We start from the raw sequence: 144,179 nt of genomic DNA, 5'->3' as shown, positions 1-144,179 counted from the left end.
GATTTTTAAGTCCACGTATTATTTATTGACTTATCCTTCAGTAGATATGTCGTAGAAATCACATGAGCTTATCATATCCTTTCAAACCAGCCAATGAACTTCATTTACTATCACACACGTAACTGTTGCCAATTTAGTAAGTTGCTATCATCAATAGAGCTATTTGCACATATAATACACTTTCCTATTATGTTTTTATGGTCTAGCTGTGGTCCATGAACTCAAGGGTTGAGACTGATTTTTCTTTTTCTGAATGAAAAGAATTGACTTTAAACTACTATTTTCAAATACCACACAGCTTTGGAAATTAGCCTTTGCCACAGAGTTAATACTGTTTGTTAATGAATTTAACCTAAAATTGCAAGGCAAATGGCACTTTTAAATGTGAAGCTTAGTCACAGTAAAATTACTCTGACAGCTAAAGTTTGAATTGCAATTAGTGTCAAGCTGCTCTGTGTACTTCCTGAGCTGTCAATAGTTAAGTGAAGAAATGAGATCTCCACTGCTGTATGCTTTTGTATGATGCATCACCAAGCTCAATCTATAGTCGTAGCAGTGGTTTTTAGACCTTGATTTCAGCCAAAGGAAATTTATAGCTTCCAAAGTCTACTTAGCTGTCTAACTGGGGCACCTGTCCTCATCTTCCATTGAAAATGGTTAATGTGCAATGAAGTGACCAAGCAAAGGTAGACATGGCCATGTGCTATGTGAGTGCTCCATGGTCAATGACAGACGTGTATGCAATAGTGTCTTGTCAGGTTACAAGGGAGCTGGACGTTTCTATCTCCTCATGATGTCAGCACTGAACCTTGCATTCCTGACATGCCTGTGGTGATGCTGGTGCAGGGAAACCTGGTGCTCGGCCAGCTGGGCGAAGTAGATCACACGCAGTTATGTACAGCACAGAACCAGCTCGATCATAAATGAGCTGCCAGCTTGGTTTTATATTAAACTGTACCTTTTATCAGTGTACTTTATCATAGAAAAACAAGAAGTTTACTGTGAAATAGCATGCTATGTCATGCTGGTGGAGTCTTCTGATTACATTCAGAGGCCATGTCAGTGTGTGGCCTATGTAACTCCATGGCATTTGCATAACCACAGACTTGTCTGATCTCACACTTCTCAGAACATTTCCATTTTAAGCCATGAGTGACTTTGTAAAAGAATAAATAAGTAAGTACATAAATTTCTCTTGAACTGTTGCTGATATTTTGTAATACCTATCTATATAAAACAGAGTTTTGAATATTTGATTAAAGGCACAAAGTTTATTAAAATCAACTTTAGGGCTGGAGAGATGGCTTAGCGGTTAAGCACTTGCCTGTGAAGCCTAAGGACTCCGGTTCGAGGCTCGGTTCCCCAGGTCCCACGTTAGCCAGATGCACAAGGGGGCGCACGCGTCTGGAGTTCGTTTGCAGAGGCTGGAAGCCCTGGCGCGCCCATTCTCTCTCTCTCCCTCTATCTGTCTTTCTCTCTATGTCTGTCACTCTCAAATAAATAAAAAAAAAATTAAAATCAACTTTAGCCAACAAGAGTAGGAACGACTGTGGTGACTACTTGTGGCCTGAATTAAATGAAGCACTATGTCCCTCTTGCTCCTCTCCTCGCTGGAGGGCAGGCACATGGGAAGATGCACTCAGTAGTACTCTGTTTCTGATTTTCATCAATAAAATGTCTTGAAAATTTTGTTTCATCTTTTTTTAAATAATTTTTTATTGAAGACTTCCATAATTATAAACAGTATCCCATGGTAATTCCCTCCCTCCCACTGCTTCATCTTTTGTTATATATGTACTTCTGGAATATCTTCATTTTTGCCTCTTGGTCCTTAATTTTTAAAAAATAGTTGCTGTACATAGCTTTACAAAAGTTTGGTAAAACCAGACACTGGTCAGGCAATATTTTCATAGGTAGCCCACTTATTTCATTGATAAGGGACACTAGATCACCTTGAGTTATAGACTTTAAAAAAATATTTATGTTTAATTTTATTTATTTATTTTAGAGCCACAGACAGAAAAAGAGGCAGAGAGAGAGAGAGAGAGAGAGAATGGGCGCTCCAGGGCCTCCAGCCACTGCAAATGAACTCCAGACGCGTGCGCCCCCTTGAGCATCTAGCTAACATGGGTCCTGGGGAATCGAGCCTGGAACTGTGATTCTTAGGCTTCACAGGCAAGCTCTTAACCGCTAAGCCATCTCCCCAGCCCAAGTTAGAGACTTTTAAAAGAATTTATTAATATATTTATTTGAGAGAGAGAGAGAAGGAGGAAGAGGCAGATAGAGAGAAAGAGTGAGTGTACCAGGGCCTCCAGCCACTGCAAACAAACTCCAGATGCATATGCCACCTTGTGCATCTGGTTTATGTGGGTGCTGGGGAATTGAGCCTGGCTCCTTAGGCTTCTCAGGCAAGTGTCTTAACCTCTAAGCCATCTCTCCAACCCCAGAAATTTCAATTGCCATGCTCTCTCTGCTGTGCTCGTCTGTAAGTGCATTTTGTCTCGTTGGTAATCAATATTGCCCAATAGCCTGTGTCTCCTATTCCCACTCAGTGTTGCCATCAGCCTGCAGACAGCCATCACAGAGCTGGTCATGATCCTGGTATTTTCCTCATCAATGAATGTATCAATGATCTTGTAAAGGAAATGTCTTTGGACTGCTTTGAGTTGTTGAATGTGGGGAGAGGGTATTAAGGTAGCACATTATAAATATGACTCAGCAATTCTGCATTCTAAGACTTGTGATTCCTTAAATATTACAATGAACTGAGGCATCTCAATGCCATTACACATATGCCATGGTTGTCAATCGGCCAGCCAAGCACACTATTAAACCCATCTCTGGTTGCATAAGATGTAGCATTACATCCAGGCTCTCTGTTAACTGCACTCATTTCTCTCTATTCAGTAAAATTCAGTTCATTGCAGCAGTACATTCTCCTTGGTCTGACATGCCTAGAAGACATTCTCACATGCATTTCTTAGGTCTTTGCCATCATAAATTTGCATAATATTTTAAATATCTTAGCATGCACTGCATTTCCTACTGGACTTTGTGCTTGCCTTTAAGGAACACTGAGATCTAATTGTAGTTATTGGTATTGTGGTAAAAGGAGGGGCTGGGAAGTCTTGAAGAGAAGAGATATTTCATGGCATAGCTTCTGTCCCATTCTGAGGTTTGTTTAAGAAGAGAGGCCAGTTCCTCTACACATACGAGAAAATTCTGCTGGTAAGAAAGGATTCTTGGCTTCATTTCCATCCACCCAGATGTCTCTAGTCTAATTCTAAGGTTCTTTCTCTATTCCAATTGATCTTGTATCCATCACTTGTATAACTCGAGAATCCATGAATTCAACTTCAGTTTTAATTCTGCATAGTTAACTTCATTTCCTTATTTTCAGAAAGCAAATATGAGAGAAAAATGGCATTTTCTTAGAACAGAGAAGGAAGCTCGTTGGTTCTCTACCAGTCAGTTAAGCTGAGTATTTAGAGACATGAATTTTGCCTTCAGTAAGGGCTCTTGGACAACAGAGGAAGAAGCCATGTTATGGTCCAGTCCATGGGATCACTAACTCTGATGTAGTTGTGGGGTGCAGCTGTCATGTGGCCCTCACAAGTCTCTTAGAGGAAACCACAGGTGCTGATGTCATTAACTGTGATGGTGTCACATGCCTTTATATTGACCATTGGTGAGGAGCTCAGCACTACACTCAAAACTCACGAGACAATGAAAACAACCCCAAATTCCATCTTTAATGGAATCGAATGACATTTCCTCCAACATAAGTTCTGGCATAAATTCCTTTATAAGTCAGGGTCAAGTTAAGAGAGTAAAAAGATTTTGATTCTTTTAGTAGAGGTAATTTGGTATGAATAATTCTTGGCCAGAGAATACTGTGAAACCCCAGAAGTTCCAACTCCAGGAAGGAGTTACCTCTCCTAGTGTTATGAGAACAAATGGGATGAGATGACAATTTTGAAGCCTGCAAGCTTGGAGGCAGGAATCTGAAATGCAGACCTCAAATGTGAAGTTTCCTTTAGTTAGTGTCATTGTCTTTGAACACTAATCTGGGTTCTGCACCTGCTAAGGAAATAACACCAGCCCTAGTGTGTCTGAGGGGATGCGAATGCTGGAAAACTACAAACTGGAATTTACTTGTATTATTTAGCCTACTACCATTGTTAGGATGGAGATATACACTGGGTGACATGGACAATAATGATAAACAAGAGACCCTTCTAGTCTATTCTCTACTTCTTCCATCTTCCTCTAGTACCTTCTGTTGAAAGAGACAAACTTGGAAGGAGCTGGCCAAGCTATGGTAGGGTTTGCAGACTCATCCCCAATTCACAAGGCAAATTAGAAGACTGTGTTTGAAGCTGAGAGAAGAGCTTAATTCTGGGGCTCTAACAAGGCATGCTGGGATTCAGTCTTATCCCATTTTCCATTTGGTAAGTTTCTAAGATATGGTCATAGTGGAGCACTAAAAATGGGGAAGAGACCAACCACCTTCTTTAGAGAAGGAAATATCATTTGTTTCATTATGAAGCTTTGATAAAGCCAACTCCGTGAGCTCACACCTCTGTAGTATGAATGCTGTCGATTAGCTGATACATTTATTTAACACATGTCAGCATGTGCCTTCTAGGTTCATGGTGCTGCCTCCAGGGGACTCTCTAGACTGGGTGGAGAATGGAACTCACTTAAAGCTGAGTTTGTCCACTGTGCCACAAGTAAATTTACCTGAAGCCACTTAGGGTCCTAAGCAATTTTCTTTGACTGTGGCCCACATTTATCACCGGAAGTCTGTGTGGTAGAGATTGGAGAAAGGGGACTGAGCATTCAAATTAAAATACAAAATCACATCCTTCCATCCTCATGCTACTCAATCCATTTTCACAATTTCCCAGGAATTTTGGGAGAGAAAAGAAAGTTTGAATCTCACTCTTTGGGCTTTGGTTATATAAGGTGAGGTAAATCTTCCTACATGATATATGGACTCCATCTTTCTGCTTTGCAGTCATTTTTTCTGTCTCACTTGAGTTTATTAACATCTTGCTAATGAGGAAAGAGCCACATGAAGTGGAATTTTGCCTTTCGAAGCTTCTTGTTGGGAGCTGCTCAGAATGGCGATGTACCATTCTGAATGTGATCAGCCTGGCATGTGCTCCTCATGTTCTTTCTCTAAGAGAAACAGAAATCAGAGTTGAGAAAAGGATGGGAGCTGTGTACTTTCCTGGTTCCTGAAATATGTTGCTCTTCCAAGTGTTTTAAGATAGGGGTGAAAAAGCAGAGGACAAATGGGCCATGTGATAGGGCATCTTATATCCCTTAGTGCAATTTATTACTTGCCCAGGGGAGATATTTAATAAAGCAGCAAAGAGATATTTTAAAACCCCAAGTGAGAAAACAGGCACTCAGGGTAAGGAGTGCTTCATGGTAGGAAGAGCAGGAGATGGCTGTTGTCGCTATGTCCATGGTAACAAGTAGGGACATGGGTATGGGCATATGGATAAGATCAGCTTGTGATTGCTGGCAAAAAAAAAAAAAACCAACAAAAAACAGTGCATCTGCTGGGCATGGTGGAACATGTCTTTAATCGCAGCACTCTGGAGAGGAAGGTAGGAGGATCACTATGAACCTGAGGCCAGTCTGGGCCTGCAGAATGAGTTCTAGGTCAGAGGGCTAGAGTGAGAGCCTGCCTGAATTTTTTTTAATTAGTGTATTTCCTGTTTTCTTTTCCCCCTACAGGTCCTGTTAACTTGGCTTCTTCTCTCTGTTAATCTAGTAACTATATTGTCTTTATATTTGTGAGTGTGTGAGTGTGTGTGTTTATGTGTACATCCGCACACAGGTCTCTAGTAGCTATTTATATAGCTAGTTCTTTAAGCAGCCTACATTATAAAATATCCCAAAGGGTTGTTTAATAATGTTCATTGAATGTAATCCAAGATGTACTCTGGCTCATGGTTTCTTGTTATGAATGTGAACTCACCCACTCCCACTTAAAGAGAAAAGAGAAAGATTATGTTGACTAATATTCACACCTGCTTATTCTCTCGGCTATTACTTAACAAAGAAACTTTAAAGTTGGTTATTCTTCTAGAAATCAAAGTTTCATAGGTGAAAATACTGAAGCCTAGATCAACTAAATGATGTTGTTAATGTCACCCAGTCAGGGCCGAGATTGATGTAGGGACTTTATTACCTCTCATTATATGCGTCACCCATATCCATGTGTGCAGATGAAAGAAGGCAGGTACATCAGGTGTATGTTCAGACACATTTAAACATGCTATGAAGACATCTGTCTCTTTATATTCCCTGATGATTTTTTTAATGTGCTCACATGAGTAGAACAGCGTGCTAATCTTTTACTCACATCTTATACAGGAAAACATTTAAATGTAATCTATCAAACTATATCCTTGCTACTTATCCTTTTTATCTGTCTGTATCCTTCCTTTAGGATGTTTTCCAGGATGATGACCAGGGAAGTAGAGTGGAGCTTGGCACATGCTCACATTCAGACTGGTTACCCTGAAGAAGGAATGTGGTCAGGAGGCAAGGCTGACTTTGAACTCTGGACGTGCGTGAGACGGAGGTGGAGACGGTGGCAAGTCGCAAGGCTCACGTGGCCATCTCTCTCCTCCTGCGTTCTCTCTTTCTCAGAAACCTTTCCACCCAATGTATTCATCTTTAAAGCAATGCTTCACAACATCTTGGATGCTCGTGATGCTCTCTGACACCAGACAGCCCAGCTCTCTGTTGGTATTGTTTTCTCAATACCAATTCAATACAACTCAAAAGTAGCCTCTAATAGCAGCCATTGCCTCAGGAGTCACAGTTTTTCTCATACTTTCTTTCAGAATTGTTGCCTTCACTTGTCAAATAACTTACTTTAATGAATGTTGCTGTTTATTAATTACCATTTGTTTCCATCTACTATTGCAAAGAGCACCACCCAATGTTCTGATTCCAAGTGCCCACTTAGCCACGCTGGTGATACGGCTATAACTCAAACAGCTGACCTCTTAGTTTCTTCCTCAGCAAACTGGAAAGTTTAGATGTGGTTTCTACCTCAGTGAGACGAAGGCCTTGTCACCCTTCAGTGAGTGTGTTGAGCAAAACTCAAGGAAGGGCCAGTGATTCCACCCCTTGACTGGTATACTTTGCAATCTCCCCGCTAAGGGCTATGCAGAACTGCTTTCTCTGCAAACTGCCTGTGCAGGGAGGGACGGACCTGTGAGTGAGGCAAGGTCCTGAGTGTGGCCTCTAGGATTTGAGTTTGCAGTCCCCAGTTGACATCTGGCAAGGAAGTGTGGATCTCTGCCCACGCAGCTGAGTGTGAATGGATCCTGCTACCACCTGAGGGGGTTGGAAACACCCTTTCCCACTCGGGCTTCCGGATGAGAGTGTGGCCCCGCGGACACTTTGATGACAGCCCAGTGAGACCTAAGCAGAAGCCCCAGCTGAGGTTAGGCCAGAGTCCCGACTTCCCAAAACTGTGTGATGCAAAAACATATTGCTTTAAACTGCTAAGTGTAGTAATTTATTTTGCTGCAGTATAAAACATGTGCAGTGACCTTGTAATGTGCATCTGGAGGCAGGGCGCAAGGGAAACAGGCAGCCTCTCTTCCCACAGCCTAACACCAAGGCACAGGCTTGGGCCATCCCATGAGTGCTCCTGAGCTCTGGAAGGAGCACACCAAAATCTCAGGAACCACTGGAGGTGAAGTCCAGGGTACAGTGGCAACAGGGGCCAATGTCTGGTGAGGACCAGGTGCTGAGACAGCTTTTAGATCATATGTGACCCTTGCCTGACTTTGGCAGTGCCACATTGTTGCAGTCAGGTTTACATTGCTGGTAGAAAATCACCCAACCAAGAGCAGCTTGTGGGAAAAAGAGGTTTATTTTAGCTTACAGGCTCCAGGGGGAAGCTCCACAAAGGCAGGGAAAATGATGGCATGAGCAGAGGGTGGACATCACCCCCTGGCCAACATAAGGTGAACAATAGCAACTGGAGTGTGTGCCAAACACTGGCAAGGGGAAACTGGCTATAATACCCATAAGCCCGCCCGCAACAATACACCGCCTCCAGGAGGCATTAATTACCAAATCTCCATCAGCTGGAAACCTAGCATTCAGAACGCCTAAGTTTATGGGGGACACCTGAATCAAAACCACCATACCTTGTCTCAAAAAAATAAATAAGGTGATGAGTAATTGAGCATGCCTGGGCTCAGTCTCTAGCCTCCATATATACACGCATACATGCACATGGGAACCCGCACACACCTGTACTTCACATGTACACACATGCATGCACACTGCTCATCACACATGCACATACACACAAAGAATCATGGCAAATACTTGAAATGTAATGTAGTAAATTGGTTTTGTGCTTATAGTTTACCTCATACGCATATGTGTACCCTTAGACCCTTATGCACTATAAATTCTTGGCGTCATTCTGCATGTTGCTATTCCTATAGATGAATGCACCTTTACTAAAATAAGTAAGTGGAAATAGTGTATGAGTCTGTGTGAAAATGAAAAGGTCATGAGAAGATCAGATGAGTCACATTGAGAGACTCTGGAAGAGACATTTTTGGGGATATTGAAAGATGTGTTTGGTTTTTAAGTTCTGGTGTCCTCAGTTGAACTCCTCAAGGTCAAATAGCAAAAAATAAAATCTATTTCTGGGGTGGAGAGATGGCTCAGTGGTTAAGGTGCTCCTAGGACCCACGTAAGCCAGATGTACAAGGTGGAACATGCGTCTGGTGTTCATTTACAGCAGCTGAAGGCCTTGGTGCACCCATTCTCTACCTATTCCTCTCTCTTTCTCTCAAATAAAATAAATTTTAAAATAAACAAAAACATTCTATTTTACTTTAAGGCACTTAAATCAGTTTGTGGTGTGGTATATCCTTAGAAGAAGATGCTTCCTTGAACTGGAGAGGTGGCTCAGCAGTTAAGATGCTTGTCTGAAAAGCCTAACAACCCAGGTTCAATTCCCCAGTACCCACATAAATTCAGATGCACAAAGTAGCATTTGAATGTGGAGCCCATTTGCAGTGGCTAGAGGCCCTAGTGCGCCCATTCTCTCTCTCCTCCCTCTTTCTCTCTCTCTCCTTGAAAATAACTAGGTAAAATTTTGGAGAAGAAGATGCTTCCTAGTCCATGCCATGGAATGCACTGGAGTCTCAGGGATGCATGTTCTAGTGGCCCAAGGCTCACATGTTCACCTGCAGTGAATCCAGAGCTCTGGGCGTGCTCTCAGACTCCTGCCCGACTTCCGCATGTCAGTTCAGAGAAACAGCAGCTCCGCCTCAAGCCTTTATTTGGCACCAACTATTATCCTGGGCTTTAGGTGTGTTGCATATGGTAATCGTCACAACCCGGTGATATGCACATCCTCACTTTACAAGTTCATAGTAATGGTCTGAGGTCACACAGTCAGGGTCAAATGACGACGCTGATGGTAATGATGACAGTTGTGAGCTAGTACCTGGCATTCAGCTTTTCTGTGGACAGAATGAATTCAGACAAGTGATTATGGAGGTAAGTGATGTGGGAATTGATACTAACATGTTCATCCTTTGAGTGGGAAAACTTGGACCGAAAACTGTTTTCAGAAGCAAGATTTGTCAAAATAAAAAGAATTCCGTTGTGACTTCCATTATAAGTGTACCAACATTAGCTATGTGACATTATTTTTTTAAATTATTTATTTATTTATTTATTTGAGAGCGACAGACACAAAGAGAAAGACAGATAGAGGGAGAGAGAGAATGGGTGCGCCAGGGCTTCCAGCCTCTGCAAACGAACTCCAGACGCGTGCGCCCCCTTGTGCATCTGGCTAACGTGGGACCTGGGGAACCGAGCCTCGAACCGGGGTCCTTAGGCTTCACAGGCAAGCGCTTAACCGCTAGGCCATCTCTCCAGCCCTATGTGACATTATTTAAGGTTTTTACCTGCTGTATAGACCTTGTTTCGGTTACAACCGTGCAAGGGATGGATAAAGTGATCATTTTAAAATGGTTATTTAGGCTGAGCATGATAGCACATGCCTTTAATCCCAGAACTCAGGAGGCAGAGGTAGGAGGATCGCCATGAGTTCAAGGCCACCCTGAAACTACATAGTGAATTCCAGGTCAGCCCAGTGCTACAGCAAGACCCTACCTCAGAAAACCAAAACAAATAAATAAATAAATAAGACGGTTCTTTACTGAGGGGGCGGTGGAGAAGATGACAGGCTTGGGGGAACTTCGTCAGTATTGCTAGGGTTCTATAAATATTGATCAGTTTTAATATTATAAGCATTTATAATATATTATAAATTAATATTAATAAAATAAATAATGTTATAAGCTAGGAGGATGGCTCAGCTGTGCAAGCCTGACAACCTGAGTTTGGATGCCCAGAACCCACAGCAAGCCAAACACAGTAGCAAGTATCTGTGGTCCCAGCCTTCCTATAGTGAATGGGAGGCAGAGACAGAATTCCAGAACCTTGCGGCCAGCTGGTCTGGCATACCCAGCTGTGATAGCAAGAGATCCTGCCTCAACCAAGGTGGAGACAAAGCTAACACCTGAAATTCTCTTCTGACCTCCACATATGTGTCATGCTATACATATGGCCACACTCACACATGAACACACACAGACCCATCCGTACACAGTGCAAAAGGGAAAAAAATAGCTTCAAGGGCTGGAGAGATGGCTTAGTGGTTAAGGCGTTTGCCTGCAAAGCCAAAGGACCCTGGTTCGATTCCCCAGGACCCACATAAGCCAGATGCCCAAGGGGGAGCAGGTGTCTGGAGTTCGTATGCAATGGCTGGAGGCCCTGGTGCACCCATTCTCTTTCTCCCTCTCTGTGCCTCTTTCTCTCTCTCTCAAATAAACAAATAAAATATATTTTTAAAAAAGAGTTTCAAATTTCTTGAGCCATTTTCAGTTTTTATATTTTTTAAACTTTTTATTTATTTATTATATATTTTTAAAAGAGTTTCAAATTTCTTGAACCATTTTCAGTTTTTATATTTTTTAAACTTTTTATTTATTTATTATATATTCTTAAAAAAGAGTTTCAAATTTCTTGAACCATTTTCAGTTTTTATATTTTTTAAACTTTTTATTTATTTATTTGAGAGAGAGAGAAAGAGACAGAGAGAGGGAGAAAGAGAATGGGTGCGCCAGGGCCTCCAGCCACTGCATACGAACTCCAGACACCTGCTCCCCCTTGGGCATCTGGCTTATGTGGGTCCTAGGGAATCAAACCGGGGTCCTTTGGCTTTGCAGGCAAATGCCTTAGCTGCTAAGCCATATCTTCAGCCCTTTTACTATTTGTTTTTGAGACAAGGTAAAGCAGTTTAGGCTGGACTCAAACTCATTATCTCTGTGCTTTACCTTCTGGAGTTCTGGGGTTGCAGTTGTGTACTATAATGCCTGGCTTTCCATGGATCTTATTTGATACATTTAATTTTTTAAATAAATAAGGTGTATCCCTGAAGCACTATTTTAGTATAACCAAAAACAAGCTAGATTGAAGATGTATTATTTCCATGTCTTTCAAAATAATGTGTTCTCAACGTTGACACAAAGCATCCAGAATTAATGTTTCCTGTGTGCATTTTACTGTGCAGGAAGGCATCAGAGATAAGCTAAAGACCCACACCTGGTCCCCGTTTTCAAAGTCTGATAGTTCAATGGGGTTACCACATATAGGGATGATTCAGTAATGTGGTGAAGTGCCTTTTGACCTAGTTGTTATACCTCTAAGTATGTCTCCTTAAAATAAAGAAAACATATATCTGCCAAAGGGCTTATACAAGAAAATTCACAGCAACTTTATTTATAATAGCCTGAACTGAATTTGACCCAAATGTCTAACAAGAAAATAAACAGTGTGCGATGCACTCATACATCCTCAAAGTAATAAAAATGATGGACTGTGGACAAAATGGATGAGCCTCAAAAATGTCAGGCCTATGCAAGATAAAGAATCCAGATAGCCCATATGCATCTTAGATGATATAATTTATATCTCCACTAATCTATGGTGAAAGAAATCAGAACACAGATTGCCTGGGGCTTGAGGTGAACCATAAAGGACCACAAGGAAGCATTCTGGAGTCATGCAGATGATTAAATGTCTGATATCTTGCCATGGACGAAAGAGTATAGAGTAAGACATAGGTACATAGGTCGAAGCATCTGCCAAAACTCAGCAAATGGAATGTGTAAGATGGAGGAAGGTCACTGTTTATCGATGCCACCTTCATGAAATATTTTCTAAGAACTTTGTGTTTTTGTACTATTATAATCATATTTTAATAATTTATATTCCAAATGTTTCTATTAACGTATAACAATGCATTTGAATTTTACATTTTGACCTTCTAATATTGATAAATTTACCACCATGTCCAGTGGGGTTTTTTTAGTGTAACATCCTTGAATTCTACATATAATAGAACTCCTTTAGTCTTCCATTTCTTGTATTTCTAAAAGTTCTTCTCTGTTCTTTATTATGACAGCAAGGTTATTTTTCTTTCTATCCTTTCCCATTTGTGAAGACATTTTCAATCCTCTTTCCTTTAAGCATAGTTGCTTCATAACTCGCATCTCATTGCTCCCATACTGAAGTCTCCCAGGGTCTGTTTCCAGTGTTGCTGCCGCTGTTCCTCTTGTGTTCTGGGACTTTCTTGCAGCATGTTGGCACTAGCCTCATACTGCTCACTCTACAAGAGACAGGCGTTTGGTGATTGTTGGATGCAAGTTCCTTTCTCTAGACAGTTTTCTACTAGCCCTTGCTAGCCATTTGGGGCTACGACCTCTCTGTAACAATTTAAATTAAATTCATGGTTTAAAGATTTCTGGGCCTCACTTGTAGTTTACATGCAGGCTGTAAATTGTCAGAATGGGTGATCTCTAGGTAAAACTGCTTGGGGAGTGGTATGTGTGTGAATGTGTGTGCGTGCTTTCCCCCTCTACTCAGTATTAAGACACCCCTGGTTTGGACACATTTTTGGGCAAATTTTGTAGGAAATTGTTAGGTGTATCAGCCACGTTCTCATTGATGGGACAAAATTCCTGAAAAAAAAATCAGTTAAACGGGTGAAGGGTTTATTTAAATTTATAGTTCCAACTTATAGTCCATGCTGATAGGAACGATGTGGTGGCAGGAGGTCGGGTCAGCTGGTCACCTTCAGTCCACAGTAGGGAGGCCGACAGCGCCCGTTCTCAGCGAGCTCATTCCTTTTCATACAATACAAGACCCCAGCCTATGGAGTGGTGCTGCATACATTAAAGTGGGTCTTCCTGCCTCAGTTTAAAAATATCACGATACTCCCTCACAGGCATGCCCACAGGCAACCTTAATAGAGATTGGCATAGGTGAATACAGGTACTGCCAAGTTAACAATCGATATAAACCATCGGAGTAGCTTTGGATCTCTGAATGATCTCCATCTGAGATTCCAGGTTAGTGTAAGAGAAATTCTAACATCAGCCTTTCAGTCAGAACATGACCTCTGCTCCCTTACTCTGTGAGGCCTTCAAAATACAACACTGTTATCTCTACACACATACTCAGGGCACAAAGCTCCCATTGCTTTTCTTGCCTTTCTAGCTCCCTGGAGTTTCTCAGATCTTGGTCTAGTAAATCTTCACCATTTTATCTTGCCAAGCTATTTTACCTATTATTTTCAGTTGCTTTTAATAGGAAGGTTGTCCCAATTCGTCTTGAATTTCATTTTTCAAAATGGAGGAAATTTGGAATACTTTTATAGTTATCTTTTTCATCATTTCTAAGTATAGATATTTCATCTAAAGTTGAAAGAAGAATCTATAAGGAAAGCATGAAAGGAAAGAGAAAAGAAAGAAAAATAGTCATAAAAGTGGCCAATAGACATTCAGCAACCAGAAAAAAAAAATCTGAATTCTCACCAGTAGGCAAAAGCATGACCAAAGGATGGATTTTCTAACTATATTAAGAATTGTATATTAATATTAACTGATATGCAAGAAAAAGTACCTGAATCTTAGCAGCCCAAGCAATAATCATCTACCTCACAGGTTTTATGGTTGGGTATAGATGCAATACGGCTGGCTGGTTCTGCATCTAGATGACATTAGTTCATGAGGCTGCAGTGGAGACAGAAGCAAGGACTATGTTATACTGAGGTTTGCCAGAGGCTGGAAGATCACTTCTGATGTCCTCTGAGTTCCTCCAGATGACTCTGAGGCTGGAGGCCTCTGTTTCTACCTGGCTGCTAGCTAGAGATCTCAGCTCCTCATCATAGGCTCTCATCAGTTTGCACATGACACGGTAGCTGGCTGCCCCAAAAGCAGTGGCCTCCAGTGAGTCACCACAACAGAGGCTGTGTTCTTTTATAAGCTGCTCTCAGAAGTTATATGCAATCATGTCTGCCATCTGTTATTGGCCACACAGACTGACTGGATCCCGCATAGGTGTGCATACCAGAAGGCAAAAGGTCATCTGGACCCATCTGGAAGCTGCCCACAAGCACATGCAAGAGATGATAGGAAGGTGGGTAGGTAGATGTTATCTATTATTTTTTTAAAGAATTTTATTTTTATTTATGTATTTTAAATAGAGATGCATATTATTGTCTATCATCTATCTAGCTCTACATCTATCTCCCTAGATAGATAGATGACAAGTGAATTGATAGAGTGGACCTAAATTTGAAAAATAGAAAAAAAAAAGACACAAAAGTTCTATTTATAGAAAAGATGCATAGAAATGGGGGTGTAGCTCAGTGGTAGAGCACTTGTCTTGTGTGTACAAGGCCCTGGGTGAATTTCTCAACATTGTAAAAATCTATAGAAACAAATATGAGGGTTTAACATAACAATTTCAAAACTGTTCTTAATCCCACTCAAAATAAGAATAATATAAATTAAAACTCTGCTGAGGCTCCATTTATGCCATAAGGTTGCTAAGCATAAAACACAGAGTTACATCTCATGGTATTGTTATAGATTTGGGAAAACAGAGCTTTATATTTTGTCAGAAAAGCCAGCCACTGGTAAAACCTGTCTGAAGGATAATTTGGCAGTAACTATCAAAAGTAAAAATATACCTCTCCTTTGATCCAGTAATTCCACTTCTAGGAACTATTCTAAATATATTCTGGCACATGTACCAAAGGATGTCTGTATAGAGATACTTATTTCAGTGCCAACTTGGAATAGTGAAACCTGAATTTCCATCAACAGGGAACTGATTAAATAAATTATGGCAATATATAATAAAATTCTATACATTACCTTAAAAAGAATGAAATGGTCTTTATATTAATTTAGAATGTTCAGCAATGTGCTCTGGAAGAAATAAACACAAGACATCAAGCAGCACAAGATCACTTATGAAAAGGGAACAGCTGAACCACAAGACACTGGCGAGGGTAGGATCAAGGCTAACATTAATCTTCTACATCTTCCCTTCCTCCCTCTCCCTCTTCCTCTCCCTCCCTCCTTCTCTCTCTCTCTCTCTTCTTTCTAACTCTTGTATATTAGTTATCTTTTTCCTCATTTTCTTAGTGGGCACTGACTTGTAACTCCCAGTACCAGCATGGGGCTATCATCCATAATGAACTTTTGATCAGAGAGACCTACAAGGTTTCCTAAAAGACAGACAGATTTCTGTCAGAGTACTTGATGACCCACCAAAGGTTAGTGGTAAGACCCTACTGCTGAAGACACCATATGCAGTTGACATGTAAAATGGAATGGCATGGCTGGAAGCCGGAAGAGAGTCAGTCTCCAGACAGTCAGCGCATCTAGTACCAGAAGGTGCTACATGGGCAACTGCGGGAAAATGACCAATATCTGTCCAAGCAACTCATGGTCTAACCTACTTAGCAGCAAATAACCTGTTTTGATGCCCACACAAGTGCAATAGTGGCACACAGTCATGGTGGGTAACCAACTGTTCTTGATTTGGCTAACTGATCCCCTCAGTGGAATGGGACCCATAGCTGGAGCTGGGAAGCAAGTCAGAACCATATCCAAATATTAGCCCACTCTCTAATATCAAGCTACCATCAATCATGGGCTACAAGAGGGCCTACACCTATTAAATTCTCTATTAAAAAACTAAGGGTTGTCTCATTTGTTCTGGTTACTCTCCGTTGGAGAATCTGCTTCTCTTTTTCAGATAGATGTAGATCCTAAGGAGAGAGCCACCCCATCATACCTCAAAAGGACCCTGGCTGAAACTAAGAAAAATTGGTGAAACAAGCAAGGGTGCTGTTTTCCTGATGAACTGGATACCAGCACAAGGGGGAAGGAGACCAACACAGAGAAAAATCAACTCCTACCAAATCAGAGAGTCAGAGATCCAGAGGCCCCCCAACACCTCATCACTGAAGCAGACCAAAAATGAACACAACATGGCTCAGGGAAATTTTGTGGAAGAGGGGGTGGAAAGAATGTCAGAGCCACATGTTGGGTCATAATATGCAGAAACATTTATCTTACCTATAACTGTGGGCTAACTCCACAATGCACGACCCATATACCTCAATAAGGAGGGGCTGAGGGGAGGGGGTAGGTCACAGATGAGCCTAATAATGGTACCAAACTGCCTGTATTTGCTGAATACAAAACTAATTAATAAAACAAATTTAAAAAGTATGAGCCATTAGCAGCCAACACCAGAGCAACTTCGTTTGGATGTGCATGAGTCAGTCAGGGGCACCCACAGCATCCACTAGGAAGAGCTGAGGGCTTGTGTTCTAGCTTTATATCCTGGAAAAACTTCACCCATGTCTTCAAAGAGAAACATTCATGAAAAGTCACTCATAGTTTTATTAAATGACAAAGAAACTAGAAAGGTCTGATTAAAACTTTTTGTATTGATTGTAAAAAAAAATAACATATGTATTCTTTACCTCAGTAGAATACCTCTCGAAGCAGGAATGTGAGCTTGGGGCTTGTAGTTGCTTAGGCAGGGGGACAGTGGGTAGACAGGAGGGTAGGGAGGCAAGAAAAATTCATTTCCTTCAGTCACTACTATACATTTTGAGTTTTACAGTATATGCATGCCTTTCTTTAACAGATCACCCAAGTGTTTTATGAACAAAAAAAGTTTATTTTGGCGCATAGTCCTAGAGGTCCAGGAATGTGGCATTCTTAACTGCCTGGCTTCTGGTATGTGTATCATGAGATGGAAAGCAAATGGAAGGGGAGGCAACGTATGTGCAAAGAGAAGAAGGCAGGCATGCCAGACAGAGAAACAAGGAAGGCCTAGCTACTTCTTGCTGACTCACTTTGACAGTAACCAGCCCAGTTCCAAGAGACCTTACTCAAAGAAGAACTAACCCAGCCCCTTCCTAATGGCATGAATCCGTTCATAGGGATCTTGTCCTGGAGATCTACTTCCTGCTCACCAGGATCCATCTGCTACCGGTTCAATCACTTCTCAGTATCATTACATCAAATTGGGGATCATACTTGGCAGCACATGCATGAGTATTGGAGAATCGAGTCTGGGTTCTTAGGCTTTGCAGGCAAGCACCTTAACCTCTAATCCATCTTTCCAGCCCATAAATAAAAATTTTAATGAAGCTGGGCGTGGTGGCACATGCTTTTAATCCCAGCACTTGGAAGGCAGAGGTAGGAGGATCGCCAGGAGCTTGAGGCCACCCTGAGACTACATAGTGAATTCCAGGTCAGCCTGAGAGTGAGACCCTACCTTGAAAAACCAAAAAAAAATAAATAAATAAAAAAAATAAAAAATAATGAAAATTTAAAATACATATTGTAAGGATTTGGAATGATGGTGTCTTGAGGTAAAAGCCTATGCCAACAGGCACGCACGGAAGTAGAACGGGCAGGAAATGCTGTACAGGTTGGAAACCTATACAAGAGGCCCGGGATCTTACCTCTGAGACGAGCATTTACTCATTTGACAGAACAAGTACATTTTGTGGAGAAAGCTGCATCTTTAAGAAAGTCAAAGCTTCAGGTCATTTCAAAGAGAGTTTGTTGGGCCCCGAAACCAAGATCTCTGAACTCCTTGACCAAAGACTGCAGCTCTCCACAGGACAACAGAGCCTTTCAATAGTGCTGTGTTTTCCTGAGGAGAAACATAAATTTGGGAGACTTTGGGAAACAAACGTTTCAAAGCTTATAAAAGGTCAAAGCTATTTAATTCTATTCTCTGCCGCAAGCTTCTTTTAAACCGAAGTCACATTCTATATTTCCTTGTATTTTCCATAGTACCTAATATGGTGTCAGACTTTATGTAGATACCCAATAAATACTTGTTAGGTAAATGTATGAAAATTAAATTGCTAAAAAGGTGGGTTTTTAAAAATCATTTCAGAAGAGTGAATAATCATTTGCCTAAATACATACTATGACTGTCAAGGAGAGTGAAAATGCGTATCTCATGAGCTGTTTACAGATTAGCAAATCACTAATTGGAACAAGGAATTTCACAACGCATGTTAATGCATTTTAATACCTCTTAGAGTTACTTTAGCCACCAGAGGGCTCTCATCTTCTCCTTTAATAGTAGGTTTTAAACTAAACATACAGGAAAAAAAATGTGGTTGAAAACACACACACACACACACACACACACACACACCTTCCCATGAGATGTAGATAACCATTGTCAAGACACCTCAAATGCCATCTTAAGTTGGATAAAAGATACTCTATCTCCAACTGTTGAGGGGGGGGAGGTTCCTCCTAGTCTTTTGTTAATTGCTGTTTGAACTTACCTTCAGTGTTTTGTAAAGCAAGGACTGCCTAGAAAGTTCTCTCACATGTAGAGTGGGAAGAGGGAGGAGACTACACTGAGACACTTCCCTTTAGGCAAGCCCACTGTCATTTGCTGAAACTTTAGTGCTCTATGAACCCTGAAGGTTCTGAAAGCCAAGATTGCTGGAGTCCATTGAATTTGTAATTTTTTTTGTCTTTCCTCATTTTTATTCCATTAGAACTTGGTATTATATAATGTGATTTGGGACCCTCTTGTTCATATTGTAACTTCACGTAGACAGTAAGTGAGTTTTTTCTCCCACTGATGCCTTCTCCGTTCTGGTGTCACCACCAACTCCTTTGTGCTCCACGAATTAACACTAACTCCAGGCTTGCAAATTATAACCTGTAACATCTCTGATTGAATTAATGGAGTGTTTGGATGCAGAGAAGGAGATGCATGGTTCTTGAGAACTGACACTGCGCTCAGTCTGTTGTTTTATCGTCACCCTTACAACAACTCTAGCCTAAAGTAGACACTGCAGTCCCAACTTGTACGTGAGGAACCATCCTTTGCAAGGCCAAATGAGTCACCTATGATTATGAGTGCTCAGGAAGGAGGACTAATTGAATTCAGAGTGCCTATAGAGTTTACCTGCTTCTACCTTGACATTTTGTGGGCCTCTATGATGTGAAATCATAATTTCTTTATTTGGAAATCATCCTCCCTTAAGTCATTCAGGATGTTTGGGACAGTAACTCACTGGCAGAGTTGTAAGGCCAAATTTTTATACTATGGTAGCATCTAATGGGAGTGTGGCTTGCAGGTGGCTATGGCAGAAGTAATAGGGTTCCTCCTGGCATGTGATCTGATGGGGAAGGTAAGGTCCCAGCCCCTCATCATCCACAGCGTGGGTATGGCGATGAGACCCTCGATGAGCTGATAGAACCGTCATGGCTTGGCCATAGGTCCTCTTCTCATCTGTATACTAATGGCCACTTGGCTGAGGTGCTGATGGGAAGGGCTTGTGGACTCCCAGACATCACTGGGTTCTTCACTTTGGATGCTGTGCAATGATCATTCACCCTGAGTTTCTGTAATCTCATCTTGGGTAGAAGGAAGGCACAATGAGTGACCATGATCAAGAAGATGTATTTTACTTTTTTAATATGCATATATTTTTTATATTAAATACATATGAAAGAAAAGAGGCAGGGAGAGAGAGAGAGGAAAAGAATGAACAGGCTAGTGTCTCCAGCTACTGCAAACAAACTCAAGACACATGAGCCACCTTGTGCATCTGGTTTACCTGGGTCCCAGGGAATCAAACCTGGGTCCTTTGGCTTTGTAGGCAAGCACCTTAACCAGTAAGCCATATCTCCAGCCCAATCAATATGTAATTTTTGGTTTGTTTTTTGAGGTAGGGTCTCGCTCTAGCCCTGCTGACCTGGAGTTTACTAGGTAGTCTCAGGGTGGCCTCTAACTCACAGAGATCCTTCTCTCTCTGCCTTCCAAGTACTGGGATTAAAGGCTTGCACCACCACACTCATATATATGCTTGGTGTATAAACATTAGTATGTGCATATTGGAATGTGTGAGTGCATACGTGTGCAGGTATGTGTGCACATGTATGTGGAGGCCAGGGGCTGATGGCAGGTGGTTTTCTCAGTTGCTCTCCACTGTAATTTTTTGAGACAGAGTCTCTCACTTAACCTGTAGCTTCCAGATTTGGTTAGATTAGTGGGTCACTGAGCCTTATGTCTGCCCATCTTTGCCTCCCCAGTGCTGGGATTACAGTTCACACACTGATGCATCAGCTTTTACAGGAGTGCTGGAGATCTGAACTCAGGTCCTCAGACTTGAGCAGCATGCAGTTTTCACATTAAGCCATCTCCCCAGACCCAGGATGTGTTTCTTGTGAACTTTCTCTGACACTTCCTCATCTCTCCTAATTCTCCTGATAAGTCTTATGACAACATGAGGCTGGCTTTGAGTAATTTATCATCATGGGCTGGAGAAGTGGCTTAGCAGTCAAGGCACTTGCTCGCAAAGCCAAAGGACCCAGGTTTGATTCCCTAGGATCCACATAAGCCAGATGCACAAGAGGGTGTACACATCTGGAGTTTGTTTGCAGTGACTAGAAGCCCTAGCATGCCCATTCTCTCTCTTTCTCTCTCCCTATTTCTATCTCTCTTGCACGTGCAAATAAATAAATTTTTTTTTCAAGTTAGGGTCTCACTCTGGCCCAGGCTGACCTGAAATTACCAATGGAGGCTCGTTATGAATTCAAGGCCACCCTGAGACTCCAGGTCAGCCTGGGCCAGAGTGGGACCAGAGTGTGGGATTAAAGGCATGTGTCACCATGCCTGGCAATAAAATATTTTTAAATATATATTTATTTATTTGAGAGAAAGAGAGGGGGGGAGAGAGAGAGAAAGAGAAGGAGAGAGAGAGAGTGGGCATACCAGGGCCTCTAGCCACTGCAAACAAACTCCAGATGCATGTGCGCCCTTGTGCATGTGGCTTACGTACATGGGACATGGGGAATCAAACTGGGGTCCTTTGGCTGTGCAGGTAAATGCCTTCACTGGTGAGCCATCTCTCCAGCCCCCATTTTTTTTGTTTATTTTTATTTATTTGAGAGCGACAGAGAGAAAAAGAAGGAGTGGGGGGAGGGAGGGAGGGGGAATGGATGTGCCAGCGCCTCCAGCCACAGCAAATGAACTCCAGACACGTGTGTCCCCTTGAGCATCTGGCTAATGTGGGTCCTGGGGAATCGAACCTCAAACCGGGGTTCTTAGGCTTTGCAGGCAAGCGCTTAACCGCTAAGCCATCTCTCCAGTCCTTTCTAAAAGACCTGTCATCATGCAAAACACTGACTTTTGTTGCAAATACAGGAAGCCACCTCCAAGGCCTCAGCCTTCTGAACATCAGAAGGTACCTGGGAAGACCAGACAAACATGGGCTGTGTCATACAGACAGAGCCCCTTGCAGACAGCCGCTAAGGAACACATTTTGCTACACCAAGTTCCCTTGTTGCCGTGTGGGAAAGAGTCTCAGAGATTAGTTTCTGAAGTCTCATTTGTCCATTTGCTTTATTCTTGAGAAACCTGTGAACTGATTTGAGTTCATCCCAGGGAGAACAGGCTGTTGTTTCCATGCCTGGATGATGTGAGATTTGGGGAGGCTCTTGAATGAAGAGAGGTGAGAGTGTGACCAGCAGAAGCTGGAAGATTATTGCAGGCCCATGAGTCACAGGGACTGTGGGCAAGCGGGTGATGTGGAGCGGGACGTGAGGGAAGGCCAGTGAGCCGGGCTGCAGCCAATGGAGAGGAAGGAGGTGGGCTAGCTGGAGAGAGGCTGCGTGCTCGTCAAGGCTCTGCAGAATCGGTCCCAGAGGATGCGTGTATATGGAGATTTCATTGAAGGAATTGACTTCCGGGATGATGGAGCTGACAAGTTCAAAATGTGTAGGCTGGAGGCCCAGAGAAGTGCCAATGCTGCAGGGGAGGGCTGGCAGCCTTCCCACGGGCACCTGCACTGTGCCGCTCACAGCCTGAGCTCTTACTGCCAGGAAAGCACGTAGATGTCTGCAAGTGCGTATGAGAAGTCTGGGCCACAGTGCTCTGCTGAGACCAGCAGCCTCTTCCCCGAGCCTGTCTCCAACACACTGCCTCACAGTTAACCTCTGCTGTGTACCCGAAGAACCAGGTAGCAGGCATGTCACCGAGTCTCCCCAGCACGTGCATGACTGGGCAGTAGCTCTTTAAGGCAGCTGAGAAAGAAAGTAGTGGCCTGAAAAACACAATTGCTGTCTTATCCTAGGACAAGTGAAGCAAGGTTCTCATACAGCAAGGTGAACTCAAATTTTGGCTGCATATTAGAATGATCAGAAAGAGGGTTTAAAAGCTCCATAGTCCAGACCATTTCGGAATCTCTGCAGGAAGGATCTGACAATAGTATTTTAAGAGCGCCTTAGTGATTCCAGTATGCAGGGAAGGCTGAGGTCTCTGCTCTGCACACCAGCCAGTCTATTTTCTATTGCTTGAACCTAGCCGGGCTCTTGGGTCTGGAGGCCGGTACATTCAAGAACGTGGCTTTGGCATCTGTTCAGCCTCTAGTAAGGCCCCTGAGCAGCATCTTAATATGGCGGCTGCATCAACAAGCAGCTAGCTCTGCAGTCCTCCTCTTCTTACAGAGTAACGATGTGGGTACCTCTCTCATGACCTCATTCAGTCCTAATGACCTCCCAGAAGACGACCATAACATAAGAATTTGGCACCTCTTGGTATTTCCCTTTCTTGCCCAGACTATCCTCAGTGTCCATTTAACACAAGTTCTTTCCATATATTTGTGGTGCTGGGGATCAAACCCAGGACCTCACAGACGTTAAACCTGTGCCTTACCACTGAGTTACATCACTGCCCCTAAGTCACTTCCTGCCTATTAAAGTTGTTAGGGCTTAGGAAAGAGTCTTTACCCAATACAGCAGTTGTCCATAAACCAGCACCCTTCTCTACACATTGACTCAAAAAGTTCGAAAGGGGCTGGAGATATGGCTTTGCATTTAAGATGCTTGCCTGCAAAGCCAAAGAACCCAGGTTCAGTTCCACAGGACCCACATAAGCCAGATGCACAAGGGGGTGCACCCATCTGGAGTTTATTTACAGTGGCTGGAGGTCCTGGCACACCCATTCTTTTTCTCTCTCCCTGCCTATTTCTCTTTCTCAAATTAATAAATAAAAATATTTTTTAAAAAAGTTCAAAAGGAAAATGCTTCACATCTTGACCCTGAGCAGGATGGGAGAAGGAGAAGGAACCAAGATGTGGTAGGAAGTTGTGTGCTGTACAAGAAAGGCAGCTGACCAAACCAAGCTTTGCTCTCTGATCTTTGTGAGTAATTCTTCTTTGGGGAAAATCCATCTGTGTTGCTGAGCCTCAGTTTCTGTTTCTTTGTCATTAGGACATTGATGTCTATCTCTTTGTGCTGGGGCAAGGCCTAGAGAAATGACTAGCGAGTGCTCGGTTCAGGGGGACACTGGACAGAATGTGTGCTTCACTACTTGGACATGCAATTGAGAAGAGTTAAGAGCTGGAATCGGCATCTCAACTCTCTCCATGGTTAAGTAGGAATAATGTGTTCAATTGAGTAGCATTCATTCTCTCTGCCAATCTCCAAATATTCATATGTTCCTAGAACTTTAGAAAATGACATTACTTGGAAATAGGGACCTTGTAGATATAATTTGGTAAAGATTCTGAAATGAATCATCTTAGATTTGGGGTGGACCCTGTGTCTACCCAGTGACTGGTATTTTTAATAATATCTATTATCTATCTGTCTTTCTATCTTTCTATCTGGTATCTAGTTTCATTTATCTATCATCTATTTGGGTGCATGGGTGCTACAGGTTTCTTGCCATTGCAAACAAACACCAGATGCATGTGCCACTTTTAATTCAGTTGTGAAATTGAACTCACATTGGTGGGCTTTTCGAGCAAGCACCATTAAGTACTGAGCTATCTCCTCATCACCCTATGACTTGTCTTTTTTTAATATTTTGATTTTATTTATTTATTTGAGAGAGAGAGAGGGAGAGAGAGAGAGAGAGAATGGGCATACCAGGGCATTCATCCACTGCAAACTCCAGACGCATGCTCCATCCTATGCATCTGGCTTATGTGAGTCCTGGGAAATCAAATCTGGGTCCTTTGGCTTTGAGGGCAAGAGTCTTAACCACTAAGCCATCTCTCCAGGCCATGAAATGTGTTTTGATAAGAAAAAGGAGACAGAAATTTAGGCCCAGAATTAAGATTATGTGTAAGGTAAAAGGCACAGACATTTAGAAAGGAGGGTCATTTGAAGGTGGAGACAGGTTGAGTGATGTTATGATAAACCATGGGCTACTAAGAGCCACCAGAAGGAAAGGACCTTTCCTATAGCCTTCTAAGAGAGCATGGTGGTGTTGTATTAGGGAAGCCTCTTAATCAAACATGCATAGTATTCATTGAAAAAGTATACTAAATATAATTTAAAAACATGCCTATTAGGAGCTCTACTTATATTAACACAATTACTTAGTAGAAAAGATATCCCTTCCTATTACATTTCTGTGTCCTGAGTGAGAAAGGGGTAGAAATGGTTAAGGGACAGATGAAAAAACAGTTGTCAAGGGTTAGATAGTGAGGTATGCAGCTGTGGGGAGGGTGTTTCTACAAGAGGATATAAAGCTTTAGAGATGCCACATTTTCTATTATTATTATTATCATTATTACCAACATGTTTTTATGGATACAGCATATGTCGGGACCCTCTGTTCTCATCCCTGCCCCCATTGCGCTGGGGACGCTCTTCATTGGGGTTGCAAGTATTTCCCATGGGATTGTAGGTTATGTGTTGTGAGAACAACAGTCAGTTATTTGGGGGGGGGGGGAGAGAATGTCTCTGTGTATGAGTGTCATCTCTAAATCTTAAATAATAATAATATTTTAAAAAGGTTTCTTTTAACATTACAGCTGTCTCTTCTTAACTGCTATTCGATGTCTGAAACTTCATTTATCTATACTCACTTCTGTCAGAAAACACGAAGCAGAAAGCTCCATAAGCAATATACAAGGTTTAAATGACTTTTATTATAGTTCATTGTTATCACTGTCCTATTTAAAATGTTCATTTATTTGTGTCTCTCTTGGAATGGAGTACATCAGGGCCTCTTGTCAATGCAAACAAGTGTCAGGTGCTTGTGACACATTTTACACCTGGCTGACATGGGGGGGTGGTGGCTGAGGAATTGAACCCAGACCAGCAGGCTTTGCAAATAAGCACCTTTAGTTGCTGATCCACCTTCTCAACCCTTCATTGTCTTGTTTTATTCAGAGTTATGCCAGTTGATTTCCTACTGTGCTTAATTATTTAATTAAATTTGACTTTAGGTATTAGTGCATAGAGAACAGTGTACATAGTGTTTGGTGCTAACCAAAAATGTTTCAGGCATTCACTGGAAGTCATGGGATCTACCACCACTGGACAAGACAGGACCACTGCACTGTCAAGCACATGATTCCTATCTGGTATTCTCCAGGGTCCTAAATGGATCCCCAGTGGATTAAGCGCTGTCTGAATGTTCAAAGAACATTTTACCACAGTTCGTCCCTTTTTCTTGATTTACAGATTACATAGAAATGTATCTGTCTGAGAGGGGAAAACTATGACCATCTTGACGGGCCATGGTTCTCTTGACATCTAAGGTGATGTGATGACAATGAAAGGTCATGGTGGCAGGAAGTGACGGGGGGGACACTGCAGAGCCAAAGCCACCTGCTTTACAACGGAGAGAATTGTTGTTGTTATTGTTCTGGTTTTTCGAGGTAGGGTCTCACACTAGTCCAGGCTGACCTGGAATTCACTGTGCAGTCTCAGGGTGGCCTAGAACTCACGGCAATCCTCCTACCTCTGCCTCCCAAGTGCTGGGGGGATTAAAGGTGTGTGCCACCACTCCCGGCAACAAAGAGTATTTTATTCAACTTAGTCACTTTAAGAAAGGCACATTTAAGTGAATGCATGTATATAAACTGACAACCTAATTGCCTTTTATAGTTAGAAAAATGTTCGTAGGTAATAAAGCATGTCTAGTTCCCCCCCTCCCAAAATCCACATAGGAGGGTCCCCGCAAAGTAGAATTCAGGTGGTATTCTTTTCCCTAACTCCATGTCATCTAGCCTCATCATTCAAATCTTAATAAAATTTAGTGTTGAGTGAAAACAAATCCCCAAAGTGTAACCAAATATATCTGCCCAGGCCAGACGTAAGCTCCAGCGGAAGGTTTGTAAGCTGCTGCGGTGGAAGTGATCTTTCTCTCCTTCCTGTCAGCATCTCAGAGGAGCTGCGTGTAGCAGAACAGCTGCTACTAACTGACCTGGGACACCCTGGCTCTGCTCTGTCTCCCCAAAGGCACCCCAGTATGAAATGACGCAATTCTCCACGCAAATGACCTGGTGGACTTCCTCATGTTCCTACCCATCAGGGGGCAGACGGCCAGGGCCATCCCCAGAGTAGGCACTAGAAGTCGGCAGAGCAGTGGTCAGCAGTGGGGCTCAGCTCACTGGACTAAGTTGAACCCTATTATTAGATTATAAAGCACATTATTTCATAACACTGTGATTGGCTTAGGAAACTAGTAATGGCCACGCATACTTGGAACGATGTAAGATAAAAGACTTAGAGAATAAAAAGCATCTTACATGAATTTCAAAGTGAATATGATTCCATGAAACTTTGTTTCAGTTATACACACGCATGCATAAAGGTATTATGTATGTATTTCTTTTGAGCCATGTTGTAGAATTTATTTCTCAGAGATCTATCTACCAAGATTGACAGATACTGGTGGAAAGAAAGAAAACTACTGGGGCATGTGGGCAGATAGATCAGCACTTGAGTTTTGATGCCTCCACCAGTCACTAAGCATGCTGTCTCAGTCTCACTGGGTAGCAAGTATGCATTTAAAATCAACCACTTGGGCTGGAGAGATGGTTTAGTGGTTAAGCGTTTGCCTGTGAAGCCTAAAGACCCCGGTTCAAGGCTCGATTCCCCAGGACCCATGTTAGCCAGATGCACAAGGGGGCACACGCATCTGGAGTTCATTTGCAGTGGCTGGAGGCCCTGGCGCACCCATTCTCTCTCTCTCTCTCTCTCTCTCTCTCTCTGCCTCTTTCTCTGTCTGTTGCTCTTAAATAAATAAATAAATAAAAATCAATCACTTAAGCTACTCTTTGCTTTGCAGGGGGATGTAGTGGTAAATAAGACATACTTGCTGTCTTGGCACCCAAAGAAACACACAGTGTCCTTCCTTTCAGAGCTTTAGGACCTCTGATCAGATGAGAAGATAAATGTTTGATAAGAAGTATGCTGGGAAGTTCAACAGTGTCACAGAAGCCTTTGATGCTTGGGTTTTCTAATTATCTGCAGTGTTTTTAGTTTCTGTCTCTTCTGAAAAATGGTGGTAACCTAAGCCAACACATCTCCCATAAGGCAAGTTTAAATTCCTGTAGCATCATTTTGATTATCAAGACTGGAAGCTTAGAATAGTATGTTGCAGCTGTCTTCTCTGTCCACTTCTTCAAGGGCAAAATTCCATTGACTCATCAGTTCCCAAGGTCATTGGCAAGCTCCATTTTGGGTAATGTAGACACCAGTTAGCTCTCGCAAGGAGAGACAACGTGTCCAGACACATGCCCAGCCATATCTCAGCAACTCATGTGGTGAAGAATTATAAGCTAGGTAAAGTTTGCCCTTAGTAAAAGCAGCTCGTCCCTTTTGTCCCTGATCTTTTTTCCTGTACCTCCACTTCCACTCTATGAAGCACATTTCTTCCACACTCAAACTTACAAATCACCTGATAATTAGCATACATCAAATTGATGTTACCAGGGGGTAGTTACATTCGCAAATTGTTTCTCCACAAGGCTTTATCCTTAGCAATGGAAGATGGTTCCCCTTAACCTTAGCAAGATAGATAAGGAAAGAGTAAGAGCAAAGACCAGAGGCCTCCTTTCCCTAGCCCAGAGGAACCATGCCCTGGGGCAGGAGGGGGAGGTCACAGTGGAAATGATGCAGCAGTCAGATTACAAAAGGTCATAGGAAGAGTACATTTCAGGAAGGGGTGAGATCCACCTAGAGGGAAATGAATTCTTGGACAAACAGGATTTATCTTTGATGCTCTCCTTGGAATTCCTTATTAAGGATCCATCTTTCCAACCTGGAACTTATCAGCTGTGCTTTGGGTCACAAGGGTCACCCACTTGCATGTTCTAGAGTTCTACCCGCAGGCCATCTTTGTGATGAGGGTCATCTCTTTAATCATCAAAATCTGCCTTGTGTTCAGTCTAGATCACATGAACCTATAATCTCCTCATTGATGTTAACAAGACCTGGAGTTGATGCTTCTCAGAACATCCTACAGGCAATAACTGTCTTGGGCATTGGAGGGTCTCAGCTTCTGGAGAAGAGAAGGGTGGTGATGCAAGTAAGACCAAGAAGCTATAAGTAACCCTCAAGTCATTCTGTATTTCTAATACCTTCTAATGGTGAAGAATTAGGCTTACTAGGAGCATGACCCTTTGCCTGGGGAGTTTCTAAGCAGCACAGATAGGAAAGGGAAGCATAGATACCAGGTTTGTGAATTCATCACTTTAATCTTACCTATCATGACAGATATAGTCTTATCTGTACAGATAAGGAAAAAAGAACTCAGGCAAACAAATTATTTCCCCTAGCTTCAACACAGATTATGACTAGAGAGTCAATATTTGAACTTAGTTCTGGTCAGAGGCTGAAGTGGTTTTTTAAAAAAATTTAAAACACATTTTGACTGGGTGTGATTTTGTATGCTTTTAAACCCAGCACAGAGGCAGAGGTAGGAGAATTGCTGTGAGTTCGAGGCCAGCCTAAGACTACTTAATGAATTCCAGGTCAGCCTGGGCTAAAGCAAGACCCTAACTAAAACTTTTTTTTTTGTTTATTCACAATATCCATATATATTTTTACGATATATTTTCTTTATAACTCTTCTTTCCCTCTTCCATTGCACGTATTTCTACTTTCATGCTTTTTCTCTCTTCTTTCTTTTTTTCTTTCTTTCTTTTCTTTTCTTTTCTTTTTTTTTCCCTCCTCCATTACCCATGACAGGATGTTAGTAGGCTCAATATTGTGTAGGTCTTACACAGACAATGACAGCTGCTGTGAGGGCGTGAATCCAACAGCTATGTCATATCTGGAAGACAGAATTCCAAAGCACTGGTTCTTCCATTCTTTCTTCCACAATGTTCCCTGAGCCTTGGAAGGCATGATTGAGCTGTCTTATTTAGTGCTGAGCATTCAGCAGTCACTTGTTCTCAACACGTTGATAAGTTTTAAATCTTCCCACTAGTCAATTCCCAGCTGCAAAAAGCTCCTCTGACCAAAGGTGAGATAGTTATATGGGTATTTGATGGGCACAACACATCCATTTAGTCAAACAAGAGTAGTCCATCCTAGGTCCTAAGACCTTCCCAACCACAGGATTTTGACTAGGATTTTAGTACAAGACATGAATTTCTCCCTTGGAGTAGGTCTCAGATCTCATCAGAGAGTAGCTGGTTCCCCCATCAACAATCAAGTCATTATTGTACTAGTGGGCATGTCTTGTCTGGCTGGCCAGTTGGCTAGCTTGCAGGGTCCACTACTAGTTAAGAGTGTTGATCACTTTTCTCCCTCAATTACCTGTATACCACTTTCTGGTACACAGCTAGCCAGTAGGGACAAGGCTTCCAGCTCAGTTCCAGTTGAATTCTCAGTGTCCTGCAACTGAAGCATGTGGCATCTTTAGCAATAGAGCCTTACCACCTAGTTGTGATGGGCAACCAAGAACAATGACAATAGCCTGCATTGTTTTGGTGCTATCAGGGGCCTCCCTTATCAACAGCTTACTGGGAAGTATATACCATTCCAGGCACTAGGATCTTCCTATAGCATTTGGGAGCAGCGTTAGCCATCTATGTAAGGTACTTTTGCAAATTTTTTATTAATTAGCTAACAAAGAAGTAGGTTTCCGTATGACTTTTGCTTAAGGTTTTAGTTTTGGTTAATCTTGCCCTCATTCCCTTCTTTCTTCCATTTCCCCACTCCTATCTGACTTAAACTTTTCACCCCCAGAATTCCATCTCACCACTTTCATATCTACTACCCCTCCCCTAAAGTCCTTTCCTCCCTCCTCACTCTCATGGCCCCTTTCTCATTCTGGCATGCTATTATTTCCAGCATCTCATTCCATTATGGAGACAGACACCAAGGAGGACATGTACAGAGAGTGACAGAATATTGTGTGGGACTGATGTGAACCATGGAACTTTAGAGGAAGTAGAACCATAAACCCTGGGGGTTAATAAGAAAAGCCTTTGGCGCTGGGGAGTTGATAAAAGTACTTGCCTTGTGTTGTAGTCAGGTTCGCATTGCTGGTAGAAATCATCCCACCAAGAGCAGCTTCTGGGAAAAAGAGGTTTATTTCGGCTTATAGGCTCAAGGGGAAGCTCCATGATGGCAGGGGAAAATGATGGCAGAGGGTGGACATCACCCCCTGGCCAACAGAAGGTGTACAATGTCAATAGGAGAGTGTGCCAAGCACTGGTAAGGGGACACTGGCTGTAACACCAATAAGCCTGTTCCCAACAATACACTCCCTCCAGGAGGCGTTAATTTCCAAATCTCCATCAGCTGGAAACCTAGCATTCAGAACAACTGAGTGTATGGGGGACAGCTGAATAAAACCACCTCATTCTGCCCCTGGCCCCTATAAACTGATAACATGAGGTAAAATGCAATGCATTCATCTAACTTTAAAAGTCCCCATAGTTTTTATCAATTCCAATGATGTTCATACATCCCCATAGTCCAAGATCTTTTAACTGAGCCATAATACCAAAAAATACCCCCCCCCCAATCCATAATGACACAGAATAAATATTCACACTGTAGAGGATGGCACTGGGCATAGCAAAGAAACAGTCAGCCAATACAAGATTTAAAACAACCAGGGCAAACATCAAACTGTAACTCCAAGTCCAATAACTCTAGCCAGTGACAAATCTTCAAGCCTGATAATTCTAACCAGCAAAAAGTCTCTTGACTTTCCAATTCCGCCCCTCCAGCAAGGCTACTCACAGTCCTGGAAAACTTCATCGGGCCGGCAGCTACTTAGCAGCCATCTTGTGGTCCCAGCATTGCCACTGGGGTCTCTATTGCAATCCACGGGTCATCCTCATGACCCCATGGGGTCTCCATGCAGGCATCCAACAAACCTGCTTCACACTGCCCATGGCCATTTCCAAAACACAAGACCATGTTGCAAACTCAACGACCCTCTTTTCAGCATTTCTTTTCCTTTTTTTGGTTTTTTCGATTTCTTATACTCCACAATACCAGGTAGGATGCCAATTTGTTAATCCACAAGGGACTAAAGCAGACTTTGAAGAACAGGACACTTCTTGAGCACTCAGACCCCTCCAAAAGAGTCTACATTCTTCATGTTGCCCCAGTGCAAGTCAGCTGACCCAATCTCAAAAGTTGTAATCTCTCAATTGCAGATGAATGGCAGCAGTTCACGCAAAGATTTTTCTTTCTGTGCCATATACCTCTGCTCATACCAGTTCATTTCTATGCAAAGCCAACCCTGCACAATTTCTCAGGACCCAGGCATAACAGCAAGCTTTCCACACAAACTGTTATCCCACTCCAGGCAAAGCTGTTTCTCACCCTCATAAGCCAAACCTCACAGTTCATATTTCTTGCTGCATTCAGGTCTTTCAACTCTGACCAGAATAGTCCAAGCTGTACTTATAGCACTGCAAGCCATATCTCAGGCCAAGGTTTCAAATCCTTCCACATTCCTCTTGAAAATCAGCTCCAAAAGGCCAAAGCCACACAGTCAGGTATCTAGCAGCAATCCCACTCCTCGGTACCACTTTACTGTTGCAGTCAGGTTTGCATTGCTGGTAGAAATCACCCAATCAAGAGCAACTTCTGGGGAAAAAAGAGGTTTATTACGGCTTACAGTCTTGAGGGAGAAGCTCCACGATGGCAGGGAAAACGACAACATGACATCACCTCCTGGCTCACATAAGATCGACAACAGGAACGGGAGGGTGTGCCAAACACTGGCAAGGGGAAACTGGCTATAAAATCCATCAGCCCACCCCAACAATATGCCGCCTCCAGCAGGCATTAATTCCCAAATTTCTATCAGCTGGGAACCTAGCATTCAGAACACCTAAGTTTATGGAGGACACCTGAATCAAACCACCACACTATGTAAACATGATCACCTGAATGCATACCCACAGAATTCACCTAAAGCCAGTCACTGTTGCGTGAGCTTCTGTGTAGTCCAAGTGTTCCTACAGCAAGAAGGGAGTCAATCAGAGACAGAATTCCTGGAGGTCTGCATGTCAGCTAGGCTGGAGTACACAACGGTGAACAAGAGACCCTGTCGCCAATAGGGTGGAAGGAGAGGGCCGAACACCCAGGTTGTCCTCTGACCTCCACGTGTGTTCTGTGGCACATGCACCTCTATGCCAAACAAAGCTGAAAATGAAAGGAAAAAAAAATAAAAGGCTTTTCAGGGAGCTGGGAAGGTCTTTCAAGAGGTCTGCAGCCCCAGACAGTAGTTGGAAGATGAGGGTGTTTTCAGAGAGATTAGTTAGCTAAAGTGAAGTTTTGGGGACAGGAGTGACAGTTTGCAGGAGGCCAGAAAGGAACAAGCGGTGAAAGGAATGGTAGTTGCTTTTCTTGTTGCTGTGACCAAAAACCTGACACAAAGCAACTTTGGGGAGGGTTTCTCTTGGTTCACAATGTAGGATGGGACACAGCCCATCAAGATAGGAAAGACATGGCTGGAGAGATGGCTTAGCCTTTATGCACTTGCCTGTGAAGCCTAAGGACTTGGAGGCTCAGTGCCCCAGAACCCAGAACCCATGTTAGCCATATGCACAAGGAGGTGCACTCCTCGTCTGCAGTTCGTTTGCAATGGCTGGAGGCCCTGGAGCACCCATTCTCTCTCTCTCTTTTCCTTTCTCTCTCTGTCTATTGCTCTCAAATAAATAAGTAAAAATAAACCAAATTTTTTTTTAAAAAAAGATAGGAAAGACATGGCACATGGACATGAAGCAGCTGGTCACATTGTGTCCTGAGTCAGGAAGTAGAGTGTAGACAGGAAGTGGGTCGAGATTATCAAACCTCAAGGCCCGCCCCTAGTGACTCACTTCCTCCCATAAGGTTTCACCTTACAAAACAGTGCTACTAGCTAGGGCCCAAACGTTCAAATGTAAGGCTGTGGGGGTCATTTCACGTTCAAGCCACCACAAATGACAGCCATTCCTTGTGGATCACCTAGTTTTTGACTTCACTGTGGGTCTGCTGAGGAATTGCCAAATGAAGGACAAGGCCCCCTAAGTGGATGGGAGCAATCTGGTCTGTCTGCTTAGAACCATTGCCCAGGGAGGAGGATGTTTGTCCCCAGGCTAGAGGCCTTTCCTCTGAGTTCCCAGAGGTGGTATTTCTCGCCAGCCTCTGGGGTTTAGGAAGCCCTGGAGCCAGGTGACTCCCCCTCCACTCTTTGGAATCCTAGCCAGCTTCCATTTACATAACACAGCTTAATCCACAGAAACAGGAGCTGCGAGACAGGTTCTTTTTTTTTTTATTCCCCCTCTCCAAGACATGGAAACCTTTATTTTCTCCCTACACCACAAACCGGTGCTGTTAAATAATATTGGATAATTGCACCTGTCGTACTCCCCATATTGTGCCGAGGAAAAATAATTGCTGGTTTTCTGCTTTGCCGTTTAGCTGTGACTCCGTCATTTGACTCCGAGCATGTCATTTTCTCCCATTTTAGACTGTGTACAGTCAGGCGATGTGAAAGGACGCACAGGCAGGGGCCCCGCGTGTGTGAGTGGGCGCAGGCCTCATTCAGCAGTGATTTCTAATTTATACAGCATTGAAAATCCGCAGCTATAAATAAACAGCTCTGACTGGCTTTGCTGCCTACTCAAAATGCTTTATTATAAAGTGGGGGGGGGGGGCACTGCTAAGTGCATGAGAAAAGAAAGCAAGGCTGTGTGAGTATGGATGGAGTGAACTGGATTTCTGAGTGTGGGGCCTGGGAGGGAGGCGGCTGGGTTCTGGGATGGGCCCAGGGCTCAGCCCTCGATCTTGGAGCAGGCCAGGCCTCTGCACCCTCCCTCAGCCCCTCATGCAGATGCAACGTGTTTGGAGATTTCAGTATATGAAATCGGCTTCCTGTTATGACAGATACTGCAAGCAAGTAGGTGCAAAGGAGCTCAAAATAGCTTGGGGAATGTATGACCCTATGGGGAAGAGGAAGAAGTCAGTGTATTGGTTTAGGAAACAAGATAAATCCTTTACTCAAATTCAAAATTGGTTTCATATGTGAGACAGCAACCTAGCAAGAGAACATGGGCCAGCGAGGTGTGGGGGGTGTTGTTTCTACCCCAACATGGATGATGAGGGTTTCCAACAACTTGGGATCAACTAATCACTTTATTCTTTCCAACACTGCAAGATATGGATACATTTGTTTTCAATGCAGGCACTTCCTTTGTGCTATAATACAGAGGGAGAGAATGGGTTAGGGAATCAACGATCCCTTTTCCTGTCTTGAACTCAGAAGTATCGTGGAGTCCTTAAGAAGGTTGGCTCCCCAGCACCAAATGGTTGGTCCCATCTCTTCCTAACTCCATTTGGTGACATGTTAGTAGCATGAAAAAGATCACTGTGGGAGTGTTGACACCATGGAAAGTTGCCAACACTGTGAGTCAGGATTTTAAATTATTTTCCCAGAGTTTGTTGTTAAACATTTGTCAGCACACCACTCTCAGAAGGTCAGCTTACTAAACGTAAAATAAAGACATATTATGTTTGACTAAAAAATTTTTGTGAGGCTAAAAATAGGAGTGATTGTAAATTGCATTACACTGCCCAAACACTATTGCTATGTCATTACTTGACTTCTAGTATTGTCATTTTCTAATGACTAAGGCCCTAACACAGCCCTAAGCAGGCAGTAATGGTGTATGTTCATGAACATTTAACCAGCATTCATTATAGATGTTTTGTTTCTCCTTAAGCTCAGCAGCTCCAGGGAAGTACTTGTCTGTTGATTATGCATGTGCCCACTGGGACAAAGGTCTCAGGTATTTCTGGTGTCAAAATAGAGTTGCACAGTGGCCAGCCACACTACTATCAAGGTTTAATTTGGTTCTGGGGACAGTAAAGCCACAAATAGAAACTGGCAAGCTCATCTCAGGCAAGAGCTTACAACGCCTCTGAGAATTATGCAGGCCAAGTCATCTTCAGGGTGTGGGAAATCTGGGTGATCCCCCACGGGCTTCATCTGGGTGGAATTTACACTGTGACAGCTGCTTGGGGGGCCTCTGCTGAGACCAGGTGCTCTGGGCACTTAAGAGCAGCAGCAGGTGTGAGGAGGAGGAGGGGAACCCAGCTTCAGCAAGAGAAGAAAGGAGGCTCACATTTATGCAGTAGTTGGGATGGAGAAGGGGATGAGTAGATTTCTCGGTGCCTTTTTTCATCTTTATTTGGGGTGTGTGCTCAAAATAGCAGAAGATTTTGCCTCTACTCTAGCCTTCAAGGCTATTTTTGGTATTCACTTTCCAAGTCTACCTATAAAATACTGGGTTTAAATGCCAAGTACAATGAATTCACCAAGGTGCCCAAATTCAAATGTACATGAGCCTAGAACACTCAATCCTGTTTTCTCACCACCAGACACTGGCCTTGTGTTCTTCAAAAGTGCATGTAAGAAAGGTTTGGACACTCTTAAGATTGTCTTCTGATCCCCCATAACACATCGTGGTGTGCCGCGGACTGACTCTCGGGGAGATCAGGACCGAGGGAGAACAAGGGCGAAGGCTCAAGGAGAACTCGGGTCGCCGTGGACATAGCAATGGTGCACCCACCCACTCATGCCAATACATACGTCAAACACACACACACACACACACAGAGACCTGGGAGGAAGAAGATAGTAGATTATACCCAAGCACTGATAACTAAAAACTTTGGGGGATAGAGGGCTGGAAATATGCATTTGGAGTATGTTTGCAGCAGGAAGAAGCTCTGGCATCTCTCTCTCCAAACAAATAAAATAAAAATATTTAAATAAAACTTTTGGGGATAAAATGAGGATGTAGAGCAGCCTTTCTGATGAGTGGTGACAGAAAAAAAAAAATGCTACTTTCAGTAACAAAGAAAGAAAGGAAACTTCAGACAACAAAAGGAGAGAAGAAAAGATGTCCAGAATTTGTACTGGAGGGTTCAGTGTCTACTGAGGAGTGCTCTCTTTCCAGAATGAAGACAATAATAGAGGATTGGAACAATGGCCTATGACAAAAAAAGCCTTGGGATGTTCATATTGCACTTTCAGTGACATAGGGGGTGGGGAGAGAGAGAATGAGATATCAAAAGTCACATGTATTAACTGCCCTGACCAGGGCAAAGGGAAATTCTGGGAAAATCCTCTCTTCTTGGACAGGAGCCGTGGGAGGAAATCATTTTAAAAAGACACTCAGAGTGGCCTGAAGAGGTGTCTCAATGGGTAGGAACAGTTGCTGTGTGAGCCTGAAGGTCTAAATTTGATCCCTCGTCTCCATGTAAAAAGTTGGGTGTGGATAAACATGCTTGTCACTCTGGCACTGAGGGGGACAGACAAGAGGATTGCTCTATAGTCTTCCAGACTAACCAAAACAGTGGTGTGAGCGGCAAGTTCAGTGAAGCCCCTGTCTCGTGGAAATAAGGGAGAAGGACACTAGAAAACGATACTCAGCATCCTTTGCTGGCCTCCACAGGCATGCACGTGACACACACACGTCTGCACATATGCATACACCTCCCCCCATAACACACACCCCACATATCCCACACACTACATACATACACATATCAAGTAAAAGGAAGAAAAAGAATGACCCTAGAGTGAGCAGCTAGGGATTTGGAGAGGCAGGGGTCCCTCCCTACGGGGATCACTCTGCAAAACCAGAACTGGGGTCGTAGCCAACTCCTTGAGTCAGAACTCAAAGGTGGAAATCTGGTCTTAACCATAGTCTGAAGTGGGCCACATGGAGTCAGGTCTGACACCTGCATCCCACCCACACGAGGACTTGCCCAGAGGCAAGTCCAGGACACAGACGTTCACAAGGCACAGGGGCAGGCTCATTACTTTTTCTTGCACTAAGAAGGGATTGCAGAGGCAAGCTGAGACAGGCCTCGTGTTTAACTGGTTATTACTATATTTTCATGGCGGGTCTCTATACACACTGTGGTTGCTTCTCTACAAAGCTCTTACTCTTACAGTAGTACTGTGGGTTGTGCCTGGAGCCTACGCATGTGGGCAGAAGGTCTGACTACTCAGCTACAGCCCGTTACTAAGTGCCAAGAAACAATACTTCAACCATCGTACAACTTAGCCCCACTTGAATATGGCAACTATTTTCACTGAAAGAACAGTTTTATTTTTTTTTTTAGCCAATGAATACCCTAATATTAAATGTATAAGTCACAATGCAGAAACACAAGAAACACAAAATTAAGGTGATACAACTCTTCCAAAAATTGCTAATCCATAGTAATGGGCTCAAGTGAGAGAAAATTAGGTGAAACTGCAAAGAAACCAACCAAACAACAACAACAAAAACTACTATATGAATGTTAAATGAAATCAAAGCAGGAATGAATTAAACAATCAAATAGTTGAGTGAATCAAGGAAGGCAATACAGGGTCTGAAAGTGTAATTCAAGGAAGAGAAATATTGAAAAAAACATCAAATTGGGGCTGGAGAGATGGCTTAGCAGTTAAGCGCTTGCCTGTGAAGCCTAACGATTCTGGTTCAAGGCTCAACTCCCCAGGACCCACATTAGCCAGATGCACAAGGGGGTGCATGCATCTGGAATTCGTTTGCAGTGGCTGGAGGCCCTGGCGCACCCATTCTCTCTCTTTCTTTCTATCTGCCTCTTTCTCTATCTGTCACTCTCAAATAACCAAATAAAAATATTTTTAAAAACCTCAAATTGAAATTCTAAAAATGAAAGCTCATATAGTCAAGAAACTCAGCAAAAAGCTTTACCAACAATATAGGCTAAATGGAAGACAGATAAGCCAGATGAATTAGAACATTTAGAAAATAATAGAGATAAAATAATTAGAATGTATAAATAGTACAAATGAGATGTACTGGACACAGTTAAAAGGCCAAATTATGAATTATGGGCATAGAACAGAGAAGCTTGAATTGAACACACACACACACACACACACACACACACACACACACACACACACTTCAATAGAGTCACAGAAGAAATTTCCCCAGATCTAGGGAAATTATCCTCCATGCACAGGTGACATTAAAATGTCAAGCAGATAAGACCAGAAAATGGCCTCTGCACATCACATTACAACTCAAACAGTAAGCATGCACCACAAAGAAAGAATGTTTGTTGATAATGGCAGAGGAGCACCATGTCACATATAAAGGCAAGCCACCAGAGGAATACATTTCTCAACAGACACTCTAAAGCCCAGGAAGGCACAAAACATTGTGTTCTGATCTTTGAAAGACAGTAACTGGCCAGTCATAGTATTCCAGCAAAGCTATCACCCATGAGTGAAGGAGAAATAAAGATTTTCCAAGATAAACACAAATGAAATGAATTAATCAACATTAATCCACCACTTCAGAATTTACTTGAAGGAATCTAGAAAACATATCTTTGAAGCCATGAGAAAGTAGAAAAACTCAAAATAAGGGTAAAAAAATGAAAAAAAATTGCATTGCAAGGCAATAGAACTAGGAAGCAAGTGGTGTGGCATTACTAATATGACAAAACAGACTTCAAACCAAGATTAGTCAGAAGGGATAAAATTTACTTCATATTGATCAGGAACTAATCCATGAAGAGACTATGATAATTCTAAACAGGACATGTCCCAAGCATTGGTGCACCCCATTTCAGAAAACCACTGCTACTGGACGTCAAGTCACAGACTGACCTCAGTTTAGTGATAGTGGGTGGTTTCAGTGTCCCATTCTTATTAATGAATGGGTCATATGTTCATGTTTATTTCAGAGTTATTCATAACAAATCAACTTAGGGGTTCATCAACAGATGAACTGATAAAATGAATAGAAGATGGAATTTTATTTATCCATAAAAAGGATGAAATTATGTTTGTTTTTTTTTTCTGGAAAATGGATGTAACTAGAAATCATCATGTTGAGTGAAATAAGCCAGACTCAAATATTTCATGTTTTCTTTCATGTGCCAATCCTAGATTATATTCATAAAACCACATGCATGCCCTGTGTGTGTGTGTGTGTAACGTGAAAGCTGAAGGGAAACTGGGGAAAGGAAGAAGGCCCCTGGAAGGAGAAAGGGGCAGAAAGACAGCCTCATACTTTCCAGGTATGAAGAGTGAATATGGTCAGAGTACTTGATACATTCAAAATATTGTCTTTATGAAAACCAGCACTATGTAAAATGAATATATGGCAATGAGAAAACACGCCAACAATCATCTAGGAACATTCTAGGAATATTAAAGCAGGGCTAATGAGTCTTTGTGATTGACTAAAACATCATCTTTTTGAGCTACACAATATCTCAGGCAAGTACTTTGTGCCAAATTAATTCTACAAGCCTCATATTTATACTAATTCCCATCCAGATTCTTTTCCATGGATAATGTACACATTTACTGTACTATTACCCAAGGAGGTTTCCCTTCAAATCAATATCCCAATGGAAGAGATTTTGACAGTGTCCTTATGTTCAATTTTTATTCCCACTCTGAATGTTTGCTCTGAGAAGGGGCAGACTTCCCAATATTTGTTAGAAATTATTTTCTCATTGCCCTGATGAATTTTTTACCAGGCTGGGAAGGCAGACAACTTCAGTAACATTCACTTCCTTATATGTCTATAACAAAGGGGGAAGTTGGTAGACAACTAGGGAAAATAGCTAGTTTATTTAAATACCTTATTTATTTATTTTATAGAGAAGTTGGAATTAATGAAAAGTGCCCAGAAATGAGAATTGGATGTTCTGAGAAATAGAAGCCACTGTCTGCATGAAGATGTGAGTCTGTTTTCTTTTGTTTTCTAAGACAGGGTCTCCTTTGTAACCCAGGCTGGCCTCTAATTAACTGTCGTCCTGACTCATCCTCCTGAATGCGGGGAGTCCAGGCGTGCACCCCACACCAGCTTGGCAGTAATTTCGATGTGTACAACCCCCCATCAAGGTTCTCATCTTCCTTCTCTGTAAGATGAAGTGTTTGAATGATTACATGTTCCTTGCCCTCTGTCTCTCTAAATATTCTCTAAAATCAACTTTATATGAGCTTGTTGAGCCCTCCTCCAGGTTTTCTCCAGAAACCATCCTCTATGGGGGTCAGACAAATTCTGACCTGGCAGGAGATATCTGTCAACCTTTTAGGAAACCAAGAACCCTTAAATTAAGCTGTCCAAAACCCTTTATTGAATTAATAGCTCACTCCATCCTTGTTACTTTTCCATGTTGTTCCACCCCCACCCCAAACAGGACTAGTACTAATGATAATAGGGAGCAGATGCAAGACGTGTTCTTCTTCCTTGGCTCTTGGAGTGTGGTCACTTCTCCTTCAAGGACTGCATCATGTCACCTGTACAGACAAGAACAGAGACACCTCAGGCATCAGTTTCCCCAAGTATTCTTGTGTGTGTTGAAACTCGCCCTGGTGATACAAGGAGAAGTTGAGGACAGTTTTTCCCAAGGAGAGCATTCACCAACTGTGGTAAGGAGAAGGAGCTGCTCTCCTGTCTTGAGGCTCAACTCATAGAGAATAACTACTCAGTGGCACCACCTGCCTTCATGGAGATGCATGTGAGCCTCTGATTTCTGCCACTTTAGTTGAGAGTTTGTGTGATACCCACATCCATGCTGAGAAGTGCATCTGGAAACAGAGAGACTGCATCATATTAGAGAGGAAATAGAAGACTGGATGTTTATCTTAATTGGAGTCATTCCATGACCTCTCACCAAATCCATTTTATGTCAACCTGGGTGAAAAAGTACTGGCATATGGGTATGTTTCTGCTAGGCACATCCCAGGATCATGCTTCTGAAATTATGGGATCAAATTTCTTGAATGACTTCCATTCACCCAACGAGGTTCTTCCTCTCTACTTAATGGTCATAAATGTTTAGATGAGCTTTGGAATTTATAACATTTCCTTAGCTCATTGCCTTTCTACCTTTTGCCCAATGACACCAGCAGTACTTTGCAAACATTTCTCAACCCTGTGCCTTATTTATTCTGAGAATTAGCCCCATGATGTTTCTGGAATAGTATGACTGCAGCAATTTCATGCTCTGAGTTTGAGGCTGAAACCTTCACCACAGCAAAGGAAGCTAATGGCAGAATGAAGAGACAGCCCACAGAATGGGAGGGAATGTTTGCCAACTATTCTTTCAGAGAGTGCTAATACCTAGACTATATACAGAACTTCCAACATTAAATACCAAAAGAAAAAAATCCAGTTCTGCTAGCCACCAAATGGAATATCAAACAGATCACACAATTCTCAAAAGAAGAAAGACAAAATGGCAGTAACTATTATCAAAATTGCTCAACATCCTTAGGCATCAGGGAAATGCAAATTAAACTACTTTGAGACTGCATCTCACCCATGTCTATTATCATGGCTATTATCAAAAAATAAATGACAACAAATGCTGGCAAGGATGCTGGGAAAGTGGAACATTTATTCACTGTTAGTGGGAATATAAACTGGTGTAGCCACTACGGAATTTGTGTGGAGGTTTCTAAAAACCTAAAAATAAGACTACCATAATGTCCACCTATATCGCTTCTGGGCATATACCCAAAGGATACCTACCATGTCCATGTTAATTGCTACTCTATTCAGAACAGCAAGGAAATGGAAGTAGCCTAGATGTCCATCAGCAGATGAATGAATAATGAGGGTGTGGTTCATGTACATAATGGAATTTTTAAAAAATTTTTTATTTATTTATTTGAGAGTGACAGACAGAGAGAGAAAGACAGATAGAGGGAGAGAGACAGAATGGGCGCGCCAGGGCTTCCAGCCTCTGCAAACGAACTCCAGACGCATGTGCCCCCTTGTGCATCTGGCTAACGTGGGACCTGGGGAACCGAGCCTTGAACCAGGGTCCTTAGGCTTCACAGGCAAGCGCTTAACCGCTAAGCCATCTCTCCAGCCCTACATAATGGAATTTTATTCAGCCTTAAAGAAAAAGTTACGAAATTTGCAGGAAAACAAACGAACTTTGAAATTATAACATTATCAGATAATCCAGACCAAGAAAGGCCAGTTTCACATGGTTTCTCTCATATGTGGAACCTCGCTTCTACTTCTTACATATGTGTGTGTGGGTTTACTTGTGAGTATAGGTCATGGGATTAAAAAGAGGACCATGAGAAGAGAGAAGAGATTTTAAGGAAGATGGAAAGCCAGTACAACATAATTAACATGAACTAGGGCTGGGACAGTATGTAAGTGTGGGCTGAGAAGGAGACAGGGCACAGGAGCTGGGGAGGAGAATCAACAAAAACAAAGTATATGTGATAATCCCATTTCCAAACATTTCACGGAGCTACTTAGTTTTGAATAGAGAAGACTCTGATACAGGAAAAGGCACCTGCTGTCACTTCTGTCTGAGCCTTCATATGCTAATGTATTTACCAAGGGAGAAGGTGTCTCCAGTCCTTGACTATTGGGCTTGAGGAGAGAAGTTAGAGTTCTAGTTTTACCCAAGGGGCTAGGCATTAGTAAAAAGTATGGGGAGAGAGTTATAGGGGCCTCAAAGTGACTACAGAAAGAACAAATTTGAGATGTTGATATTGACTGAGGCCTTGAGTGAGAAGGAGGTAGCTTGTTATGTAGTTGGCAGATAATCTATTAAAGGAGTAAAGTGCACCCTGAAGCAAGGAGCTGTGTTCATCCTACAGATGCATCAGAGAAGACTTACTGTGGGGGGTGAAATGCACATCAGAAATGGAAAGTAAGAGCCCAGGTGGTGGTGCACACCTTTAATCCCAGCACCCGGGAGGCAGAGGTAGGAGGATCACCATGAGTTCGAGGCCACCCTGAGACTACATTGTGAATTCCAGGTCAGCCTGGACCAGAGTGAGACCCTACCTCAAAAAACTAAAAAAAAACTAAAAAAAAAAAAAGGAAAAAAAAATTAAAATACCTGGTAGGGCGCACTTTACTTTTGGTAAATACGTTAGCATATGAAGGCTCAGACAGAAGTGACAGCAGGTGCCATTTCCTGTATCAGAGTCTTCTCCATTCAAAACTAAGTAGCTCCGTGAAATGTTTGGAAATGTCCTCTTAGCCTGTGCTCTGCTGGGGTGAGGGGTTGAGTGCCCGCTGTGATCAAACTGTTGGCCTCAGGGTGGTATTGTTTGAGGTGGTGGGGTGTAGGGGGAGGTGGAGCTTCCTGGACCATGGAATCCCGGGTAGCTGCGGCAAAGGCTTGACTTTAGCCACCTCTCCCTGTCTCTTGTAGTTTGTGATGTCCTCACTACCTTGCTCCTGCACACAGCTCCTCTGTATTCTTCCACCATCCACTGCTACTCTTTCTTTTAAATATCTTATCTTTATTTATTCATTTGAGAGAGAGATACACAAATAGGCAGGAAGAGAGAGAGAGAATGGGCTAGGAAGGGCCTCCAGCCATTGCACACAAACTCCAGATGTGTGCTCCCTCTTGGGCATCTGGCTTACATGGGTCCTGGGAGATCAAACCTGGGTCCTTTGACTTTGCAGGCAAGCAGCTGAGCTGCTAAGCTATTTCTCCAGCCCCCCACTGCTACTCTTAACTGAGGCTAACTCATCGGAGCTTAGACTTTCCCCCTCACAAACTGTGAGATAAAACTTTCCCTTTATGAAGTTAGCTCCCTTGACTGTTTCAGTACAGGAATGGAAGCTAATACACTCAGCACTGTGCTGGAGGAGGAAGGTGCCTTCCTGCATAGTCCTCTGTGTGGAGCCACAGTAGTAGTTTGATTCTGCAGAGAAGATCATGGTTTAACATCTCAGAAAACAGGTTTCATTTTCTCTCTCTCTCTCTCTGTCTCTTTTTTTTTTTTTGGTTTCTAGAATGTGGAGACACAATATGGATCTTTTAAGCTTGAGTTCTCACAGGGCTGAGTCTCGGCTCCTCAGAGTCTTCAGTATCTGACCACATTTCCGTATTGCGTGAAGCCTGTCACCTTAATAATAGGTCATATATCTTACCTGAACCAAATTCATAAAATAGATTTCAAACTCTGACTGGGAAATAATGTTTGTGAGAATAGTTCTTGATTAAGCTTTTCCCAGTAGAAAGTCTGTTAGTTGACCGTTAGGGGATTAGATATAACTGATTTCTTTTATATTTTAGTCTCTTCTTTACACATTCACAGATATAACAAAGGCTATGCAAATATTTCATATTCCTCTGCAAGCATAGCAAAGAGAGCATTGTTTTTGCCAATATGTCTACAGATATATGTAGTTATATACTTTATTACTCCAATAGTTAGAACACAAGTTACATTGTAAAAGGAAGTGCTTTCAAAGATGTACAACTATATATTTACAAATATAAAAGCTAATGCTAAGGCTAGGGAAATAGCTTACTTGATAAAGGCATGAAAACCTGAATTTAAACCCTAGAACCCATATAAAAAAACCTAGATATTGGGTGTGTGCTTATAACCCTAGTGCTGGGGAGGTGGAGACAGGTGGATCCTGGAGTTGACCAGACAGCTAGTCTAGAACTTTGACGTTATTACATTGTTAGATAAACCAGACAGAGGAAGACCAATTCCACATGGTTTGTACATATGTGGAACCTAGCTTCTACTTTCTACATATGCGTGTGGGTGTTTGAGTGTGTGTATAGGTCATGAAGTTAGAAAGAGGACCATGAGACAAGGGAAGAGATTTTAAGGAAGATGGAGAAGACAGGAGAAGATATTTAACATGAACTGTGGCTTACTGGAAAGCTAGTCCAGCCTGCTTCTCAAGCTCCAGACCAATGAGAGCACCTGTCATACAGAAAGAGTTCACTGACATTCCTGAAGCACAACATCTATGGTTGTCCTCTGGCCTCCACATGCATGTGCATATACACACATGCACATGTGCATACAATGCACACGTACGCATATGTGCAAACAGACACACACACACCAGATTTTGACTTGAAAATTTGAAGATTTGCTGAATTTCACTGGGCTGCCTTAGAAAAGCATAAGAAACAAGTATATGGGTGTTTCGGTATTCATCTTTGTTGCCTGCTCCAAAATGTTTTTCAACAGTTCTCTAATGAGCACACTATATCTTTGCCTTCCAAACTTCAGTCACATGCCCTTATCTACAGCTGCTAAAGTTATTCCTTGATTGCTGTCTGCAGAATACCTTTGCAAGAAGTCTCCCTCTCTACCTAAAGAGAAATGCCAACAGATCATTAACCATCTGCTCTCACTAATGCAGCAGGAAAGATAGTGAGCATGGGGGTTTAAAGATGGAGAAGGCATACTCCTAACCTTTAAGAAATTCAAAGTCTTCTGTAAAAAACAAATTTCTAAAGCAGCAGTAAAAAAATGGTGGGCTGGAGAGAAGGCTTAGCAGTTAAGGACCATGTTTGACTCTCCAGGTCCCATGTGGGCCAGATGCACAAGGTGGCACAAACGTGCAAAGCTGCACATGCACATAGGGTGGTGCACATATCTGGAGTTAGAGTATAGTGGCTGGACGTCCTGGCATGCTAATTCTCTCACTCTTTCTCTCACTCTCACTCTTGCTCTCTTGCATAACAAGAGCCAGTCTGGCCGGGTGTGGTGTCACGTGCCTTTAATCCCAGCACTTGGGAGGCAGAGGTAGAATGATTGCTATGAGTTCAAGGCTACCCTAGAATACATAGTGAATTCCAGGTCAGCCTGGGCTAGCGTGAGACTCTATCTTGAAAAACCAACTAACCAAACAAACAAAAATAGTAAAATAAATAAATAAATAAAAAGGCCAATCTGGGCTGGAGAAATGGCTTGGTGCTTAAGGCACTTGCCTGCAAAGCCAAAGGACTCAGGTTCGATTGTCCAGGACTCATGTAAGCCAGATGCACAAGACAGCGCACACATATAGAGTTTGTTTGCAGTGGCTAGGGGCCCTGGTGCTCCCATTCTCTCTCTTTCTTTCCCTGCCTATTTCTTTCTCAAATAAAGAAAAAAAAATTAAAAAGGGCAGTCTGTTGGATCTGCCTCAAGAATAAATAAATAAATTAATTAATTAATGCATAAATAAAACCATCAGTTAATCCTGCAAGCTACAAAATCAATCAGCCAGGCAAAATGTGCGCAATAGTGGCACATAAGTTATAGGAGTAATCAATTGTTCTGTGATGGGATATGAGGTCCACTCAGTGGGAAAGAATTCATACCTGATACTGAGAACTAAATCAAAAGCCTATGGCTTGGATGGTCATAGACTCTAGATGGATGCTTCAATTGTTCTTTGGCTAAGTGGAGAGGTTATATCCATCAAAAAAGCCTTCTTTTTAAAATTTATTTATTTGAGAGTGACAGAGAGAGAAAGGCAATTAGAGAGCGAGAGAGAGAGAATGGGCGCACCAAGGCATCCAGACACTGCAAATGAACTCCAGACATGTGCGCCCCCTTGTGCATCTGGCTAACATGGGTCCTGGGAAATCGAGCCTCGAACCCAGGTCCTTAGGCTTCACAGGCAAGCACTTAACTGCTAAGCCATCTCTCCAGCCCCCCAAAAGCCTTCTTAATGTATTTGTTGGTCCCCTCTGATCAATTCTGCTTTCACTCTTGCTTACAGAACTTGAATTTTACAGATGGCCATGAATACTGGGGAGAATCAAGACCCATCAAAAAGATAAGGAGAAAAAACCAAGGCTCTAGCACCATGTGACCCATGCCTATCACACCCACCAGGGCCCAGGAAACATTACAGAGGATGTGGCAGGTTAAATAGGAGTGCTGCTCTCACTGCTTTCTAGAAACCTTCTCTGTGGAGATGGTGGTAGACACTGAGGAGACTCAAAACTCATCAAACCAGAAAATCAGAGGCTTCCAAAAGCTCAACACCAAAGGAGATTTCAAATATGCCTACCAAGGCTCAGGGGTCATTGCTGAAGAATGTTGTGGGAAGAATATAAGAGCCACAGGGTGGGAAGATGAATTGTGAGTTTCCACACAAGAACGAATTAGAGCATTCATGACCCCACAGTGACTATGGACACACTCAGTGAAGTGGGCCCTCCCTGGAAAGGCGGGGAGAGGACAAAAGAGGATAACCTGATGGGAATATGACCAATGTGCAGTGTGTTCATATAGTAAGATGTTCCCATAAAATTTATATAAACAAGTAATAGAGATCAAACAGCAAGTCTAATGGTTTTGAGACAGAGGTGTGGCAGGAGCAGTTAGGAAGGACAATGAATTGAACCTGAGCAACCAGGGCAGTCTTCCTGGAAGAGGTAAGTTGAGATAACCGAGTAAGTGTAAGCCAGGCCAAAGCTGAGGGCTATGAAGGACATAAACCCGTGGACATAAGGAGCCACATTAATGTGAAGGAAAAGGCAGGCAAACTTAGATGTAGGCAAGGGCTTTGGCTGTTTCCTGTAAATTGGGGAAGTCCCTAAAATGTTACAAGCTGAACAGAAAATGGGGAGATAGATTCTCAACTTAAAAGTGTTCCTGTGTGGTTTCAATTATGAGGGATATATTTTCTGAATTCTTATGTTTTTTTCTTTGAGATAGTTTCTCTAAGTAGCTCAGGCTGGCCTAGAATTCATTATTCAGTCCAGCTTGGCCTTCAACAAGTGACCAATCCTTCTGCTCTAGTCTCCAGAGCACTGCAGTTTTTCTTTTATTCCCATTTTGCTGCTTGCAAATAATAAAAATGTGTTCAGAAGCTAACACATCAATCATTCTATTCTGATAGGATTTTTCACCTAGTCTCTTCTCAAGTTAAAAATCTGGAACTAGGGCTGATGGATTATTGGTTAAGGTGTGCTTGCAAAGCCAGAGGACCCAGGTTCGATTCCCCAGGACTCATGTAAGGAAGATGCACAAGGTGGCATATGTGTCTGGAGTTCATTTCCAGCAGCTAGAGGCCCTGGTGCACCCATTCTCTGTCTCTCTCCCTCTCTCTCTCTCAAATAAATAAAAATGAAATAAAATGGATTTTAAAAGTTCTGGAGCTATAGGAGACAGATATGTATTTACCCACAATACACACATTAGCGCACATGAATGCTCACACTCGCTCAGTGTGAAGGAGAGTATGTTGATGGTGGCTTATTATTTGCACACTAGGAGATAACTAACGAAAAGCCAAACATAATGCATAACAATGAGACTTGTTGAGAAAAGCTTTGTGTTGCAAATAGTGATTTCAAGGACAGTATACCAAAATTCTATTTTTAATTCAATAGACGCTTAAAATCCACTCTTGTAAAGAAGCAATTTAAAAAGTAGTCATTGTTAAACTCAGTGCCATTGATGTAAGAAGTTATTGTTCTTGAGTTCTCATCTTGTGGTCATGTTTTCTTTTTCTGCACTTACAGCTGCCAAGTTCCAGATGGATCAATCTCTTTCTTTTCCTTATACAGATTTCAAAAAGTCATCAGAAATCTTTATGCAGAACTTCAAGGATCCCCAAATATTTAGAATTAGATGTCAACACATTTGAAATGTCAACATATTTTTTTTCCTGGATATTTTCCTGCAGTCCTGGCTATGGAATACTGGTTTTAGGAGTCATTTTTAGCATTTCATTAAAAAAAATTTTTAGTAGTTCATTTTTAACTGCTCATATAGGAGATATTACCATTGACATTTTCTTTTGTGTTCGTGTATTTGCATGTGTATGTGCGATGTCTGTGAGTGCAGGCACACATGTGCCAAGGCCCACATGGGAAGGTCAGAGGACAATGTCAATTGTCAGTCCCTGCTCTCCTTGCATTGATTTATGACTGTCCTTTGTTCTACCATTTTAACAGCTTGTATCCCTCAAGCCTTCACTGGGTGAGGGAAGACCTTGATAGACATTTTTCCTTATGCATGGAATGATAATCCCTTCTCTGGACCCAACCTTTCTAAAGAAATTTTGATTTTTGAGATGTTATTTAAGAAAAGACAGGAAACAATCTGAAGGACCTTTTTTTTTTTTTTTCGTGTTTGAGAGACTGCCAACTTGCCCTAGGCTTTTATCTGCCAACTTACACAGATGTCATCTAAGACCTTTGGATAAAGGCTAAGGCCTTTTGCTTTGGATGAGCCTTCCTTCTGTTTCCAGGAGGAATGGAGAAAGGATAAGAAAGAGGCATGTCTGTAGACAACAAGGAAACACCAACCCCATTTCCAGTGGTTGAGCTTCTCTCCAAGCAGGTAGATGCTGGCAGTCAAGATGTAGCCGGCAGAGCAGAAGGTCACGATGCCCAGTGGGCTGAGGGTGGTAAATACAGGGTACACCCAGCTTCCTGTCATAGCGTAGAGCCAAAGGACCCTGAAGAAACAGCAGAACAATGATGAGGAGCTTTCATCAAAGCTATTTTCTCCTCTCCTGAAGTACAGGCAGGTGAAAGCAGCTCTAGGAACGTTTATCAATAGCTGGCGTTTTCCCACGACTGTATAGAAGCCAATCATTTCCTAGTAATTTAATTGATACAATAAGACATTTCATGGTGTTTGCGGAGGGGGCAGTGAAGATTTTTCCATCTGATCCTTTAAATGAATGCTTTTTGGTAGAAAAAATATAGAAAGCAGGTAACACATCATTAGCTATGTAGAGTATGTGACTAGAAATTAAATAAATCCTTCATTTCCCTCAGATGGCTGGCTGCTTGAGACACTGAGCCTGCCAAGATGGTATCCTTTAGCTGGCTCTTGGTCAAAGAAGTGATGTTTGCTTGTCTGTTGTTGTGTTGTTGGTGTTGGTTTTGGTGCCTGAGAGCAAAGTGCCATTTTCTCTTAGCGTTCGAAGGTGGCACACCATTGCTCTAAGACAGGATGCCTGGGGATTGACTGTTAGCCTTGTTTTGCGTTCTTAGGTATAACCAAAGACAGAGAATTCAGATGAAATCAAGTGCATTCATGGCAGTATGGTCCTGGATGAAATAGAGAATTACATAGGAATAGATGGATATAGAGGGAGCCTCAGGATTTGCTCATAAGAAGACAAAACATAAGTTCTTTCTATGTGCCAGGGAAAGACAAGAAATTGTAGGAGAGAAGCTGTGATATGTACGTGAAACCTAAAAATGCAATTTGCTGGAAACCAATTGTAGTGGAGATGCCAAAGTCTGAAATAACTTTAAAAAAAACATGGAAAGGATGTCTTATCAGCTACAGTTTTATAATTGGTTAAGGCACAGAGTCCAGAGCAGAGTCTATGACTTAAGTGCTGGCCCTGCTGCCTGTTACCCACGTCACCCTCAGCAGTCTTTCAACCCTGCTAGCGAGGATGCAAGTGACCCTGCGACATCGGGCCGCTGCGGTATGAAGGGCGCTCTGCACACGTTCAGTGCATACACGTCTCCCTCAACCTCTGGTGAACAATGCCTGGCACATTTTAGTCATTTGTTAAGAATTCCAAAATGTCTGCGTCAAGAGGGGAATAGCATAGAAGGAATCTTTCACCGACATTTCTTTGAGGCTACTTGTCTCTTGTAATAAGTATAATTGGCCAGGCTTCAGACATAGCATCTAATGTGGTGGCTCCAGATAGTCAAAGGAATATAGATAGATACATTAAATCCTATGCTTAATCAAACTTCCAGAAAGCCAAGCCTGATCTCTGTCATGTAACACACTTTTAGTTTGGTAAGCCTCCTGTGGACAAAGGTTGATATTTAGTGCCAGGATCAGGGTGAAAGAAAGGAGGGGACTGGAGTGTGGAAGTCATGGGCCCATCTTTGTGCATTAAGATTCTTTGTGGAATGTTAAAATTTTTTCAAATCATACATCTGATAATAGGTCAACATTCAGAATATACAAATAACTCAATAAAACATCAAAAAAAAAAAAAAAAGGACAAGGGATTTGAAGAAACATTCTTTGGAGAATGTGTGCAAAGGAGCAAGAGTCCGTCCAAAGACGGCCGGCGGGACTAGTAGCTGGGGAGCTGTGCGCAGAGGCCTCCGGGAGGGGCCGCCTCCCAGACGTGCATTGGGGTGGGAACTAGGAAACCAAGCAACAGACAACAACATTATAAATCAAACCGTGGAAAACAGTGTGAGTGTGGATGCTCAGAGATTGGACCTGTTATATGCTATTGCGGGGGCGGGTTGTACCTAAAATGGCACTTCAGCTATGGAAAAATCATATGGCAGATTCTCAAAAATTAAAATAGAAGTATCATGATCCAGCAACTCCACCTTGGGGTACTGTACTCAAAAGATTTAAAGGCACAAACTCAAATAGATAGTTGTATGTTTGAATTCATAGCAGTGTTATTCACAAGAGCCAAACAGTGGAAACACCTCAAGTGTGCACTGATGGATGAATAATAAAACAAAATATGCAGTTAAACAGACAAATATGGGCTGGAGACAGGGCCTAGTGGTTAAGGCACTTGTCTGTAAAGCTCAAGGTCTTATGTTCGACTTTCCAGATCCATGTAAGCCAGACGCACAAAATGACACATGGGCACAGGGGCACACATGGGCACAAAGGGGCACCCGGGCCTGGAATTCAACTGCAGTGTCTGAAGGCCCTGGTATACCAATTCTCTCTCTCTCTCTCTCTCTCTCACACACACACACACACACAAAATATAACAAATATTTGTACTCGTGCTTCTACATAGGTGGACTTTGATGCTAGCTGAAACAAGCCAGCCACAACGTGACACATACTGAAGTTAGGAGGCGCTGGCTCAGTGGCCAAAGGCACTTACTCTGAAAGCCTGCCAACTAGAGTTCAGACCCCGCAGCACCCATATAAAAACCCGATACAAAGTGTTGGCATATGTGTCTGCATAACCAACATGTGTGGAACAGAGTCAGGAGAATCCTGAAGTTCATGACCAGATGGTCTGGCTTTCCCAACAGCAAACAATAATGGGAGAGGCCTCGTCTCAAACAATGCGGAAGGAGAGAACCAACATGCAGAGGATATCCTATGGCCTCCACGCATGTGCCATGCATGTGCGCGCAACACACACACACACACACACACACACATACACACACACCTACATATGCACACTTTTTTTTTAAAAAAAAAGAAGGACATATGCTGTAAAATTTGAATTATATGAGGAACCCAAAAATGCCACCCTCAAGGGACAGAAAGCAGGATGGTGCTTGTAAAGGGCAGGCAGGGGGATGGGCAGGTGTTGTTCAGCAGGTCCAGTGTTACAGTTTGGAAAGAGGAAAAAGTTCTGGTGGTGGATGCTAGTGAGAGCTACGTAACAAAATGAGAGTACTTAACCACACTGAACCATACATTCCAGAAAGGATAAAATTTTGGTTGAAGAAATAGCTTAGCGGTTTCAGTGCTACCCTGCAAAGTCTAGGGACCCATGTTCGACTCTCTAGGTCCCACGTGAGCCACACACACAAGGTGCCGCAGGCGTGTAAGGTCGCACATGCGCACAAGGTGGCATGGTGCATTCGTCTGGTGTTCGATTGCAATGGCTGGAGACCCTGGTGTGTCAATTTTCTCTCTGTTTCTTTCTTACTCACAGACTCTCTCTCATTCTCATTTAAAAAAAGGATAAAATTTTAGATTTTATGTTGTGTTCATTTTGTCACAGTTAAACATCAATTCAAGGCAGCATTCTTATGGTCACACAAGGTTGGGGATGGAGCTTGAGCCCTTGTCCTGGCCTGCTGGGGCTGCCATTATCCCAATCATCCGTATGCTCCTCCCAGACTGACGAGGTGACTACCGTACGGATCGGCGTTACCACTACTAGAAATAGCGATGTGTGTGGCAGAGGGGCACTATGGAAAGACATCCATAGCATCTCTTCCCTGGGTGGCTGTCTCCTATACAGAGATGAGAAGGAACAAGGGGCAGAAAAGATACTGTTCCAAGTAGACAGGACTGAGGGCTTGGGGCCAGTGACGAGATCTGAACACACACCAAACAGGTCATGTTAATTAGTTTGTGTGGCTTACTTTATATACTTGAAATTAGGTCTTCCCAATTCCCATGCACATTTACATAAGATAGTCCACGATTAAGGACATCACCCTAGGGGCCCGGAAAGTTTCTGTTTACTTCGCTTTTACTTCTTTCAACAGAAGGCTTTTAGAGGAAAGTTCCTAGGGAAGTTAATGAATTGTGTTTTCACAAAAGAAAATGCCAAGGAAATTATAGTTGTGCTAGCTGACAGTGGCAAAAGTAATAGAAAGACAAGTGGAGTTAAGTAAGTGGGCAGGAATTTACAAAGGGCATTCAGCAGAGAGATCAGAAGCAACCTTTCTCCATGGTTTGCTTGAATCTGGGAAAGAAGGAAGAAGTAGAGAAACAGGGAGAGATGGAGAGAGCGAGAGAGAGAGAAAGCAAAATCAGGAATGAAGAAGGCCCTTTTGCAAGTACATAGCCCATGACTGTTCTCCCTCTCTCTCTCTCTCCCTCTCTCTCTGTCTCTCCCTCTCTCTCTTGCAGCATCAGCTCTGCAGTCAGTCTTGCTCCCATTTTCAGTTCCTTGAAATTACACCTAAATATCTCTCCAGCAGACACATCCCCTGGCCTCAGTCAAAGCTCCCTCATCTGGGCTGCGATACAGTGCTGTTCACATGAGTATTTCGTGTTTCCTGCTATTGACTCTGAACCTGGAGCCACCAGGAGTCCAGGCGCCTTTATGCAGCCCTATCTGCTCACAGCTTCCAGCATGGCTGCCTTTCTATACAGAGCAGAGAAGGAGCTCTGCTTTCATTGGATTACCACTGCATCAGAGAAAATGTCCCAAATACTGCACCGGGCTCCCCCTGCCTGTCCACCTTCCTCCTCAGAGCTACAGCCGACCCACGTCAGACCCATTTGTGTTTCCTGACTGAACCATTTTCCAGTTTCTGAGCCTTCGATTTGAAGTTGTCTCTGCTTGGAACATCTCTGAGCTATCTGTTTGGTTCCAGGACCACACTTCTCCTTGTTCTATGTCTGGTTAAATCTTGCTTATACTTTGAGGCTTAGTCTAAAGGTCAATTTCCCTTGTGAAAATCCCCATGTTTCATTCATTTTCCTGCAAGTGATATAATTTCATTATTCTTTAGTGGATAAATTTGCCCAAATGTTCATCAACAGATGAATGGATGAATGTGGTGTTGTCATTACATGCACATTGCCAAGAGAAAACACCCTACCAAAGGCAGGTAACGGGAGGGAAAATTTCTCAACAGGAAGCTTCATGATGGTACAGAAAGGATGGCAAGGCAGAGTCTGGGTGTCATTTCTGGCTACAGCAGCTGGCAGAATGCAGCAAGAAAGTGCACCCAGCTCTAGTGAGGGGAAAGTCGGGCCACAATGCCCTGAAGCCTTCTCTTAGCAACATGCCACCTCCAGCAAGGCTCCATTTCCCAAACTGCCACGGCTGGGCCCAAGCTTTCAAAATACACGAGTTTGTGGGGGACATTGGATTCAAACCCCCACATGTGGTGCGTATCCACAGAGTGGTTGTGCTGGCTATGGGCAGTGCCGTATCTCGGCTGCTTATCTTCCTCTGGGCCCATCATCATGGCCCAGATCTGGATCCTAGGGTGGTTCAGTCTGTGGCTTTTTGGGGACTCTCCATACTGGTTTCATAGTGGCTGCACTAATTTATGTCTTTACCACCAGTGTGGAATGGAGCCTCCCCCGTCCTTGCCGGCAGTTAGTGTTGTTTGCTTTCCTCATGCTGACCTTCCTGACTGGGGTGAGGAGGCATCTCGGTGCCGTTCTATTTTTAATATTTGGATGACTCTGCTAGTATGCATGGCTCTTTAACCATGGTTCACGGAAGCGGCTGTAAACAGACCCCAGTGGCCAGACTCACCAAGACAACCACTGGGGCCATTGAGAACTGGAACGTATAGTAGCATCCAGTCTGAGGTTTGTCCGATGAGCACTGTGTCAGTACCTTGAAGAGAGCGCCATTCTGCTCTATTGTTGTTACGGAACAATTGTATATGCTCCCGCGCACTGACAGTCCAGGGAAGTCCACCGGGGTGGACACCAAATTTGTAGCCAAAAATGAGTCTCTATGCTCTCCTTGTTCTAACTTTCACACGGTCAACAAGATTGTCATGAAATCTGGGTTTTCCACTCTCTTATCCAGTTGTAAAAGTATGCGGTTAGAGTTAAGTAGATAATGGAGATTTGAGGGGTTGAGGAACATAATTTGTGAGGTGTCAGCCCTCATGCCACATCTTGCCAGACAATAACTGTGCAATTTAAAGATTTGTCCCACCAAATTAACTCAGGAGATTAATTCTTAATGTCTTGTGCAAATACTATTAAGAGAATAGAAATTTAATTTACTATGGTGTTTAGAGGTGGGGTCTTTAGGAAGGGATAAGCTGAATGAGGTCATTAGGATAGTGTCCCTGTGGTTGAGCTCTGGTTCCTTTATAAAAGGAAGGAGAGATACCACTCAGACAAACATCACAAGTAGTGCCAGGAGGAGATGTCCTGTTGCCCTGGGCACTGGGAATCATTGTTCTGCCTTTGTGCAGGAGAGCGATGCTCAGGACAGAGTGCCTGTGTGAACACCGCAGAGAACGAGAGGAACTCTAGGGATGGCGTGCTTAGCTATAAGGGTGTGTCAAGCACTCTGATGTAGGAAAGCACTGGGGCCATGAAGCAATCACTGACAAATGAGACACTGTCATCAGTTTTTGTTTTTATGCTGTTTTAAGTTACTTCCCATCTCTCATTGCTCCCATCCATGTTAAGCATGATTTTCAAGATGCACTATTTGTGTGTGTGTGTGGGGGGGTGGGTGTGCATGTGTGTACAGGGGCATGTATATATACATATACATGTTAGCCAGAGGACAACCTTCACTGGGGTCATCCTCGGGGATTCCATCTACCCCAGGGTCTCTTGATGGCCTGGGGCTTGCCAATTAGGCTGCCCTGACCGCACAGTGAGGCCCAAGGTGTCTTCCCGGTGCTTGGATACAGGTGCATATCACCATGCCCACCACATGACTGACTTTTAAATTTTTATTGGTTTATTTACCTTAGGGCTTTGCGGGGCAAGAGTCTCACTCTTAGCCCAGGCTGACCTGGGACTCACTCTGTAGCTCCAGAATCAATTCAGACTCACAGCGATCCTCTCACTTCTGCCTCCTGAGTGCTGGGATTAAAGGTGTGCGCCACCACGCCCTGCCTATGATTAATGTTAGAAACCATAATTCCCTGGCCAGTATATTTGGAACTTTGGATTTGGTTTCTTTCCATGGCTAGTGATATGAAGTGGCTGGTAATATATCTTGATGTATTGGGCTGCACCATGATCACAGAGGCGTGGGGCAGACAGATAATCCAGGCTACGGCCATCCTGCTGATGCTTAGCTGTGATATTCAGCAGGTTAGGTACACTACGTACATCTTGACTTAAGAGAGTTTCAGTATAGGAAAGGGACATTAGGACTGACTCCACCACAAACTAAGGCACAAATGATGTCTTGTCTTCTGCAGTGCACCATCCACCCTTCCAGAGGGCCCAGTTCCAGGCCTATTTCCTACTTGTCTCGTTCGCTAGCAAGTCCATCTGGAGAGAATGGCCGAGCACCGCTTCTTCGCTGTGCCCCGCACTCTCTTGACTGTGCAAGGCGCTGCGAACATTTACTCCCGCCCACTGATGCAGACTTCATCCTGTTTGGTCCTTCTGGGCTCAGATCCAGTGAATCCCTTCCATGATGCCTGCCCCCGCTACTCCTTCCTACTCTGTGTTCCTGTGGCTCTGTGGGTTTTTATGATATTTATCACTTTCTGGTTAGTGTCCCTGTAATGTATAAGCTAGGCTCATTTCCAATTATTAAGCATAAACCCCCTGTTGGCTTGGGCTTGGCCTTATGTGACTTAGCTTTTCCAAGCGGGACCAGCTCTGTTCTGGGGGAAATGTGCTCCATTTCTTAAAAAGGAATAAAAACCAGCAGTGGGAACATTTCTCTCTCTCTCTGCTCTACACCACTGCCAGAGAGAGAAAGAGAGAGTGAGTCTGGGGTGGGAGAGAGTGCAAATGAGCTGAGGTGTTTTGGGGTGAGAAAGCAGGAAAGAGTGAGCAAGCTACTAGATTTATAGGTGACTAATGCTTTCCAGAGGAAATGAAAGATTTGCAGTCATTACGACTCTGCAAAGCTTCGTGTCCCTCTTAGGGGCCAGCCCTCCTGTTTTGCAATCTGAAAAATAACAGAAACGTGAACAGTACAGGGAAGGCTGGTCCCTGAGCTCTTCTGCACATCTATTTTCAGGCCATTGTAACATGGCTTCTGTGGCCCAGTGGTTCCCTAGTTCACGGTCACTGCCATTTCCTGGTTCATGTTTGTTTCTCACACTGTCTGCGGTCCAGCTTCACCTCCCCCTGCTATGCTTCCTCCTCCTCCTATCATGCTCCAAATTATCACACTGAAGAGCTGACCCAGACCCACGTCCATGCAGTCTTTCCAGGGGTGGCCACCACTGTGGAATTTCTCATAGCCATCTGTGGTCACGAGGGCCGGGAGGCATGAGCGTTTTGTGGCAGAGTGGAGGTGGCAGACAGCAAAAAGTCTCAGGTCTGCTAATCAGGGAAGAGACTAAGGTATGAAAGTTTCCAGTCTGGACCCACAGGAAATGTCCTCAGTGCATTCGATTTGTTCTACCAATAAGGAAAGTAAATGGGCTTAATGGACCAAATTCTAATTTGGTATTTCTTGTTAGTGGTATCAAGAAACAAAACCCAAGTCATTTCATAGCAGCACTGGGCCCTTCCTGGCCACTACGTTCCTGCTGGTGATGGGTCTCCATACCTTCCCTTGACTGGCTCCATTTTTAGGACCTTAGTGTCCCATCCAATACAGAGCTGGAAACAAAACACCAGGAAAGATTTAGAGTTGGAGCCTAGGGCAAGCGCCAAGCATGGTGATTTGGCATGTGTTGGGAGCTGAGAAAATACCTGGCCCTAAGTACACTGAGGAGAGGTTTGAGCATAGAAGATCCTCGTTTTAATGGTTTTAGTTCCAGCTTGTTTCTCCTCCCGCCTTTGCCTTGCAACCTCATGGCCTTGAGTTTGGCATCTAACCCACTGGCACCCACTGGCCCAAGGCCAGTTGTTCTCCAAGTCATCCATCCATCACTCAACCCTCCTGAGTTGCCACAAATACCCACCATTGTGTCAACCTCTTGCTCCTGTCAGACCCATTTGCCCACTTCCCTACCTCTCTGTGTCCTGAGACGCTTGGACGGACACAGGACAGGCCCCGCGAGTCCATCGCACCATCGCACCGTCTTTCACCAGCTCCCTGAGCTTAGCATCCTTGGGACAGGCGCCGTGGTGCCGGCGAGCCAAGACGTCCTGGTCATCTTTATGGAGATGGCATGTGTTTAGTAACTGCAGGTATTGGAGCTCTTTAGTACCCAAGGAGGACATGAACCACAGGCGACAGACATGTGAGTTTATGATCAACTTTCAAGTTCTTAGGTAGAGAAGGCTGACACTTGAAAGGGTCTAACATTAAAACTCCAAAACTTACACTCAGCCAAGCAAGGTGTTGAAATCCACAAAAAGTAGTGTACGACTTGTGTATTCCTCAGCCAGCTTCAACAGCGAGAACTATCTTCACGTATATCTGCTCTTGACCCCATCCAGGGCCAGATGCTCTACCTGTAGAGACTTACTCTTCTGGGCTAAGCAAAATATGGCAACTACACGTCACACAGTCCATCCCTGTCCAGTGCCATGCTACTGGAAAACATCATCATGTAGTGTCTACCCTGGAGGCCCTCATAGTCCTTGACACGATGATCCAGGTATAAAACACCAGCACATCCCCTGCTTAGGTCTTGTGCAGTTTGTTAAAGTTTGAAGGACAACAGAGATTAGAGAACCATGCAGAGCATATAGAACCATACAGAACTTTCTTTGAGAGAGGAAAGCAAGGAAGGCTTTGATTACCAAGAATGGGGAAGGTCAGGGGATGTATGTAGATAGTATGAAGCAGAACTCAGGGCCATGGGGGAGCCAGCAGCTGAGTTCTGGGAACCAAGCTCTGTGGCAAAAGCTGGTGACATCTATGGATCAGGTCCAACTGATCCCTGGTCTTTGGAATGCGATCTCCTGCTCAGCTCCTGTCACTCACAGCACTCTCCTGAACTAAGCCCAAACAGAGGCTGGGTCTTGACCCAGATTTTCATAAACAACTCATATAGGTTCAGAGAAGGAGCAGTCTGTAGGTCCCGTGCCTGGTACGGCCCTTACATACACGGCGGGGTGTTGCATGAGAAGGCTGTGAAGGGTAAGGGTGGCGCTGAGACTAAGTTGGTGGAGTGCTTGCCTAACGTGCATGAGGCCCTAGGTTAGATCCCCAGCATTGCATGAGACTGGTGTGTGGCGGTACTCACCTGTAATCCCAGCACTTGGGAGGCAGGGTCAGAAATTCAAGGTCATCCTCAATACTTATGCAGTTGGAGGCTAGTCTGAGCTCTATGAGTCCCTGAGTCAAAAAGTAAAACCACAGCTGTGCAAGGCAAGGATGGTACTTTCCCGAGTACCACGTCAAGGGTATTCCCTAGGTTACAGACCATCGGTTTCAGACACCTTTCTGAGAGTTCATGTCAACAGGGGGTTGAATGATGGAATCAAGACCAGCTATTTGATTCTCTTCCCAGTTCCCATTCTTCCAGCAAAGTTAGACACAAGGTCTCTAGGAATCTGTCCAAGTGCTCTCTAGATTCCTTAATGCCAGATGCAGATGCGACAAGCCCACAGTGATGCCGGCATCAGTAGCGGATGGAATTAGCCTGCTGCACCTGCCAGATGTCTTTGTGGATAGGATATATGCCTCTACTCATTCAGCCAACAGAACCCAAGATCATCAGAGTCCTGGAAAAGCAAGCTCTCTGCAGCTTTGCAATGATTACTTCCTCATGAGGAGAAAAGATGTAGTTGTGGTTTGCTGTTTGTGTGTGTGTGTGTGTGTGTTCTGGATGTGAGCTGTCCATGAGTGTTAAAACCAAACAAAAGGGCTGGAGAAATGGCTTAGCAGTTAAGGTGTTTGCTTGTGAAACCAAGGACCCAGGTTTGTTTCCCCAGGACCCACAAAAGCCAGATGCACAAGGGGCACATGCATCTGGAGTTTGTTTGCAGCGGGTAGAGGCCTTGGTGTGTCCATTTTCTCTCTCTTTCTGTCTTTCTTCTCTCTCTCTCTCTCTCTCTCTCTCTGCTTGCAAATAAATAATTTTTTAAAAAAAATTAAAAAATCAAACAAAACATACTTCTTTCCTACAAATTAAAATATGTTTGATTTCCCATTTACATCAACATAAAGAGACTCTAATGGAAGAGTATGCTTTTCTGGAATATTCCCCAGAGGTCTGAATGACAATCTTCAGTTGACTTTCTCTGTGCAAGTCTTACCTGATGACGTAACCAAGACTAAAAGCACCCAACAGCGTGAGCCCCTTCTTCTTTGATGGGTAACGATGTGGTCTGAGGATGACTTCAACCAGTTGAAAGGGCAAGATCCAGGTGTGCTGTAGGAGGACAGATGACAGATTGTGAGGGCAGGGAGCCCCGCTGCTCACGGTACCTGTAACTCCCTCGACCCTCTCCAGTCTAGCCACCTGTGCTCTTCCAGGTTAACTTGGATCATTCTCCTTGGATGCGCAAAGGCCTCCAATGACTCCACGCTGCTCTACAGTCCTCTGGCTGGGTGCTCAGTGCCATTGTCCACACACAGCTTCTCCTGTGACACCACACCATGCCTGGGGGACCATGCCAAGCTCAGAACCTGGGCTGAGCTGGGCTGGGAGCTGATCAGTGCTCCTTCTCTGAACCCACAAGAGTGGTTTATGCTTGCCCCTTTGGACCATTCTTCAATCCCAACTTAGGGAATCACGAGTACAGTGACTCTGTTAGCGATGGGAGCTGAGCCAGATATCTCAGCGTGAATGTGCTGACGTGTGTCCTCTGGTCCTGCTTGCTGCCCATTACATCCTCTCTTAATGCTTATATGCAATACACACACACACACACAGAGGCACATACACACACACATGCGCACACACGTACATTCTCTATACATCCACGTATAAATATAGGGCGTGTACATTCACACATTCTCTCAAGCACACACTCTTACAGGCACATGGTTTCTACACACATACACGTGCACGCCAACGCACACACACACGCACACAGCCTCCTTCTCCTTTGTGCTTCCTGTGCTGGCTGCTCTGTTTTCAAAATCCTCCCACTGCCTTTTCTCCCTCTGTGGACTGGGTTTTCTCTCCCTCCCCCCGCCCTTCTGATCCTCTAGGCTCTTTACAGCCAATACAATCTTGCGTGATGCTGTCTCTGAATTTCCCCTATGGTTAGTTTCTCTCACTCATTTCCACTGCCAGGTAGTCTAGCATGGGTCTGCATAACTAGAAGCCCCAGAGGGAGGCAGAGAACATGCCCCACCCTTTCGTTGTTCTGCACTGCACACAACACCCCTGGCCTGGCCTAGTCCTGCTGGGGGTGGTAGGTGCTGGGGGAGGGGTAAGCCTCCCTCTGAAACCTTTCATGCCCTCCTCTCTTTATAACCATCTGCTCCACTGTCTATTCCACATACTTAAAACTGGATTTTTAAAAATTATTTTTATTTGTTTGAGAGAGGGGTAAGGGAGAGAACGGGCACACCAGGACCACTAGCCGTATGCATATGAACTCCAGACATAAGCACCATCTTATGCATCTGGCTTATGTGGGTTTTAGGGCATCGAACCTGGGTCATTTGGCTTTGCAGGCAAGTGCCTTAACTGCTAAGCCATCTCTCCAGCCCTAGATTGTTGTTTTTGTTGTTTTATAAATGACACAATCAAGGCAAGTCATGTTTGGGATGTGGGTGTTGACAGAGGCTGCTGGGGCTGGCTCCCTTTGGGTTCTGAAAGCAGCCTTGGGAAAGGACCCTGGGGTCTGTGCGCAAAGCCTCCTCTTCTGTTGAAGGTGTCCACACGGCCCTCTGCCCCCGCTCCCGGTTCCTGCTGCCCACGGCAGCTTCTTGTGCGGAGAGCTCCCCCTTCCCAGCTCCAGGCCCCCGATCCTGAGCCCAGCTCCCTGCCTGGCTCCAGTTGCAATAGATCCCAGTGCTCCGCCGTGCAGTGCTCCCTGCCTGGCTCCAGTTGCAATAGATCCCAGTGCTCTGCCGTGCCGCAGGGCTCCCTGCCTGGCTGCGGGAATCCTGCTGAAGACATGCTCCGAAGCCAGTACCTTCCTCCTGCCCTGACGAGGCCTGCTAGGGCACAGTCAGGAGATCAAGACGGCCTCAGCTGAGAAGTGCAGCAGGTTCCCATGGGGTGTGAGCACCACGGGCTGGAAAGGGCTTCCTGAGCTGCCCCAGCCAAGGCCACCGCTGAGTGACACTGCACAGACAGGCATCCGAAGAGTCTCGAAAAGCCCTTGTTGTATTAATAAAGCACTGCAAGCAAACCATAGCTTTTCCCTCCTTTGCTTGAGCTACTTGGTCCCAGACATGCTGGCTGGCTGGACGCACAGACTTTCAGGCCCTCTCCCATGCCCTGTTATGTCTTGGGTCTGACTTTAGATTCCCTGTGGGTTCCTGAGTGTTCCAGGACTAGCCATGGTTCCCCCGAAGGCACCCAGGCAACTGTGGTGGTGAGCAACTGAGAGAAAAGACTTTCAGGAGACAGTCTCTCTGAACAGCTCAGTTTATCGTCGGGGAAATGGGTTTATAAGCTGTTGAGGGTAAGAATAGGGTCCTAAGGGGATTGGATGTACAAGGTTGCTTGCTCATGCCTAATTAGCATATAGGGACATGCATTCTAGCACATAGGCAAGGACAGAGGGAAATACAGGGCATATGGGATGGGCTGTGCAAAGGTGCTGGCTGATACCATATAAGGAGTTTCCTAGGCAACTGTCCAAAGGCTACAGGGTTATGGGCAAAGTGTAAGTCTTATCTGAACGTTGAGGTATTCCATGCTTGGAGAGGGAGTGACCTTACTTCCTGCCAGGGTCCGAGATTTTGTCTAGGGGTCCAGGCTCATTGTGACCCCCAAGAATAGGGGGAGGATCTTGGCTCACTGCAACCCCCAAGAACAGGGGGAGGAACACCCTTGCCAGTCTGGTCCCCGAGATATTACCAGCGGTTCCAGCTGCTGCAACCTCTCCATAGCCTCGGGCCTTCGTGTCAGACAGCTTAGGTTTGCATTAACCCAGGGCCCCACATGTCTGGCAACTCCCCTTCTCTGTTTCTCCCTCCAATAAAGCTCGTGGTGTTTAAGAATGGGCACTTCGGAATGTAACCTTGTGCTAGGAGGTGACAACCTTTGCACTTTCATCAAATGCGGACAATAATTCTTCTGTACCTCCTGGGGCACAGACGTGAGGACTTCCAGTAGGCACATGGAAAGTCCTTGGTCGCTGAGAGCAACCAATGAGCATCTGCTGTGGTTGTCACCATTATTTACTGTTACTGTCACCCTTGGTTTCATGAGTGGGCCAAGGGTGGGGAGGCAGTAAGGGTCTGGGACTTCCATGGCTCCAGGGGCTAAAATGGCCTCTAGTCTGTGACTTATAGACACTGAAGCATGTGTGTCCTTGGGGGTACGAGGAGAACCCTCCTAGCTATGTCAAAGAACTCCCTTCCCTGCTGACTGTGAGGGCACCTGCTCCTGGCCAAATCCAAATGCCAACCACTCTCAGTGACTGATTCCAGCTGTCTTTATCCACAAGTCACCTTGGGAGCTAAGAGATGGAGCTGTCTGCCTGCCTAGGCACCAGCCTCTGGGCCTGCCTTTACTCTGCTGTTGTCTAGAAGATCTGACTTCTATTAAGGGCTATTAACAAACCCATTATGCCGGCCATTGATCTGACAGATTTTATTAACCTCGTCCACAATGAGCAACTCCCAGTTCTCTACATTAATGATCATTTGGAACAGAATTCCTATGGAAGAAAGCAGTGTGCCTATGTTAGGAGTAAATGAGTTCATGGTGATTAATGCTTTTACAACAAACAACTCAGAAATGCATGGCTGGCCACCGCTATGAGGCGCCTGCCCTTTGTAAGTGACATTCAATTGGATTTCCAAATGAACTCTCCCTGATGGCTTCTGGGAAGTTCACTTCCGTGATGTCATTAGTGATGGGCCAAAGACTGTGGCTCCGTACTAGTGGAAAGGTCCTTAAAAAATTACATTTTCTCATTGGAGCTTGGGGTAGGCAAGATCGGAGGAAGATGACAATCTGTGAGCTTTCTAAATATTGAGCTACTATGCAGAGCCAAGCATGATGTAATAAGCCTTCTGGTATTTCAAATGATTTGGTGTTTCACCTCACATTGACATAAATTATATAACCTTTTTAGATAGCACAGATTTCCCAGAAAAAAAAAAAAATGAGAAAACAAAAAAAATTCAGTAAGGCAAAAATCAAATATGCTTTCTGCTTCCAAAAAATTTAATAATTAGGCTGGGATTGACACAAATTAGAAGGCTGCCAAAAATTACTGAAAACAGTGACTCACTCTGTATTTCAATTAACAGTTTCTCAGTTTCCCTTATAAACAGTGAAGCTGACAAAAATTAATTATCTCAGAAGGGGTAAAATATTTCCTTCCAAAGTAAACAAAACATCATGGACTGAAACAATAACATATGTAAACACAGGGGATGGAGTGATACCATTTTCTTGTCAATGGAGATACCATTTGTGTGCATTTTCCTATCAATATCTGCTTCCAAAGGCATGGGCTACAAGGACAGTGCTGTCCTTGTCATTTTCTTTTCTTTTCAGTTGTGGTTTTCCCCTCCCATCCTTTGTATAGTGCCAGCTTCCAACAGAATATCTTGGAGACAGAATTCTACACATGAAATGTTGATTTCAGTACTAGGATAACAATTACACTCTAGTTCTCTGGTGGCAAAATAGTCTTATAGATAATTGTGAGAATTTATTTGCCCACAGAACACTCTTACAAGATTGCATGAATGGCAACTGGTAAAATAATTTGAGTACTTATTTCCACTTATCCTTTACCCGTAGGAAAGTGGGCATCACAAATTATTTTCCCTGCACATGAGGTTAAACTCACAATGACACTTTCTGCTTGTCTCCCAAGAAAGAAACAAGCCTCAATTCCCCATTGAACCTATGGTTACTTATTTATTCACTTATTCATTTTTTGTCTCTCTGTAGTCCATCACTCTTCCTCTTGCAGCAGCCTAGCCTATATTCATGGAAGTTACAGAGAGGAATCCACAGGACAGCTTGATGATACTCACCGAGGGATGCTTGAAGCAGGTGGTTAGTAGGATGCCATTTTCTCTAGTGGAAGAGTATCAAGGAGACACCATCCTAAAAGCAGATAACTTGTTGGATTTTGACCTTTCCTCCTTTTCTGTGTTTCATTTTACTGCCAAGCTTTTGTTGAACTGAGTTAAGTTGACCAAGACTTAGTGAGCCAACTTCTCTCCTCTGGGACCAGCCATCTAATGCTTTCTCCTTCGGATGCCTTTACTGGTTCTAAGTGACAACGCCTGTGTCGTGCATGCTGCAGAACTCTTTCTCTTTCCTCCGTACAGGCAGTGCTTGAGTCTGAAACTAATGCTAACAGTAACTTGTTCAAGTTGAGGTCTTGCTTGTGAGTCTCCAGGAGAATGCTTTTGGACTGTTTGTGACACTGATGTATAGATTTTTTAAGTGAAATTTTAATGCAGTTATAAGATCTTATAACTTCTGTGTACATAAAGGATTTTTGAGTTTATGGATATAATAGATATATTTTCATTAAATAAAATAACCTTCACAAATATAAAACCCTTCACAAAAGCTCCTGAGGTCAAAATATCAATTATAGTTTTAAACATGAATATCAAAAGTGCAACAATGGAGGCCAAACAAATCTTAATGGGATGTGGTTATACACAGACTTATTTCACTTAAAAACTACATGAAGTGGGCTGGAGGGATGGCTTAGCAGTTAAGGTTTTTGCCTGCAAAGCCAAAGGACCCAGGTTCAATTCCCCAGGACCAACGTTAGACAGATGCACAAGGGGCACATGCATCTGGAGTTCATTTGCAGTGGCTGGAGGCCCTGGCGTGCCCATTCTCTCTCTCTCTCACTCCCTCTTTCTCTCTTTCTCCCTCTCTCTCTCTCCCTTTTTCTCTGTCAAATAAATAAATAAATGAAACATATTTTTAGAAAACTACATGAAGTAAAGACATGTGGAGGTAATTGTTTCACAAATTCTATTAGGAAAAAGCCCACTTTTGTTAATGCCATCCATTTGCCAGCTATCACTGTAAATCCCTCCTCACTAATCTCCTGGCTGCATTTTTGCCTCTAAAGCCACAGGACAATGGTGAAAATCTTGACTGTGCTTCCTGGAACATTTTATATCCCCAGGCAGAGGCCACCTGTGTTCTGAGTTCCTTTTTTGCTATTGAAGATGTGGTTTTACTTTAAGTAAACCTGCTGGGGAACTTTGGAAATGTGTACACAGGCCACAAGGGACGTCAATCTCTTCCATACCAGGCATGGTGGCGTACACTTTTAATCCCAGCACTTGGGTGGCAGAGGTAGGAGGGTTGCTGTGAGTCTGAGGACAGTTTGGGACTGCAGAGTGAGTTCCAGGTTAGCCTGGGCAAGAGTGAGACCTTATCCCAGAAAACAAAAACAAAAACAAATCTCTTCTGTCATTGTGAGAATCTTCTCCCATTTCAATTATTAAAGTTTTTCAAGAGAACTGAATTTGTAAAAATATCCTTTTCTACTTTCTGGGAACTTCTAGAAAGTAGAAACTACCAAGGCCCCACTGTAATTAGAGTCAGTGTTGAAGTACCTGGGACAGGAATGGGGCAAGTGGGGACACAAAGCACCCACAGACAGAGCAAAGGCATTCAGTCGATCTCCACTATGTATATAGGTGGGCCCACACAGGCTGCCCTCAACAGAAGTAAAAAATCCACAGCCTCATTTACACTGATGAATAATGGCCTTTACTACATTTCACTGTAAAATGTATCCAAAAGAAGATGGAATACCCCATGGATGGATGGACACATGGAAAGATTTATGCTAAAGCAAACCCAGCTGACGTGGCTGTGAAGCCTCAGTGGTGTTCCCCGTAAGATCCCTTCACATGAACTTTCTGCTAGAAGCGCACTTCACAGTAGGGCACTGGGGTAACCGAAGAGTCTTCACTGAGCTATAAGAAAAATAAACGGACCAGTGGACCAAGAGAGAAAAGTATACCGTCATTTAAGCACCCTTATGTGAACTGAACAGGTTGGTGAATGATAACATTTGGGCTCTTCTAATGGGTTTCTAACCCATCTTTCAATTGCTATTCTTTGTGTTAATCATTTGTTTGACCCAAACTTCATTCTCCTCCCTGGAATACAGTTGCTTTTTTGAAGTCTAGCCTGCGGAAGAAATGACCACTTGGATTCTATCTCATTAAGAGTAAGACAGAACAAAGATCTGAGATCGGAGGACCACCCGTCTCTTCCTCTCATTGAACTGCCTGCATCAACAGCCAGTAGAATTCTTCATTTGTTCCTTTAGACTTCTAATTGAAGCTTTATTTGCCTCCCCACCCCCTACCAAATACTTCCTGCAGCTGCTTCTTTTGTTCATTTCAAGATTCACCTTCCTTGATTTTCTTTGTCAAGTACATGCTTTGGCACATTGCACTTGACTTGTCCCCTAGTCAGAACCCTCTGTGGCTGTGCCCACCATGGGCTCCTTCAATCACGTCTCTTTTTCTCCATAGCATCTCTTCAGACCCTCTTCTTTAACCTGTTTCCTGTTCTTTTTTGTTTGTCCCTCCTCCCATAATTCTTCATTATAACTTATTTCTCCAATTTTTCTCTCAGTCAGCTCTGCTCCACTTTGAGATAACCTTCCGCCAAAGTCCATTAACTAGCATTAGAAGGCATAAAACCGTCAGGACCTCAGATTACACCAGAGCACATGTCTGCCGACCAGAAGGCTTATTGCACTTTTATCTACCACTGAGACTCGAGATGATCCCTTTCCAGATAGCCAAAGTAAACAATATAGAATGGACACAGCTTCTTGTATATTCCTTTATAGAGAAAATAAAGCTTTTCCGCTAGCAATCATACTGCTGAGGAATTTCCAGCACTGCGCTTCACTTAAGGGGGCCCCCATATGACAGACCTCAGATTCCATGGACTGACATCATTTGAAGGCAGCAGAGTAAAGCAGAATCTGGTGCAGACAGTAAGGAGGTTGCAGTGTGTGGGTCATTATAGCAGAAGTGCAATTTTACTCAACAGTATCTTTGTTTCTATTTAACTTGTGACGTGGGCACCATCTTTTGTGGAAAGCTGTAGTGCCCGCGCTGGCTACCTGCTGGTGACTCAGATAAAAGACGAGGAGTCTCACAAAGAGTATCAACGTGGACTCCTTGGAGCCTTGGCAAAGAGGCCCGTCTGTCCTCTTATTCTCTCTCCTGCAGTTCATCCCCAGCGCCTCTCCACCCCTCCCCACGGGGACAGGCGCTTCCTCCTCCTCCTCATTCAGTCACTCGCCTATCCCTCCCACTGCACTGGACTCAGCTGTACTCATTCTGCTGACAGTTCATATGCGTTCCCTCCCCTAGTTTCAGTGAAATTAGGAATATTGAGAGGAAACCTCTCATCTGCTTTCTTTTGGGACTCTGCTCCAGTTTCTGTTTACTAAATGTTTGATTGTCTTGTTACAAGTTAGGGTTTGACCTTTAGTGCGGCCTGCAGAGGTGATGTGGTCACCTGAACCATCTTACCTCCATGTTCAAGCCTCCTCCACTCCGCCATCGCATTCCCGCTCTGAACTGCCACCTGAAGTCCCCAGTGCCTGCTCTCACCACTGATACATCGGTCATTTGTCCCCCACTCTCTTCACCTCCTCCTACCTCATAGGCCTCAGTGACATCATGGTGAGTTTGAAAGCTCCAGCAAGTGTCCTTTGTGGTCTGCCTGGAGCCCTTCTCATTCCCATCATAACGCCCATGGGTGCATCTGCCTGACACTGACCAAGGTCCTCCAGAGACTTAACTCTAAGTTAGGCATTACCCACTACCAAATGGATCCATGAAGCAATCAAGCCGGGGAGAGGAGAAAGAAGTGGTCTTTGTCAGATGCTGGAAGGAACCCAGACCAGCATCTGAGGAACAGGCAGTCACCTATCGGGCTGCAGGCCGGATGGCAGAGTCAACCTCACCTCAAGACAGGCTTTCTTTACTTCCCTCATGCCTCAAGACGGGAATTTGATTCTTAAAAGTTGGTCTTCGAATTTCAAGGAAGCCTGGGAGCAAGTGTGAACTCCTGGAAACACCGTAGACTCTGTCAGTGGAGCCGTTGACTCGGCAGCCAGATGGAAGTGGGAAAATGTGCAACAGCGGTCATGGCCCTTGGTCCACACTGCAACTCCCTAGGGAGCAACCCTTCGTTCAGGAGCAGGGCTCGGTAGAGTCTCTGCTCCCCGGGCTTTGCTGGATGTCTTGTTACTCTCTCCCTCTTTCCCTATCTCACCCTTACCCTGCATCCGGGCCCCCCTTGGCTGGCTTCACATAGCACATACATAGATGTTGTGCAGAAGATAGGTGGGCAGCTCTCTTAAAAGCTGCTCCAAGACCATGGAGGAAGACTGTTCTCAGTACAAAGAACCTTGAGGGGGCATTGGGATTTGGCTTGCTTTGGAGGCTCCATGGCTCTAAGGCACTACCACTTCCTCCACCATGTCTCCTTGCCAAGTCAGCAAAGGGCTCAGCACATGTCGGCAGCTGGCTCCTCTGGGAGACTACAGTGGTCCCAGAAGGTGCCAAACAAGCACTAGCTCCAGGGCAGAGTGCTGAGTCCTCCAGGAGGGACCGCATCCCATGCTTTCTCCTTCCTGCCCTGCTCATCCCCTTGCTCACCCACCATCCTGTCTTCCTGCCATCCTGCCTTCCCGCCAATGCAAGACATTTAAAAATTGGGGGAAGGGAATGCCACCAACTAATATCCATCTATATTGTTAAAAATATGCAGTTCTTTTTCATCATTGTAAGCAATTAGGAGGCATATAGACTTTCAGGTTTTTGTTCTTCAAGAAATATTAGTTATATTGAAGCATACATTTTTTCACAAGCCTACCTTGTCATGCTAGGACCAGGCAAGTTTTAAGCCATTATGTAATGGGGGCTCTGAAAATGAGCCTTCGGTGTCCGCAATGAATGAACCAGATCTTATCTAACTCAAAGAGCTATGTACACTGTATACAGCTCACTGTGCCAAAGTCTTCTGTCTTGACAAATGTGAGGCGAGGCTCTCTCTTTGATAGCGTTGTTACTCTCCAAGCCAGCTCTAATTACCATTAAATTTTGTTTTGTTTATCTCACAATGTGCTACCAAATTGTGCTTTTGTTATTGTGCAACAAAAGTTAATTTGAGATAAGTATATAACATCAACTACTTTTTCAATTATAAATTTTTCAGCTAATCCAAAACCAAAAAGCTGATTGTCCAGAAGTTAGTAAACTGGAGTATCCAATAAGGTGCTGGGCACTCAAGGAAAAAAATTAATTTAGGAATGCTTTGAGAATTATCAGAATGTAAATAGCCCAGTTTTATTTTTTAAAAATTTATTTTTTTATTTATTTGAGAGAGAGAAACAGAGAGAGAGAGATTGGGCAGGCCAGGGCCTCCTGCCACTGCAAATGAACTCCAGATATATGTGCCCCCTTGTGCAGCTGGCTTACGTGGGTCTTGGAGAGTTGAACCAGGATTCTTTGACTTTGCGGGCAAATGTCTTAACTGCTAAGCCATCTCTCCAGCCCAATATCCCTCTTTAAAGAGTTGAAGTAGGGCTGACTGGAGAGAGAGCTTGGTGGATAAGGTGCTTGCCTACAAAGCTAAACAACCTGGATTTGGTTTCCTAGTACCCACATAAAGCCAGATGCAGGAAGTGGTATATGGAGTTTGTTTGCAAATGCTGGTGGCCCTGGTGCACCTGTCTGTTTCTTTGTGTCTCACTCTGCTTGCAAATAACTAAATAAATACCTAAATAAATAAATAAAGAGTTGGGGTACAGGTGATGACCTAAACAGGATGTAACAGTGAAGAGACGCATGCGGGGCATGGGATTAAGTACTGTGGAATCCCAACTATGACAGCAAGGTTTCTACACCTTACGCCGTCGACATTTCAGGTAAGATGTGTGCTAGGGTTCCCTGTACATCGCAGTAAGTTTAATAACATTGTTGGCTTGACTTCCCAGATATCACTCACACATACTCCTGCTTGGTTGTGACAATCAAAATTGTCTCCAGACATTCCTAAATGTCCCCTGTTGCTTGAGAGTCACTGATTTAAGAGATGGACAAAAGAAAAGAGAACGATTTTTCAGACAAAATTGTCATGAATGGTAGGTCTGCAAGTCAGGGAAAGAAAGAAAGAAAGAAAGGGGGGGGGAGAGAAGAGATTTTGAGAAGGTGTGGTCAAATATGCCTAATATTTTGGAGTGATAGTAAGACCAGCACCGAATTGACTGGGCACAGAGACAAGAACCCTGCTGTGTTCTCTTGTGTTGGCATATTGATACCCTTCCTTCCACAGTGAATCCTGAACTGTTGTCTAGACCTCTGATCTCTGGATTTCAACCTCCTGTTCACAGCATTCTTAGCCATGGGCCCCAGAGAGACTGAGGACAAGAGTGCAGGGGTGACGCCTTAGCTGCTATTGCCAGCTATTCCACAAACCCAGAGGGTGGCAGTGATCTTATTTCCAAGTGTAAAATTAGGGAACCTGCATGCAGGACAAGTGGGTGACAGCCCACTTGCTCAGAACCCCCCACACACACTCCCCGGAAAGCATAGCTGAGGTGCTGAGGCAAACCACTCCTAACCCAGAAATTTGGCTCACTTCCTTATTTTGGTTTTCTTAGAGAAAACAAAATTGCCCCAAAGGTCATAAAATTCCTTCTCACCACAGAATAATAATCAAATGTGGCTTTTGGGATCTCACAAATGTGTGTGGAGATACATATACTAAGACCATGTAAGCTTTCATTCCCAGCCAGGTCATACTAGAAGAGATGTTGGGAATATCCCTCTGAAATCATTGTGCACTTCCCAGTTTCCAAACTCAGAAGGAACCAAACCAAACTAAAACAAAACAAAAAAATCCCTTGTAAGTGTGTATGTGTGTATGTGCATGTGCATGCATGAACGTGTGCACATGTTGGGGTACATATGTGTTAGCTTTCAAAGTAGTATGGTCACACTGGTAGCATCGGTTCCTATTGAGGGAAATGAAATGCTTAAGTAGCCCCCTTCCTTGCGTAGCTCATTTTAAAATTTCCCCTCAAAATAAGAGGCCCTGGGGTGCTACAGAGCCCTTGACAGATTAGGCTCCAAGGCAACTACTGAGGAACTGGTGAAGCTTCACTTTGAACAAGTCACACCTCACGCATCAACAAGTCACACCTCTCCCATCAAAAGTCACACCTCACCACACAATGAGCCCTGCGTGGGTGTTACAAGTATGTTTCCCAAGGGCAGTTCAGGCCCAAATATAGCCAAAGGAGGAGAGATTGGCCTTTCCTATGCTCACCAACGTTCTTCCCTTTCTCTTGGGCATACCTCTCATCTGGTGAACACCCTACCTGTGTCTTTGTTCTTTATTTCAGCTTCTTACACCCTTCTTCCATGATGTAATGGCTTTTTTTGTTGTTGGGGTGGTGGTTTTTCGTGGTAGGGTCTCACTCTGGCCCAGGCTGACCTGGAATTCACTATGGAGTCTCAGGGTGGCCTCTAACTCACGGCGATCCTCCTACCTCTGCCTCCCGAGTGCTGGGATTAAAGGTGTGCACCACCATGCCCGGCTCATGTAATGGCTTTTTAAAAACTCTCTTTGGCTACACAAACAGAGAGTTAACTAATGGATATCTAGCAATGGTTATAACAAAGGAATATGGAGAAGTGGAAAAGTCTCTACCAGGGACTGGGGAGATAGCTTAAGCATGAGGACCTGAGCTCAATCCCTAGTACCCAGGTAAAAATACTGGGCATAGTGGTATGCTGATGCAATCCCAGTGCTTAGGGGGCCAAGACAGAATGATTCCTAGAACTCACTGGCTAGCTACCCAGTTGAGCCAAATTGGTAAACTCTAGGCCAATTAGAGACCCTGTCTCAAAAAACAGTGGGCAGCGCTCCTGAGGATGACACTGAGGTTCTCCCCGGCTCCCACAGGCACGTGCTCACACATGTGTACATCACCTCCATACATATACACATACCAGAAAGCGTCTATATTTGAACTGTAGCCCCAAACCTTCACTAATGTTATCCCTCCTTCAACAAAACAGACACGATGGCCTTGCCTCTGCTTCTCATTAAACATGAACCTCTCTCTAATATTCCACAGGTCTCAGAGACAACAACCAAAAGTCCTATAGATATTTCAAAATACTAGGAAATCTTAACAATGTTTTTCACCCAATTTTCTGTAAAAAGAGCACCCCAACTTCCAAAGTTCTGAAGTTTCAATCACAGGCTCTAAAGCAGGGTTACTCAGGTCTTCCTCTCTGCCTTCAATGTCACCTGATCCTATCATACCCACTCTGCCTAGAAAGAGGAAGAAAGCTGGGGTCACTCAAGATTGTAGAGAAGCAATAAACTAAGAGGTTAAGTGTTCACTTATTTCATGTAGTAATCATTGTGTGCCTACTCTATGCCACACACTGTGCAAGTTAAGCTGCAAATGCAAATGCATATGGTGACTGCTCTTGATCTGACAAACTTTGCTGTCCAGAGGGAGAGATTTTCTACATACAACACATAGATGCCTACAAGCTATGTGCTATAAAGGAAAATAAGCAAGAATCTGTGCATTTGAACATAGTCAAAAGGAATGCTGCATGGACGGTGGCCAGAGAAGGCCATTCTGAGAAGGTCATACGTAAGAGACGTCATGGAGGAAAAGAGGGTCTGCAAGAGTACATGGAGAGCACCACAGACTGGAAGGATGGGATACATTCCGAAGGTCCTGGTGTAAGGAAGAGCTTCAAGATTTTTAGGCAAACAGGAGCAACAGGAAGAGTTAAAACAGCAGAGCAGGAAAAAAAAAAAAAGGCTCAGGGTAAATTGGCAGAATTAAGCATGATAAACCGATCAGACTGCTTGGTCACAGGGACTTGGGGTTTTATTCTAAGTGAAAAAGAAAACCACCAACGAGTATTAGGCAGAGGGTTAGGATTTTATAATTATTTTGCTGTTATTTGGAGAAGATTGAGAATGAAAGCAAAGAGATCAGTTTGGCGGTGTAGCATAGTCAGATGAGAACTGGCTGTGCCCACCAGCATCGTGGCAGTGAAGCCACCACCATGGAGGTCACCAGATAAGAGGCATGTGGACAAGATCACCTCATGGGCTGGATATGGAGTTAGAAGGGGAGAGGTAACATGTCAGTGTTGGTTTTTAGTTTGCTTGGTGTTTTTAAATTTGCTTTTGCTAGTGTATATTTATTAGACACAGCACTGGGTTTCATAAAGACAATTTCTCTCAAGTATATCATGTAGTTTGACCATATTCAAACTCTCATAACTTTCACTTTCTTTCTCTCCACCCCCATATTATTCTTTCTTTCATAGCCTCCTTTCTTCTTTCACATATGTATATAAAATGGTTTTATAACTATAGAAAATCTAGGACCCACAAATGGGAGAAAACCTGCAATATGTCTTTCTGAGTCTGTCTTATTTCACTTAATATAGTGATATCAAGTTGTATCCATTTTCCAGACAGTGACTCACTCTGTAGCACAGGCTAGCCCAGAACTCACTATGTAGCTCAAGCTGGTATCAAACTCACAGTAACCTTTCTGCTTTAGCCTCCTCAGTACTGGGATTACCATGTCAAGATTTTGTGTTTTTGAGATAAAGTCTCACTATGTAGCCAAGATGGTCTGTAACTCAGTTTCAATGTTGGCTTCTGTCTTGAGCAATTGGGAGGATAGTGGCTCCTTTCTGGGCACAGAAAATCCCAGGATGAGTTTGGCTATGAGACTATGAAATGTGTCAACCTAGATATGCCTGTAGCATGACCATAGGTGTGTTTGTAACAGCCAGGTCAGGCAGTAAGTTAGATTTGCAGCTGGGGCAGTCTGAGGAACTCTGAGCTAGAGACTGGAAGCAACTAAACACCGAGGGAACAGGTAGATGTGATCCTGGGGAAAGACCCGCAATGTGGTGGCACAGGGTGAACCCAACAGAGGACCATTGCTGGGGAGGTGGGTAGAGCATGCAGGTAGAGATTGAAGCATGATAAAGACAAGGAGAGTGTGGGTCAAAGGAGCCCCAGAAACAGAGGAGGGAGATGTCTACTATATCCAGTGCTGCTAGGAAGAAGGTAGGTCTAGACCAGGAACCCCAGATTTGGCAATCAGAAAGAGTTGTGGCTACATGGGGCTGGAGAAATGGCTTAGGTGTTAAAGCACTTGCCTGTGAAGCCTAAGGACCCAGATTTGATTCTTCAGGTCCCACATAAGCCAGATGCACATGATGGTGCATGTATCTGGGGTTTATTTATGGTGGCTAGAGGTCCTGGTGCACCCATTCTCTCTCTCTTTCTCTCTTTCTTTCTCTGTCTCTAATAAATGAATGAAAATAAAATATTTTCTTAAAGAAATAGTTGTGGTTAGAATAAGACAAATAGCAAAGTAAGAAGGGAAGACACAGTGAACATGGTTGCATGCAACTGTAATACCAATGCATAAGAAGGCAAGGCAGGTAAACCATGAATTCCAGGCCAGCCTAGGCTACAAAAGGAGATGCTTCACAGATGCCCAGATCTGGGGCACTGCCTCAAGCTCTGCTTCATTCTGGGAAGCATACCTCATTCCCTCCCCATGATCCATGAGAAAATCTCAAACCATTCAATCTCTCCACTGTGTGAGTTCCTGTGAAACCGAAGACAGGGCTCAGACAATGAAGACATGATTCTCAAGGTTCATCTCTACCTAGGAGGGAGGAGGAAGTGCCATTTTCCCACATCTGTTCTCTCACCTTTCCACAGAATGGTCAGTTGAAAGAGGACTCCACAGCAAAAGCCTCAGAGAAGGAGTCAAGTGCAGGCCTCCATCCTGATTCCATTAGGCCTCAAGCTAAAGGGACAAGAGGCCAGACCCAGTTTTCAGGAATACAATGGTTTGGGCATATAAGGTTCAGCACACATTGTCAGTCTTGATGTTGGGGCATTTGGGAAGGGGTAGAGACTTGAGATGGGACCTGAGACCTGAGGCCTTTAGTTTTGAATTACATCTCAAGGGGAAATTCCACTGAACAAGTAGGACTTGCATTCGACCCCTCACTCACGAGAAGGCTTGGTGTCCTGCTGACTTGCATACCTTCCAAGCCACCAGGAATAGCGAGCAAGGAATAAATCTAGCTATTCTGGGTATATTAAAGCCCAACTCTGAAAATTTAACGATTTATAAATTAAGTAAATGCCATGCTCCAGACTTTAAATAAATACACATGTGCAGTTAATTTTTACATTGCTTAGCATAAAAAGAAGAGCATTGGGCTGGAGGGATGGCTTAGCGGTTAAGGTGGTAGCCTGCAAAGCCAAAGGACCCACGTTCGATTCCCCAGGACCCACGTTAGCCAGATGCACAAGGGGGGGGCCCATGCATCTAAAGTTTGTTTGCAGTGGCTGGAGGCCCTGGTGTGTCCATTCTCTCTCTCTCTCTCTCCCTCTTTCTCTGTCAAATAAATAAATAAATATTATTTAAAAAAAAAAAAAGAAGAGCATTTAAGTCACCTCCAGTGACCATGTTATAATCATAGACTGTCCTAATTGCCTAACATCCAGAGGAAATTCTCTAGGGATGGATGACCATCAGAGAGGAGACTATTCCAAATTAAGCTATAATCACAATTAGTGTTATTAAGTCACAGCCCATGAAATAAGCCATAGAGGGCAGGGATCCTGTTCCTAACATAGGGATAAACAGCATGGCTATGCACTGGTAGTTTTTCTTTGCTGATTTCCATTCCTTTACAATGAATATTTTATAACTGTGTTTGCTTCTCAGATGTGTTCAGATAGCCCAGATTGCTGCTTCAAGTCTGCTTTCATTACTGACTCAATTAGTGGTTAGTTCACAACATAGTGATCTATGCCTTTAGAAACCATAGATTGACTTCCAGAAAAGCACCTTGTACCGTCAGCCACTCACCGCATTGCATGAGCTGCTTGGAACTCACCAGCAGCATGCCAGGCTCTGCGCCTCGAACCTCAGGGCAGCCTCAGATCACAGGCTTGAGTCCCACCAGATTATTTTCCTTTTCTAGTCAATTTTTCTTCCTACTGATTGTAAAGCCATGCATTCCACTTTTATTTTCATTGGCTTACCTTAGAAATTATGAGGTGTGTGTTTAACCTGGTAATGGTTAACATACTTCAGTATCTCCCTCCCTCCCCACCAGCAATCCAAGGACTTGGTTGAAATGCAACCATCCTGATCTTCCTGTTCCAGTTTGCACTAGTTCAGTTTACATTTCTACTTTTCATCATCAAAAGTTGGACAAAGTTCTCGCCATTGCTTTGGGTATCTCAAATCTTCCGAGTCAAGAAGATGGCAGATGAAACACACAGACTGCTAGAATCTATTGGAAATAAACCAAGGATATTGGAGAGCAACCATCTTATGAGGTGGGCGATGGTGGGAAAACACTAGTTTCAATAACAGAAAAAGAGGACATTTTGGAAAACAGAGCAGAAGGATAGGGAGAGTCCAGAGTCCATTCCAGAGGGCTCATTGCCAACTGAGGAGTGAGTGCTGCCCGCCCAGTGCAGGGGACTGAGTGCATTGGCAGACAGTAGGAGCCACAGGCCAATACAAGAGGGCCACGGAAAGTTTACACTGCACTTTCAGTAAGAGATAAAGAATGACAAGAGGGGGGGGTGGAGGAAGCACACTGGCAGAGGAAGAGGTACTATTGGGAACCTCCTCTACTGGATCAGGATAGTGTCAAGAACCTATTTTAAAAGGACCTCTGCTGGCACTGGGGAGCTAGCTCAGTTGTTACAATGCCTTCTTTGCAAGCATGAGGACCAGAATTCAGATCTCCAGCACCCATATAAATACCTGACGCGGTGGTCTGCACCTATAGTCCCAGCACTGGGGAGGCAGAGGCAGCAGAGCCCTGGAGCTTATTGGTCAGCTAGTCTAGCCAACTTGGTGAGCTTCAGGCTTGTCTTGAGATCCTGTCTCAAAAAGAGGTAGGCAGAACACCCGAAGGAGACACCTGAGGCTATCCTCTGGCTTCTACAAGCACACACATACACATATGCACAGGCACACATGTTTGCAGAACAGGAGCCTGCTCACTGATCAGCCAGGTGGCTTTAGAGACAAATGTTTCTTTCTACCTGTTGCATTTTGGGAGCCCAGAGCCTGTGTCACGGGACTGTAGTATATTCTGGCCTGCAGGACACCTCTGTACAGAAGGAGAAAACTTGAATAAGAACCATGAGCTGCAAGTCTGATCTGAGCCACAGTCTGGCATGGGCGGTGTAGAGACAGGCCTGGCACCCGTACCCACCCATGCTAGAACCTGCCAATCCAGATTCAGGTCCATTCCTTGTGCCCAGGAAAGGGGCTGCATACAGACTCTACTCTAACACTAGTTTGCTTTCCTGCATGCTTCCACTGCCCTTGTTTAATACCTAATTTCAACTTAGTAAATCTGTTTGTCCTTGTCTCTTCCCGCCTTCCTTTACTTGGCTTTCCCAGAGACCCCGGGTTGGCTAGATCTGGGGAACACCGGCTCCAGCCTCACTCACACTAGCCTTCGTCTCTTTCCCTTCGTTCCGCTGTAGCTCGAGCACCTTAGTGCCCCCTCACCTTTCCCAGCCTCCCTGCTAGCCCCCCACCGACCCCGCTTCTCTTCTCTGTTGCTGTGATCCTCTGCAGGTTTTCTTTCTGTTCCTACCATTGATAACTGGCACCTTTGCATGCATTGCATTGTCCGTGCACCTCTATCCTCTCCAGATTTCTGGAGTGGAAGGTGGCAGCGCTTTAACTTGCTGCCATCACACTTCTGCAGAGGTCTTACCCCGCAGGTGCGTTTGCTCTTGTGGAAGCTGGAGGAGCAGCTCTGGAGCTCCAGCCGCCCTCTGCACACGAACCGAACTACATCCCAGACCAGTTGTTGTCTGCTTTAGCTCATGGTGGAACATTCTTTTGTCTTGGATCTGATGGTCTTCTTTTTCCCTTAAATTCTAAGATATAGTAATTATCTCTCCAAACACTGCTTTTACTTTACTTTTCTGTTATCTTTCCTTCTGTTTTACTTTAGTTTGGGGGAATTTCCATCACTTTCTTATGTGTAAGCCAAGCACTTTCAAAGAGTTTTAAGAATGTTATATTCAATGCTTTATGTATGTTTTTCTTACAATAAGAGTCTCCCTGAGGGCCAGGGAGATGGCTCAGTGGATGAGTCTCTTGAGGTATGAGCAGGAAGAGCAGAGTTCAGACAACCAGCACGCTGGGAAACTCTGGGCAGGTGTGGAGGGTCTGCATGTCAGCACTCAGGAGGCAGAGGTGGGATTCCCCAGACAAGCTGGCTAACTAGCCAAAAGAATAAGTTCCAGGTTAAACAAGAGGCCTTGCCCCAGTAAATCAAGAGGAAAGTGATTGGAGAGGCCACCTCTAGCCTGATGTCAACCTCTAGCCCTCACATGCACACACATGTGCATCAGTGCCCACACACATATGCACACACACACACACACACGCACACTACATATGCCCCCTCAATAAGTTTTCCTTCCTTTCAAGTCACTTTTCTACTTCTATAATTCCTTTAATGAGGGATGGATGCCTTGCTCTTTTTTTTTTTTTTTTTTTGTTAATGAGACCTGTTATTTTGTACACTAATTCTAAAAAAAGTAACTACAAATGCAATTTTTCTTAAATAGCAGTATGGACATGATTCAGAAGGAAGCATGGATTTTATGATCACACAGCACAAGGATTCCCTCAGAAAAACAAAAGTCCATTTAGGAAATCCAATCCTCCTAGGATTCAAAGAAGATGTTGGAAAGCACAGGATATTGAAAGTCAGAGAAACTTCTAGAAGTGATGCCTGGGTGCTCACCAAGAAGATGCTGAAAATGAGTGTCAGGGTCTCCGTGAACTGCCATCATGGGTCTCAGCTGCTCAGGGAGAAGTGTGTGACATCCAAGGGTTTGTACAGGAGCCACTGTGAACCCCAGGTCTGCTTTCTACTGACACTGGGAACAGCGACCTCTCCTCTTTTTAAGGTAAATAAATAAATACTTATTTATTTATTAGAGAAGGTGGGAGAGACTGAGAATGGACACCCCAGGGTCTCTGGCCATTGCAAACTCCAGAAACATGCACCATTTCGTGCATCTGGCTTTCATGGGTACTGGGAAATCGAACCTGGGTCCTTAGACTTTGCAGGCAAGCACCTAAAGCACTCAATCGTCTCACCAGCCCAATCACACCTCTCTCACATCTCATGAGAAGGCCTCTTGCTGAATGGCTCTTGCCTAGACCCATTTGGAGGAAGGAAGTTGGGCACCTGCCTGTTCCTACAAGGCAGAAAGGAACAGAGAAGGAGCTCTGGAGACTTCCAGTTGCTTCCAGTTTGGTCCATGTCACTGTCACCCCTGACAGCTCTGTATGTTGCCTGCACTGTAGTATCTCATTTGCTCCGAAGAACAATGCTGCAGTTAAAGAAGGTCAGCTTAATGTTCCCAGGAACCCAATACCCAGAGAAACTTCCAAATACAGACAGCAAAGTAATGACAGGCACGGCAGCAGGGTGAAGATTTTTAGGTACTTAGTCAATTCTCTTCATGAAACCAGATACTCTTGTACATATCTAAGAAGGACTAAAGTCAGAAAAGAAGGTAAGAAATGGTGTTTTTCATTCACCTTAGTCCAATCCTCTGGGATGAAGCAGAAATCCCTTTATTTCTAATCATGTATTTCTTTCAACTTTTTAGCTCTAGGCATTTAACACATGCGATAGAACATTTTTTTGTGTGTGTGAAGAATTTGATTCATCTATTTCCTAATGTCCTTTGCCTAGAGATGATGGGATAGTTACATCATGCACTAAAAGTCAGCATCTCAATTAAAAAAAGAAAAGAAAGATAAAAAGCATTAAAATTAAGTATCTTCTCCAACTGGACACGCAGCTCGTTGTTTTATACACATTCTCATCATCAAATATCATTCAACAAATAATTCTTAAGCACTTTTTTCCCCCAAGCTTATAATGTCTGAGATCACGATGCTATTTCAATGCTACTGATTCTGACATTGGGTTATAAAATATTATTTTAAAATCTGTCAGTAAAACTATGCACACTAATTAGAATGTTCCCATATGTACGCCTTAAACTAGACTCACAGTGCCAATTGGAGACAAAAGACTTTCTATTTGATAGGTTAAGCATTTTAATATCTTTGCCAATCATTCCTACAAAAGAATATTCATTCATTTTTTTTGAGCATGAAAAGAGTAAGAAAAAAAATCTCATCCTATGATCAGCTGCTAGAGTCATGTGTTTAAAAAAATCTCACAAAAGCAGCATTTGCCAAGCAAGTCTGTACCCTTCACATCCTGGTAAGACGCTTATTACTATGTGCCATTCTGTGCGAATACCACCATGGGCCGTTGATTCTCTGAGTGGCTAGGTGGGTTCTGCTACGTACCCCGAGGTGTTTGGGTTAGTGGAGGCGCTCTCTAATGGCCTCTGAAGTACCTTGAGCTGCCCGCCACGAAGACATGTTCACACACAGCACTCTACAGAATTATACAGAACCCCAAATCTTTGCAGATCTTTTCTGCTGGCAGACACACCCATCTCTCACTCGGCTACTTCCTGTCCTCCTCTGCCTCGCTTTTACTTTTTAAAAAAAAAAATTTTGTTTATTTTTATTTATTTATTTGAGACCAACAGACAGAGAGAGAAAGAGGCAGAGAGAGACAGGAGAGTGGGCATGCCAGGGCTTCTAGCCACTGCAAATGAATTCCAGATGCGTGCGCCCCCTTGTGCATCTGGCTAACGGGGGTCCTGGGGAATTGAGCCTTGAACCGGGGCCCTTAGGCTTCACAGGCAAGCGCTTAACCGCTAAGCCATCTCTCCAGCCCCCTCGCTTTTACCTTTGCTCATTGTAACATTTGTGAAGAAATGGATAAATTCAGCGGATACACGGCACATGGGGTCTTAGTGCCGCCTGCGTTGCTGTAAGGGAACACACACTGCAGAATGGGTAACTTCCACAGACCACAGGCTTGTTTTTCAGTTTAGGGGCTGCAAAGTCTGAGGTTGAAGGCCCCGCATCAGGAAAGGAGCCTCTCCCATTCTCCTCCAATCAAGGTGGGAGGCTAAGGCGTGAAGAAGAAAGGCAAGGATAGAGTGGGAAAGGCCAGGCTCATCTACTCCACGGGAACCTAGCCTCAGAATACATTTCATTACACTTTTACTAAGTCCAGTTGACCTACTTAGGAGGACAGAATCCTGTGACCTAATCCCTTTTTAAGGCCCTACCTCTTAACCCTATAGCACTGGGGACTGCTTGCCCCCCATAGCCTCTGGGGGCCACCTTCAGTCCGTAGCAGTGGTGGAAGGAAGTCTGGTAGGAGGCTCAAAGTAGTCGATGAGATTCAGGAAGAGGATGGTAAAATAAAACCTTATATGTAAATGGAAGTGATATGCTCATAGATTAGAAGAGGTGATAGAAAGAATGAACCAAACTTTCTGGGGAGTTGACCAAAATTCATAAAACTGTGGGCTGGGGATGGAGGGATGGCTCAGATAGAAAGTGCTTGTTGTTCAAGCCTAACGACCTAGGTTCAAATCCCCAGCACACAAACAAAGGTGTTAGATGTGATGTGGCATGCCTGTAATCCCAGTGTAGGGGAGGTGGAGGCAGGAATACCACTAGGGTTTACTGGCCAGCTAGTCTAGGCCAATCTACAAGCTGCAGGTTCAATGAGAGATCCTGTCTTGAAATTAAGGAGGACAATGACTGATCCGAACATCTGACATGGACCTCTGACACCCACCCTTGCTTACTACACATGTGTACTTTCACATGAATGTGTACATACATACCACACAGAGAAGTAAACAGTAAAAAAAGTACAATTCAGAAATTCGAGACACAAAGCACGGAGCACTCACAATTCATACAGGGACTGTAAGCCTGGGGTAATTATAATTACACCAGCAAGAAGGGGAATAACCCTGCCGGGCTATTCTGCTGGCTGGTCAGCCGAGAACCCAAAATGTGGGAAGGAGATTGAATTCCTGATTAGATACAAGAAGTGGAGTGGACAGAGACTGGGGGTGAGCTCTGTAGGGCTAGGTGCGGGGCTGTCAACAGTTCTCTCGTTCAAGGCAAGGCCAGGTCTCCATAGCTGTTGGACTGGCTGTCTGTGAGGTTATGAAGTAACTAGGAGGCAACATGGGGTTTTCTGTGCTGGCCGCCTCACCAGGAAGAGGGCGCATGCCCTTTGGAGTCCGGGTGAGGATTCTGCCCCGCCCACTCACCATGCAGCTCTTGGGCACTTTCACTGCTGTTTTCAGATTCTAGGACTTTCGATCTTTCCTACATACCTAAGTATTTTTTCCTTTTTGTCTCTTGGTATTTCAGAGAGGTTTAGGATCTTGTTTCAAGTTGTATCTTCTGATGTTCTTCAACATAAAGTCATTTTTTTTTCCTGTCAACGTATTAGGGGTGATTGTCATAGAAGTGAGGATTGGCTTGTCCACACAGGAGAGGGGAGTCCCATCAGCAAACCCATAAGTGCACTGGGTGGTTTCAGCTACTCGAGTTTCTTGCTACTTCTCAGAAGACATTGTTACGTTTCTGGCTACCTCTGAAAATGTTGACCTTGATTTAGAAATTGAGGTATATTTTATAACCACTCTAAAAGCACCTGGCTGATAAACAGCAGAGATTCGCTGAGGTCTGAAACTCTGCAAGCAGGCCACTCTTCTGCTCATAGTGGAAGCTCTCTGAATCGGCATTAAAAGAAAAAACATGACCCAGACATGTTTATGCCACCCAGATGCCTGCTCTCCAGACATAAAGAACAAGGGCAGCGAATGCCTGATTGATTGCAGTTTTGCAAACCTTTAGTAGACACACAGCGCCTTGGCAGGTCATTGCTAGACTCTGTTTGCCCCAAGACTTCTTGAGGGGCAAGACGGCTCCATTGTTTTGATGAAATCTTCTGATCTCTCTGTGGAGCTTTAGGCCTCACCTGTCTCAGGGTCTCCCAGGTAAATACTGGAGGAGAATCTAACCCACCTTTAGGTTAAGCAGGGATGGAATGAAGAAAGATGACTAGGAAGTGTTTCCAGACAGTGACTGGGTCAATCCATAAATGTCACCCTCATGAATATTCCGTTAAGTTTCATTAAGCCTGAAATAATGTTCGAGTCAATATCAAGATGCTGGGACAGGGCTGGAGAGATGGCTTAGTGGTTAAGCCCTTGCCTGTGAAGCCTAAGGACCCTGGTTCAAGGCTCGGTTCCCCAGGTCCCATGTTAGCCAGATGCACAAGGGGGCGCACGCATCTGGAGTTCGTTTGCAGAGGCTGGAAGCCCTGGCGCACCCATCCTCTCTCTCTCCCTCTATCTGTCTTTCTCTCTGTGTCTGTCGCTCTCAAATAAATAAATAAAAAATTTTTAAAAATTATTTAAAAAAGATGTTGGGACAACTGCATTTCCATCTCTGCTAAAGGCCTTAAGCACCCTTCCCACAATGCTCCTTGCAGGTGGTGGGTGGCGGGTGGTGGAGCACCCACTCACTGCTGCAATTAATACCCCACTCTCCCTGTAGTCACACGAGAAGTGATTTGCTAACACTATTTCCACTATAGCAGACAGTCACGTTTTCTCTTTCTAATGGAAACCCAGTTGCCATGGTCCTTGCCAAACTCATAGTGAAACTTGGTTGTCGATACAATTGTGCTGTGGTGGGAACTTTAAGAAAGACCAATGGCTTTTTTAGGTGACTTGATTAATTCTTACAAGAACTGATGAACTTTTTGGGGGGAGGGAAGAGACCCTTGTTACAAGTTGTCTGATCCCCTTGGTCCCCTCTTCTCTTCTCTCCTCTCCTCTCCTCTCCTCTCCTCCCCTCCCCTCCCCTCTCCTCTCCTCTCCTCTCCTCTCCTCTCCTCTCCTCTCCTCTCCTCTTCTCTGTGCTTGTCACAGTCAGATATGTCTCTGCGCTCAGATACCATTCACATATGTTACTGCACAAGGCCTTTACCACTTCTCTGTCTCAGAGTTGTGAGCTAAATATACTATCTCTGTCATTATAAATTTCCTTGCTTCCTGTATTCCATTATGGCAAGAGAAAATGGGCTAAGACACTACCATAGAGTTGAACATAGCCAGAACAGATTTTATAATTTAATGGTACAAAAGATTGGAGTTAGGGTTGGAGAGATGGCTCAGCAGTTAAAGTCTAATTGCAAAGCCTAATGACCCACAGTCAGTTACACACGTAAAACCAGATGCACAAAGTGGCTCATGTATCTGGAGTTTGTTTGCAATGGCTAGAGGCCCTGGTATACTCATTCCCTCTCTCTCTCTCCCTCTCTCTTTCTGTCCTTGCAAATAAATAAAATCATAAAAAATACTTGAGTCAGAGGTGGGTGATGATAGGAAATGGTTGCCTCTGAGATAATCACACAAAGATATTTCATGTCTGTTTTGAGAAGTGTCTATCACATTAAAATATGCTGAGACACTTCCCCTGGTGTGACTGGGAAAAGAGCACAGAGGACTTTTATTGGTTCTTGTCCCTATAATCAAATCTACACAACTACTTCAGAATAAAGAATGTAATTAAAAGCAAGTTAAGGACTGGAGAGATGGCTTAGCCATGAAGGCACTTGACTGTAAGGCCTAAGGAACCATGTTCAACTCCCCAGATCCCACATAAGCCAGATGCACACAGGGGAAGCAAGAGCAAGGTCACACATATCCACTAAGTAGCACAAATGTCTGGAGTTCAGTTGCAGTGGCTGAGACCCTGGCCCACCAATTCTCTCTTTCTCTCTCTCTGACTCTCTTGCTCTAAAAAATAAAAATAAAAAGGAAGGTAAGCAATAAAGGGTAGCTATGCAGGTAGTAGGTGCAGGCTATGGTTTTGTATGAAGATTGTGTAGAGAAGGAACTCTCTAATATGAAAGGAATATCAAGCATGCAAATGTGAGCAGAACACACTTGTGTATGGATCAAGATGGAAACCCAGCTTTGCCGCAGATCAGCAGTCTTGATCAAGCTGAATTCAGTACTTTAGCATCAGCTTCCTCTTCTGTGTGGTGCTGAGCTTGGGGAGGGGGAGGCATTTTCTTCTGTGACTCCAGGTCCTTGTTTATGCCAGGAAGCAATAGTAAGGGAAGATAAACCCAGGCCGTCTTACAGGAGCTGACAGGAACTCAGGCTAGTGTATGAGGAGGGATACTTAGTTTCCAAACCATCACAGCATCAAACATATAATGGTGCTTAGTAACTATTTTCCAAGTGAATAAATGCAATATGTTCAAGGACAAAAATTCTGTACTTTGTGTTTCCTTTAATTTAAAGAGCCAGGGAAGCCTGGAGAGATGGCATACTGACTAAGGCATTTACCGGCCAAGCCAAAGGACCCAGGCTCGATTCCCCAGAATCCATGTAAGCCAGATGCACAAGGTAGCACATGCATCTAGAGTTTGTTTGCAGGGGCTGGAGGCCATAGCGCGCCCATTTTCTCTCTATCTGCCCCCCACTTCAAATAAATAAATAAAGTGCCTGGGCCCACATTCTCTATAATTTTGCACGATTTTCAAGTGCAGAAGGGTTCTGAGGGGGAGTTCTGATCTACTTCACCCTCATTGGGCTAACCTAAACAATTCAGGTTGATTTCCAGGTTGAATTACCTTCCCAGCCCCTCAACAGTTAGGAAATGATAGTTCTCTCCTTTAGTGAGAAGCTTCTCTCTGCCATTTAAATCTGCCTGCTCGGGCTCTATCTTTAGTAAGTATTGAGATAAGATCTGTGGAGTTAATGTTTTCCTGGCAAAACCTGGAGGAATATTTTGCCATTCTTAACCTTCTTGTATGAAGAGCGGAGAACTGCTTAGCAATCAAAGTCAAGATGGTCTCCTTCCACAAAGGCACCCAGCCTGTCACCCGCATAGGCAGCCTAGATGCGAATGTCCCATTGACACCACTGTTTGGACTGAATACATAGCGAGGACAGGAAAATGTGTAAGACACAACAGCCAGCTTTGAAGAGTCCTGCCCCAATGATGCCAAAGACTTGATTGTTCTAAGTATCTAAAACCACAGGGTGTCAAAGCAGGGGAGAGGGAGTTTTGAACCCAGCAACTACCACTCGTAAAACCCAGGGATAGCATCACCATCAGGAGCAGAGAAAATATTGCAGATAGAACACTAGACCAGCAACCTCAGGACCACTGTGTAATGAAGGAAACTCTCAGGGCAGCAGGGCAGTGATGGTGTAAATCAGTAACTATGTTGCAGAGAGGAAAAGGGATACAAGAACTGATTTCCTCCAAGGGCACAAAGGCCAGGATCCACACAGAAGGAACTAGTACCACCGAATGTCCAGCTAGACTTCTCACCATTGCTCTGGCTCCACAGAGGCAGTGTTCCCAGCACTGTGTCCAATCCCCTGAGTTGTTATGGAAGGGCACTGGTGAAAAAGTATTACCAAACTGACCCAGTATATTAGTCAGCATCCTGTTACTGTAACAAACGCCTGAGATCCTCAACTGATAAAGAAGAAAAGGTTTGTTTTGGATCATGGTTTACAAGGTTCCATTCCATAATCAGTTCACACCATGCTTTGGGACCTGTACAGAGGCAGTGCATTACAGCAGGGAGTGCGTGGAGGAGTCACACCTCTCACACCATGACGAAGAAATAGAAAAGAGGAAGACAAAGGAAGTTTGGATCTCACAATCCCTTCCAAGCTCATAGCCACAAATAATTCCGTGAGGACCAACAATATGTAGAGCAGAGAACGATCTAGAAGAGAGGGTGAGGTGCAGCTGTGAGGACACTCAGTTTGGGGCAACAAAAAGCAGGGAGATTTCAGAGAACTCTATTAGGGACCCTGCAAGCTGTTTTTTGCTGAGGCTGTTGGAGTTTATCCACGTGACGAGAGACATGAATGCATTGGGTCTGACCCATGGCAGGCTCCCTCTCTCCTCCTCCTCTTCCCCTCGTCATCACTCTCCATCCACTTTGACTCTCGCCTGCTTGCTAAGGGATGTGGGTGATGTTAATAACTAAAGGGCAAGGGACAGGGTCATAACCCCTACCCCCCGCCACCGCCACTAGGCTGAAAAGGCACAGTGATATGAAAAGGATTGCTCTTGTACAGTGTCTGCCTTGCTAATTAACCCACGGACATGACGAACATTACCATCCAGTTCTTGGCTTCTAAAATGATCAACAATCCATATGGATGTTTATTTCTCAAGGTCACAAGTACCGGACATCACTGTTGTAACTATTGGGAAGCATCAACCATACATCAATGTAGAAAATGGAACCCCACAGAGGGAGGGAGCTTGTAGTTATTGTAAGAAAATAAGCTGAGCTCACACAGTCTTGATAATAGAAATATAATAATAATAATAATAATAATAATAATAATAATAATAGAAAGTATTTTGGGAGGCCAAGGAGAAAGCTCAGCAGGCAAAAGCGTGCCTGAGAGAGCCTGATTCACCTGAGTTCAATTCACCAGAACTCACGGCCACACACCTCGTCACCCCAGTCCTGTCGAGACTATTAGAAGAGTGTGAGGGTTTGCTGGTCAGCTAGTTTGACCAAAAATGGCAGTTTTCAGTTTAGTGAAAGACTCATCTCAGAGAAACATGCAGATAAGTGATAGCAAAAGACACCAGACATGGAGGGCACTCACACATGCACACACATGCGCACGCAGGCACACACACGCACACGCACATACACGACACTTTCAATACTCTGCCTTTTTATGATCTTAGTAATATCTCCCTCAGGCAGCTGTTTTAAATCTTTTGACTTTCACAGAGTTTAGGCTTATTAGCATACAGATGGGAATTCTGGGTTTTTAAGTGAGTATTCTCACTTTGCTATATGAATTAATCACAGAAAAATGAAATCCCTTTTATTTTCTGGTGAAATGAGAAACATGATCAAACCATGAGTTCTGGATTGAACTTTAGGAAAAAGTAGCCATGCACTGGCCTGAGATTACAGGGTTACAAACCTAGATGTGCCCTATAGCTCACTAGCTCCAGATAGGTGGGGTTAGCCTGTCAGATATTTTTTTCCCTTTTGTGAAAATCAAGATTATTTTAATTATCAAAAGAAAGATGTTTGAGTTAAGTGAACTCATATTTTAGAACAAGTTTTAAACTATACAATGTGAAATTAAGAGGTAAAAAACAAGATTCTCCTCTATATAGACATTTCAGATGAATACTAATGAAGAATTGGATGGATAAAATGCTGGTAGATTCATTAATTCATAGACTTTGGTCTTGAAACTAAGTTAGATAACATCTGGGGAATATTATACAGAAAATGATCAGTACCTTATGGAATAAAATATTTAAACTAGGGGGCTGGAGAGATGGCTTAGCCATTAAGGCAATTGCCTGTGAAGCCAAAAGACCCAGGTTCCACTCCCCAGAACCCACATAAGCCAGATGCACATGGTGGCTCATGGGTCTGGAGTTCGTTTACAATGACTAGAGGTCCTGGTGTACTCATTCTCTCTGCTCCTCTACCCTCTCCTCTCTCTTTCTCTCTGTCTAAAATTAATTAATTAAAATGTAAAAACACCTTTAAAAATATTTAAACTGAAAGTAAGTATTTTAGTGGGGATAGGCACATAGAAGATAGTGTTAATAGGCTGAGCTATCTATCCACATTTATAATAATGAGTTTTAAGGCAATGAGGCAGAAAAAAGGCTGCTTGAATTTAAATTCTTACAGTACGTTGATCTCTCGAGATTCCCCCTTTGTTTTAAAATGTATTTTAAAAAATTTTTATTTTATTTGCAAGCAGTGGGAGACAGAGAGAAGAGAAACAGAGAATGGGTGCTCCAGACCCTTCTGCCACTGCAAACCAACTCCAGCTGCATGCATCGCCTTGGGTGTCTGGCTTTTCATGGATACTGGGGAGTTGAACTCAGGTCATTAGGCTTTATAGGTAAACACCTTAACCACTGAGCTGTCTCTCCAGTCGCCCCTCCCCCAATTTTTATATCCCTTGCTTCTCCCAATTTGAAACCCCCCTACTTGAACTGCTGAGTGATGTGAGGCTACACGTGCCAGTGTTGAGGAGCTAGGATGCCCAACCCAGCCTGTGCACATAGCACCAAGGCCCTGGCTTCAGTGGAGACCCGGGCACTTCGCTCCACACCATTTGTGTCATTGTCACTACTCTTCAGGGTCTAGTGGCCTAAACATCTCACAACAGGTTCTGTTCGTATTTTGCCCTGAAAACACATGAGTTGATTAAAACCACGTGACTGGTTAAAAAGGACACAGGGCTCTGGACATAACAATTCCACTAGAGATGCACAGTTCCAGAGACGGGTTGGCAAAGGAGCCACCACTTTGCCCCTTTCAGTGGCATAATTTTTGGCCTCTGGGGCAGACTTTGTTTCAACCCTGCTTTGTTCCATTGCAAGACAGGAATTGCATTCGTACTTCTGGGTAGGAGGCCCTTGTTTCTCCCGTCTGCCACCACCAATGCTTGCCTGTCCTGGCAGCCAGGCTTTACAAGAGCCTTCCTGAACAACACGACAAAGGCCTGTCTGCTCATCTGTGATCTGCCGCTGTAATACCAGTTTTTGTCAATTCCATAGCCCTTAATGTGTTCTTTTAATGAGTGTGTGGGTGCACATATATGGACGCAATTAGGGAGGCCAGAGGACAAGCTCCAGCGCCATTCCTCAGGTGCCATTCACTTTTGAGACTGGATCTCTCACTGGCCTGGAACTTGCCAAGTAGAGTGGAATGGCTGCGCGGCCAGCTCCAGGAAAATCCCGTCTCTGCCGCTCTAGCACTGGGCTTACTAGGACACATTACCATGCCTGGCTTTTTTCTTGTTTTGAACATGGATTCTAGAGAACTTGGCTCCTTATTCTTGCAGGACAAGCACATTAGTGATTGAGCGATCTCCCCAGGCCTCTCAGTGTGTTCTTTACGTAGACTCGACAGGGGGGAGAAGCGGGAAGGTTGGGAATTGAAGATTCCGCCCCCCACTCACCATTGCATGATTGATCCACCCTGGGAAGACTTCGTCCAGGATTCTGGGGTAAATGAGATCTCTATCATACAGAAAGACACTCCAGAATGCCACAAATACAAACTGGAAAGAAAAACACAAAAATAGCATTATTGGGTTTGTTTTTAATCAGAGGTCTCTACAGTAATCTAGGGAACACAGCAAAAAAATAAAAATAAATGACCACTTGAACCCAAAACGCAGGGGAAAATGCTTATGGTTGAATTGCTATCTCTACTCTTCCTGAGGATTCTGCTAGGGGCCAAAAAATTAGTAGTCACTTGTTGCCACAATGGCAGACAGAGGTGTAAAACCTACACAGAGCACAAGTCCTTTATAGAAACCAGAGGTTCTCATCTAAGCTTATGCCAAGATTATGGAGAAAGCACATGGAATGACTTGAGTCTTATACAAACCCTATCCCCCCACCCCTCGACAGGAAAGCAGGGGAGCTAGAAAGGGGGCCGTGAACCAGATCATTTTCAGGTTAGGTAATGGGGAACTGGGTCTCTCCATTGCTGCTCTTCTCCATCTACTGTACTCCTTGGACATCTTGTCAAAGCCTCTGTCTTCTGTGTTATGATCAATGCTGAGATGAGAAGTTTGAAATTTCACATGCTCAAGTTGCAGGCCTTCAAAAATGAACTGACTCCATCACACATTGTAAAACTTGAACTTTAAGGAGATTTTCTGGAAGGGGAGATGAAGATGTTCTGCAAAGGAAACCTTCTCTATCAGGGCTGTGCTCTGTTTGAGGAGTCGTCGGGGATGAAGAGTTGCACGGTGTGTTAGTTTTGAAGTCTGAGGCCACGGAAAGCAGGAGAAGGGCCTGGGAAGAAGGCAGTCGCCTCTGATCCCAGGCCCTACTGGACACTTGCTCTGCTTCATCTCCATCGGTTTCCATTCTGGCTGAATAATGGGCACCTGACCAATGTCCCTGTGAGGTGGGCAGCCCTGGCAAACAGGCTTACTGTCTTGCATGAGTGTCTTTCCTAATGAAAGAGTCCTGTGCTCTGTACCAGGCTGTTCTTTCTTCAACTGTCTTCTGGGGACCAACTTTGAAGGTCTTGTATATTTAATTTTTGAATTTTTGATATGATGGTCTTGTGTTTGGAAAAGTCATGTATGTGTGTTGTAGCGTGTGAGGCAGGTGTATGGAAAGAGAAACAGGTCATCTCTCTCTTTAGAGCTCAGCTTTGCATCACTCAAATACAATCAGCCTTGTCCCTGCTGCAGAGCAATCCCTCAGCATCTGTGAAAGATGGATTCTGAAATTGCCCAAGGACACCCAAATCAAAAGACGCTTAAGCTGTTTGTATTAAATGGCATAGGATTTGCATATAACTTAAATAATTCTCCCTTATACATCACCTCTAAATTACTTATAATACCTAATGTATTGTTACATGATTGTGATAATGTGCTTTTAATTTTCACTTTTAGTTTATTTTTCGAGCTCTTGATCCACAGTTGGTAGAATTTCTGGGTTAAGACTCTACACCTATGGAGGTCTGACCATACATACAAACTTTTCCATTAGGCAGTACCAGGGACCTGGCATCAAGCCTTCACAAAGACACAAAAGTTAGCAATAACCTGATCCGTCAGGCCCCTGGCTTCCGGAAGACACTGGTCAATGTGAACAGCCTTCGGACAGGACACTTACGCACGTGCACCTGCTCTGGTTTATAATAAGGGGCCCCAAGCAGACCTGTGGCCCAGAAGGAGTGTCCATCTAGGACTATGACACTAGGCACCCTGCTTGGTACTTACCGTGGACACAGGAAAAGCCAGGACAGTGAAAAGCAGATCTCTGCAGGAAGTTAGGAACGTAATGTGTTTCCTTCCTTGTACTCTTTTCAGGACATCGTCCAGGAAAGTGACCCCGAAGAAAACAGCCTGCAAGAGCTAAATTCATTGCCACAAATGAGAGCACTTTCATTTGCTTTCATTAACACATTCTTCACTGATGTAAAAATGCATCCCCCCTGGGAGCACTGCGGACTTGAGAAGGAGGGGTGTGGGGCTCTGTGGCTTGAGATCCTCTTCAAGGGCTGGGCTTCCAGCTCATTGTGGCTTGCCCCTGCTCGCTAAAACTGATTGAGGAAATTCACCGAGGGGATAATTACACGTACAGTATTGGGCCTAATGGATTTGTGCTAAAATGGAAACGAGCTGGAGTGAGCTTAGAGGGAGAATGTAATGAGGTCGGCGCCATGACTGCGCAGAGGCGGGGAGACCGAGTCCACGGGGCCCCAGCAAAGAGCCCGGCGCAGCGGCGGTGTGGCCAGCGGCCTCCGGGGAGGGCAACTTAAATGGTCCCGAGCTAAAATTTCACCGCGGGAGCCGGAGTGCGGGGCAGAGCCGCAGGACGGAGCTCCCACTACCGGAGGAAGAGGACCACGCCGTGACGCGGGTGTGAGCAAGAGCCGCCGCCCCCTCCCCTACGGGCAGCCTGCAGGAGGGAATGAAATCCCCACCACCCAGCAAGCGAACCATCATGGCCAGTTGCTGAGTTTTATGAGGTCCCTTGCAATTATTTTATTATAATTATGAATTTTATTTATTTGCATGCAGAGCGATACATAGCAAACAAACTCCATATACATATCCCACCTTGTGCATCTGACTTACCTGGGTGCTGGGGAATCAAATTAGGCTTTGCAGGCAAGCACCTTAACCACTGAAACATCTCTCCAGCCCCAAGAAAGATTTTTTTTTTTTTTTTTTTTTTTTTTTTTTTTTTTTTTTAAGGAGAGTACAGATTGAGTGTCCTTGATGCAAAATGCTTGGGACCAGTCATATTTTGGATTTAGAAATATTTTGTTCAGATTTCAGAATATTGGGACATACCTGATAAGATACCTTGGGATGAGACTCAAGCCTACATATAAAATACATTTATGGGGCTGGAGAGATGGCTTAGCGGTTAAGCACTTGCCTATGAAGCCTAAGGACCCCGGTTCGAGGCTCGGTTCCCCAGGTCCCACGTTTGCCAGATGCACAAGGGGGCGCACGCCTCTGGAGTTCGTTTGCAGTGGCTGGAGGCCCTGGCGCGCCCATTCTCTCTCTCTCCCTCTATCTGTCTTTCTCTCTATGTCTGTTGCTCTCAAATAAATAAATTAAAAAAATGAACAAAAAAAAATTAAAAAAAAATACATTTATGGCTGGGTGTGGTGGCACATGCCTTTAATCCCAGCACTTGGGAGGCAGAGGTAGAAGAATCACTGTGAGTTCCAGGCCACCCTGAGAATATATAGTTAATTCTAGGACAGCCTGAGCTATGGTGAAACCCTACCTCAAAAAAAACGCATTTATGTTTCTTATTCATCTTGTAATTTTGTACAATTTTAACAGGCTTTGTGCATGAAATCAAGTTGCACGATGTGAATTTTCCGCTTGAAGTGTCACATTGGGAATCAAGAAGTGTTGGATTTTGGAGCATTTCAAGACTCAGGGCTTTGGGTTAGGGGTGCTCACAGCCTAAGAAGGCAAACTTTGAATATTCTCAGCGTTGTTTGTTTGCAATATCATGGTTTCTAATTAAAGGCCTAGTGGGTGCTGACTGTTTGCATGGGTTATGTTTGCCTCAGGGACTTTGTTCATTCTTGGAAGCTCTGTGTGAGCATATGAGGTGTGGCCTGGACTCAGCTTCTAGGATATGAGTCAAGCAAGTTCTGGAACATTTGGTACTGGGCTAGTGATTGATCAGGGTAACTATTGGGGAAAAGGTTCTGGGGGCTGGAATTTGGAAAGATCTCCTAGGATCAGCCTCATAAAATTCCTCGAGATTGGGGCTGAGCAGGAGAGAACATGGAGAGCCTTCTGACCCGGAACCAGACTGGCAGCGAGTGCCCCACCAGGAGCATTGGCAGAAAGGCCAGAGTCTCCCCACCCCAGACTGCGGAATCACAGTCTCGGGGAAAGGGGTCCAGAAGACCATTTTGTAACAAGCTTTCCAGGGGATTCTTTCATGGGCTAATGTTCTAGAACTCCATTAGATATGAATTCCTCATTCAAAAATCTCCCTGACTGCTCAGAACTCTACCTGCTGACTTTCAATTCTGGTTTGTCTTGTGCCAGACACTGAACTAAGCTTTCACACCTCATGGCAACTTCGTGAAGCGCTATCATTCACATCCTATAAACTTAAGGTCCATGGCTACAAGAGTCTGGGTCTTAAGCCAGTCTTAAACATATTATTTCAAAGAATAGGTCACATAAAATACTACGGGAGGTCAGAAGAAAAACAATTCTATCCAAGGGGAAGAATAAAATCAATTTTTTAAAAAATATTAATGTCCAATTCCCAACCTCCAGAAATTCTACTTTTAATGGGTCTGGGGTAGAGCCTAGGTGTTGAGCTTTTCCTATAAATCTTCCCAAATGATTCTAAGCCCAGGTGCTTAGACTCAGGCCTACTTGCCTGGAGGAACTTCTGTTTAGAAATGGAGGCCAGGTAGTCTCCAGAGAGATGGAGATAAGGAGATGTGGTAGTTTGAATTAGGTGTCCCCCAAAACTCATGTGTTCTGAATGTTTGATCTCTAGCTGGTGGAAATTTGGGAATTGGATCCTCACTGAAGGAGGTGTGTTGTTGGGGGCCAGCTTATGGGTGTTATAGCCAACTTCTCCTTGCCAGTGTTTGGCTTGTTCTCAGGCTTTCGAGGGCCACCTGCTGTGGCAAGGTGGTGTCCAGCCTTTGCTCATACCATGTTTTTCCTGCCATCATGGAGCCTCTCCTTGAATCTGTAAGCAAAAATAGACCCTGTCCTCCTATAGACTGCTTTTGGCTGGATGCTTTGTGCCATCAATGCACAGGTAACTGCAGCAAGAGGTAGTTGTCATTCCTGGAGGGATAAGATTGCTAAGGGTGGAGGAACAGTGAACAAATACTGGGGAAATTCCCTCATCTAAGGCACTGGATGGGGCAGAAATTAGCCGAGGTAGCAGGATGGGAGACTGGATAGATTCTTATGATCGCAGGATGGAGAGATGGCTCAGTGGTACTGTGCTTGCTTGCAAAGCCTAAGGACCCATGTTTAACTACCCAGGTCCCACATAAGCCAGACACACAAGGTGACACAAGCGTGAAAGGTCACACACGCACACCAGATGGCACACATGGTTAGAGTTCAATAGCAGTGGCCGGAGGCCCTAGCATGCCAATTCTTTCTCTCCCTCTCCCTTTCTCTTGCATTAAAAAAAAGGCCAGTCTGTTGGGTTTGCCTCAAAACAAATTAAAATAGAAATAAGGAGGGAGGAGGAATCGTCATCCAGGGTGGTTAAGCCACGTTTGAAATGGTCTGCATGAGTTTCCACTCCAATGCCTGCATTGTTGATGATGGTGCTCTTATGACTGTGTGTGTGTGTTCGTTCTTGGAAGCTCTGTGTGAACATATGAGGTGTGGCCTGGACTCAGCTTTTAGGGTATGAGTCAAGCAAGTTCTGGAACATTCGGTACTGGAATAGTGATTGATCAGGGTAACTGTTGGGGAAAAGGATCTGAGGGCTGGAGTTTGGAAAGATCTCCCTGGATCAGCCTCAGGAAATTCTGTGTGTGTGTGTGTACAGGTGCATGTGTGTATGTGTGCGTTCGTGTGTGCGTGCAGAGGTCAGAGGACAACCTTGGGCATTGTCCTTAGAAATACTGTCCACTTCCTTTGAGACAGGCTCAAGTGCCTCTCACTGATCAGGAGCTCACTAGTTGGGCTAAACTATATGGCCAGTGAGTCCCAGACATCTGCCTATCTTTGTCTCCCCAAGGCTGAGGTGACAGTTATGTGCCGCCACATCTGGTGTCTTTTGTGGGTGTTAGGGATGGTACTCAGGTTCTCATGTTTGAAGGGCGAGCACTTTACCAACTGAGCTTTCTTGAAAGTGCCTTAGGACTTTCAGCCCCTGAGGGCTGTCAAATTGGGGTGTACGAGGATGTTAGGAGTTACATCATTCACTATTTCTTCCCCTACCCACATAGCTCTCACCTCACTCCTGGTTTTGCTCTATCTGCCCAGGCAGCTGCCTGAGTTTGCAGGAGCAGCCGTAGCCCAAGCCTTGTTCTGTTCACATATCACCTAGTCACATGCTGAGCATCTTCCAGATCTGCTTTCGGTGGGGGAGACGCCGCCTCCACCCAGCAAGTGAGGCCCATGTGACCTGCTGACCTCAAGCCAGAGCTACTGCGAGTCATTGTGAGTCAAGCCCATCCCAGCCACAGAATGTGGAAATCAGATTCAGGGAAAGAGCACAGTGCTCAGCTCCTCTAGGGTTTCCCCATCAATAAAGATGGGCTCCCTGCTGCAAACATGCCAGTCATCATTCCCCTGCCACCCCCACAGCTCATGCATTGTCTCATAGGCATCTGTGACAATGAGGTTTTCAGATGCCAACTCTGTGAGGCAGTCTTGCTGCCACCGTTCCATGCTGACATGTCATCATCTGTATCAACAAGGAATACTGGGGGGGGGGGTCCTCCCATTGGCACTTAGGGGAAGGCACTAGGCTTGTCAAGGAAAAGGCACAAGCACGAGCTAAGTGTAGAGCTGTTCCCGAGCAGAGCTAGTGGCGGGAAGGTCAGTTCTAAGGAAAGGCTTGAGGGGAGGTGCAGGTGTCAAGAACATATTTGGATCAGCTCAGCTCATCCCAGTAGGTAATGACATGCTCATCCATCAAAAACAAAATAACTCAACATTGCTGAAGTACACACAGAGAAAATATCAGGAGGAAAGGCTAGCTGCTGTGAGCTCAGTTATGTCACTCTTCCCCACCAGAAGTTTAACACTGGAGTTCTACTGCCCAGCAAATGCTCAAAGTGTAACTGTATTTGGAAGTAGTGTCTTTAAAGAGATAAGTAAGTCATAATGAGCTCATACATGCAGACCCTAACCAGTCTGGCTGAGGTCCTTATAAAGAAGAGAAAAGACACAGAAGAACACACAGGGGGCCATATGACACAGGAGTAATGCTATCCACAAGCCAATGAGAGGACACAGAGAGACCAGGCCTGCTAGATGCTTGATCTCAGATGTCCAGCTTTCAAAACTGTGAAATAATAAATTCCTACTATCTAACCAACCAGGCTATGGTCCTTTGTCAACATGTTGCAAGCCCTAGCAAACAATTCAGAAGGATTAAAATATGAAAGCAGTAACCACTGTGTTTTAAGAAACCTGACAAGGGCTGGATGGATGGCTTAGCAGTTAAGGTGCTTTCCTGTGAAGCCTAAGGACCCAGGTTTGATTCCCCAGCACCCACATAAGCCAGATGCACAAGGTGGCACATATGTCTGGAGTTCATTTACCGTGGCTGGAAGACCTGGTGTGCCAATTCTTATTCTCTTTGACTTTCTCTTTTCTCCTTCTCTCTCTCTCTCTCTGCCTACAAACAAACAAATAAGTAAATATTTAAATAAGGAACTTGCCAAATTACTGTCATGCCCATCTTAACTTTTTAGGCTGCCCAGGAAAGCAGACTCCATGATCTTGTGGCTCCAGTGAATTCAAAGTGCTGCTCTGATTCGTCCTCTTTGCTGGCCCTTCTCTGATTCTGCTTCAGTGGAATGTTCCAGGCTCTCCCTGAAATGCTGTTATTCTAAGTTTATTAGCTAGCTTTTGTTTCTGTTGCTAGCTGACAAACTTACCACCAGTGCCAGGGAGATGAATTTATCTTTTTCTTTTTAATAATAAATGCAATTTAAGAAGCCATGGCTAAAATATATTTGTTTTTTTACATTTCATGTCTCCACAAATCCAGGGAATCTTAAAATCATGGAAACTTAGCCTTTCTAAGTCATCAAGTTTATTTCCTTGCCTTTTAGCCAGAGCCCTGTTAAGCAACCACAGGAAATGAGAATTTCTTCTATTTAAAAAATAATTCCAGAGAGGGAGATTCCACAGGTTCCCCGAACAAGACATTATGACCACTGCTGGGTGAGTCAAGCAATCCAGTCCCAAGCTCCAGGACCTGGGACTGACTCAGCCGGGCTAGGGCTTTCTGATCTCCTCCTTCAACATGATGCAATCCTTGCTGTGAAAGCCTAGTCCAGAATCAAAGAGAAAATGGGGATGGACTGGAAGGCATGTCAGTGAAGGAGGTGAGGAAGTTGCTATTTGGGTAAGTGGAAAGGACCTTTGGTTAAATCTATGTTGCTATGAAGTATACTTTTCACTCATCATTCATGCTCATTTAGATCAAGAAGATGAGATAAAGATCATTTGAGAAATAATCATTTGGAATAGTGAGGATAATGAAAATAAAGACCAAGAATTTTGTGTAATAAGTTGGAAAGAAGTGTAAAAACCCTCAGATAATGTTGTGTAGCAAATGATAGCTAGCAGTAGGCTCTCTTGGGATAGAACGTTTCACAGGTGAGATGGATTTTCTGGCTCATACCACTTAGAACCATGTTCTGGCTGCTGATTCACTCAACCAGCATCCAGTTACATATCCAGAACTGCATTAGACAGACTGCAGGCCAGGTTGAGCTCTAAGTCAACATGCCTTTATTAGCAATAAGGAAAGAAAAAGAAAGAAGAAGAAAAGTGGGATCGGGAGAAAGAGAAGGACTCAAAGGAGAAAGAGGGAAGGTGAGGAGCAAGAGGAGAGGGGAGGGAGGGGGGAGTAACCCTTTCTGAATGCTCCTTTTTCAAGTGCTGAAAGTCAGGTTCCTCAGGAAACATTCTGAGATGTGCCCGTAAAAAATTCCCTGAGGGTTCTCAGAGCATGTGTAACAGGCAGGGAGCGAAACTGGGGGGAAGTTGAAGATGTTTAGAGTCAGTCCCTTGATGAAATCTGCTATCGAGCTGACCACAGAGCTTCCCTAAAATAGTGTTTTGTGCCCCCTACCCACCAGCCATTGGATACAATAACCAAAGGGATGGGCTTGAACCCTGACATTGCCAGTACCCTTCTAGTAAGGGTGCCTCTGGGAATGATCACGTGTGAGCTGTCATAGCCCATACTCCGTCTGGAATCTAGGAAGATAATACCCTAGCTCTGAGGAGGTGGGAGAAGCTAAGAGCCTCAACGCCACACCTGAGAAGAGCAAGACAAGGAAAAGTGACTCATTTCAGAGCACATAGTAAGTGAGGAGCCACGGTTCTGGTTCCAAAAGCCAACCTTTCCATCACAAAATTGTCCACTGTGTAAAGAACCTACCAAAATTCTGTCTGTCGTGGCTGCTCAGTAAATCACCGCTGTTTAATTTGGGTGTTGGTGACTTCTTCATCTGAAAGCTAAGCCAGTGACTATCAGCATCTTTTATGGAAAAACTAGTCACATACACATACACATGTGTTTTTGGCTCTGCCAAGCTCAAGAATGTCACAGATTAAGATACTAGCCTGCTGATTAAAATTAAGAGTTTCTTCCGAGCGTGGTGGTGCATGCCTTTAATCCCAGCACTTGGGAGGCAGAGGTGGGTGGATTGCCATGAGTTCAAGGCCACCCTGAGACTACATAGTGAGTTCCAGGTCAGCCTGGACTAGAGTGAGACCCTATGTTGAAACAAACAAACAAACAAAGAATTTCTTTCTAAATACCGATGGGTGCTGTAGTAACAAGAATTTCAATGTCACCAGTTGTCAGTTGCCTAGGAGGTTGAATAAACAGAGGGGACCTCTTTCCCTGGTCTGCAGTAACCAGTTTTCAGGACCTTTGTGATGATGTCACATTGTTGTCACTCTGAGAGCCTGAGGGTCCGTAGGTGTCAGATGTCTGAGGCTTAGGACACTTTATTAGAAGGGGAGGGAGCATCACGATTCTATTGGTAAAGGGAGGGTAGGGAGCAGGGACAGAGAAGCCCACGCAGCATCTTCACCAGAGGACCCAGATATGTGGTTCCCCTCTGACAATGTGTCAGAAGGAAATTTGTTTTCTAAGGGGGGGAATCTGAGCAAACCCAATGTCCTTGCACACCAGCTTCTCGAGGCTGTCTGTCCTCCTGCCACCTACTAGCTGGTGTTCCCTGTGGTTGGGAATAGTCCTCAGATGGAGGGATGGAGATAAGGAGAAATACTTGTGAAGGACCTAGAACACTATGCAGGCTGAGCTGACACAAGTGAACAAAATGCCACTTGCTTGGTCTCCGTACTCAACCCTTGGGGCATTGCCCCAGTGCTAAGGCACTACCCTGGCATCTATAGCAGATGTCCTCTTCCATCACCCACCAACTTTGGCACTTAGTGGGAAGAACTTTGTTCCCTAAGTCACTCTTCATGTCGCACCATCTCTGCTAAACAAGAACTGACTCAAAGCTCACTCTTCACTTCCACTCTTCTTCTTATACAACGCCCCTCTAAGTTTGTGCTTTCCGTCCCTAGTGGCTGTTCTTTGACTCAGATCTATTTTTGTTTCTATTTTACAAACATGAAAATGAAGGGAAGAAGTTACCTAGCCCTGAGTCACAGTGATAGATAGTAAGCAATATGATTGAATTACTGTCCTAAGAACCAGACCTGTAGCTCAGGACCATAAATATAAACACTTGACTGCATCCCCCTGTCTCCCAATGAGGAATCAGCGGTCCTTTCCCTGGGGTCAGCGTCCTTCCTTGTCACAGAGACTTTCCAGTTCCCACTTTGTCCTCTGTCTTTCTAAGCACTCTTCCATCACTGCCAAAGCCACAGCAGCATGTCTTTGAACCTAGGAGAAACGGTGCAGTGTTGGAATGCTGACTCGTACTAACTAACATGGGCTTTGCTTCTCAACTATATTTGGCCAACTGGAAATGTAAACCTTTTGAGAAGAATGGCATGCCAGACTCAGAAAGACAAATATCATATTTTCTATCTTTTCCCAAGCCTGGGTTTTAATCTTTATGCATGTATGTATATTGAGGACTATGAGAAGGAGAAAAGATATCTTGGGTGGAGGATAGCATGAAAATGGAATGGGGGCTACTGGAGGGAGGCAAGAGGCAAGTGAGGTGTGGGTCAGGAGCATAAGGAAGGAAAAGGGAAGAATCAACAGAAACAAAGTAGGGGGCTGGAGGGATGGCTTAGTGGTAGAGGCACTTGCCTACAAAGCCAAAGGATTAATGTTGCATTCCCCTGGACCCGTGTAAGCCAGATGCACAATGTGGCACATACGTCTGGAGTCCCTGGCATGCCCATTGTCTCTCTTTCTCTTTCAGTCTCTCTCTCTTTCTGTCAAATAAATAAATAAAAATATTACAAAAACATAAAGTAAACGTGAACAATGTGTAATAATGAACCCTTAACTTTCAAAGCAAATTTAAAATCCAGTAACACAAAACACTAAAAATGACCATCAGGACACATTACAAAAGTATTTAAGCAGTTATGTTTGGGGGCTGAGGAGATGGCTCTGCATGTAGGAGTGCGTGCTCTGTGAGTATGAGTCCTTGGGGGACCTGATGTACCCTGAGTGTGATTCCCTAGTAGCCATGTAGAGAACTGGGTGTGGTGATGTGCCCCTGTGACCGCATTCCATGCAAGCAGAGAGCAGAGACTCCTTGGGGATTTTGTCAGCCAGACTGACCAAAACAGATGGCATCTGCTGGTTCATCACAAGGAATCAAGCCAATGCCTCAGAGAGAAAGGACAGCCGATCCTCCCTCTGTCGTCCACCACACATGCTCATGAGGCAATGCATCTACACACACACCCCCACACACATGTACACATACATGCACACACACGTGGCATGCATACTACATACACACAAATGCAAAACACAAGAGAGGAGTACACATTTCCTAGTAAGCTGGATTGGTTGCTCTGACTTCACCACTTCCCCTAGGATAACTCCTCTGTCATTTACTCTCCCATCTTTGCCAGGTGGGGAATATTTCATGAAGTCACATTTTCAGGGGCTCTGAGAAGAAATCACAATAGTAAGTCCCTAAAGTCCCTATATACTAATATACCAGAGCCAGAGCAGTCAGAAGACGTACTACTTTCAAATGCCAAAAAAAAAAAAAAAAAGGCTATGTTCAAGTCAGTCAGCAGACTGTGTGACCAGGTTGCTATGTGAAGCACTATGGACCCTAGTGTCACGGGCAAGTGCAAAAGAGAACTGTAAATTTTTAGGGTTGGCCAGGACCTATGAGGCACAACTCCTGTACTTGAACCAGTTTAAATCTAACTGAGATGTTTAGACTCATATAGGAGGAGGGTAAGGAACTAGAAAATAATACTACATATGGGATTTCATGTGATGTAGGAAGGAAATAAAGAGATGGGCAGAGGTAAGAAGACCCTTTCTTTTAGGTTGTGGACAGAAGTGAGGTGAAGAAGTCAAGGACTAAACATTGGCATGTAAGACACTGGCCTTTCTTCCAGAGAGACCAGCCTTTCCTGGGAGGAAGGGGACCTGGGAGCTGTGTTGGAGATGAATTCCAAAAGATGTCCTATTAAAAAAAAATAATAAAATGGAGCTTTGGAAAGATGAATCTGGAACCTGAGCGAGGGCTGGGCACATTATGTAGGGAGAGGACAGTACAAAGCTAATGTTGTCCTCCAGATATAAATTACCAAGCTGAGAATGGGAGAAGCAGAAAGATGGAAAGGATGGGTCCAGCAAAAGGGAAAAAAATGAATGGGATTTGGTGGCTGAGTAGTAGGGAGGCAAAAAATGGGATTAAACTAGGACATGCTTGTGGATAAAGGAGGGAAGGGAGGAAGTGGTATGGAAGTGAGCTAGATTGAGGCATTCAGGGCCTGGATGACAGATCTATTGTTAACCCTGTTATGTGAGATAAAGCATTCATACTTGAGGGCTGGAGTTATTGCTTAGTGGTAAGGCACTTGCCTGCAAAAGCAAAGGGCACAGGTTCCACTACCCAGGACCCACGTAAGTCAGGTGCACAAGGTGGCGCGTGCATCTGGAGTTTGTTTGCAGGGGGTGAAGGCCCTGGCGCGCCCACTCTCCTCCTCCCCACTATCTGCCTCTCTTCTCTCTCACTCAAATAAATAAAATATTTTTTAAAAATTCGTGCTTGAAATTGGGTTTGATTAAATCAAACCTGCATACAGAAATCTCCTCTGGTCCTCGGTTGGCTCTTTTTAATATAAAGCCAGTGGAGATAAACCTCATTTTTAAAGTACAACACTCAGATTTCTACAAAAGCTGCTTTTGATTTGTCTTCTCTGCTATCTTCTCATAAAATTTTAGGAGAGGTGGAGACAGGAAAATCCTGAGAGCTCTCTGTGGCTAGTCTAGTACAACTGGTGACCTTGAGACTCAGAGATCTCAGTTCAATAAGAGAATCTGTCTTAAGTAAAAAAGGCAGAGCAGTTGAGGAGGACAGCTGACGTCAGCGTCTGGCCTCTGCACAGGTGCACACACGTAAACACATAGCTGCACATACACATGAGCTTACACGCACATGCTTATTCACACACCACAAATACATGCACCAAACAGCCACAAAAGTCCAAAGCATTAATTCTCATCCTTTTCACATACTCCCTTTTTAGCTTTAACTTTAAAAAAAACCCTACATATTCACTAGATACATTTTTTTCTAAGTCTGTTTTCTTTCCATCCATTTTTATTTCATTCATAAATATGTGGTCAGCCAGGGTGGGAAGGTAGAAGGGATTCAGTTATAAGGTTGTTTTTAAAACAGTTGGAGGGCTGGGGAGATGGCTTAGCAGTTAAGGCGCTTGCCTACAAAAACCTAAGAAGTCATGTTCACATCTCCAGGTCCCACACAGCCAGATGAACAGTGGTGCAAGTGAGCAATGCTGCACATGTGCCACAAGAGGGCGCAAGCATCTGGAATTTGTGCACAGCAGGCTGAAGGTCCTGGCACCCATTCTGTCTTTCTCTCTCAAATAAAAAAGAAGGTTAATCAAAATCTAAGAAGATATAAATAAATCATATGGAAACATACTTTTTTGGACAATGGAACACTCAGGAGCCATAGATTGTTACTAGAAAATTTTTAGTGCCAGGGATGAGATACCTTCCTGTGAGTTTCTGGCCAGGGAGGTCCCTTATGCCCCCAAAACATTACCAGCAATTGCCAAGGCCCTTGTTTTCCCACCAGGAATAGATAGTAAGACCCTATTTCTAAAGACTCCACATAGTTGGGCTGCAAGGTCATTGATAATTCCTGCTGCAGCTGAGCTGAAAACCTCCTCCATGTAGACCAGCTGACAGAAAGCTAGAAAAAGCCATGCTGCATGCACTTCAGTGGGAGAGAGAGAAATCACCAGTGAAGATACCCAACAGTGGACACTGCAAGCCTTTTATTTGGCCAGCTAGGACAAATGAGCCAACGGTTGCAATAGTGGCATGTCTGTCATGGTGGAAACCAACTGCCCTCTGATTGGACTGGAGGCCCACTCCATGGGAGGGAATACATCCCTGATACTGAAAACTTAAAACAAGGGTAGTTATGAGCCTTAGGGGTGTAACACCTGCTGCTGTCTGGCTAAATGTGTATACTATGCTCATTAAACTGCACAGTAAGCACTTCTCTTAAGATTCATACCCAGGGCTGGAGAGATGGCTTAGCGGTTAAGAGCTTGCCTGTGAAGCCTAAGGACCCCGGTTCGAGGCTCAGTTCCCCAGGTCCCACATTAGCCAGATGCACAAGGGGGCGCATGCGTCTGGAGTTCGTTTGCAGAGGCTGGAGGCCCTGGCGCACCCATTCTCTCTCTCTCCCTCTATCTGTCTTTCTCTCTGTGTCTGACGCTCTCAAATAAGTAAATAAATAAAAAAATTTTTTAAAAAAGATTCATACCCATATATTAAGTCTACTTTCACTTTTTTGTTAAATAATTTTCTTTTCTTCAGATGGCAGTGACCTTGGGATGCTTCAGAAGGCATCATGGTGCTAAGAAGAAGCGACAGAGGAATGCTCAGCACTGCAATATCTCTATTACACCTTTCAAGGCTCAGGGTCCATTGCAGAAGAGGTGGCAGAAAGAATGTAAGAGCCAAAGGAAGGGTAGGACTCCTTACTATGTGCTCCTCCAGACACAAAGTGGCCTGGATATCCATGACCTCACAGTGCCTGACAGAACCTACATAAGACCATCATAATAGGAGGAAAAGATGATGACATCAAAATAAAAGAGAGACTGATTGAGAGGGGGAGGGGATATGATGGAGAGTGGAGGTTCAAAGGGAAAAGTAGGGGGAGGGAGAGAATTACCATGGGATATTGTTTACAATCATGGAAGTTGTTAATTATGAAAAATAAATAATAAAAAATTAAAAGAAAATGTGTATTTGCTATTAAGTTTGGTGTTATGTCCTTTGGGATGAGACTTGAGCCCATCAAACATTGTAGTGGAAGCTAAACATATCAAAATGTGTTTGCTTTTCTTAATCTGTTAGGCAGTGTGTGCTGAAAAGCGGCATTATCCCTCCTTTGGAAGTCACACTTCCTACACAACACACGCCAGTCCGCTTTGTTTCATAGGCTTTTCCAGCAAGGACAACAAGGTTCAAAATCCTTTCTGCACTTGTAGCCAATCCCATGAGGGAATCTTTAATTCAATCCCTCAGTTGGGCTCTCAGATGATATTCTTTCCAAAGGAGCGGTTAACAATCAGATATCCCAGCAGCCACAGGGAGCTTTCAAACTTGTTTACACAGAGCATATTGTTAAACACTACAGAGAAAGCCAAAAACTCAATAGCAACGGAGAAGACAGGTACATGAGGTGTTTAGTTAAGTTCAGAAATGCCCCATGGAGAAGCTGTGGTATTAGGTAAATGAGCTGGTCCAGATACAGCCATGCAGACTTACCAGGTTGAGGAGTGTCAAATACTTCAGATGTGCCCCATCAGGAAAGACTCGAATTTTATTTGCTTTTCCAAGATATGGGATGTAATAATTGAGGAAAATGTACCAGTTCAAGAGAAGGAAGTGATATATGCATGTCGATGTCTTTGTCATGGTGTCGTCCTTGGAACAGGGAAGGAGCATGAATACTTCCTCAGGTCCCTTCCTTCTGAAGTCCTCTGGGCCACAGCTGAAGCTCTGTGAAGCCTGCAAAACTGGAAGACAGCACAGCCCTCTGGGATTGAGTGTTCCAATACAGGCTGGATTTCACTTCTCTCTTATGCCCCTTCCCTTGTAACGTTAGAGAGCACATCATTATTCTGTTTTGTAGTTAGCTGCATTTAGATAATCGTGGGTAATCAGCAATTTGCTCTCATTTCAACACTGGCCTTAGCGAGAGGCCAGGAGCAAGAGCTGTACTTTGAACTGGGCGATGTCACATTAAATGACCTTATTGTGAGTGTGATTTGAAAAAATAAAAATTAAAAATAAAAAGCCATGACTCATTCAGGAGGTGAGGAGAAGAAGATCAGAAATTTAAGATCACCCTCAACTATATGGTGAGTTGGAGGCTAGCTGGTGTACTTCAAACCCTACCTCACAAACAAGGAGTTGTGCCTGTATTCTTTTCACGGGGTCCTCCAGGAGATTGGGAAGTGTTGTAATTTGTCTCCTGAAATAGCTGAAGCGTTGTCAAGCTTAAAAGAGACTCTGGCCCTGTTGGGAATAGCTTTTGTGATATGGCTGGGGGGGAGCAAGGGTCTCTGCATTGCCCTGGCGTGCAGATGCCATTGCTGGGAAAACACAGGACAGAGGCAGAAAGGGTCTGAGAGAACTGCTAGTGTGAAGCCTTGGAACCTGACCAGCTTGTTTCCCTGGGCAACTGACTGGAAGGTTGAAAACATTCCTTGGAGAAATGCTCCTGACACAACTAGGTAAGCCTGTAGTGCTATTTATGAACTCCCTAGAACATCTAAGAAGAACTAAGAGAAATAACTACAAGGGGATATAGCAGGGAAAAAAAAAAAAACCAAATAACCAGAAACAAACCCACCATCTAAGAATCAAATACAAGCAAACTCTAGCCAGAAGGAGAACAGACCTGAACCAACAGGTCTATAAGATGACCAGTTCCTAGTCTCTTGGAGATGCTGTAACAAAATGCAAAAGAACAAAAACAAAACAAAACAAAACAAATATATATAGTTGGCTTAGAAACAAACAGACAAAAAGTTAAGTTCTCCCAGTTCTAGAGACTGCAATTCCAAGACTCGATGCCGGCAGATTCTGCGTCTGGGGAGACTTCACTTGCCAGGTCATCACTGTACCCTCACTGTGTCCTGACGCGGGACAAGAAGCAGAAGAGCTCCTTTGGGTCTCCTCAGGGCAAAATTTGTACCCATGTTAGCTTTGTCCTCACAATTTAATCGCTTCCCCAAAGGCCCACCTCTCAACGCCACCACCATGAGGGTCAGGATTTTATCATATGGATTTTGGGAAAAACAAAACTATTCAGAGTACAAAATGACTCGCCATGGAGAGGGTTGGCCAGAATATGGGTGGCTGGGAGAGGGTTTCATCACCCCCTGGGAGGCTTTCTTGTCTCCTTTACTCCAAAAGTCCAGTTAGCCACCAAATTCTGCCAGTTCATCTCCCAAATCAGGCTCCCATCAGTGACTTTCTCTCCCCCATTCTATAGCCGGCCTAGTTCAAAACAGCTTTCCTCTCACTGATACCATAGCAAAGTGTTTTTACATTTGTTTTCCTTACTCTTGTTTCATCCCTAAATTCTGGTTTTCACAAGGCCAATGGGTAATTCTTTCTGAAATGCCCCATCCGTTGTTGGTTCATGTACCTTGACCACTTTACTGTCATGTGTTCCCTGAATTATAAGTTTTAGTTAAGTTTCCTTTCTCGCCTGGCTTTGCTACCATCATCTTTGGTCCTGAGCCTAATGTTCCTCTGATACCAAATTGACAGAGCTTCCCATCCACACTGGGCCAGGCCACACCAAGAACCGTCATTTCTATTGTCTTGTCAGCTTAATGGCTGCCTCCATCACCAAAAGTCTGACTGGCTATTTCAGAGTCATCCTTAAAATGCAGCCCAGATATTTCCTTTGCTAGGATCCCTTCCCAAAGCCCCTCCTGAGCCAGACCATGCTAACCAGCTTAGGTTATACCTTCCCAAACGCCTCTGCATCTTAGAAAGCTGTGCAATGATCAGAGCTCAAGCTTTCATTATTATCAATTATTAATATTATTTTAATGATTATTAGTTTTGTCTCTTCTATCTCAGGCTGACCCTGAACTCACTATGTAGTTGAGGATGACCTTGAACTTCTGATGCTCCTATCTTTATCTCTTTAGGGCTGGGATTACAGATATGTGCCATTATTTTCAGTTTGTGTGGTGCTAAGGATAAAATACAGGGCTTTTGCATGCTAGGCAAACACTCTACCAAATGAGCTATATCCCCAGACCAGGCAATCCAACGTTCTAAATATATCACTATCTCTTCATGTTCAGAGATGATGTATTTGAATTTCTATAGCTTAGGATAATGGTGAGTATACACCAAGTACTTAACAAGTATCTGTTGAATGAGAAGATAACTCAGTTAGAAATGTGCCAGGGACCTGCATAGATATTTCCCAAGAGAGGACTTACAAATGGCTGACAGACCCATGAAAAAATATTCAAGGGCTAGAGAGACAGCTTAGCTGTTAAGGCGCTTGCCTGTGAGGTCTAGGGATCCATGCTCAACTCTCCAGATCCCATGTAAGCCAGATGCACAAGCTGTCACAAGCACACAAAGTCACACATGTGCACAAGATGGCACACACATTTGGAGTTCGATTGTAGTGGCTGGAGGCCCTGGTACTCAAATTCTCTCCCTCTCTCTCTCTCTCTCTCTCTCTCTTTCCTTCTCATAAAAATATTCAATATCACTACTTGTGAGGGAAACACACATTAAAACCACAATGAAATATCAACTCACTCATGTCACAGTAGCTTTTATCAAAAAGATAAGACAAAGAGCTGGGGGCAATATGGAAAAAAGAGAACTCTAGTAGACTATTAATGGAAATGTCAATAACATTTATTATGAAGTATGGAGGTTCCTGAAGGAAATAAAAATAGGACTACCATATCACACAGCAATGTTAGTTCTGGGTATGTTTATCCACAGACAATGACATCAGAAAATCAAGGTCACATCCGCCCTGCAGTGTGTAGTACCACACTGTTCACAAGAGCTGTGATGTGGAATCATTCTATGGGCTCACTGGTGAGTGAATGGATGAAGAAAATGTGGCATATTCTGTGTATGTGAGGGAACACTATTCCTCCTATAACAGAAGGACGCCCTGCCGTTTGCAATAACATGGCTCAACCTATAGAACGTTGTACTAAGCAAAGCAAGCCAGGGACATGAAATCAAACACCGCATGATATCACATGCTTACAAATCTAAAAACAAGCTTATAAGGTATTGGGTAGAACGGCGATTAATGGGATCTGGGAGCAGAGCTAGGAGTACAGATTGGGGAAAGTTTGTTAAAAGATAAATTTTCAGCTCCAAAGGAAGAATAAATTCAAGAGATCACTTATACATCATGGTGACTATACTACCAATGATGTATTGCTATCAACAATATATTATGGATTTAAACATTGTAGAGAGACTTTAAGTATTTTCACCACAAAAGTATATAAAGCAATACATATGTTAATTAGCATAATTCATCCATTCTATAATGCATTGCATATTTTAGAGCATCATGCAATATTCAATAAATATACATGTAATGATTACTTTTCAATTACAAGGAATAATTATAATAAAAACATCTGTTGGACAAATGAATACACAGTCTTTAGAGCTTGCTCATTCATTCAGTGTTCAGCTGGTTCAGTGGAGGAGGTGGAATACTGTTAAGTCATAGCCTAAGCCCTGAAGGAACTCAAAGCCAAGTGGAGCAGACAGATATGTAAACAAGAAATTATAGCATGATGTGATAAGTACTATAATAGAGGTATTCATGAAACACTAATGGAACCCAAATTATCCTGCATATTACTCTGTCATTTTAAATATATAGAGGATGGAGCTAAGGTGCACTGAGAAAGTGTACCGTGGAAATCACAGGAAATCCCAGACACTAGGTAGAAGCTACCAGCATGGGAACATTTTCCCCTGCTGGTTGCTCATTCTGGGTTAACCAGCCCTGTTATTAACCCTCACTGCTCACGAACAAATAAATACAGCCAAGGGGACTGCCAGCCCCTCCAGAGGTACCCAACGCACTCTGTACCCTCACTGCTGCCCATGGTGGGAGGTGAGCTACAGATGCCAACATAACCCATTTCAAGGCCACCCACTCAGTGGTACCGGGCCAAGAAGAGTGAGTCAGAGAGCCAGGCTTCAGTTGGGTCTGGTCACACCTAGATAACTTAGTCTGTTATACTGAAAAGCTCTTTTAAGTTGGCTCGCTCCCTTGACAGCAGATCTGTACCTCCCAGCCTCGAGAGCTGATCAGCTGCCTACCCTAGGACAGCCAGTCCCACATTAAACCCTTGGGAAACGGGGCTGCCTGCATTCTCGCAGGAATGTCCTGATTCAAGCATCAGGACTTTTAGCTCTTCTAAGGGAGTCTGACACACCTCCTTGCCCTGTCACAATAGCAGGTGAACTTTGGGTGCTAGCAAGGATTTGTTATGAGTGCTGGCATTGTGGTACCATTGGTAATTACCTAGGGGCCTTAGGGTTTCCAAACTTAGTATACTCTTCCCTATAATCCCTGGGGGCCTCTTTAGCCACGTCACCATAGCTGACCTGCTGTATCACTCCCTAAAGAAAGGCAGATGATTCTGGAATGTGTGTGTGTGTGTGTGTGTGTAATGTCCATTTGAAGTCTCAAGGTGCAACTAGGCCCGACCTCCTCCCAAGGGATTTCACATTCCTAGGAACACTTGCTCATGCGGGGACACGTGGCTGAGGAATGCAGTGGACTGAAATGCTGAGGAATGAGTTGGACTGATATGCTCACCGTGACTGCTCTGCCTTTCTAAAACTACAGCTTCGGGTAAGGACCCTTCTCTGAAGTCAGTTTGGAAAGAACATTGATGGGTTTCTAGCCTCTAAACTAGGCCACGTGGAATGGTGCAGGAGCTTGGCTTTTGGGTTTGTTCTGTTTTTAAATCAATAATGACTTTCTTCAACGCCCGCTTTACCTGTTGCATGGGAGCACTGATTCCGACTGCCATTCCTCTCAGATGCCCACCTTTGCCTACCCAGCGGAGCACCACGTTCTCCAGAGGCCTTAGGCCCACTGAGAGGAGCAAGGTTCACTATAAAGACTTTTGCAGGTGCATTTTAGCTGAAAGCCAAAGAACATTTCCTGTGTACAAACGTGACCTTGACTAGCATTGTTTTAAGAGTGTGGATCAGGGGAAAAATAAGTTTGATGTCAGGTAGTTTTAATCACTTTATCTTTTAGATGCGAAAGTTAAAGCTTAGGAAGGTTAAGGGACTTGCCCAAAGTTATCAGTGCACTTGACAATGATAGTAGTAGATGTCTCTTAATACCAGCACACTGAGCTTTCACTATCTGTTGAATTACACTTTTTGTATGTAAATTCTAGCATTTTCAAGCAAATTTATCCAGTATGAATTAGTTCTTATGTCATTTGATTATACAGAATTTGATGAAATTATTAAAGAGAAAGTATCTACTTAGAAAAGCCTTTTATAAACTGTCACATTTCTCATTTTACAAAGGCCCTGATAATAAGAAAGGCATACCTTTTTTTTTTTCTTTCTTCCTTTATCTTTTTTTTGTTTTTGAGGTAGGGTTTTACTCTAGCCCAGGTTGACCTGGAATTCACTGTGTAGTCTCAGGCTGGCCTCAGAGTCACAGTTAATCTACCTCTGCCTCCCAAGTGCTGGGGTTAAAGGTGTGTGCCACCATGCCCAGTGTTTTCTCATCATGAAACTGAGATATTTCAAACAGAAATGTGATTACATGTTATATATGGACTAATTATTAAAATTAATAAACATATTTAATGCTGGTGCATCTGTACCTTGCTGTGAATTTCTGGTTTCTTGGCAAGTTCATCACAAGAACAGTAGTTAAGTTCTATACATAAATACCTAGCAATCTGTAGAGAAATATGTATCTGTCATGTTTGCATGTAAATATGATTTGCGTTTTTCTGATTTTCCATCATATTGTCTCATTGGTTTGTTGAGAGGGGTATATTGGGTTCACCAAGGAGCTGTGAATCTTTCTATACTGCTATATATATAGTTATATGTGTATCAATGTGAAATAAGTTGAATCTACTTGTCTTAGCAGCTTTACGAGTTCTCACTTGTGTGTGCTGAGGCTCTGTTGTTTAGTCCAGGTACCATTAGGATTTCTGAATCTTCCTGGTGAATTAACCTTTACTGTGTATTCTATAGCTCTTTGTAGTAAGATATCTTGCTTACATTAGGGCTATGTGATATGTGATGTGTAACATAGCTATTCTCTTTTAAAAAATCACAAGTATATGTTACACATATTTTTATTTACTGCCAATCTTCCTATTTTGTTAAAATTAATATGAGTCTTGTGTAAAGCATACAACTGGACCATGTTCTTTTGGTTTGGATTCATTTGTTGGTTAGTTTGAGGCAAAGTCTTGTTATGTAGTCCAGGCTAGCCTCGAAACTGCAGTGTATCTCATTCCTCCCCTCTCAAGTGCCCGGATTACAAGGATGCACTACTGTGTTTGGCTCTAGCTAACATAGGCCTTGTAGCTGCTGTATTTGTGCTATCTCTGTTTGAAGGTGCCGTTGGTATGTTAGGGTTCACGTCTTCCATTGAATTATTTGTTTTCACCTTGTCTCTGCTGTCTTTTATGTCTGCTTCTCCTTCCTGGCTTCCTGCATTGCTTGCATACTTTTTAGAGTTCCAATCTTCACTTATTTATAGTGTTTTGAGTATATTGCTGTGAGTGTCATAGGTATGACAAACGCAGGACTGATTATATCCTGCTTGTATTAACAGTTTAACATCGGGGGTGGGAAAATGGCCCAGTGGGTAAAACTGTGGCTGCATGAGAACCTGGGTTTGGATCCTGAGAATCCATGTAAAGCCAGACAAGGTAGTGTGTGTCTGCAATCCCAGGGAGCCTACAGCAAGATGGGAGGCGGAGAGAGGAGACTCCCTGGAGGCTTGGGGCCAGCTAGCTTTGCAAACACCATGACGAACAAGAACAGAGACCCCGACTCACAGGTGGGACGTGAGGACTGACGCCCATGTTGTCTGCTGGACTCCACGTGTGTGCTGTGGCTTGCTTGAGCCTGCACTCACACACTTGAACACACACATATTTTAGACATGTTTCACCTAAAGTGTGGCCTTTTCTATTTTGTCCCTGTGGTAGTTTGAACAGATGGCCCCCAATATATTCAGTGTTTTATTAGTTTGTGGTTTGCATCTGCAGCCACCTGGATGGAAGCAGTGTCACTGGGTGGATCTTAAGGTGTGTTGGTGGGTTTGACATTTCAATCTAAAGATATGCAAAGTGTGCCTGGCTGGAGTGCCTGAAGTGTGCTGTGCTGTGTGGCTTTGGGGCTTGTGCTTCTCTCTGTGTGTTTGGTCCTGTGAAGGCAGCCAGCTGCTTCTGCCATTGTGGAACTTCCCCACGATCTGTGAGCTTTAATAACTCCCTTCCTCTGTAACTGAGCCTGGTCTGGAAGTTCCTCTCAGAGACCCTGAAGCTGCCTGTTACAGTCCCTTTAGCTTCCCTATTTTTAAATATAATGGCCTTGACTCATATTTTATCATTATTTAATTATAATTCTATTAAATAAGATATTCAATTATTGATCACAACTTACAAATCTTAGCCTGATTTTGTCCTTTACTTCAATTTTGTTTTCTCTGGTGCTTTAAACCTCCTTCTTTGATCATTGTCTTTTAGCTTGAGTTATTTTTTTTTAGTTAGTCTTTAAGGGGAGGTCTGCTAGCCACATTTTTCCTCCTTACTCCTTCCTGTTACTTCATGCATGTGTTTTTATTTACCTTATTTCTGAAAAAAAATACATATATATTGTTTTTGTTTTTAGTTTTTGAGGCAGGGTCTCATTCTCCAGGCTGACTTGGAATTTACTATGTAGTCTCAGGGTTGACTTGAACTCAAGACAATCCTTACCTCTGCCTCCCAAGTACTGGGAATAAAGGCGTGCACCACCATGCCTGGCTTGAAGAATAGTTTTATGTGGTGAAGAATTTACCCACACTTGACTATTTTCTCAGCACCTTTTATAGACAGTGCCAATTCCTCTTGGTCATTTGTGTTTCAGATGTGAAATGTGAAATTCTATGAATTTATGTTCCCTCATGAGTAATGTAGCATTTGTCTTCAGCCTTATTCAAGGTTTTTTCATCAATGCTCAGGAGTTTAATTATGCTGTGCCAAGACATCTAGCTGTTTGGTATTACCATATTTGAAACTTTTTCAGTTTCTTCAAACTGTACGTTTATATCTTGCACATAATTTGGGACATGTTCAGACATGATGTCTCTTCAAATGCTCTTTTACCCCCACACTTTTTCTATTCTCCTTCTGGAACTCCAATGATACATAATTTTACACATCTCTTATTACTATCTGGAAGTCCCCTGGCTGTCCTCTTACTGTTTTTTAGTCTCTTTTCTCTGAGCTTTTCAGTCTGGGTAACTCAGTGATATATCCTAGACTTGATGCTTTGTTTCTCCAGCCCACTATTGCACTCACCCCATAAGATTTTATTTCTGTCATTCTGTTTTTCAACTCTATACCTTCCCCTGATTCCTTTCGATAACTACTACTTCTTCACTTAAATATTTTTTTTCACTCGCTTCAAGAGAATTTGTGATTGCTCATTGAAGTTTTTTTAAAAGTAACACTTGATTCCTTTATCAGATGATTCTAGCATGTGATTGAGCTCTATACTCTGTTCATTGATGGTAGTCTTGTTATTCACTCATGATGTTATCAGAACTTTCCTAAGATGAAAGCACATTCCATCCTTGACATAGGCCAGAAGAGTCAGTGTCCTCACCAAACGGCGGCGCACAATGCTGTGAATGGGGCGGGGGGGGGGGGAGTAGCTGCTCCCCAAGAGCTTAGAGGCAGTTGCAGGAGCTAACTCCTTTCCCCGGGAAAAAGAAAAACTTTCCTTGCTTTTTCAGCATCTGCCCACACAACATCAGGGAGGATGCTGCTGGTGAGCCCTGATTTGATTTCCTGCGCAACTCGGCTCAGAGATTAATCTACCCCTTGACAAACAAGTGGCCTTCATTAAGAAATTACAACTATCAAATTTCAACCCTAAATCCTTCTAGATTTATATATGTATATTTCTATCCAGCTTGAAGATCTACTGCCAGAGATCATTATCAGACACATTTCTTTTTCTTGTCAGTTTTCTTTTTATTTTTACATTTCTGAAAGGATAATCACATGATCTGAAAGCTTTTGCTTTTCTGCATGGAAACAGAGCAGTTTTTCATACAAATAAGGAAAAGGTTGTGTGTCTTTAAAAAAGTTCTATTGGTCTTTAAAAAAAAAAAATCAAAAATGAAAAGCTGCCTGGTTGTTCATTTCAGTGTTATTCACACTCATTTGGTCAGAAAGAGTTGTTTTGGTTAATTATTGACTGCCCTGTGAATAATAATACTATCTTCAAACTATGTGAAAGGAAACCTCACGGAATATTTGATCATAAAACAGCTAAAGGTGAAGGGCACAGCCGTTGGCCTCATTGGTATTTTCTGCCTCCCCCGCCCCCGCCAAATCTGTGGTATTGCATCTTAACTATTTATCTGGGATTGCCTCATATTATCCGATGGCTTGAAGGTCATCCAGGGTCAATACGAATTTCCACCCAGTTTTTCTAGAATGTGCATGGAATTTAGGACTAGTTTTATCACAGGTGCCCAAAATAAATCACATAAATTCAAACTCTCTTTTTAATTTTCAACAACAGTAGATTTTTTTGAAACTTGGCCTGCTGGTGATAATGATATTTTATGTCCAAGCTTGTTAACTCCTTGGACCAAAGTATAGCTGCTTAAAGTAACTTTTCTTGCCCCTCAACTGTGATCCAGCCCCCCTGACTTGAAAGATATCAAACCCTTTTGGCTTTTCCTCTTCTCTGCGCATCTCCTACGGTTCAGAGGAAGTCAGGTTTACATGACTTGGGGAAGCCCTATGTGGGGTGTAAATGATACACGCTACTTGGATTCAAGGCTGTCCTCCACTCAGGCCTCTCTGTTCTGAATTTAGTTGAATTTCCCGGGAGATGACTAAATGATATTTTTCTGTTCTAACAGACTATATTTAACTTCGCTATGTTCAGTGACATGGTTTTGGGGCCTGTTGCCAAAGACCCTGTCTATACCGTGTTAGTAGCAAAAGAACAGGGTTTTGATTAGATGCAATCTTTGGATTTTTAGTGGCATCAATGCAGTCTGTGGATTTTTAGGGGCGTTAATGTGAGCATCCCTGTTTCCTTCAGTCTGGCTGTCCTTCAAAAGTGACTGCTACTATGGTAACTAAGAGAGAACTCACTGGGGTCCAGAAGCCACTGGGCCTAATGACCAATTAGGAAATTCTAACTCTCAGCCCTGGGGCTGCTGCTGCTATTTGAGGCTCCACGTCTAAAACCAGTGACATCACTGGTAGGTGGCTAAGGGCCGAAGAGGACTGCGGAGCTATCTGCCAGTGGATGGAGGACCGGAGTTCTCACATTGTGTCTGTTACTATGGTAAGGCTGCTGCCTTACAGTTCGATATTGGCATCTAAAAACATGTGGACTCCTAAATGAAGTGAGGGAAAACATTTCCACAAGATGACCAACAGGGTGAGCTCCAAAGTCAGGTTCCCTACGTCAAATCTTGGATTCAACTCTTTCCACATATGTGGCCATGAATGAGTTAGTAAAATTTGGTGTCTCGGTTTTCTCAGCTGTGATGTGTGGGCAATGATAATTCTCAGTCTCAGCTTTGCTGCACATAGTGCACAAGGCATTCTGTATGGGTGCTGCAGACAGAGCCCATGGGGAGCTAAGGATTCAGCATGGGCTATGTTTTATGATAAAAGGATCTTCCAGAACACTTGTCCTTGATGCTTTCCATCTTGAGAGAATGTCCATGTGACCCACAAGAAAGCCCCCAGCACCAGGAAGTGCGATTGTGGGAAGAACTGTGCACTATGTCTTGAGTTGAGGGTGTGGCAGAAGAGTTAATGCTATTACGAGATGCTGTACTGCTAACTGTCTGAATTCCCTCCAGGAAACATTCAGCAGAAACAGTTTACAAGCATATGTCACAGATGTTTTAAGACCAACATTAGCTTTCAGACTGGAGAAAAAAGTCTTTACTCTCAATCTGGGGCTTTCCATTGAGACTACAATGACCCAGAATTTCCCACAAGACCCTGCTGATTTCTTAAGAATTGAGAAAGACAACTGAAATTGACCCAAAGTGAAGGGAGGATGAATTATAAGGGAGAGAGAGACACACAGAGAGAGGGAGAGAGAGAGAGAATGGACCCACGTACACGCTGGGGTTGGGTCCATGTAAACAGGGAAGAACCGTGGGTGATGCTGAGTTGATACCTCTGTGCTAGTCAATAAGAGGCTTGATAATTAAAAGTATCTTCTGGGGCTGAAGAGATGGCTTAGCGGTTAAGCGCTTGCCTGTGAAGCCTAAGGACCCAGGTTCGAGGCTCCATTCCCCAGGATCCACGATAGCCAGGTGCACAAGGGGGCACATGCATCTGGAGTTCGTTTGCAGAGGCTGGAGGCCCTGGTGCACCCATTCTCTGTCTCTCTCTGCCTCTTTCTCTGACTGTCGCTCTCAAATAAATAAACAAAAATAAAAAAGTATCTTCTGGGAAACAAAGAAATATGAAAATATTCAAGTGTATTCAATGATTTATCAAATCTTTTAAGCCTTAGAACACTGATTTTGAATGCACAGCCCAAATCTTGTCTAGTTAAAAGAATTCTTTTCTCAGGAAATCAGATAGTGAATACCAATAACCCCATTGAAGAGGGTCCTTAGTGGAATGGTGGTGAGGGCGTAGAAACTGAAGAGTATACACTGATGGGAATATGATCAGTATGTAATACTTTATAAATACGAAGAAAGAAATCAGGTAGTAGGTAAGATTGTTAAATCAATAATGAAAGAAATATGCATGAGCTAAATAGAGTCCACAGCAAATTGGGGAATTTGGGAATTCCTTCTTTTTTTTTTTTTTAAAGAGCTCTGTGAAAGTTCCTTGGGGGCTGGGAAGATGGCCCAGCAATTAATGGCACTTGCTTGTAATGGCTGCCCATCTGATAGGGGTTCAATTTCCCAATGCCCACATAAAGCCAGATACAAAGAGTGATGCATGAGCCAGGTGTGGTGGTGCATTCCTTTAATCTCAGCACTCAGGAGGCAGAGACAGGAGGATCATTGTGAATATAAGGCCATCCTGAGACTACATAGTGAATTCCAGGTCAGCCTGGGCTAGACCAAAAAAACAAAGAAAAGAAAAGAAAGTGGTACATGAATCTGAAGTTCTTTTGTAGAGGCACGAGCCTCCCTCGCCTACAGAGATACATAAATAATATATTTAAAAAAGAAAGTTGCCTGGTATTCTAGTTTCTCTTCCTTTCTACCCCTACTTGCTGGCCAGAAGTGGCCTTTGAGAAGCTGGGCTGTGGATCCCTCACTAGTCCCACAGTATCAGGAGTCTCTGTACACATTCTCAGAACTCCCAAGAAGGTTCTATAGCCCTTCTTAGGGAGTCTCCTGAACAGAGCAGTTTGCTTCCCACCCTGCGTGCTGTGAGCTGTGTCCCTCGCCCTGAATCTATAGGTGATATCTCTACCCCTCACTGAGGTAACATTTGGAGGCAGCAGTTCTGGGAAACAGAGGTGTCGTTGGAGTGTACCCCTCCTCGGGAGATCAGTGGATTTGCCTTCTTTTCTTACCTAGTGAGGCCATCACCCAGCTAAGCACCTTCACCAGTAACTGGCTGGGAAGGTACCTAGATACTGTACTTCCTGTCCCACAGGCCTGTGTGAAATAGACTTCTGGTGTTTATGACCCCTGGTGTTCAGTATGCTACTGCAGCATGCATGACCAAGACAATGGGTATACCCCTCTGTCTTTTCAGGTAAGCCAAGGGTCACTGAGGACATTAGACAAGAAGGTGGTAGATCCATGTGACTTGGTGTGAACTGAGTTTGAGTGAAAGTTAGAACTAAGAGCTCCTAATGTTACCTAAGAAAAGGAGTTGGCTGAAAAAGGAAATGGAATTTATCCTTAAAAAAAATCAGTCTGTCAGTAAATATAGTTCATTTCAAAATATTAAAATAAACGATTTTTTAACAAATTTGTTATATATGCCATACATGCACATAAAAATTAAGTGTTGGGGTTGGAAAGAGAGCTCAATTGGTAAAGTACTTTCCCCATAACATGAGGACCTGAGTTTGAGTCCCAGAACCCACTTTAAAATAGTTGGGTGTGGTGGTACATGCTTGGAACCTCGAGTCCTAGAAGGCAGAGACAGGCGAATTCCCTGGGCTCACTGGTCAAGTCAGTTTAGCCTAAGTGGTGAGCTCCAGGTCTCCACAAAGGTAGGCAGTGTTCCTGAGGAAAAACCCTGAGGTTGTCAACCAGCCTCTGCACACGCTCATCCCTGTGTACACGCACACACACTCATATCATCTCCACATACATAAACACGTGCCTAAAGATAAATTAAGTAAATGCTAATGTTTATTGAGCTTGCCAACACTGCACACATATTTCCTCATGGGTTCCTTTCCTGCCACACTACAGCATCCATTATTTGGCCACCTTACAATTGAAGAAGCCACCATCTGAGGACATAAAGCGGTCAAAGAACCCGTCACACTGTGAATAAATGTCAGAACTGGCATTTAACCCACTATTATCTCAATTCCAACAACCCAAAACCCATTATCCCACAGGGACTTTTTGTACTGTTTTTGTAACAGTTCAGACAAGCCTAAAATGTTTCAAAGTAAAAAAAAAAAAAAAAAGGAAAAGATTATTTTAAGAAAGAATATAAAAGTCCAGTATCTTATTACTATGTTTTGACTAATAACAACTTTATGAGAGTTTTGCTTTATTAAATGCCAAATTTCCTAGAAATCTTCAAAAATAGCTTCACTTGAGGGTCCTTTTCAGTATCTTGATCCCTAATGAATTGTCTTGCACTTTCCATGTGAAACACTTAGAGTGGAGCTGGCCCCTCCAGAAGCTTCCACTTAATTTCATCATCATATCGACATTACCATCATCACTAACACCACTACAGTCTTCACAAACCATAGATTATCACTTGGAACTTTTTCAGTCATCAAGTATGTTTAGACTCCCCACTAAACTGTGAATGACTGGGCTCAGGAACTTTCATAGGTGCTAGTGACATTTTTCTCAAACGACTGTATCCCAGTGTGCATAGTTAGAGGTTTCGGCAATGAATCTTCAAACAGACAGGCAGTTTATGTCTGTTTCTCATTTTAATTTGTCCTTGCCTCTTTAGGACCTGACCATGACTTAATGCTTGAGGCGAGGATGCAATGGACTTTGAAGTCACCAGTTCCAAACATGGTTTCCCTCATGCACTCTCTCCCTCAGCTCTAACTCGGCTATACCAGCTGTTCTGAAACTGCACTGCACACTCAGGGAAATGTTTTAAAATATTTTATTTATGAGAAAGAGATAGAGTAAAAGGATGAGAGAGAGAGAGAGAATGGGCATGCCAGGGCCTCTAGCTACTGTAAACAAACTCTAGACACATGTGCCACCTTCTATAGATGGCTTTATACAGGTACTGGGGAATTAAAACTACCAGGTCATTAGGTTTTTCAGGCAAGTACCTTAACCATCTCTCCAGCCCAAGGGAAATACTTTAAATGTAAGAAAAATTAATGTGACCTTCATGCCTTATGGGCACCCTTTAAAAGGGCCAAAGTTTCTTTTTTGTTAATATGTTAATATTGGTCATGTCATGTCTTCATCTCCACTAATTGCTCGGAAGTGTTCCAATATCTTCCTGGGAGCAAAACAGATTGAGAGCTTGAATCCAGAAGTCTGGTGCAAACTCTAAAAAGCAAATTGTTACTATAGCCTAGCTGACACAGCATGTCCTGTGTGCTCACTGGCGTGGTCACACGAGCTTGCTCCACATTTGATGGTGGCAGTGCAGGGAAAGCCTTGTAGCTCAGCACTGTCCCCACAAAACTTTCTGCATTCGTGGGGATTTCTATTTCTGCACAATAGGGCATTCACTAGCAGCATGTCCCTGAGCCCTTAACTGTGGCTAGTGCAACTGATGAAGTAAATCTTTAATTGTACTCTCTATTATTATTATTATTAGTAGTAGTAGTATCATTATCATTATTATTATGGTTTTTCAAGGTAGGGTTTCACTCTAGCTCAGGCTGACCTGGAGTTCACTACATAGTCTCAGGGTGGCCTTGAACTCTCAGAGATCCTCCTACCTCTGCCTCCCGAGTGCTGGGATTAAAGGCGTGCACCACCATGCCTGCCCAGCTATGCACTTTTTTTTTTTTTTTAATTTACAAGGAGATGGAAGGAAAGAGAAAAAGAGAGGGAGGGAGGAGAATGGCCATGCCAGGGACTCTTGACACTGCAAACAAATTTCAGATCTATGTGCCGCTTTGAGCATCTGACTGGATGGGTCCTGGGGAATTGAATGTGGGATGTCAGGCTCTGCGAGCAAGCACCTTTAACACTGAGCCATCTCTCCAGCCCCTAATTGTACTCTGTTTTAATTGCTTGCCACTTCAAACGCTCTGCATGCCTCGGAGCTGCCTTACTGGCTAGTACAGCACCAGAGAAGACTCATCCTCGTTGACCTAGGAATGTTCTAGAACTGAAGCCATCTCAGGCAAACCAGCTCAGCTGATAATCTCTGCAGGTTAGTGTGTCAAGTTAGTTGGATTAAAAGACACCTAAGAGACTAGGGAGGGAAGCAGGCCTCTGGATGAGTAGGTGAGGGTAACCCCCAGAGATGATTAGAACTTGAGGGTTCTGACTGAAAGAATAGGTTAATCCATCGATGAACTGATAATACGATTGTATTAGTGGAAGATGGTGAAAGGTAGAAGGGGGTGCGGTTGTTACAGTTCGCTCACTGGGGGCCTGTGCTTGGCCTCTCCCTCTATTCCCTTTTGTCTATGGAACACCAGCACGTGCTTCCACCACCGTGGATGCTATTCCCACGCCCACGAACCAAGCAATCAAGAGCAGAACTCTCGGAAGCCATGAGTTTCGATAGTCTTTCCTTCCTTGAGTTGCCTATGTGATTTTACCACAAAATGCAAATGTAACCAATGCATTGCCCTAAAGGTAATCTCTTTTTAAAATGTTGGGCAACTTTAGATTTAGGTTTTCAGATACGTGCCAAACACAGTGTTAACTAAATGGGAGAGAGATGTAGAGATAGTTTCAGAACTGAACTTTCCTGCACAGGCAAAATGCTAATGAGTTGGTAAGAGATGAGAGATCTATTCTTACAATTGATGTCAACTATGGCAACCTCTTAAAAATATGAATGTTAAATGCAAGATACTCACCCTCAAACCACTTCTATAAGACCAGAGCGATCTAGTCTTATAATCAATGTCATCTATGTGAAACCCTCATAAAATATGAATGTTAAATACATGACACTCACCCTCAAACCACACGCAGACCCCAATGCTCACTGACTTAACTATATTTTACATTTTAATCCCATTGGAGAGTAAAAGTCTACTACTGGTTACTTTGCTGCAATGTTATAACAACCATGAATTTCTGATCCTAGCCAAGAATGTGCTTAACATTCATTAAAAGTATTTTTTTAGTATTTTTTTTCAATATTTTATTTATTTGCAAGCAGAGAAAGTGTGTGTGTGTGTGTGTGTGTGTGTGTGTGTGTGTGTGTCTGTGTATGGGTATGCCAGGGCCTCTAGCCACGGCAAATGAACTTTAGATGCATGTGCCACTTTGTGCATCTGGCATACGTGGGTACTAGAGAATTGAACCCAGGTTGGTGGGCTTTGCAGGCAATCATCTTAACCACTGAGCCATCTCTCCTGCCTATTTCTTTAAAAGAAACATTGGATATCATTTACCTGGAAAAGGATTCTGTATTCCAACATTCCTACCTCACAACTGGAGTTGAAAACTTCCCACTCGATATGGACATTCACTGTTTCCCTCCATTAAAACACAAGTATCTTTCACTGCCTGACTCAATTGTCAAGGTTCTGAAGGAAGGAATTAGAGCTGCTGCTCTCCAAATACTGTGGACGATGCACTTCTATCACTAAACATTTTGAACTGCCTCCCTCACAGGCATATTGATGTGACATTATGGTCAGTCTGACTTCACACTGTTTTATATGTTGGAGAAGAATCACTCTGTTCCTTTTTGGTTTTGCTTTGTTATGTTATTTTGCTTGCTGTCATGCCACACCTGGGATAGAAGTGTTTCAGATTCAACTGCTGATTTGAGCATGTATGTGTAGAATTAACTTGTTGGAGATTTCTATTCCAAAATCTGAAATCTGAAACTTTTTGAGCATTAAGTCAGTATTCAATAAGTTTCACAAATTGGAGCATTTCCAAGGGAAATACAGTAACAATTTTTACCTGAGTCATAGTGGCTCTGTAAGTATGTCTTAAGTCATTATGGAAAGTTAATTTTTTCTTCTATTTTTTAGGCTGGCAAGATGGCTCAATGGTTAAGGTGCTTGCCTGCAAAGCCTAACGACCTGGGTTCAATTCCCCAGTACCCATGTACAGCTAGATGCACAGAGCGACACATGCAGCTGAAGTTCATTTGCAGTAGCTGGAGGCCCTGGTGCGCCCATTCTCTCTCTCTTCTTTCTCTCTACTTGCAAATTTTAAAAATTGTTTTAATTTTTAATTTTATTCTACTTATTTCTTACATTTTTACCTCTAACATTTTTTTAACATTTAATCATTTTTTTGTGTATTGTCATTGCCATTGGAGAATGGTAGTTGTGACTAGAACCACCTGTTACTGATAAAATTCCAAGAATGAAGTTAAGACCATAGGTCACTTGATTTTTCTTGGTGGTGGTTTTGTTTTTGACTGAGTCAAGGTCCTTCTATAAATCCCACTTGAGCTTGAATTTGATATGTAGCCAAGCTAAGTTCAAGTGAACAGCCCTCCTGCCTCCCGCCTCAGCCTTCTTTATGCCTGGATTATAGATGCGAAGCACTGTGGTGGAAGGCTTACTTTTTGTTTGCTTGGTTTGACCTAGTGTTGAAATTTGTCATTTTTCTGACAGTGGTTATCAATATTCATTGTGCATTAGAATTGAATGGGACGCTTGCTTGACAATAAGATTTCTAATCTCACACCAAGAGCCTCTTAAGGGATTTATCTGTGGACGAGCCCTGAGACCGCTGTCTCTGCCCCATTCAGATACTCTAACGGGAGGCTATTCTCATGTCCTAGGAGTTAGGAGAGGAGCAAGATCACTGTGTAACCGTGGCTTTGGATGTAAAGCTCCACGCCTATGACGTGTTGGCAACAGCTCAGAAGCATGACCTTCGTCTCCGAGTTAATCGGCGTGAGTGGAATGGTGGGCAAGGAGCCCGTGGGCGTGGCGGGGACAGCACTGTGCTTCCACGCAAGAAGCTAAACGCTGAGAGGAAGTTTTCTTTTCTTCCTCTCGAAAAATTATTTTAAGTATCTATTCCAAAGAAACTGAGTGGTCCTTTAGAAATCACATCATTTAAATCTTATAGTTCCAAGGAATCATTTCTGAATTCATGTCTAACAGATGTGTTATTTTTGCCTTTTCAACAGAGAATTGGTTCAATCGGACATCTTGGTTTGTGGTTAATAAGGAGACATAGATCAAAGACCTAGGTCCCAAGACAAATTTATTACTGAGCCACCAAATAAATAATACAAATGCCATAGGATATTCAGGGGTACATTTATTACTTGCTACTGACGAGTTAAATAATGGGGCAGGGACTTGGTTAATTTTTTTCTAGAAATCTCTTAAAGGCCCAGAAAATAGACCTCACATAAGTGAGGCTCCTCGCATACCCAGAAAAGCTGCAAAATTAGTTCCACGCCAGGCTGGGCAAAGTGAATTCCTGCCTCAAAAAAAAAATTGTTTTTCTGGAGTCCATATACTGTTTACTCAGTAAGAACGTGCAAACCTGAGTAAGAAGAAGGCCCTGCAAGCTATGAACCCAGCAGCCTGACAGAAGCTCACAGCTCGGTGGCTGATGACCCACCCTCGCATTGGGCTGGGCCAGGGGCCTCTCAGCAGGAGAAAGCACCTACCAGTGCTGGGAGCCAAGGCAGCCCCTCACCACAGGAAACCCCCCACGGCCAGAGACAAACCCCCATCTCAGTGGGTCTCCTCATCCAAATGCTTCTCAGACCTCCATCATTTCCCCGCTAAATCAAAGCTGCTCTCAGCCTTGTTTGGAAAATCTGTTTCATTTTATAGACGACAGAGAATACCGGAGAGATCCAATACTTATCAATTCGACAAGAAAAGACAGCCTACTGTTCACCAGGAGATGCGCCACCTCTGCTGTGTTTACAGGGGTTCAGGAGAAACCCCAGGGGCAGCAGCTGGAGGATTGCCCCCAATGCTGGCCTGACAAGCACCTCCAGAGAAGAAGCAACACACAGGGAGGTGAGCGGAACCCACTGTAACAGAAATGCAGAAGCTGCAGAGAGCTCAGCACTGAAATCCAACTGCGAACACACCAGGGCTCAGGGATGGCTGTGGAAGAGGGGCCAGGAAGACCGCAAGAGCTACAGGGTCAGCGGAAACATCCTGAGGCACAGCTCCCAACCCCCCGAAACTGATAGAGATCCTAATGACCCCACAGCCAGCACCCGTGTCCCTGCTGAGAAGGGGCTTCAGGGAAACTGGGCCTGGGGATCCAAGACGTTAGCCTATGTTAATATCTGGATATAGTAAAGGCATTGTTGATAAGGAGATGAGTTCGCTGTTAAAGGCACATTTTTGTAACCTGCCAACTTGCATTTGATCCTCCTCAGTGATCACATAGAGCCAGACACACAGAGACACCCGCTTCTTCTGCTGTAAGCCAAGTGTGTCTCTGTCAATGGGAGTCAGAGCCAGAAGAATCCCAAAGGCAGCAAGCAGCCTTGGTGGCAAAATAAGCAGCAACGAAAACAAGAGAGACCCTCTCTCAAAAGACAGTGGAATGGGAGGAGAAACGGCCGAAGGTTGTCCTCTGACCTGCACACGCACACTGTGGCATGCTTGTACCATGTGGTGGCATGTACATGGCCAAACACGTATATACACACATACATACGTATGTACACACACGCATACATATGCAGACACACAAGTCAATGACATTGAAAAGAAGGTGTAAATGCCTATGCCATCAAATGACAATCTCCTTCCGGCCCCCAGCTCAGCTTTCTTTCCTCTCCTGAAGATGAACATTTCGACTGATATTTTGAATCCTTGGTCAGGGGCTCTATGTGCCCTACTTTGTCTTTATAAAGGTTTGCTGATTCCCTTCCAGAGCCTGCTGTGGACATCAACTTGGTGGGGAGGGGATAAAGCTTTGTAGAAACCACAGCTTGCAAAGGGCCTGCTCTGCCGACTGCCACAGCCCAGCTTCCTCCGAGATCGCCACACTAGCCAACAGGTGCTGGTGAGGACACAGCTTTCCTTGCTGAGTTCTCATGTCAACCCAGGGCTCTCTAGACAGGACGTTAGTGGTACTCCCTGGTAAAGAGAATGGTGGTTTTGTCGGAGCAGAAATAACATATTTCAGATGCAGATTCTTCATCAAGTCCTGTTACAATCATTAAACTTTCACCATTTTCACCTCTTTTGAGAAGTGACTGTGGAGGAATGATCTTTTTTTAAAAAAATCAGTAGGAATACTTGGTTAGAAAACTAATTTTCTTGCTCTTCGCTTATACCCATTTGCAAACTTTACTTAATACAGCAAGCTTGCTTGCACTCCTCATGTTCCGGGTGCCTAATAAGTGTGTTCACTTAGAGACGCTGCCTGCAGCCTGTGCTATGAAAATCTCGCAGCAACAGCAGGGCTTTGGATAGACCAATGCCATGTTAAAAGGGAGGGTACTTTATTACCCACTCATGTCAAGGAGTGCATACCGTCAAGTATATATCATCTGCCACTTGCTAAAATCTCACTCGTCCTCTGAGAACAGAATCCTGGGGATTATTCTGAATCAAATCCACAAAGTTTCTGATCCAGGATTCCTGAGATTTTTCTATGTGCCTTAAATAAGATCCAAAGGCAAAAATGCCCTATCAAGTCATAGTGTGGATGGTTTCCAGGCAGGGTCTCTTCCTAAGGCCACTGGCTGCCCTCTCACTATCTCTGCGTGTCTTCTGGGACTACCATTTGCTCCCAGCCAAACTTATCCCTTCCCTGTCTCTTGGGCTGTCTACAGTCTCCAATGTTCGGTAGCTAATTTGATCCCCTGCTGGCTGGAAAATTTAGAAACTGTGATGGATGTGGCAGAGAGGCATCAGAGCTAATAACCGTAATAGAGTCATCAGGAGTTTCTCATTAGCTTTAGTGGGTGTGTGGGTGGGGATGCCCTTCTCTCTCACACCCCTGCCTCTGCTCCTAGCTGGATCGCACACCACTAAGAGACTACACAATACAGCGTGTAGGCATGTCTGAGATCCGGGAATCAGACAGGCTGGGCTGCACTCTTCCTTTAGTTCTTTCTCAGACTTGCCCCGTTGTAAAGACAAGAATACATTTCAGCTGGACCCCCAGGCTTCAAATGGAAGGAAAATGGGGATAGCAAAGAGACATTTTCTGCACATGGCATTCAGCTCTTCCCAGGTGACTCATCCTAGGTGCAGAAGAACTCGGCTGCTCCTCCGGATGGGCGAGTCGTGCTTGGCCCAGGGTGGGTGTGCACCAAAGCTGCAGGTGTTGGGGCACACCTCAGCATGCTTTGATCAGATCCTAGGGGTTTATGTCTGCAGCCTGGTCAGCCCTCAGGAGCTGAGTCCGCCGTGCTGAATGTGTTTTACCAGGCCCATCTGGTAACATCAGCCCCGTATCGGTTGGCTATTCTGGCAACTTTATAATTGGAGGCTCTGGAAAGTTTAGGCTGGATTATGGAAGGAGAGGTCCCAGGCAAGTCACTGGGGTGAATATCACCCCTGCTGTCCTTTGGGGCTCTGCAGTATCTATCTACAGGTGGTGTGGCTCTGGCTGTCAGTGACTAGTGCCTAATCAGGCCAGGAAGCACTGTGCTCCCTTCAATTAGTTGATAAGTACCCATGGCCTGATGGGAAATGTTGAGGGCTTTAAGGGAACAAGATGCCTTGAGTGGTGGTTAATTGGAGGCAGGAACAGAAGACAAAAAGAGAGTATTCTCACAGGTCCAGCTTATCTGGTGGGCAAGCAGGCCTCCCAGCAGGGTTCCTTCCTTATCCTGACAGCTAATGACAGTGAACCTTTTCCTGAATGCTCATGTTACAACTGCATTTGAGCAGACATCTGACAATGAGTTATTGACACCCAGGAGAAATGCTCAGAATAGCCAAGTTGTATTTCTGAGGAACAACACAAAATTTGCCTCCCTGCCCACCCACGTCAGCGCCCTCCACCTTCCCTCCACTGTTCATCTCCACACGCCATGACATGCTTGGAGTGCACCTCGGTTACCTGGCTCCTCCACCAAGCCTGATGTCCTGTAGACAGCGCGGTTTCCAGGTCAGGATGAACATCCTGCTGAGACATGCTCTGTCTGGGCGATAAGAAAGGTCCTGTAGGAGTGGACGCCACGGCTCCTCCCCTGACCAGACAGCTCTCTCTCCTTCTTGGCCAGTCACCCGATGAGGAGGAGGGACACTCACCTACAAGCGATTTCTCTTAAGACCAGGTTTCACCGCGTGAGGTTTCCTCAGAGCGAAGCTCTTCTGAGTCATCAGGGTGACTGGAGATGATGGACGGCTGAGGCCTTCCTTGAGGGCTGGGCTAACTCACTTTGCTAATGGAAAGGCACAGGATGAGAAAGGAGGCTCTGGCTTGGAGAGTCTTGCTTGGCAGCTGAGAGGATTTTCAAAGGTGAGCTGGCAGGTGGCATACCTGACTGATGAGGGTGGCAGCCCAGACTGCTGGGAAGTGAGGGTGTGACCACTGGCAAGAGCCACTTTTGTTTTAAACTGGTGAGTGGGAGTTCAGAGGTAACTCCCTCCAGAGCTGGCAAGGTCCTCCTGGCGCGGAATATGCATGGATTGGGGAATGAAGGAAGGGCGTAGGGCTGTGTGAGAGCATGCGGACGCACGTGTGGGTGTGTGCAAACAGCATATCACCTTTCTATCCTTGAAGCTCAGCACGGCCTGCCCTTTAACTTACTTACTGTTAACAAGGGCTTTGAATTTTCACCCATGAGTTCACTCTGATTTTCAACTTTTAAAACACTTTTTGTTGATCATTTTTATACTTGCATATTATGTATTTTGAGCATAGTCCTCTCTTGTTTGGTCTTTCCCCATTCCACCAAAACCCTTCTTCAAACACCTTTTTATATTATTGGATTTTTACTTACTTATTTATTTGACAGAGAAAGAGGGAGAGAATATGGGCACTCCAGGGCCTCCAGTCACTGCAAACAAACTCCAGATGCATGCATCCCCTTGTGTATCTGGCTAACATGGGTCCTGGGGAATCGAACCTGGGTCCTTTGGTTTGCAGACAGACGCCTTAACTGGTAAGCCATCCTTTCAGCCTCAAACACCTTTTTAAAGCACTGGAATCCTCTCCCCACAAACAAAACACCAGATACCAAAGTCCCAAATTATAAAAGAAATCAAGGCAGAGCTGCTCTGGTTGGAATGTGTGATGATGCTTGAGGCCATCTTCTGTCTCTCCTCCCCACAGCCAGAAAAGTCTCAGGGGCCCGTGAAGCCCCTTCATCCCCCAGAACAAAGATGAACAAATCTGTGGTGAGTTGGAAGAATTCTAGCTCTCAAGTTAGACAATCTGGGTTGGGTTTGAATTCTCAAAGCTGCTTATGGGCAGAGAGGTCTTGGCACGTTGTGAACATATCTGTGCTTGGGGCCCTCATCTGTTAAATGGGGTAAGAGCATCTAGGATGCAGGGTGGCCACAAAGGCGGGAGAAATGTGTGGAGGACTCATGGCTCCACGTCACACAGAGGGTCCCTCACACAGCATGCACCGTAGCTGCCCCGCGGCAGCACCGTGATGTGATCTGAGTTGCCTAAAGGAAGCCAAAAGAGAAAAAATAGGAGACTTCTCTTGGCTCAATTCCTTTATGGCTTTTCTTAGCCTATTTTCCCAGTAGCACTATTTATTATCTGCTCCTTAAAAAAAATCACAAAAATTAAGACACTATGTTGTATACACAATTCACAGACAAAACCAGATTTGTAAGACATAGCCTAAGAAAGGCTTAATAAAAGTATCAGAATTGGCCAGGCATGGTGGTGCACACCTTTAATCCCAGCACTCGGGAGGCAGAGGTAAGAGAATTGCTGTGAGTTCGAGGCCACCCTGAGACTACATAGTGAATTCCAGGTCAGCCTGTGATACAGTGAAGCCCTACCTTGGAAAACCAAAAAAAAAAAAAAAAAAAAAAAAGTATCAGAATAAAGAAAGAATAAAGAACTCCTACAAAATAAAATAGGCACACAACTTGAAACCATTTCTCCAAAGGAAATCTGCAACAAACACATCTGAAAATACACTCACCATAACTAGTTACCCGGGGAATGCAAATCGAACCAACTGTGAGGAAGGACTTCAAACTCACAAGATGCTGATAACATTAGTGGTAGTTCTGCAAGACAGAAAACATGGGTTTGAAAACTGGGACCTTCATATTGTGACAGTGAGAATGTAAAATCTGGCCACGTTTAAAGTATGTAAAACGTTAGAATTTAGAACTATCATATGACTCAACAATACTACTCCAGGTTTACCCAAAAGTATTGAAAATCCGTGTTCAAGCAAAAAGTTAGACACAAATATTCATGAGAGCATGCACAATATTCAAAAGATACAAATAGGGCTGGAGAGATGGCTTAGCGGTTAAGCGCTTGCCTGTGAAGCCTAAGGACCCCGGTTCGAGGCTCAATTCCCCAGGTCCCACGTTAGCCAGATGCACAAGGGGGCGCATGCATCTGGAGTTCGTTTGCAGAGGCTGGAAGCCCTGGCGCGCCCATTCTCTCTCTCTCCCTTTATCTGTCTTTCTCTCTGTGTCTGTCGCTCTCAAATAAGTAGATAAAAAAAAAATTAAAACAAAAGATACAAATAGTCCAACTACCCATTGAATTATGAGTGGACAAAAATAGGATATCTACATGCAATGCAGTATTATTCAGTCATAAAATGGAATGCAGTGCTGATACTCTAAAATGAATGGGCCTTGAGAAAATGATGCTAGGTAAATCAAGACCCAGAACCACACATATTGTATGGTCCCATGTCACCGAAATGCTCCAAACAGGCAAATTCCTAGACACAGAATGTGTGGCTACTTTCCAGGGGTGTGAGGGAGGTAGGAGAATGGCTCGTGATAGTTAGGGGTACAGGTTCTCTTTGAGAGTATAGAAGACACACCGGAACTAGGTAGCGTTCAGGTTGTATAATAAAGACACATCTGATCCTACTAAAGTGTTTTTAGATAATATACTACAATAAAATGACAAGTTTCTATTTAGTTAAAAATATAACCTGTGCTTTTTTTGTTTGTTTTGTCTTATTTGGATTTTTTTTTTTGTTTTGGTTTTTTAGCTACGGTCTCACTCTAGCTCAGGCTGACCTGGCATTCCTCTGTAGTCTCAGGGTGGCCTCGAACTCACAATGATTCTCCTACCTCTGCCTCCCGAGTGCTGGGATTAAAGTCTGCGCCACTACGCCCTGCTTTGTTTTGATTTTTTTTTTTTTTTAAACAGCCTCCATACTATAGCACAGGCAGGCCTCCAACTCAAGATCCTCTCAGGTTCTGGGGTTGCAGGTATGCACGAGCATGCCTGTCTTTAGCATGTATGTCTCTAAACACTGTTTTGAAGGCTAATCCTTCTTTTTGTCTGACCTTCTTGCGTGGACATGGTTAAACACAGCCCTGCATTGCCAGGTTATTTACTAAGTGGCTTCACTCTTGCTTCAGGCTAACGACCCCTGTCATGATGAAGAAAACTGGCCTTGAGAATATGAGTGTCTCTCTTTCCTGAAATGATGACTGAAAAGACAGCCCCTCCAGGAGCTCAGCCTCTGGGGGAGCTCTTTTGATATGACCTAGCTCCTCTTTGCTCAGGAGATCTGCCTGCACCAGGTCTCAGTTTGTGAAACCCAGAACCCTTTCTTTAGAGGACGACATGTCTGGAATGGTGATTGCAGAGATGCCTGGGATGTTAAATGTGGCGCAGCTCGCTTGCCAGCCAGGTATGTTCTGGCATCTGAGAGCTCTGCTTGACCCAGATGCCACCCCTGCCATGTCCCCTTGGCTGTCGCTACGATTTGTAACTGGCGGCAGCCATTGTGCCCCCACACACAGTTTTCATCTGGGATTATCTTAAAGCTCTTTAGCTCCATTTCAGTCTATCCCATGTCTTTGAAAAAAGGGGTCATTGTTTTCATTCCAGACTAGCAAGCTAATCTCTGTGAGGCAATGACTCTTTTTAGCCAAGGGAAAGGAAGCTCGTGAGGAAGGGCTGTCTTCCCACAGGCCTGCTTGTCCTGGCTTCAACTCTGCCTGTTACACATGGCTGTCTCCTCCTGTCTCCACGCAGCCTCTTGGGTCTCAGGCTCTTCTCTTTCTTTTTAAAAATGGTTTTATTTTTTGAGAGAGAGAGAGAGAGAGAGAACAAGCCAGGGTCCCTCACTACTGCAAGTAAACTCCAGACACGCGTGTCACGTTGTATACCTGGCCTCATGTGGGTCCTGGGGAATTGAACCCTGGCTGGCAAGCAAGTACCATTAACCTCTGAGTCATTTTCCCCTCTCCATCCCCCCCAAGACCTTCTCTTAAAGAGAGTTGATTTGCTTTTGTATTTCCATCTTAAGCTACTTCCCACTTTATCATTCAAAGCCTAAATTTAATCTCCTGTTTCATCTGTACCATACAGATTTCCAATATGCCATTAGAGGTAGAGGACATGGGAGAGGGATGAGGGGTGCCTTCGAGGGCCAGCAGCGAGAAGGAGGAGTTCCTTCACTGAGAGAGCAGGGTGGTGGTAATTCCACAGGGCTCTCAGACACACAGGCGACTCTCCGGAGAAGGAAGTACAAAGCCACCTGCTGTGGATAGCCAGTCCTTCCCTTCGGACATCATGCAGCCGCGTGGTGTGTTGGCCAGTGCGCGGCACTCCTTAGCCACTCCAGGAGAAGAAAAGCACCACTCATTCTGATTAGCTGTCAGAACTCATTTTAAGTCACAGTATTACACGGCAAAGAAGAAAAAGGAAATCTAAGGAAACCATACTTAAGGCCAGTGCCTAATCAGATTTTCCCCTTCATCTGTTTCGTACAAAAGCTGCCTGGAATTACTGGTGTGAGCCATTTCAGTTCCCCTCTTCGAGTGTTAATTAAATGTGATATTTTAAAACACAAGCTCCTCTCTCCAGGTAGAACAAACTGAGCCATTTGTAAATTGCTCGATGCCCATTGGTTTCCCCTCACAACTCTGCTTGTTTCCCTGTTGGGCCACAACTCCAGCAGCAATAAGTATACAGCAATTATTTCTGCCACAAATGGTCCCTCAGAAGGAGGGTTGCCTTGTTTTGGTGTGCATGCATGTGTTCTTGAAAGAAAAGTATATCATAATACCAGGCCTCTTTGTTTTCTCTCCTTGAGTGCCCATGGGCTCTTCAAGATGCCATTGGCAAACATGACATCATTGGCTTTTGTTCCTTTACAAGTATTTTCCACTCAAGCCTATTTCTTACTCATGACTGCCGAGCGTCTCGTTGCGGAAGGCCACTGTTCCAAAGCACTCGACTGAACAGTCACCCAGTGTCGTTTTGATCTGGAGAATATTTACTAAGGTTTTCACCTGAGACTCCTGCAGTCTTTTGGCTCCCTGAAGACGACATTCAAATTGTAGATTTGCGTATGCAAGGTAGGAGTTGGGAGCAAACAGGGGACCTTGAGAAAGTCATATCTCAACCACATAATTAGCCATTCAGAAGATAGTTGCTGAACACCTGGTATGTGCTTCCTGGACAAGTTGGTACCACCCAGGGTGACCGCTCAGCCCAAGTAGGGTGCTGATTACAATGGACTTGGGGCAGGAGGAGAGATGAGCCCTCCCTAACGTGTGTGATCTGGGGGGTTATTGGATTAAAAAACAATAACGTGGGCCAGAGAGATGACTCAGTGGTCAAAAATGGTTTCTTGCAAAGTTTGATTTCCCAATACCCATGTAATCCAGATGAACAACGTGGTGCATGTGTCTGGAGTTTGTTTACAGTGCCTGGAGGCCCTAGTATGCCCGTATCCTCTCTGTCTGCCTTTTTCTCTTTGTCTCAAATAAATAAATAAAAAATATTTTTTTAAAAAACCAAGAACATGGTCTGGAGAGATGGTTTAGCAGTTAAAGCCTGGCCTGTGAAGCCTAAGAACCCAGGTTTGATTCCCCATTACCTACATAACCACATAAGCCAGATGCACAAGGGGACTCACGTGTCTGGAGTTTGTTTACAGAGGCCGGAGGCCCTGGTGTGCCCATTCTCTCTCTTTCTCTTCACCCCCTCTCTAAAATAAATTAAAAAAATAATAATGTGGTTCGTCTGTTAGCAGATGATACTCCCTCAACCTGAGCATATTGGTAACACTCTGAGTGAGTGTCTGAACCAACAGATTGTACCAAACCTTATGTACATTATGTTTTTACTTATAGGCACATATTTTGCCATCACCCTTGAAGGGAGTGCTTTAGGCCAGACATAAGGGTGCGTGCCTTTTGTCCCAGCTTCTGTAATGAGATCAGTGCTAGCCCATCTAGCAACATGATACCACCTATACAAACATCTTATAGCTTCTTTATGGCATATCTGGATTTCCATCATCCCTACACCTGTACTTTTGGTAGTGTATATTAAATAAAGTAAGAGTCATTTGAACACAAGTGGTATATGCCTCAGCAGTTGACCTAACAACTGAGGTGACCATGGAATACTAATGGGAGGGCACACACGCAGTGTGGAGAGGCCAGGAAGAGCCGTGATTCATGTTCCAGGATGCAGAAAGTGATACTGAGGGGAAAGAAGGACTATGGCAACAAATTTTAATCTTCAAAACTTCTGGGATCTAGACAATGGCTCAATATGTAGTACTTACTGCACAAGCATGAGACGTGACTGTGATCCTTAGTGATCATATAATGACCAGACACGGTAGCATGTGCCTGTCATCTCAAGACTGGGGAGTCAGCGATGGGATCCTCGGAACTCACTGGCTAGCTAGCCCAGCCAAGTCAGTAAGCTCCAGGTTTGATGAGAGATCTTATCTTCAGAAATAAGATGCTGAGTGATAGGAGGGAATTATAATAATGGCATATTGTGCATATGTATGGATATTGTCAATAATTCTTTTTAAAAAGATGAAAAGTGACTGAGGAGAGACTTGATGTCACCTACTGGCCCCCGTACATATGCTTGCACATGTGCATGTGTACCTACACACACATGTAAATCTACATGAATATGCACTTCCATACACACAAAAAAATTACTTGTAGCAGGGCGTAGTGGTGCACGTATCTAATCCTATCACTCAAAGAGTGAGAAAGGAGGATGTTGAGTTCAAAGCCACCCTAGGCTATTTAATGGCTTAGAAGCTGGGTGGGGGGGAAGAAATACAATAAATACACAGTTTTGGTTAATGTGTTTTGTGATTGTAAGGAAATGTTAAATGTCTTCAGATTTCTGGATGAGTCTTATGTATCACATAAAATTGTGAGACTTAAGCCCTACACTCTAGTTGCTTATATAACTTTCTGTTTGGATGGAACAGTCAATCTGAGCAGTCCTAGCCTGTCTAAGGGTAGGAATTTGGAGAAGATGCTCTTTACATTGACATAGAATATTAACACTAGAAGGTAGTTACTTTGAGACTCATCATGTAGAATCCAAGTTGTAAGTTAAGTTATGACCAGTGGGAAGGGCACATTAAATCTGGGGTGATAAAATGAGCAAATTGACCTGGTTCTGAGGTGACCATGGTTAAAGGTTCAGAAGAGGGAAAAGCAAAATAATATACTTAGGGCTCAAATTTACAGACAACTGACTTCACTAAACATCTAGAGCATGAGAAAGACCCCCTTAAAATGTATCAGAGACTTACCTCCTGGTAGGAGAGAGCTAGCTCTGCATGCTGAGTCACGCCTATGAAGTCCTGCCATGGCAGCCCGTGCAGAAGAGCCAAGTCCTACGAGTGTACCAGGTCACCTTTCACTTCATTCTTGGCACTCACAATAGGAAGTAGAAACTGGATTCTTTGAGATTCATTTTGTTTTGGAGAACTTGGGCCTCTGATTCAAGAGACCAGAAGAAACAAGTTAAGCTTGGGGACCAGTAAATATCACTTCCCAAAGGCTTCACGTAGACACAGAAGGGCCTTAGCTCTTTGAACATCCAGAGGTTTCTTGAATGTCACTCAGTGTTACTGGAGCAGAAACACTGGCCTGTGGAACGTAGACGATGGCAGATGTGAGAGAACACACCTGGACAACTGCATCTTTCCAACCCTGAAATCATGATATTTGGTTTCCTGATGAACCCTACATAAAATTTGGAAAGATGGAAGGTATGATAGTTTATCTAGTTTGTCAACTTGATTGAATAGAATCACCTAGGAGACAAATCTCTGGGCATGTCTATGAGGGAGTTTCTAGACTAGGTTCATTGAGGTGGGAAGACCCACCTAGAATGTTGATTCATTCCCATGGACTGAAGCAAAAGGGAAGACTGACCATCAGTATTCACTGCTCTCTGCTCTCAGACTCCATGTCAAAGGTGAACAACTGCTTCATGCTCTCATCACCATGCCTTCCTGCATGTGGTAAGTGTATCTACTTGAACTGTAAACTGAAATAAACCCTTCCTTTCTGAAGTTGCTTCTAGCTATGCATTTTGTCACAAAACAAGGAGAGTGGGTAACACCAGAAAGCCAGCATTCCAAACATATTTAGATTTCAATAGTGACATCTTAAAGATACAGGAGGAGGGGCTGTGCATCACTCTCTTGAGGACGATGTGCTAGAGCTAGTAGTTGAGACAGCGTCTGCTTTCCATCTGTTCCCTTTGGGGACTTTTCAGCTTCCTTCTCCCCTACTGTCTTCCGCCCTCTATAATTCCAAGTTGTCTTAGGAATCAAAAGTTGCTTTGGTTCAAGCAAAATAATAATAATAATAATGCTAATACTATTGTGAGCATTCACAATAGTCTTCCGGCTCAATGGGCTTTCTCCAAAGCCATGTCAGGCGGGACTCCCACATTCAGCAGGAATGCATATGCATCTGTTTGCACTGGAGACTGAAAAAGATTCACAGGAGCAGGGTGGGTCTCTTCCCCAGAGATGTATTGGGCAGTATTGAGATTTTGTTTCACTAGATTTGGAAAAGTTGGGGACATTTGAATCCTAGGATTAACTGGAGATAAATAATACAAACTTAAATTGAGCTGGCCTGCTCTTCCCACCAGGGACACATCCATCTCATTAGGTCACTCATTGTTTGAGATCTCAGTTGAACTTCCTCTTAGCTGGAGGACGTTACATTGTAGGGCAAGAGTTCTTGCATGTAAATGTGGACACAGGTCACTTGAGAGCTGATTTCGCTTCACTCACCAACCCCCAGATAGTGTCAACAGTCCATAGATGGTGCTTGGAATATTGGCATAGCAAAGATGTGGGGGATTTACTCGGTTGCACATGAGCCAACAAATAGGGGTTCAATCCAAGTTCCTCTAGACTTTGTACAACTTAGGGAAATTCTCACTAAAATTCCTACATTTTCATCAATAAAAATGGAAAGTTTTAATATCTGCCCCAGAGTATTGTTTTAAGGGTTTAATGAGACTACCTGCATAGCACCATTAATGTCTGTGTTGGCTGGTTATCTGGAGGTTATTCTGGGTGGCAAGGGGAAGGGTATCCAAGGTGCTGGGTGGCTGGTCTCTATGGGCTTTCCAAGCAGACGTGAGAAGGGGAACAAGAGGAAGGGCATGTTCTTAGTGACTCACAGCTCTGCATGGAGGGGTAACCAAAGGTCAATGCTGTCATTGTTTTTTTTTTTTTGGTAGGGTCTCACTCTGGTCCAGGCTGACCTGGAATTAACTCTGTCATCTCAGGGTAGCCTTGAACTCATGGCAATCCTCCTACCTCTACCTCCCCTGTCATTGTTGATGGTGATGCCGCCACCAGCTGCCAATGGGAGACCTCATTCTCCTAGAAAATTTTCCTAGAAAAAGCAAGCTATGTCTTCTCTTCATTTTCTGAAGGAAAGCCAAGAATACATCACTCTCTTCTGATCCTATTTCTTCTTTTAGAGGAAGGCTGGGAAGTATAAAAGGCTGCTTCCACTGAGATATTAGAATCAATGAATTTATGGACAGATGGATCCATTCTCTCCCAGGCTTAGAGTGATAATTCCTGTGAAAGGACGTTGAAATCTAAGGCCCTATTGTTGTGGTGCATCATTGTTGGAAAAGAACCTTTGGGACTACATGCTGATCATGCTGAATTATTAAAATGTAAGTCCTACAATTCATTCAAATGAACACGGCTGGCCTACATTTTATATGGCCGAGCTTGGTTAGTGTTAAATGTAAGTGCTGTGAGCAACTGCTTGGGTAAGATTAAATAAACTCACTCTTGAATAATCACTAAGCTTAGAGGTTCAGATTAAGCCTATTACACTGTTCTGGAAGGTTTCTCTGATTCCTTTTTGCTTCAGTTTTCTGCCAAAAATGGATGCAGATGCATTGGCTGCCTCAGGAAAACCAGTTCTCACAAGTTTTATCGTGCCACTTGGCAGAGGAAGGGCTTGGGTAGAGGCTGAGAACTTTAGCATATATCCAAAGAGCTTGGGAATCCAGCCATCTTGACTAGCTGCCCACTACCAACAGGAAGATTCACCAACTCTGAAAGCCAGGAGCTGAGATTCCTCTCCTGATCGGAAAACGGTGAGGTTGGGGATTGGGCAGGGGTGAGCCTCTACGACATCCCACTTTCTCTTTGTGGGCAACATCACTGATGATTATAAAATAGGACTCTTAGACACAAGGTGCCTTGGTTCCCTAAATTATTTCCCAACCTTCACAGGCCCAGAGCAAGTTCTCTCAAAGGATTACACCACCAGCAAATGTCATACTGGAACTAGGCAGGGTGAGAACTGGTACAGAAGTGGGGTGACCAGTGCACTTATTTTTGTTGGGCTGTTCTATGTGTTGGGAGCCTGTGAGAAATATGAGAGAGGCTAATTCCAAAGAGTAAACAGTGGAGACTTGGGATATGTAACTGGGAGTCTTCTGAGAATGTCTTCACATTACTCACAAGTTAATAATTTCCCTAGCAGTGGGAGTTTCTTGAGGTTGTTTTGGGACTTATTTTTAGACAGTTTGGAGCTTTGGAATAACACTCAATTTCTCTTTTTACTATTTCCATGATGTTCAGAGGTTTTTAAAACCCAGGCATTTTAGAACCAACACACTTTAAACAGATGTAGATAAAGTAGCTAGAATCCTACAAGGCCTCTGAAACAAAGCTTTTTTAAGGACATATGAATTGTGTATAGATTTTATCTCTCGCTGTCTTCATGGGATGCTGCATGTTGTGGGTTGTATAGCTTGATCACTGTGGGTACCTGTGGTCGTTTGAATGTATGTCCCTCATAGGTGTTTTATTAAAACTTTTAACTTGGGTCTCCAGCTGCCTGTCTGGAGGAGGCATCGCAGGGGGTAGATCCTGGGGTCCAGCCCTAAGGTGTGTTTGGGCCAATCTGATTTCCAGCGCAAAGTTCTGCAGAACCGTCCCTGCTTGCTACTGGATTTGTGTGCTCACTGCTTTTTGTGTTTGCTGGCTGGAGGCTCTCTCTCTCTGCTTGGATTTATGAATGGGAGCAGAGCTCCTTTCACCATCAATAGAACTTCCCCCTGGATCTGTTAGCTGAAATAAACCCCTCCCTCGCATAACCTTTGTCTGCTTTGGATGTTAATCTCAGCAACATGAAGCTGTCCACAACAAAACCCTTTGCCAACAGAATCCTCTTCCCTACCATCACTACTTATGCCAAGCCACTTTTCACAATCGCACTATGAAACACATGGCACGTATACTCAGTCCAAAAGAATTTGACAGGAACCTACTAGGTAGACATCACTGTGCAGGGCCAGGGAGACAAATATGCGAAAAGCAGGTGTGACTCTCCCCAACTGGTCAAATAGTCTTATGAAAATTACAAAGGGAGACATAAGTCAATGACACATCTGTATCTTAGTCCAATCTGCCCATATTCTTAGGATCCCTAATGGAAATCAAGTCATTAACTTTCTTGTCATGTGTTGCTAGCTCAGATAACTTTATTACAAGTGTTAGTAGACTAGGTATATGTCATGAACACTCAGTTCACACACTTTCATCATTCTGTATTGAGGGCCTGGGAAGGCCATCAAGTAGGATTTTTGTAAGAAAATACAACAACACAAAATAATCCTGATTTATCTATTTATCATTTACTTATTTATGGAAAGAGACAGAGAATAAGAGTGAGTATGGATGCACCAGGACCTCTTGCTACAGTAAACAAACTTCACATGAATGTGTCACTTTGTGAATCTGCCTTTACATGGGTGCGGGGAACTTGAGCCTGGGCCTGCATACTTTGTAAACAAGTGCCTTCAACTGCTGAGCTATCTCCCTAGCCCCTCCCCCGCCCCCCCCCCCCCCCGGTTTCTTGAATAATAGGTTGATTTTATTATTGTTTCTAACCTTCTGACATCAATTTATATCTTTAGTTATATGCTTATTAAATAAGGGATTCTTTAGGGTATTGCTTCCACGTGTGCTTAGATTATTGAACTCTAGAAATTGATATGTAATTCTGTGGTTTTTATGATGTTTATAAGGTTTGTATTTCTTATTGGCCTTTCTGTGCCTGAATAAAAAATTTAGCATATAATATCAACTATTCTTCAAAATGGTTTCTGACATGCCTCTGCATTTCTCAGCTCTTGTTTTTAAGGCTTGAGAACAGGATGGTGCACTGAATTCCTCCTGTGGATATTCCTTGGTTGGATTCAAGAAAGTGATGATATTTCAGTCTTATCACTGAAACCCATCCTCATGTTAGCATTTGCCAGGGCTCAGCTTCCAGTTGCTGGGGCACTGTGGGTGTCATTGGCTAGAGAGCATTGTCTGTTATTTAGGTTACAAAAATATTAGTAATGTTTGGCTATAAATCAATGTGTCATTTTACAGACTTGCCATAAAAGAAATTGACTTAGGATGAGTAATTTCTCTCATGCCTTTCTCTCCTTGTACTTGAGATTATAGCAATCACATAATTTGTTGGATATATTTATTTACTCAGCTTTGTACAGGGCTCTATAGGAGTGCCACAGAGCACATGGTGGCCCCTTGTCCTTGAGGAGGGTTGATTATACTAGAAATAATACAACACATGAGGCAGGTTCCCAGTCTGATAGAACATAAATACTGAATATTCTGCAGAAAGCTTTAAACAGAAAGAGCTTTTAAGATTTCAAAGAAGAGAGAGAACAGTGTTGACCAGAATAGTTAGGTTAGGGTCACATTTGGACATATGCTGAGGAAAATTCTTTCAGTCCTCATTGTAGAGCAGGAATGGCTTCCTGTCAGAGGATCAAGTGCCCAAGAGACTTGAAAAGTCAGCATCACAGGTGGGCTCCCTCCGTGGCTAATGAAGAACCGCTGTGCGTCCCTGCACGTTTTCAAAGGAGAGCGCTACAAAGGAAGGAGCTCTGTGAGGCTTTCACACACTCCACATGATGCTTGAGCAGAGACGAGTGATCAATTGCCTTTCCCCGAGGAAAATGTCTGAGTTATCTTGTCAGGGAAGATGAAAGTTGGCTCTCATCCTCATCTCGGCCACAAAAGACAGGGGGAAATATCTCTCAGCTGAAAGGGAACAGGTCCGGTCATAGTCTCAACACGATTGAGCTTGAAAAAAAATTATAGCTGCCCCCCTGGTGAGAACATGCTTTGAAAGATCAGCATGAGGCGATTCACAAAGCAAGCACCTGTTTCACCAGAGGATCAACTGTTTGTTCTGTTTTCACAAATTAGCCTCTACTACCAGGAAATTAAAATAACAGAATCAGGGTGAATGTGGGTCAGACTGATGCAAGAGTTGCCATCTTGAATTTAAGCTGCTCA

At 43.8% G+C, this 144,179-nt stretch overlaps 1 protein-coding gene, 1 long non-coding RNA gene and 1 other non-coding gene across 3 annotated transcripts; 2 read left to right on the top strand and 1 right to left on the bottom strand.

The window, feature by feature from the left end:
• The first annotated feature begins 14,470 nt into the window (after positions 1 to 14,470).
• On the top strand, positions 14,471 to 16,247 carry LOC123455510. The gene is made up of 3 exons (XR_006633965.1): positions 14,471 to 14,563; positions 15,339 to 15,439; positions 16,192 to 16,247. It is a non-coding gene; the product is annotated as an uncharacterized LOC123455510 (long non-coding RNA).
• Positions 16,248 to 18,001: 1,754 nt separating this feature from the next.
• Positions 18,002 to 18,130, top strand: LOC123455682. The gene has a single exon (XR_006634065.1). It is a non-coding gene; the product is annotated as a small nucleolar RNA SNORA25 (small nucleolar RNA).
• Positions 18,131 to 40,863: 22,733 nt separating this feature from the next.
• On the bottom strand, positions 40,864 to 130,898 carry LOC101613754 (androgen dependent TFPI regulating protein). The gene is made up of 7 exons (XM_012951013.2): positions 130,657 to 130,898; positions 107,632 to 107,882; positions 93,681 to 93,815; positions 91,890 to 91,991; positions 60,964 to 61,079; positions 49,767 to 49,918; positions 40,864 to 41,010 (listed from the first exon to the last, which is right to left on the bottom strand). The coding sequence occupies exons 2-7, from the start codon at positions 107,809 to 107,811 to the stop codon at positions 40,979 to 40,981; spliced, it is 717 nt and encodes a 238-aa protein (XP_012806467.2). The 5' UTR covers positions 107,812 to 107,882; positions 130,657 to 130,898; the 3' UTR covers positions 40,864 to 40,978.
• Positions 130,899 to 144,179: the final 13,281 nt, after the last annotated feature.

The sequence above is a fragment of the Jaculus jaculus genome, chromosome 17, assembly GCF_020740685.1.
Source record: "Jaculus jaculus isolate mJacJac1 chromosome 17, mJacJac1.mat.Y.cur, whole genome shotgun sequence".
NCBI lineage: Eukaryota > Metazoa > Chordata > Mammalia > Rodentia > Dipodidae > Jaculus > Jaculus jaculus.
The sequence above is the reverse complement of the archived record's forward strand: the minus strand, read 5'-3'. Positions and strand labels throughout refer to the sequence as shown.

Excerpts from the sequence above, each read along its gene's own strand:
- LOC101613754 (XM_012951013.2), bottom strand. The coding sequence starts at position 107,811 with ATGCTCCTTCCCTGTTCCAAGGACGACACCATGACAAAGACATCGACA. Across the intron at positions 93,816-107,631 it reads ATTTGACACTCCTCAACCTG|CTCTTGCAGGCTGTTTTCTT; the intron begins GTAAGTCTGCAT and ends CAATGAATTTAG. Across the intron at positions 49,919-60,963 it reads AGTCTTGGTTACGTCATCAG|GGTCCTTTGGCTCTACGCTA; the intron begins GTAAGACTTGCA and ends CTGTTTCTTCAG.